Source organism: Anabas testudineus, chromosome 17 (assembly GCF_900324465.2).
Source record: "Anabas testudineus chromosome 17, fAnaTes1.2, whole genome shotgun sequence".
Taxonomy (NCBI): domain Eukaryota; kingdom Metazoa; phylum Chordata; class Actinopteri; order Anabantiformes; family Anabantidae; genus Anabas; species Anabas testudineus.
In genome coordinates this window covers 79629-203820 of record NC_046626.1, presented here as the reverse complement: position 1 = coordinate 203820, position 124192 = coordinate 79629, and the positions used below count along the sequence as shown (strand labels likewise).

The 124192-nt window shown below is 39.8% G+C and overlaps 2 protein-coding genes across 3 annotated transcripts; one reads left to right on the top strand and one right to left on the bottom strand.

Annotated features, from left to right (window-relative positions):
- The first annotated feature begins 20455 nt into the window (after positions 1–20455).
- Positions 20456–23745, top strand: LOC113171844. Its single transcript, XM_026374585.1, has 4 exons — positions 20456–20986; positions 21759–21914; positions 22629–22721; positions 23277–23745. The coding sequence occupies exons 1-4, from the start codon at positions 20495–20497 to the stop codon at positions 23589–23591; spliced, it is 1056 nt and encodes a 351-aa protein (XP_026230370.1). The 5' UTR covers positions 20456–20494; the 3' UTR covers positions 23592–23745.
- A 12388-nt stretch (positions 23746–36133) lies between these two features.
- map4l (microtubule associated protein 4 like) lies at positions 36134–121640 on the bottom strand. Of its 2 annotated transcripts, XM_026374946.1 has the most exons (17): positions 121563–121601; positions 116892–116971; positions 102667–102857; positions 89900–89974; positions 87497–87733; positions 79324–80481; positions 55346–55677; positions 54382–54573; positions 53756–53870; positions 52666–52725; positions 52313–52569; positions 48274–48333; positions 44447–44539; positions 43063–43144; positions 42860–42969; positions 42487–42661; positions 36134–41729 (listed from the first exon to the last, which is right to left on the bottom strand). In XM_026374946.1, the coding sequence occupies exons 3-17, from the start codon at positions 102845–102847 to the stop codon at positions 41725–41727; spliced, it is 3132 nt and encodes a 1043-aa protein (XP_026230731.1). In that variant the 5' UTR covers positions 102848–102857; positions 116892–116971; positions 121563–121601; the 3' UTR covers positions 36134–41724. The 2 variants fall into 2 exon arrangements, with proteins under 2 accessions (XP_026230731.1, XP_026230732.1); XM_026374947.1 differs by lacking the exons at positions 79324–80481; positions 116892–116971 and having other exon boundaries at positions 55346–55674; positions 121563–121640.
- Positions 121641–124192: the final 2552 nt, after the last annotated feature.

The following is a 124192-nucleotide window of genomic DNA, read 5'->3' as shown; positions in this document are numbered from 1 at the left end:
TTGCTGGACCTGATTCCTGAACCTTTTGTTATCCCCTTTTTATTCATTTTCTTGGAGTTTTTTTTTTGTTTGTTTTGGTACTTTGCATCTTCATTCTTGTTTCTGTTTTGGACTGAGCTCTCTGCTCTTCTTGTATTTTTATTGTTACTTTGTCCCCTGCACCTTTGCCACTTGTTTTTGTACTCAGGACCTTGCCTCTTGATGAACGCTGTCTTATTAACAAGACTTCAATTCACAGAGCTCCTAGCTTCCCCTGTCTATTTCCTGTATCATCCTACAAAATTATTCAGTGACAATAAACTCCTTCTTTTTATCTATAGTGTGTGTGTGGCATTATAATTGGGTTCACTAAAAGTGTGACAGCAAGTTCCGTAACTGCAAGTCAGCCTCTACAGACTGCATCCCAGAAGAAATTGATAAAAATTTAAGAACATGAAAAGCAGCCATAATAACACAGACCATGGATATGTGCTTTTATGCACATGCAGCTAGGAGATAATTAGAGATGGCAATATAAATGCAAAGTTCTAAACCCAAATAAAGAATGAAAAGTCAGCAAAGTTGCTCTTAAAAGGTTTAGATCATATACATTCCCTTCTAAAAGTTTTGGAAAAGTGAGGACAGTTGTTTTACTTTTGCTGAAGACTGAAAACATTTAGGTTTGACATCAACATGTTGGTTACAAGGACACACCTAGGCAACAAAACACACTTGTCGGTCACATATTCCAATACTTGACTTGCTCACATGAAAAAAGGCATGATTCACCTTTGGCTGCATAATAAAATGAGTGGTTCTGCTGCACACAAAACAGCCAGCAGATAATAATTTGGTCAAGTAAGAAGGGTTACTAAGACATTTTAATCCATAATAAAGACAGTAGTGTTAAAGGTACAGTACATAATTTTGGATATCAAGCTTGTTGAAGCATGAGACTAGTCAGGTACTAGTCATTAAGAAATTACAATAAAAAGAAGCTACATATATATTTTTTTTTTTAGAAATTATCTACTTTGATTGCTTAGAAGGGCGAGCTTGTTCATAAACGTTTAGAATGAAATATCTCTTCACGGCTTCCCGACCATTCAACTAGTCTGACTCACAGAGTCCTTTGACAGATCTGATATGTTTCGCATATTTCTATCTAGAAAATATTACAAAAAAATTACATACCCAAGCTTTATACATGAAAAGCTATATCATCTGACAGATCAATATCACAGAATGCAAATTTAATATACATTCACAGGCTAATGCACATAATGTAAATATTGAGTTTATTTGTGTTCTTTTAACAATAATGTATTTAAATAATACACTACGTATTAAAAGACATTGGACTTCTGTCCTAGAAGAAAAATTTAGGTTTTTAAGTATTTAAAAGATTGCTCCAAGTGAAATTTCTACACATCTACAAATTATTTAAAAGTGTCAGCTATAAATGTAAGATTACAATTGAGTAAGCTAAAAATATGAGCTCCAAATCTTTGTTTACTATCTGTTCATTCTCAAGACCTAACATAGTCCCTGTAAAAAAATTTTTTTATTTTTTTTAATTTTCCACTTACATATTTCTAACACATTGCTTTCAGAATTCATACATTTGCATAGGTTATGGATTGTGTATAGGATGCATAAACTATTTTACATGACCAACAGCACATTCTTGTACATAATTGATTAAATACAGTATAATTGAAATCCTACCTTTTTGCCCTGTTTCCCTCTTATGTGCAATGTTGAATCTTCATGAGAAAACTGTTTTAATCTATAGGAGTCTTCCAGATCTGAGTGCTAACACACAAACTACACTACAGACAACTTCATTGTCTGAATGGAAGCCAGGAGAAAGGGCAAGACAAGGTAAGGACACATGGAGGCAGGGTCCAAAACTCAACACCTCCTCAAGTAACCCTCTGTAAAATAACAAGCATTCTAACAATAGCAACCTCATCTCAAGCCACAATTGGCTTTGATTTCAAACTTAAGGGACAAGGTGCCTGACACCTTCCCATGAGTGTTGTTGTGACGAAGAAGAAGTCAGAGGTACAGAGGACTCTGGACAGCTGGGAATGAGGCCTACAATGAAAAGCTGAGTACTCAACTATTGCCTAGAATAGATTACAGCTAAGTAAGGAGTTCAGTATTGTGGTATGAAGGAAAACACACACAACATTGTGCTGCATGTCCACTGTATGGAGAAATACCAAAATAACTTTCTGTTTTACCAAGTTACCTAGGCTTAAAACGTATATGGAGGTCATCAAGCATATGAATGTCCTCAAATACTACACATAAACAATGAATAGGTGAGATTCTGTTTAAAAGTTACCTATTGAAAATATTTAACAGAAGTACCACTATTTATTTTGTTTTTACTGTATTTTGCAAAGACATAAAATCATTTTGACATAACAGGACATAAATGATACTTTGGGACATACAATGTGGTTAATACTAGTAGGCTAATGCTGTTACTTCTTTGCTCTTATTTGTCTGTATTTTGGTTCATAATGACACAGTTGTAAGTAGAAAAGTAAAGTAAAGTAAAGTTAACTCAGCTCTAAGTAGGTTACATATTTTTGACTTGGAATAAAGTGGCAAAAAAAAGTATGAATGTATGTGAATTTTCCGCATTAATTTGTCATACAATGTGATCTGATCTATATGTAAGTCAAGAGTATTAACAAATACAATGTGCCAGTAACAACACAAAAAGATTTTTGATCTTTCATATCTTTATTGAAAACAAACGCAGCAAAAGCAAAAGTATCTGAACCCTTTGAATAATGACCTCCCTGAATAATGAAAAACAAAATCCGCCTTTTGCATTAGCCAAGTCAGAACTCAACCCAATAGAAATGCTATGGAACGACTTTAAGAGAGCCACACATGAGACGTCCAAAGAATATGACAGAGCTGAAGCAGTTCCTTCTGGAAGAATTGGCTAAAATTCCTCCTGAACAATGTGCAGGTCTGATCCACAGCTACAGGAAGTGCTTGGTTGAAGTTATTGCTGCCAAGATGTTACTGGGGAAATTTGGAATATATGCTATAGTAAAAAATGAACAAATTACTATGCAAGACAAAATTTGTTGGTTTACAGAAGACTACACAGCCGTTCACTCATTTGGATGCTTTACAGTATAGGCTGTGTATGGCTTGACCACCTGTTGCTGTTCCTCTCCATGTAAAAACACTTTGTCCCTATGTTGTGCGTCATAAACTTTCCCAAGGCTGACAACTAGATTATCAGCACCATGAAGGCGGCCAGGGGGAATTTCACAAGTTATCTTTGTGTTCAAGGATGCAGTGACATGCCACAAGACGAGGACAAGAATAGGAGCAAGGGTAAGGCTAATTTCTGGAACTTTGCCAATTCATTTTAAACCTAAGCCGCTGTGTTCTGGTAAGGATTGCTGCCATCCATGTAGGAAACTGTGGTCTTTCCTTAGGCAAGTCCTCCTTACTCTGCCTTTGAGTTTTACTTTATTCCTCACTTGAAAGTCACTTTGGATAAGTGTCTGCTAAATGAAAAGTGGCAAGAAAAAGTATGTGACCTTTTGGAATTTTATGGTTTTCTGCATTAATTTGTCATAAAATTTGATTTGATCTTCATCTAAGTCAAAACTATGAACAAATATAATGTGCTTAAAATAATGTCACAAAAACTTTCTGATCTTCCATGTCTTTACATTACTGCATGCCTTAAGTTTGCCAAAGAGTACAGTGACACTCCACAGCGGTATTGTCAAAATGTTTTTTGGACTGATGAAACTATATTCAACTATTTGGAAAGATACACAACACTACATCTGGTGCAACAAGGGCACTGCATATCATCATAAAAATATCATCCCAACTCTAAAGTATGGTGGAGGAATAATATGAGCATAATATTCAGCATAATATGAGAATGTCTGTACATCAGTTGAAATTCTGTAGAAGTTGGGGGATGCAACAGGACAATGACCCAAAACACTAAAGCAAGTCCACAACAAAAATCTAAATCCTTTTGCATTGGCAAAGTCAGAGACCAGACCTCAATTCATTCATAAAAGACTTGAAGAGAGCCATTCAATTCAATTCAATTTTATTTGTAGAGCGCTTTTTACAAATGACATTGTCACAAAGCAGCTTTACACAACCAAAGAACAGTACATGAACAGTGAATATGTATGAATCATAATAATCCGTTTGTCCCTGATTAGCAAGCCGAGGGCGACGGTGGCAAGGAAAAACTCCCTGAGAAGGGAGGGATCAACAGGGAACCCATCCTCATATGGGTGATTACATGCTTTGTAGGCAGCAGGCAGTTCAGTATAACAGTTAATGTCTTTAAGTTAATGTGGAGTCCAGTTAGTTAATTGCAGGCAGACTTGTTCCATTCCTTGACTATCAAGCATTGAGTCAAGGCCTCCTAGAAACAGCTTCCGACGTCCGCCGAGGCCAAGACCGACTTCATAGTAGCATGTGACCAACTCCAGTCTCCAAACGCATCCCATAGGGCAAACGGTGGATCCAGACGACGAGATCTCCAGCCAGAAGTTGGGCATTAGGACGAGTCAGACAGGTCCAGAGGGCAGAGGGTGGAATGACGTGTAGCTCGACAGAGAGACGGGAAGAGGGAAATAGAGAGGTAGAGAAAGAGAAGAGGAGAGATGGAAGTTAGTTGTATTCACAGTCAGATAAAGTTTGAGGTGAATGTATATTTAGAATAGTGCAGCAGGGACTCCAGCAGGACTAACTATGACAGCCTAACTAAAAGGGTGGGCCAGAAGGAAACACAGACAACACACCTGACCTCAACAAACCTGAGTGATCAGTGAAAGTTAGGAAGACAGTATCTAAACATACCAGTTCACCATAATGCTCTACGTCCATGAGTCCTTCCCAAATCTATTCACAAAAATGCTTGACTAAATAAATAAGTTTTTAGCCTAGACTTAAACACTGAGACTGTGTCTGAGTCCTGAACACAATTTGGAAGGCTATTCCATAACTTTGGGGCTTTGTAAAAAAAAGCTCTGCCCCCAGCTGTAGTTTTTATGATACGAGGTACTGACAGGCAGCCAGCATCCTTTGATCGAAGTAGGCGTGGTGGATCATAAGACACTAGCAATTCCCTTAGATACTGCGGCGCAAGACCATTTAATGCTTTATATGTCACGCTCCATGGCGTGGGCTCTGGGTAATCAGCGACTAGCTAAGCCTGTTCTCAGCTAATTTAAACACCTATTTAAAGTTATTCTTGGTAACCTCAGACTGACGAAGGCGTATATCGTTAGCTCCAGCATGTACCACTATCTTTGTAAAACTATGCTGTCCTAAGGCCCTAAGATTACCTTCAATGTCCAGTGCCCTGGCTCCCGGGATACACCTGACCACAGCCGCTGGAGCCCCTAAAGGTCTGGCTAATTTCACGTGTCTCATGATGGAGTCTCCTATGACCAGAGTTCTTCCAGGTTTCTCAGCGGGTGAATCACTGACAGGGGCAAACCTGTTGGACACGTGAAGCGCGGGGGTGGTGTGCTCCGGTGGGCTAGCGTTAGCCTTAGCTTTGGCTGCGCGAGTATGCCACCGAGTCGTCACCCACTCGCCCCGCTGTGAGGGCTCTAATGCCGGAGTCGGGGACTGGCTATCTCCGCCTGCGGCACCCAGACTTTCCGCTACAGAAATAACACTACTCTCGCTCTCTCTAACCCTCTCTAAAGTCTGGATGCGCCCCTCTAACGCTGTTATCTTCTCTGTCAGAGTGCTAACTAACACACATCTGTCACAGGTAAAATTATCGCTAACGACGGAGGAAGACGGTCTAAACATCCTGCACTCCACACACTGAACAAGCTGAATATTACTCATTTGAACGTACCTGAGTTGGAGAAATGTGTAGAATTTTAAAATTCTGCTGTTGTTCTCAGACGAAAAAACGTGCGTTCTCCAAGAAGCGGCCATACACATGAGACGTCTAAATATGACAGGGCTAAAGTAGTTCTGCCAGGACAAGTGGGCAAAAATTCCTCCTGAACAATGTGCAGGTGTTACAGTTCCTCTCTTTGATCCCCGTTCTGTTGATTTTATTTTTGTTTCTCACCTGTTCTCACCCTGTTCTCCTACCACTTCCTGTTTGCCCGTATATGGACTTCCTCTTTCTCCACTTGCTGGACTGATTGATTTGTCTCACCTGTGTGTCCCTTTTGTTTTATAAGCTTCCCTCAAGCTTTTGTTTGTTGCTGGTTCGTTTCACTATACCCTCCATCACCCATGTTAGTTGAGTTAAGTTGAGTTTTTCTGTGTCATTATTTTAGGCACATTTCATTTGTTAATACTCTTGACTTAGGTGTCGGGAAAGATTCATAGTCATCCAGATGAAGTTATCTGGAAGTTGAGTCATTGCAACTGGTCTTCCTTCTTGTTAGGTCAATACGTTTCACTACTCATCCAAATAGCTTCTTCAGTCTGAAGATGGTTGGTTAGAGACCACAAATCTATGCTCTAGGTTTGGTTTCACTCCACCGCTAGCCTGAATAGGCTTGTTACTTGAAACAATGGAAGGGGAGGTTGTGAAGGATGTAATACCCTCCTTATCGCCTAAAGTGGGTTGTTAGGTGTGTCCAAGCTGGTGCAGGTGTCAATTGGGCCTCAACTTTCTGGGGATTGATGAAAGGGCAGCAAGATAAATAGTGAACAGGTTTTGTCTAATGCCTTCACCTCTGTTGAGTGAGGGGATATTGCACATGCAAGGCTTCCCTCACACTTTTCTCAAACCACTTGTCTTCGCAATTCTGTTGTACTGTTGTACCAAGTGTGACTGTAAAATGACAATAAAGCTTTATTTTATCTTATCTTATCTTCTCTGTCCAATATGCCAATATCATTGTCCTCGAAAGAGTGTCCCCTGGATGACGTATAGATCGTCCCCTTCAGTGCACTGGATACACTATATTGCTCATCTTGTGTTTTGGAGTCCGGTCTTTGGGGTGGACGAGTCTCTGCCTGAGTGTGTTAGCGGGTTTGAAATAAAAAGGCATGCTGTGTTTTCTAAAAATTCTTTTGAGCTTCTCAGAAACTCTAGCCACATAAGGCATGACCAGGTTTTTGCGTTGGACCTGGGACTCTTGAGAGCCGTCTTGAGATGCCTGTCTTCCTTTTCTTGGGCTTCTCTGGAACTTAATTAGATGAAGATTAGATCCAATTTTATGCCAAATTATTGTAGAAAACCAACTACTTTCACATTGGGGTATTGTTTGTATAATTTTGAGAAAAATAATTAATTAATTCCATTTGGGAATAAGGCTGTAACATAACAAAATGTGGAAAAGGTTATGCGCTGTAAATACTTTCTGAATGCAATGTAAACCTCCTACATGTTGCAGTGTAACATTTTTCAGTGTAAAGAGAAAAATGTCCATTACTGTCAGCACAAAATATTTTGTTTCCCCATGTAGATGAATTATTCTTCATGTACTGCTTGACTTGTGGAAACCATATGTTCTTCTTTTCAGAGGTCCTGGGAAGTTGTACGCAGGTTTCAGGTCATATGGATGGAATCACAAGCCCCTTTTACACCGCCTCTTCATAGCAAAAAACTTGGTCAGTTATTTGGTCACATAACCTAACCAGTGATGTAATATTATGATTAACCAGACCCCAGTCTCACTCCAACTGAAACTTTAGCCAGTAATCCCTTACTAATGCACAGCTGCACATCTTGGCGGTCCAAGTAACATTTCTCCTCCAGCTTCTCATCACCCACACATTTCTGTAGGAAACTGAATCTGTGACCATAATAGCTTATGATCATGTTGTACTTTGCACACTGCGCATCAAACATGTTTTCAGAGCAAATAATTTGTGAAACCCACAAAACTAGCAAATGCACATAATGATTCATTCACCAGTAATGTTTTGAAGTCAATGTATTGTTACAAACTAACAAACTAGACGAGAGATTAACTAACAAAAAGGATATTATTACAACCTGGTCTTAACACAGACGACTCGGGGAACCAACTAGACAAGGTAATCAAACAAACACAACAAAAACTAACAAGCAGTGAACAAGTGACCCCCACAAACCAAGAAAATAAAGTGACAAACAAAATCCAAACATGCAAACCCAAAATACAAAGTAGCAACAAAAAACACTGCTCTAACGCAGGAAAAATACAAACAAACTCACTAATAGAAATACAAAGTAACAACGAAAAATCTAAGCTCTAAGGCAGACAAAATACTAATATACTAACTAAAAATACAAAGTACCAAACAGAAAATCACCACAAAAGGCAGGTAAAATACAAACTCAGTAAGTAACAACGAAAAACAATGCACAAATGCAGACAAACTTCAAACCAATAAACTAACCCGAAATACAAATTATTAACAAAAATCACTACACTAATACTAATAAACACAAATCAGCTAACTAATCAGAAATAAAAAGTGATAAAACAAAAATCACTGCACACGGTAGGCAAACAACTCACAAACAGGGAAACAAAAGTCCAGAAAACTAAGGCAGGGTCCAGGGTGAAATAAAAGGTGGGTAATCCATGTAAGTGTCTATGTGCAAACAATCGACAGACGTACAAATGAACCGCGAGTGGAGAAATATAGTGTAAAAAAACTGTAACGAACAGAGGACTGAGGGGAGCTTTTAAAGGAACGGGGACACACAGGTGAAACAAATCAATGATTAAGGTCCAGGAGAGTGGAGGGTGAGGAAGTCCAAATTTAATAATAATAATAATGTATACTTTATTGATCCCCTTGGGGAAATTCGTTTTGGACAGCTGCCAGACTGAGTCGGCGCTACTACGGGGTTTCGGTGTCTTGTCCAAGGACACCTCAGCAAGTAGGCAGGAGGAACGGGGAATCGAACCACTCACCCTAGGGCTCTACCCCCTGCAGGAAATGGCTGGAGAGCAGCCACAGCAGTAGGACCAGGTGAAACAAAACCAACTGCATGGGACGAAGGCATTATTTGTAACACGTATATGTCACTTGTAAGTCACTTTGGATAAAAGCGTCTGTTAAATGACTAAATGTAAATGTATATGTATATATATTAAAGTGCAGTATTAATAGGCAATGGCGCCTTTGAGAGGGGGACACCTTCTCACCAATGTGCCAACATTTCAAGAGGATACACAGTGAGTGGCATAGCTTTATCCTGTTCAGGTGGGTATTCTCTGATGTGCCTCTTTGTGATTTTCATGGTCTTTGGATCCTGAATATGGAGAGTTCTTGTGTTTTTAGGGAGTTGGCCTATTGAGATCACAGTGTGTAGAAGTGAAACATTAAAAATGCTCTTCACTTACCACATGTCCCTGAGTTTTACACACCCAAAACTAGCAGTATGCAAAACTACAGCAATGTCAATCCATTTGAACAGCTTTCCATTTGCAATTTTATTTGCTGTTTGTTGGTTTGTATTTTTATAAAATGCCAGTTTGGAAATTGACATTCAACAGTCTTGTGATCAAAAAGTGCTTTTGAACAGCTGCAGGGGCCTCTTGCTTTTTTTTTGTAGTGAAGGGTTATAGCAACAGTCTCCTCTGTTCCAATCTGTGGCCCGAGGGGCTGTTGTGAAGCTAAACGAGTCCGTGAAGTGTGGATTCTCTTGCTTTGAGAGTACTTGTAAGTAGATAAAGGTTTTACACTATGAAACATACATCTGTCTCAGTTTGTTTTGTTTTTGTTTTTACTAGTTACTTTTGGGGTATTTTTGCCTTAACTAATGGTATTAGTAAAGAGACAGGAAAAGAGACGAGAGTATGACATGCAGCATAGGTCACAACTGATTGATTGATTGATAATGCTTGAAAAATTGGCCATAGCTGTGAATATCAGTGTAAAAGGCTGTTCACTTTGTGCCCCCTTTCTTGGTTAATAACACCTGCATAGGCTCCATTACCCTTGATCCTTAACAGGAAAAGCAGTTAGGATAATGGATAGATGAATGAAATAGCCCATGTTGCAAATGTATTGAACCACTTTTACTTTGGCTACCTGGAATTAATTAGGTATACAGTGTTACTTTTAGAAACAGAGTAATTAAGTGTGTGGAGACTTATTGTAAAATAATAATGGTCAACAATTAATAATTGCAAATTGAAATATAATGCATGTATTTGTCAATTTCTGCTGCCCTCTACTGACCACATTGTGCCTGATATCATCCATTTCAACTATTCAATCACGGTACATGACTGGAAAGACACCACTAGACTTTTTCACCTGTTTTTTAGTCTCTCTTTCTGCTGACTCCATCCTGCTTTCTCTCCGTCTGTCCCTCTCTGTCCTCCATCCTCTGTTTTGTGCTGTCAACCAAGAGAAAATATTAGAACCAAATATAATCTAATAGGAGGAATTAATCCATATTAGTAAAATGTTATCCATTTATGGGAAAACAATTATTACCAATAGAAAGTGACACTCTGGCTTTGCATATCTTAGCTTTAAATGTAGTTTTAGCTGATATAACTACCTTTTAACCATGTAGAGTTGCGTTTCTGGTTAATTCAATTCAATTCAGTTTTATTTGTATAGTGCCAATTTACAACAGAAGTTATCTCAAGGCACTTTACAGTGTAAGGTTTAAGACCTTATGTGACCTATGGTGTCATGTCTTCTGTCTGTCTCTTTCCTTTTTCTTTTTGAATGACCACTCGGAGCTGCTCTGGTTTTTTGGTAACAGCAGGTTTATTCAGCAACCTGTAGTTTCACAAGGGATTAAAAAGTAGAATGGATCATGTGTTGTGGGCAATCTGCTCATGTGCGCTCCGTCTCCCGGAAAATCCTCCCCGCTTCTGAAGATTACCCATAATCCCTTGCATTTACCTTGCCAGCAGGTGGCGAATTGCCCCTTTTAGCTGGATTTTACCAGCATACATTTTAACTGTGTTACATACACCCTCCTAAATCCAGCTAAACATTGGCACTGTGCATCAAAAAAACAAATATACAACCAAAACAGGCAAGATACCAAGTGTTAACTCGCCAACGTGTGTCAATAGGAGCAGTATTAGTACTCCTCAGTTAGAAACTTCTTACTCAGAGATCACTGTAAAGGTAAAAGGTAAAAGGTTGGCCAAACCCTGTACTAAAACAGACGTAAAAGATGCCGTATACACCCCTCAAATTGCAACCATCGCTCCATAACAAAATGACTGTAGAAAGTAAACTCAAGTAAAACGCTCACGTGCAAATCCATCACACACATATTACGCAGAAAACATATTTCTCACAAAAGAGAACAAAGAATCAACAGTAGACACTGAATCATCCACATCCTGCTTATTCATCTCACAAATCAACCGTACAGGAGGTTTCACCGGTCTTCCAAACCTAGTGCAGAGTGGGGCTGGCTGTGTGAAAACAGTGTGCCCTGGACGTTCCTCTGCAGGTGAACCCAAATGACTACCACATGCACTTTCAGGGGGCAAAGCACCATCCAGCAGGGGTTGAGGGGGTACATATGAGTCACAGCCACTTTGGGGCTCAGGGAAGGAGCCTGTAGGGCTGGTGTCCAGGAGTCAGGGGAATCTGACACCAACAAGCTCAGGCTGCGGGACAACAACCGACTCAAACCCCCAATCCCCAGCTTCAGGATTTGAGCAGTCAGCTTGACTGACGGCCTCACTCACGACATATGAGTCAACATCATCATTCAGTTGCGAAAGCCAGTTAGGAGTCTTAGTCCTACCATCCATATCATCAGCCATCACCACCTCCTGCTGCTCACTCACAGGCACTGAAGGAAAGCCAGACTCCAGGTTGTCGAAACTGTCAGAAGAGAGAAAGCCCACAGGAAGGAGAAGATTTCTGTGAACAACTTTCTGTCTCCCTGTCACAGGATCGCTGTTGCTGTACACATTTATCCCAGGCTTGACAGAAACCACCTCATAAACCGTGGATTTCCATTTATCAGCAATCGTCCTCTTCCCTCTCTCACCTCAGTTCGCGAGCAGCACTCTGTCACCCACAACCAGTGGCGAGCCTTTCACTTTGCGATTGTAGTTCGTAGCACTGTTCTGACGGGAATTGCGAACAGCCTCAGTCAAATCTTGTCTCAAACGAGTGACAAACTCATGATGGTCAACAACCGCCGTGTTAGGGAGAGCATGTTGGAACACAACATCAACAGGCAGACGTGGGATCCTCCCAAACATGAGGAAGAAGGGAGCAAAACCAGTTGTCTTATGCTCAGTGCAGTTATAACAAAAGGTCCACATTTGAAGCATCTGTGGCCATTTGGCTTTGGACTGGGGAGGCAGGGCTCGTTTAATGCTTCCAAGAGTCCTGTTGTATCGCTCAACAACTCCATTTTCATTGGGTGATAAGGAGTGGTATGTGACTTCTGAACACCAGCCATCTCCAACAGTTCTTTAATAAGCTGTCTTTCAAAGTTGGCTCCCTGATCTGAATGGATACGTTTCGGGAATCCATAGATGGAAAAGAAGGCGAAGAGCAACCTGCTTTGCTGACTGGTCCTTGCAAGGAAATGCATGCGCCAGTTTGGAGAAATGGTCTGTAACAACCAAAACATCAACACATCTTTTCTCAGTTTGTTCAGTAGCCTAGAAATCTATACAGACAAGTTCCATAGGTTCAGAAGTGTGAATGCTTTCAAGAGGAGCACAATCATTGGGGTCTGGAGTCTTTCCAGCCAAACAGCGGAAACAGTGTTTCACATGGTTGATGATGTCTTTTTCCATTCCAACCCAAAAGAATCTTTGTCTGGCCAGAGAGAGTGTAAGAGCTTGCCCTTGATGACCAGCTGAATCACGAAGGCCTTGGAGAACTTGTTTCTTGAGACAATCTGGGACAAGAAACTGGTTGATCGTCATGTTCATTTGCTTATCCTTCTTAACTTTGTACAACATGCCGTCTCTGACAACGAGCTTGGGCCAATGTCTTAACAGTGTCAATACCCCACGGGGCTCCCTGGTGTGCTCACGTCTTGTTGGTCTACTGCGGTGCTGGACATAGTAGAGCACTCTGCTCAGAACAACGTCTTGTTCTTGAAGATTAACCAGTTCACTTTTAGGACGAGCGGGGGGATGGCCAAAATCAGTAACCAGAGGGGAAGAAGGCACAACACCCCTTGCTTGGCTCACGCCACCAGAGCTATGAGCATCGAACACTGCCTGGACTTCATGAGGAGTGAGGGAACCCTGAGAAGGCAAAGAGTGAGCGGTATCTGACTCTGACTGGTCAACAATTAACTGGCCGTTAGTAGTGCACCTAAAGGCATCCTGTACTGTCCTACCTGCCATTCCACTCATCTCATTTAACTTCGTGGTATATGGCTCAGTGACCAGGCGGTGGCCCACACATGACCGTACAAATGGCTCCCTGCTCAGCGCTTTAGCGACCACATTCTTTGTGCCAGGAACATAGTTCAGGTCAAAACTGTAAGAGGCCAGCTTTGAAACCCATCTCTGCTCACATGCATCTAACCTGGGCTTTGTCAAGATATATGTTAAGGGGTTATTATCAGTCCAGACCGTGAAATGTCCCCCTTTCAGCCAGTGGCTAAACTTATCGCAGACTGCCCATTTAAGAGCTAGGAACTCCAGACGCTGAGCAGGATAGTTCGCCTGTGAATGAGAGAGCGTCTACAGGTCTGGCCACTTTCCCATCAGAAGGCAGCTGTGAAAGCACAGCGCCCAAGCCATAAAAGGAAGCATCGATCGCCAGAATGAAGGGTGCATTGAAATCTGGGTGAGCCAATGTGACACCGTGCACTAAGTCATATTTCAGTGTGGCAAATTCTGCAGCGCATTCATCAGTCCAGTCACTTGGGGAGAGCTTCATGTGACCCTTTTCATCCTTGGCTTGCGGCCTTTGCCCTTCTTCTTTAATGTAGCAGGCTCAGACACAAGATTAAACAGCGGCCTAGCCTTAGCAGAGCACCTCTCCAGAAAGTGATGGTAGTAGAGGACCATGCCCAGCACATGGAGTTTTGCCATCAGACTCCATCAAATCACTCTCCTGCACATCATTTATAGCCTGCACCTTGCCAGGATCTGTTTTAACACCTTCCTCACATATGATGTGACAGATCTGCGAAGAAAGTGGCACTTTTTAGGCGAAAGCTTCAGGTTATTGGCAGCGAGGCGAGAGGAGACCATCTGCAGACGCTGGAGTGCAATACTTTCAGACGGGGCAAAAACCTTGAGGTCATCCAGGTAGCAGAGCAGGCTTGTGAAGTTCTCATCACCAAAAATGGACATCATCATACGCATAAAAGTTGCAGGGCTGTTCGTCAAGCCTTGTGGCATTCTGTTATACACTCAAAAAAGTGAAACTGCCTGTTTGTGCAAGTTCCTCATCTGTAATTTGTGGCTTTTACTCAAGTAAACTAGGTTTGTAAGATATACATAATTGTTTTCAGTACATATGTCGTAAAATCTTCCTCAGTCATTTTTACTTAATTAATATATATTGAGCCATCTTCACTGAATCAAGTTCAAACAACACGTGTGGAAGTCTCGAACGGTCTCGCGACATTTACAATACCGGGAAAAGGAGATCGCGTTTTTTTTTTTACAGATAAACCGGAGGAAGAACGAGCAGCACATGCGCTCCTAAGGTAAGCTGAAATCCTATGTCATCAAATATAATATAGTATCCTGGCTGTATATATCCATTTGCCATGTTTAATTACTAGTTAGCCTGCAATTGTCCGATGATTTACTTTGGACTGCAGTTCGTGTGTTAAATTAAGATAATAGACAATTGTTTTTATACATATTTGTGGTGTTTAAAAAACCAAAGTGAGATTATGTGGTGACGCTTCATTACCGTATTCAATGAGAAAACAGAGAATATTATTACTTGATCATATAGGAAAAATAATTGCAAATAGAAAATTTAGTTTATTACAAGTACACCGCTGGATACTTTGAATACTACATTATGATTAAGGAGCACAAGGAAAAACTTTATAAACACGTTTTTTGCCATTTTTAGATACTGTTTGTATCTAAAAGACGGTCTTTCCTCGTCTCCCGTAGTCAGCGTAGCGCTACAAAATCTTCGTCATGTTTCATTTCACATTACCTACTAACCCAACTTCTATTTTTAGTGATTATTGTTTTTTTTTTTCTTTACAGGATTTTGTCACTGCAGATCTGCAGATCTATCTTGGTGCAACTCCAATCTGGCCCATTCTCCTTCCTGTGACTTCTGTTGGGTGAAAAACTTTCATTATTCTCATCAAGTCAAAGATTTCATAGGTTTTGTTTGTTTGCAGTTTATATGTTTTATTCCATTTTTATCCTGTTTTAAATAACCTAACAAATATTGATTCCAAACATTTTTTCTAACATTATTTTGTAAAGTAATGTGGAGATGTAAAGAATGTTGCTTGTCTGTGCCTGGTAGGCCTGAGCTCCTGAAACACTTCAGATTACAGCACAATTTGAGACAACGTTATCCATGTCCTCATACAAATTGCCCATGTACTTTCAAGACTTGGAATGCTTTGCACATTCATTTGAGTAGAGTCCATCCCAAACCAAGCTGTGAGGAATTGTCTACATTTAGCTGTCATTTGTGTGCATGTCATGGTTTCAGCCTGGCCCCGGCCAGCCTTGGTTTTCCTCCCTCTGGACTCCGCCCACCATCCAGTTCTCTCCCTCTGCTCTTGCCAATCAGCGGCATATTGGACTCACCTGTGTTCCCCTCACACTACATAAGCTCTCCTCAGACCTTCCTCCCCTGTCAGATCGTCGTCATTCCCCCCTCTTGTTTCCAGCGTCGTTTTCCCCAACCTGTCTCCAGCCTGTTGTTCCTTGCCTGTGTTCCTGCCTGTTGCTTTCCCTGACTGGTGCCAAACCTGCCTGTTCCTGGGCCCTGCCTGCTCCTGCTCTTTCCTCCTCATCCCTGTCTGCTTCCCCCCTGGACTCTGGATTTTGTGCTTCCCCCTCATGGACTCTCTAGACTTGTTTTCCCCTCCTGAATCTTTGGACTTTGTTACCTGTTCCCGTGAGTGTTTTCCTGTCCTCTGAGCAGTGGTTTTTGGTTTTGTACTTTGGTTCCTATTTTGTTACTTTGTTCTCCGCCATCTGGGTAGTTTTCTGTTGTTACTTTGTCCTCGTGTTTTGCCTGTTTTTGTAGTGTCTGTTGACACCCCCCCGTAGTTGTCCCTGTGTTTTTGCGTCACTTTGCCTAATGAGCTAAGTCTCTGGTTGTGTCTCTCCCAGTCTGGTTCCGCCGCCTCCTCGTCCGCGGAGGCTCTCCCTGTAAGTTCGTGGCCAGTTCTGCATGTCGCCTGGTCTTCCTGGTCTGCAGTGCGCAGTTCTGTCCCTCCTCCTGTAACGCCTCCCTCCGCATCAGGCCCAGTCTGGTGTTTGCTGTGCCTTGCAATGGCACCTCTCCCTCCAGCCCAGTTGTCGTGGACTGTTTTCTACTCACACAAAAAAATAGGAAGCACAACCCACACACGCTTACAAATTTCAAGCCAGGCGTAGTAATAAACGTCAAGTTGTTGCCTCTCTGAAAGTCCTAGAGAGACTGATCAAGCTAACCCTGATGTTTCAGGCACCCAGTACATCTACAAACTGTTATGCAGGCAGTATTACAAACTTGAGTGATGTACTTGAGCAAAATTTTGCTGCAATGCTGCTTAAGTTGGAACATTTTTGTCATGTTCCAGGATCAAAACTTGACGAGTTTCTGGAGGAACTTAACTACTTGTTGACATCAGCCACACTTCCATTTTCCACTAAGATGCTTGAGACTTTATTCAAAAAACATGGTATGACAACTGATGACTCTTTTATAGCAGAAGTAGCATCTGTTGTCTGTCAATCTAATTCTTTGCTCAAAGCTATAGGCAAGAGTGGTTCTTTGAGTACATCTTTTCTTCGCAACCAGTTTTACAAAAGCAAATTCAATGTTATACAGCCTATTGAGTACACACTTGATGCCAAAGAAAAGAAAAGTTTTCAGTATGTACCAATACTGAAATCTCTCTCTTTCGCTTTTTGTGAGAAAAGATGTTGTGGACGAGATAGTCAAAAACCACAAGGTACAGAAAAGTAACCTGTCTGACAAGCATCATGCCTACAGATGTTCTCAAGATGGTTCACACTATAGAGAGAACATTTTTTTGGTAAGAGGCAAGTTGAGAATCTTGTTGAAACTATACATAGACGAATTTGAGATTTGTAATCCATTGGGAACTTCTCGCAGGAAGCACAAACTTTGTGGAATCTACTGGGTTTTAAATAATCTACTTGCAGGCTTACATTCTTCAATACATTCAATTAATCTGGCAATCCTGTGCAAAAGTGATGATTTGAAGAAGTATGGTTATGAACAGATTTTACATCCTCTTCTTCAAGATGTAAAAACCCTGGAGAAAGATGGACTTTACATTCCACTGCTTGGCACATCTGTCAAAGGAACAATCCAATTTGTTGTGGCCGATAACCTGGGAGCTCACAGTTTGGCAGGTCTGAATGAGAGTTTTTCCAGTGGTTATATTTGCAGATTTTGTAATGGAACAAAAGCAGACATTCAAAAAAGTGAGGTGAGGTCAGGCACATTCACCCTCAGGAGAAAAGAACTTCATGCCATCCATGTGAAAACAGCTAAAGAAAGTGGAGCAAGCTGTTTTGGGGTAAAATGTCATTGTGTTATCACGAACACTCTTACCCATTTCAGTCTTCATGCAGGTTATCCTCCAGATATCATGCATGATGTTTTTGAAGGCATTGTGCCAGTAGAACTTGCTCGTTGTTTGGGTGTGCTTGTAAACAAGAAATACTTCAATCTTGAAACACTTAACAAAGCCATCTTACATTTTCCCTACAAGTGGGGAGACAAGCGAAACAAACCACATGCAATCCCTCTCACATTTTCGACTAGAAAATCAGTTGGTGGAAATGCCCATGAAAACTGGTCCCTTTTAAGACTACTTCCAATCATTATTGGGCATTTGGTTCCAGAAGGTGAACCAGCTTGGGAAGTCCTGATGGACTTAAAAGACATAATGGAGCTAGTTGTTGCCCCAACACATACAGATGAGTCAATAGCTTATCTTCAAGGAAAGATTTCAGATCACAGACAAAAGTGAAATTAGCCAGACCTTTAGGGGCTCCAGCGGCTGTAGTCAGGTGTATCCCGGGGGCCAGGATACCGGACATTGAAGGCAATCTTAGGGCCTTAGGACAGCATAGCTTTTCTAAGATGGTGGACGGTGTCCATCCCACTCGGGAAGGTGCTGCTCTCATTTCGTGTAGCATAGCTCATTGTCTAAGATCAGGCCTAGCTAGTCACTGACTACCCAGAGTCCAGGCCAGGGAGCAGACAAACGGGCTAAACCAAGTGTCTGCTAGCTGCACAGAGTCGTCACTCAGGGTTCAACATATTGAGACTGTGTCTGTTCCTCGAGCTAAACATCAAGTCAGAAAAACCCAGAAAGTATGTTTTAATAATTTAATTAACATACAGACCTCAAATTCAGAGCACACTGATTGTGCAGCCAGCACCTCTGATCTGAAGTTAGGACTGTTAAATATTAGATCTCTTACATCTAAAGCTCTTACTGTTAATGAAACTATCACAGATCAGGAGTTTGATATACTCTGTTTAACAGAAACCTGGATTAAACAGGACGAGTATGTAGCTTTGAATGAAGCAACTCCTCCTGGATTCAGCTACATTCACCAGCCTCGTCTGACTGGTAGAGGAGGAGGTGTCGCAGTTATTTACAAGGATAAACTGACTATCGTACAAAAGCATGTACACAAATTTAAAGCTTTTGAATGTCTTTATAGTAACATAACAAGTATAGATACAAATATAAAGTCTGCTCAGCCGATCCCGCTAATTATCATTTACAGACCCCAAGGGCCCTACTCTGAATTTCTTTGTGAATTTGCAGATTTCCTTTCTAACCTAGTTGTTTCTGTAGACAAAGCGTTAATTGCTGGAGATTTTAATATTCACTTTGAGAATCCAGAAGACCCTCTGAAAACAGCATTTATGTCCATATTGGACTCGCTAGGAGTGGATCAGTGTGTAGTAGGACCCACTCATAAAGTGGGTCACACCTTAGATTTAATAATATCCTTCGGTTTAAGTATAAGAAATTTACTTATGCTCCCAATGTCTGAAGTTATCTCAGACCACTATCTTGTTTCAACTACAGTGTGTCATATTAATAATGTATACTCAGCGCCGCGCTATCGCATTAAACGTACATTTACATCAACTACCGCACAGAGCTTTATTAGTAATCTCCCAGAGTTATCAACTTTGATTGGATCACCGTCTGACACCACAGAACTAGACCAGGTGACTGAATATCTCGAGTCGTCATTACGTTATACCTTAGATAATGTAGCTCCAGTTAAAAGAAAAGTCATCAGAGATAAGAAACTTGCTCCTTGGTATAACGATGACACGCGCGCCTTAAAACAGACTGCTCGAAAGTTAGAACGTAAATGGCGCCAAACTAAATTGTTAGTATTCCAGATAGTGTGGAAGGAGAGCATCTTGAACTATAAAAAAGCTCTGGTTAACAGTGTGACAAGTAATGGTGTGGTTTTCAAAAAAGGGATGCTAGTTTTTCATGGCTCAACAAGTGGACTGCCTGACTTTGGGGAAATTCTTCAGATTTACATTGTAAATGGCACACCATGTTTTATTGTGAAGAAAGTTTACGGGTGGTATAGAGAACATTTTAGAGCTTTTGAGCTGACATGTTCAGCCATTGAAACTCACTTGATTAGGATTGATATGCTGGTTGATGACTACCCTTTGGCAGATTATTTTGTTGGTTCTACTCGAATGGTGACACTGAAAAGATTTATTAACTTATAAGATGTGCTACAAACCTTTTTTTCCACTGTGTGACATGTTCATGTTTTACATGGGTAGAAGATGTCTTCACCGGCAAAACTGCGAATTATACTGGGAGAAAGGAACTCGCAAAAATTGATTCTCCCAGATGGAATTCCTGCGTCTATTTGCGAACTGAAAGAGCTCATAAAAAAACAATGTGGAATTGAAAGAAGCTTCAGACTTCAGTATGTCGATGCAGACTTTGGCAATGAGTTCACAAATTTGGACTCAATATCTGATGTTCTGGATAAAAGTACTCTAAGAGTAATCTTTACTCAAGAAACATCTCATCTCAACCAGTCTCCACCACCTTCGTCTTCTGCAACTGCAAATTCTCTTGATGACAGTGCATCTGGCAGCTCAGTGGACACAGATATCCTGTCCTCTCCTGAATAAACCTCTTCAAGATCTTGTTGGCCTCTTGTTTTTCACATTCCTCGGTTTTCATATGAAACCGAACTCCAGCTTTACAAAGCCAACAGTGCATTTAAAGAGACAGGAACCTTATTGAGTCCAAATTTGTGAACTCATTGCCAAAGTCTGCATCGACATACTGAAGTCTGAAGCTTCAATTTGGATTCATTTGAATCCAAATGTAAAACTGAAATCAGCAATCTTGGATGGTTTGATGGAAGCAATTGTCCAGTTCAAAGTGTATCTGTCTGATGCTGAGGTCAGTGAGGTAGCAGAAGCTCTAGTAAAGGCACATCCTTGCTTAAAAGAGCCAGGTTCTGTCAGCGGATTTGGTGGCTGGAAGACAAGTTTAAAATATAAACTTGGAAACTACAGATCAAAGCTCAGGCAAGTTGGATGTCCAGAAGTGACTGTGAATTCTCTGAAACACAAAGCTGATGACCGGCGCAGTTCTGCATATGGTATAAAGAAACCTAAAAAGGCCGAAGTGAACTACTGTCCGCCATATCCGACAGGTGAATCAGCTGAGTCTTTAGAACAGATAAGAGTGAAACTCCTCTCTGAAGTGAAAATCAGAAATAATGAAGACAAAGTGGCCGAGATGATGGGCAAGACTTTTGCACTCAGACGTCTGGAGGTAGTCCACGATGCACCCATGGTAGCGGATTTCAAAGCAAGGTGGCCAGGCCTCCTCAGTGTGAGGGAAGTAAGTAAACCTAATTGTAACATTCTTTTTTTTATTTTTTTTTTTTATTTTTTATTTCTGTAAACACGTCTGTCATGTTTTGTTTTTTTTTGATGTTCAATTCTGTTGCAAACGAGCTAACTAGCTGACCCAGTTGCAGAATGACAGCAAAACAACAGAGAGTGATTTCCCACACAAGATTTATTAACAGGAATAATAACAAAAATGCAGAACAGAGCGGATGTAATGCAAACAAAATCAATAGAACAAACCAAAATCTCAAAAGGAGAATCAAACTAAAGAACACTGCAAAAGGCAGGCAAACCAGGAACTCACTAGGTTATATAATAAACAAAAACCCTCACAGCTAAACACGATCCTAAAGAAATCAAAATCACAGCAAATGCTGGGACAAAACCTAATACTAAACATACAAAGCTGGACCTAGAAGAAACAAAAAACGCAGCAAAATGCTGGAACAAACTACAGAGCAAACAAACTGACTAGACTTACAAACCGTGGAGAACAAAGCTAGAGGTCGGGGAAAAGGTAAATGGAAGAGGCAGGAAACAAACGAGGTAGACGGTTGACACACTAGCAAATAACAAACACACAGACATGGACTTAAATACAAGACAAACTAATGATTAACAACAAACACCTGCTAAAACCCCACACCTGTTGCCACCCCAATCAGCCAAGGCCTATCCCCGGAAGTCAGAAGAAACAGAGACAGAGACCTCCGGGGACACTGCCTCAACTGGCTGGAGGAGGGAAGTGTAACACAATTCAGGTGAATGCAGAATTCAAGAGGATAACCACAGTTCAGCTGCAATCCAAGTTCTTCCATCAACTTGATGCACTGTCTGAAAAACTGACAAGGGTGTTTGCCAGGAAAGGAGGAGTCCTCGGAAAAAGGATAAAGACAATAATGGTCCCAATGACTCAGGTATGTAAAAATTAAGCTTAGAATTTTAGAAGCTTGTCAAGTTATCATGACCATAACTCTGTGCCAAGAGAAATTATGACTTCACAAGGAGGGATCACAACAGAAATGTCATGGTTGGCCTTGTAAACTCAAATTCCAACTTGAACTAAATTGACTAATGTGGAAATCCGTACTTTTTTTATTGAAAGAACAGGGGTCTTTGTTATATGTCATCAGATGTTACTAGAAAAGCATGTATTAATTCATATCAACAAAAAAATGAAAGTCCAGACTTAAATTTGGCAAGGAATATATTTTGAAGATCCAATATATAGATAGATGTGCAAATGCCTTTCTACAATTCATATGACCATTTCAGAAATATTGCTAGTGTAGGTCTTGAGCACATTTATCCAGAATTGCTCCTTTAGCCATTTGTACAATTTCTAAACTTTGTAAGCACATCTCAGCTGCTGAAGTTGGATACCTGTCTGTGGATGAAAGGCAGCATGTACCCATGACAGGTTGTCAGCAACATTATAGCCAACACAGGACAGGCTCATTTGACAAGCCTAATGAATAAAAGTTGAGACATTTAGATTCAATAATAAAGTTTGGATTAGACCCACTCTCTTAAAGTTGCATGAAGCTTAGTTTTGTAAACAGCTTGTCTGCTGGTAAGTTTAATCTTGATGTTTTTTGTGTGTGTATATCATTTCTAAATTTCATTCTTAGGTGGAAAGCATTGATATAAGGCGAGAATGCATCCTCAGAGCGTTGGCTGTATACCTCAATGAAGATCCAGAGAAGTTAATCAAAGATTACAGGGTATGTTGACCATCCACAAATAAAAGAACAATCATAATTATGTGAGAAGTTTAATGTAAATAAAAACTAATGGAGTCTATAAAATAAAAAAACCAGTATATTAATAAATGAAGACAAAATTTATATACACAGCATCTGTGTTGCTCTCCTGGTGTAGTTGTTATCCAAATGCACACCCAAGTTTATAGCTGATCTCAACCTCCTCCCATAGGATCCTGATTGGACACCGTGCAAGTTTCCTGCTCTTTATGTTAACAACCATCTCCATCTTGTTAACAATCAGGAGATGATTCCTGCTTCTCTAGTCCAAGAAGTTGCTCAGCAGTTGTCAATATTCTTTCTTATGTCTATCCCTGATGCATCTGACCACCGTAGATACAAAGGCTTTTTACATTAAGCAACCTTTGCCAGTCAGTGCTTTGGCCTATAAATAAATTACAAATTGCATATTTAAAAAAATACATAGCAGCTAGCATACAAGAGTGATGTATAGTAAAAGAAACGCAAGAAGAACATCCGTAATATGTTTCTTACCCTTTCACTTTTCTCTTACAGAGTGATGATCTGGGCATCGAACAGGAAATGGCAGAAACAGTGTTTGGGATATATCTGATTCGACACGAGGGTGCAGACCCTGATGACGACCCTGAGGATGTAGGAATAACTTTGGAGGGAGTCAAGGTACTGAGTGGTTTAAGAAACATCCCACTGGCCATCGTCATGTTTTTTGGACTCGTTTATGCACTGAACATTGATTACCCTCCTGACTTGAAATACACATTTGAAGCTTTGCAGAAAATTATAATGGCAATGGAAGGAAACAGGCTGTCCAAAAAAGTACAAACTCTCAAAACATTGCTGGCGCGTTAAGCTTCAAAAAAAGGCAGCACACAATAGCAGTTGCACTATCCACTGTTCCACTGTTTTATAACTAAAATATTTTATGTTGCACTTTGAAGGTTGTAACCAACCCAGGACTTTGGAGAAGTAAATGTGTCTCAGGAATTACTGATTTGATTTTAGTTTTTTGTAAGGACTTAAAAAAACTCAAAATTATCTTTCACTTGATTGTGTATATTTAAGAAAAAATGCCTATGCAGATACCTGAAATACTTAAGGATTGTTCGATAAAAGAGGCATCTTTTTATATGAGGTATTTTATTTTTATTTTATCTTTAATTATTTGATTTGGAAATGTACTCTAAAAGAGAGTTGACTTGCTGCAACTGCTATTAAATTTCTTCAGTGTTGTAAGAAATATTTTGTATTGTATTGTATGTGTATTATATTTGTAGATTTTGAAGCATTGTAGGAGTTTAAATCTTTTAACAGTCTTTAACTTTTGCAAAGGTTTGACTAAGCTGCATTGATGTACAATTTTGTGTTTAAACTAATAAATTATTCATTTTCAACATTAAGTAATTTAGTTATTTGAATCATATGTCTTTAACTGGGTTTAACCAAATCTTTTTTTGGATTATTCAAACTTATTCTGTTTGCTTTAGTCTGATTTTTATTTGTTTCTTCTTTTGAACCTTTAACTAATGAGTTTAGATTGCACAATGATGCTATGTTAATTTTACAAATCTAGTTGGATTAACTTTAAGTATTCTTGTCACTAAAACTAATGTAAAATAAGTTAAACAAACATTATAGAACTTGGTCAAAATGGAGTGAAGACATTTAGTTGAACAAACTTAAATCAATTTGCTTGTCCCAAAAAAAGTATATTAACTTGGAACAACAAAATTGCCCATTGTTGAAAGAAAGAAATTTTATTTTGTGGAAATCATTTCAAAGATTTTTTTAAGTTCATTGAACAACTCATTTTTTTGAGTGTACTCATGAAGACCAAATGGGGAAGAGAATGCTGTATATTTCTTGTCGTCCTCGTGTAGAGGCACATTGTAGAACCCTGACGTGAGGTCCATGGTAGAGAAGAATGCGTTGCCACCAAGAGCAGCGAGAGCATCTGCTTGATGTAGTAAAGGATGAGCATCCGTCACTGTCCTTGCATTCAGCCTCCTGAAGTCATTACAGATGCGAAGGTCACCATTAGGTTTGACAACCAGAACAAGGGGTGAGGAATATTCACTCTGGGATTTACGAATAATCCCCAATCCCTCCATATCAGTCAATGCAGTTCTGAGTTTGTCATAGTGGCAAGGAGGGACACGCCTGTATGGGAATCTGAATGGCTTGTCATCCATCAGGCGGATCCTGTGCACAAAATCCTTGGCTTCACCACGGTCCATTTTGTGCTTGGAAAAGATTGACTCATACTGTTGAATAAGCAGCACCAACTTATTTTTCCATTTTGTCATTCAACTCACCAGTCACAGAGGATGGAGTGTCCTGGTTCTGGATGGTCTCTTGCATCTGTGAGATGAGCCACTTAATGGCGTTACTGCCAAGAATCATCTGATCACCCTGGCCTGGCACAACTAGGACCACAACCTACAATGACAAAGTTATCAGTTGACTTCACAATGCCAGGAACAGTCTGAGAAAGAACAGCATCTTATAGTATCTTATAGTACATGCCATAGACCCGCTATCAACAAGAGCCTTAAGAACATGTTCATTGTCAACTGTGACATCAGTGTAAAACAGACTCAGTGTTAGAAGGTCTTTGCAGACCTTGAACAATCACATTTTGGGTGCTGCACAAAGTCTCTAAATCGTCAATATCTGTCAAATCCAAAGAGGGAGGGTCATTCACTCGATCTGCGCTGTCCTCCCCTGCACACAGATCCATCACTTTTCCTGATTACCATGAAGCGGGGGCTGTCCGGCCACACGGCAATGTTGTCTAGCATGGCCAGGCTGATGACACAGAAAGCACAGCTTATGCTCCCTGCAGTGTGTGAGGCCAGAGTGAGTATTATCACCGTAGTCTGAACCCTGCAGCAACACTTTTTCCAGCATTCCTATCAGCCTCTCCAGCACAGAATTGTCCTGTCCTGATGTGTGTTTATGTTCAACATGGTGATCCAGAACTGGCTTACAGCTAGCTTCAACCATGTTCATGTTCACTCTACTACCACCCTCAGCTGTGGACCTAAGCCTTTTGTCTAAATGGTACTCATCTAGCACTTCCTGAACTTCACGAGCAGACCATTTATCAAATGTCTTGGACCTGAAGGTAAGAGACAAATTTTTATCAGGACAGTGTCTGATAAACATGTGTATAACCTCAACACTGGGATTGTCAAATGTTTTGCCCTGTTCTGTCAGACAACCACTGGCAACATCAGCAGCCTTATTCAGTCTCAGCCAATATTCAGATGGATCTTCTCGTTCTTTAGGCAAGGTTCAGTAAAAGTCAGCCAGGGGCACCGATGAACACTTGGTGAAGCCAAAATGCCTGCGCAGGAGTCCATAAATGGCCTTAGGGTTATCCTGAACATCAGTTTCTCCATTTCTTATTTCAAATCTCACAACATCCTTTGCCCTGCCACTCAGGTGGATGAGTATTTCCTCTGCTTGATCTGTCTTTTGAATGCAACTTTTCCTGATGTATGTTTCCATTGACTTCCACCCACTCATCAACAGGTAGTGTGTCAGACCATTCACCACGGATTGGTCTTTGATTTCCCTTTGAGAAATTAGCTGAACTTGGGTGAGGTCTAACTTGGAACCATTGTTGGGCTGTTTTTCATTGAGTGAATCATTTGGGCTGGCATTCACACTGGCTGTGTAAGCTAATGTGCTGAGGTGTGTCATTATACTATCTGCGAGTTGTTGGCCCTCCTGCCTGGCAGGATTCAACAGGATTCACTCAGGGTTCAACATATTGAGACTGTGTCTGTTCCTCGAGCTAAACAAAAAGTCAAGAAAACCCAGAAAGTCTGTTTTAATAATTTAATTAACATAGTGACCTCAAATTCATAGCACACTGATTGTGCAGCCAACACCTCTGATCTGATGTTAGGACTGTTAAATATTAGGTCTCTTACATCTAAAGCTCTTACTGTTATTGAAACTATCAAAGATAAGGAATTTGATATACTCTGTTTAACAGAAACCTGGATTAAACAGGACGAGTATGTAGCTTTGAATGAAGCAACTCCTCCTGGATACAGCTACATTCACCAGCCTCGTCTGACTGGTAGAGGAGGAGGTGTCGCAGTTATTTACAATGATAAACTGACTATCGTACAAAAGCATGTACACAAATTTAAAGCTTTTGAATGTCTTTATAGTAACATAACAAGTGTAGATACAAATATAAAGTCTGCTCAGCCGATCCCGCTAATTATCATTTACAGACCCCCAGGGCCCTACTCTGAATTTCTTTTTGAATTTGCAGATTTCCTTTCTAAACCAGTTGTTTCTGTAGACAAAGCGTTAATTGCTGGAGATTTTAATATTCACTTTGAGAATCCAGAAGACCCTCTGAGAACAGCATTTATGTCCATATTGGACTCGCTAGGAGTAGATCAGTGTGTAGTAGGACCCACTCATAAAGCGGGTCACACCTTAGATTTAATAATATCCTTCGGTTTAAGTATAAGAAATTTACTTATGCTCCCAATGTCTGAAGTTATCTCAGACCACTATCTTGTTTCAACTACAGTGTGTCATATTAATAATGTATACTCAGCGCCGCGCTATCGCATTAAACGTACATTTACATCAACTACCGCACAGAGCTTTATTAGTAATCTCCCAGAGTTATCAACTTTGATTGGATCACCGTCTGACACCACAGAACTAGACCAGGTGACTGAATATCTCGAGTCGTCATTACGTTATACCTTAGATAATGTAGCTCCAGTTAAAAGAAAAGTCATCAGAGATAAGAAACTTGCTCCTTGGTATAACGATGACACGCGCGCCTTAAAACAGACTGCTCGAAAGTTAGAACGTAAATGGCGCCAAACTAAATTGTTAGTATTCCAGATAGTGTGGAAGGAGCATCTTGAACTATAAAAAAGCTCTTAGTGCAGCTAGATCAACGTATCTCTCCACTCTCATAGAAAACAACAAAAATAACCCTAGATTTTTATTTAATACAGTAGCCAAATTAACTAGAAAGAAGACCACTGCAGATATCTCCACAACAACGTTTTGCAGTAGTGAGGACTTCATGAACTTTTCCAATAACAAAATTGTAAATATAAGGCAGAAAATTCAAGCTTTAAAACCAGACAATTTAGTTGACGCAGGTGACGAGCTAACCTCAGCAGATCAGTACCTAGATTACTTTACTCCCCTTGAAGAGAATGAACTAATTTCACTCATCTCTTCTGCAAAATCTTCAACCTGTACCTTAGACCCTATACCGACACACTTTCTAAAACAGATAGTGCCAGAAATAACAGAACCCCTGCTGACAATCATAAATTCCTCACTCAGCTGTGGGTATGTCCCAAAGTGTTTTAAATTAGCAGTTATTAAACCGCTAATCAAGAAACCTGATCTCGACCTTTGCCAGCTGTCTAATTACAGGCCGATATCAAACCTCCCCTTTATCTCAGAGATTCTCGAAAAGATAGTAGCTGGGCAGCTATCCTCGTATCTTCATAGAAATAACATACACGAACTCTATCAGTCAGGTTTTAGGCATCATCACAGCACAGAGACGGCACTTGTTAAAGTAGTAAACGACCTCCTATTGGCCTCTGATCAGGGTAGCGTCACTATGCTTGTGTTACTCGACCTCAGTGCAGCTTTTGACCCCATTGACCATAGTATTCTCCTTCACAGACTAGAAAATGTTGTTGGAATTAAGGGAACGGCCCTCTCCTGGCTTAGGTCCTATTTGACTGATCGTTATCAGTATGTAGATCTAAATGGCGATTACTCCACATGCTCTCCAGTGGAGTTTGATGTTCCACAGGGTTCAGTTTTAGGCCCCCTGCTTTTTTCCCTCTACATGCTTCCTCTGGGCAACATTATCCGTAAACATGGTATTAACTTTCATTGTTATGCTGACGACACACAGTTATATGTTTCATCAAAACCAGATGAGATCAAACAGCTTAATAAAGTTGAGCAATGTGTAAAGGATATACGAGACTGGATGCTAATTAACTTCCTTCTGCTAAATCCTGATAAGACAGAAGTACTAGTTATAGGATCATCTGCAGCTAGAAGCAAGATGTTAGACCACACCGTAACTCTAGATGGCCTTTCTGTTACATCTAGTGCAACAGTGAAAGACCTTGGTGTGATTCTAGATTCCAGTCTTTCATTTGAAGCTCATGTAGATAATATCACCAGGACAGCTTTCTTTCACCTCAGAAATATTGCCAAAATAAGGAATATTTTGTCACTAAATGATGCCTAACTGTCTGGCTGTTCAACCAGGTGCATAAACAAGCTTCAGTTAGTTCAGAATGCAGCAGCAAGAGTCCTCACTAGAACCAGAAGATATGATCACATCACCCCTATCTTATCTGCACTTCATTGGCTCCCCGTGAAATTTCGCATTGATTTTAAAATACTACTTCTGACATTTAAAGCATTAAATGGTCTTGTGCCGCAGTATCTAAGGGAATTGCTAGTGTCTTATGATCCACCACGCCTACTTCGCTCAAAGGATGCTGGCTGCCTGCCAGTACCTCGTATCATAAAAACTACAGCTGGGGGCAGAGCCTTTTCTTACAAAGCCCCAAAGTTATGGAATAGCCTTCCAAATAGCGTTCGGGACTCAGACACAGTCTCAGTGTTTAAGTCTAGGCTAAAAACCTACCTATTTAGTCAAGCATTTTGTAAATAGATCTGGGAAGGACTCATGGACGTAGAGCATTATGGTGAACTGGTATGTTTAGATGCTCTCTTCCCAACTCTCACTCTCACTGTATCAGGTTTGTTGATGGTGAAGTGTTTGGTTGCTCTATATCCCAGGGAGCCCTCATGTCTGTGTTTCCTTCTGGCCTACCCTTTTAGTTAGGCTGTCATAATTAGTCCTGCCAGAGTCCCTGCTGCACTATTCTACATATACATTCACCTCAAACTTTATCTGACTGTGAATACAACTAACTTCCATCTCTCTCTTTCTCTACCTCTCTCTTTTCTCTCTTCCTGTCTCTCTGTCGAGCTACACGTCATTCCACCTTTTGCCCTCTGGGCCTGTCTGACTCGTCCTGATGCCCAACTTCTGGCTGGAGATCTCGTCGCTCGGATCCACCATTTGCCCTATGGAATGCGTTTGGAGACTGGAGTTGGTCACACACTACTATGAAGTCGGTCTTGGCCTCGGCGGACGTCGGCAGCTGTTTCTCGTAGGTCTCGGCTCAACGCTTGATAGTCCAGGAATGGAACAAGTCTGCCTGCAGTTAACTAACTGGACTCCACATTAACTTAAAGACATTAACTATTATATTGGACTGCCTGCTGCCTACATAGCATGTAATCACCCACATGAGGATGGGTTCCCTTTTGAGTCTGGTTCCTCTCAAGTTTTCTTCCTGTTGCCTTCTCAGGGAGTTTTTCCTTGCCACCGTCGCCCTCGGCTTGCTCATCAGGGACAATCTGATTTCATGATTCATACACATTCACTGTTCATGTACTGTTCTTTGGTTGTGTAAAGCTGCTTTGTGATAATGTCAATTGTAAAAAGCGCTCTACAATTAAAATTGAATTGTATTGAATTGAACATGTCCAAACCATCTCAGTCTGGCCTCTCTGACTTTGTCGCTAACACAGGCAACGTGAGCCGTCCCTCTGATGTGCTCATTCCTTATTCTGTCTAACCTGGTCACTCCTAAGGAGAACCTCAACATCTTCATCTCTGCTACCTCCATCTCAGCCTCTTGTCCCTCACTGTTCTCACTGCTACCGTCTCTAACCCATAGAGCAGAGCTGGTCTCACCACTGTCTTGTACACCTTTCCTTTGAGTCTTGCTGACACTCTTCTGTCACACAGCACTCCTGACACTTTCCTCCACCCGCTCCAACCTGCCTGCACTCGCGTCTTCACCTCTTTTCCACACTCCCCATCACACTGGGAGTGTGGAAACTGTTGACCCCAAGTACTTAAACTCCTGCACCTTCTTCACCTCAGCCCCCAGTACCGTAACGCTTCTACCTTAATCCCTCTCGTTTAGACACATGTATTCTGTCTTACTACAACTTACTTTCATGCCTCTTCTTTCTAGAGCAAACCTCCACCTCTCCAGCTGTTCCTCCACCTGCTCTCTACTCTCACTGCAAATCACAATGTTATGCCTTCTCTAAATCTACAAAGACACTATGCAGCTCCTTCTGACCATCTCTGTACTTTTCCATCAACATTCTCAAAGCAAAAATGGCATCAGTGGTGCTCTTACGGGGCATGAAACCATACTGCTGCTCACAAATCTCCACCTTCTTCCTAAGCCTGGCTTCCGCTACTCTTTCCCACAGCTTCATTGTGTGGCTCATCAACTTTATTCCTCTGTAATTGCTGCAGTTCTGCGTGTCACCCTTGTTCTTAAAGATCGGAACCAGAACGCTTCTCCTCCATTCCTCAGGCATCTTCTCACTCTCTAGAATCCTATTGAACAAACTGGTTAAAAACTCCACTGCTGCCTCTCCTAAGCACTTCCACACCTCCACAGGTACGTCATCAGGACCAACAGCCTTTCCACTCCTTATCCTTTTCAGAACCATCCTTTCTAATCTCTGCTATTTCCTGCTCCACAACATCCACATCTTCCTTCCTTCTTTCCCTGTCATTGTCCTCATTCATCAGCTCCTCAACTCCTTCTGCTCAATGTATCAGTAGGCCAAAAACATAATGTAGAATATTATTTTATTTGTTAACAAAGAACAATAATTACAATGAGTTAAATAATGTATGAAACTGCTATTCATTTCCACTTTAAGTATAATAAACTACATAAGTTGGCAACTACACCAATGCTAGCTAGTGCTAGTTGTTTTCCAGAGCTAACACTAGTCATAAGCTAACGAACTAGCCACATCAGCTAACGTTCTTTGACAGTTTTGACAAAACTTATAAAACCACGCTTTGTAAGTCGCAGTACAATATTTCATTCTTTAAACATAGCATTCAGCTAATATTTATCTACTGTTTCCACTAATCTGTGTCTTGAAATGTACCGGTATACTTCTTCTTCCCCTCCTTTGCTACATGGCGAACTACTGATGCAACAGGTGCCGTCACCACCCAATGTTCAGCAGTGGCTGTTTTTCCCGTCTCGACCAAAAACTTACACATAATCTAACATTATAGAAATAATAGTAATAATAATTATTACTTTTAGGGGTGCTGAAATTAAATTTAGACATGTTTGAGCACAAAGTCTAAAATCACTTGAATTGAACTATACAGGTATAGTTTATACATGCATGCATACAGAAATACATGTGTATACAGTGTAAATGTATAAATGAAAAAAATACAGAAGTAGAGGAATATAATTACACATGAGAGAATTTATCATACTTATATATCTTACTGCTCTAAACATGTTGAATTTGACATATAGCATCAAATTGAATAGGCTAATGCGCTACTGTAAGTGACAAAGAAAACATTTACATTTACATTTACATTTAGTCATTTAGCAGGCGCTTTTATCCAAAGCGACTTACAAGTGAGGAACAAGGCAAGCAAACAAAATCTAAGTCAAGGAGAAGCAACATCAAAGCAAAGTGCTATCGAAAAAGTGTTTCTGTTTCAAGAGATGTTAGAAAGAAAGGGTAGAATTTTTGTTTTTTTTTTAAGTGCAAAGGAAGATGCGAAAGAGTTCTGTTTTCAGCAGTTTTTTAAAGATTGCAAGTGAGGTGGCTGAGCGTGCAGAGATAGGCAGCTCATTCCACCATCGTGGGATCACTGAGCTGAACAGTTTTCCTTGGTGTCGACTGTGTGGTGCTGGTACCACCAGACGACGTTCCCTGGTTGAGTGCAGTGGACGGGAGGGGATGTAGACCTGAACGATTGAACTGAGATAAGATGGAGCTGTGGAGTTAACCACTCTGTAGGCAAGAGACAGAGCTTTGAACTTGATCCTTGCAGCCACAGGAAGCCAGTGCAAAGATCTGAAGAGCGGTGTGACATGAGACCTTTTAGGTTGATTAAAAATGAGGCGTGCTGCCACATTGTGGATCATCTGGAGGGGTTTGGTCGTGGATGCCGGTAAACCCATCAGTAGTGCATTGCAGTAATCCAGGCAAGATAAGATCAACGCCTGTACAATGAGTTTGGTTGTGTACTCTGTCAGATAGGGTCTGATCTTTCTGATATTGTGGAGGGCATATCTACACGACCTAGCAACTGTGGCGATGTGATCTGTGAAGGTCAGCTGGTCATCAATGATGACCCCCAGGTTTCTGGCTGACTTAGTAGGGACAATCACCGCAGATCCAATGTTAATGCTGATGTTGTGTTGAGTTGAAGGTCTGGCAGGGAAGACTAGAAGTTCAGTTTTGGGTATGTTGAGTTGAAGGTGTCTTTTTCTCATCCAGGCAGAGATGTCAGAGAGACAGGCAGAGATGCGAGATGAGACAGTTGAGTCATCCGGTAGAAAAGACGAAGGAAGAGCTGTGTGTCATCTGCATAGCAGTGATAAGAAAAGCCATGAGAATGGATGATAGAGCCTAGAGAAGAAGTATAGATTGAAAAAAGAAGAGGACCAAGGACTGAGCCCTGCGGTACACCGGTGGAGAGGTTATGAGAGTCAGAGACACGCCCCTGCCAGGATACCTTAAAGGTTCGTTCGGACAAGTATGACCGAAGCCAGGCTAGAGCTGATCCAGAGATGCCCAGGTCTGAGAGTGCAGTCATGAGAATCTGATGGTTCACAGTGTCAAAGGCTGCAGATAGATCTAATAGAATAAGGACAGAAGATTTACCTGCAGCTTTTGCCACCCGTAGGGATTCTACAACAGTCAGAAGTGCCGTCTCTATGGAGTGACCACTTTTGAAGCCAGACTGATTGACATCAAGGAGGTTGTTCCGGGAAAGAAAGTCAGAGAGTTGATTGAAGGCTGCACGTTCCAGAGTCTTGGCCAGGAATGAAAGAAGAGAGACCGGTCTGTAGTTCTCCACAAGGGAGGGATCCAGAGAAGGCTTCTTCAACAGTGGAGTAATCTGGGCCTGCTTGATCGAGGTGGGAAAGGTGCCTGTTGTGAGAGAGGTGTTGATGATCTGTGTAATGGCTGGTATTAGTGTTGGTGCGATAGCTTAACTAATGTAAGCTATCAATTGAAGAAAGCAGCTTTATAGTTTTACTCAAAAAACGTATCTTTAAATTCTTCTACTTAACAATAACATATAATATGAAGAAATGTACATTTATTCATTAGCGATAACGTTATGGTTTGTAGTGGTAAGTAATGTTAATGCACCCCTATGGTACTTTAAAGTGTTTCTTATACTGTCTCACGACACTAATATGACCTGCCGACCTCTGCACGCTCAGCTGCCTCAATCTTCATTTTCAAAAACTTTATGTAATGCATGTTATGAAGTTTTAATTTTGAATAAACCTCTGCCTCCACACACATACATGCATTAATGGACAGAAGTGGGTCAGGCGGTATCTAGGTGTATAAATCTGTTATGGATCAAATTAGCTTTGCAAATTAACTTAGCAAATTTTTATAACTAGCTAATTAACCAGTGACATATTTGGGACTGAACAGGTCTACACATAAGTAAAATGTCTTCATCATAGTAATTTATTAAGATACTGTATGTGCAGGATGGTTTATTTGAATAACTGTACATGATAGATTACAGAAGCTACAGCTCCATGTTTATTGTAGGTGGATGGAAATGCAAAGGAGGCCAAGTGTGCTCGCTAATGGGGACCTTTTCATTTATAGACAGTTACACATCAGAAACTTTATTTGTGCAATAATAATTTACATATTATTAGGAGCCAATAAGTAAAAACAACAATAACATAAAAATAACAAGACCAGGGAGTTTCACAGAGTATCATGCTGAGCCATAAAAGTGTAAGGGTACAGCTATGAATTATAGCCTTCTGATACTTGATTTTATGGAAATTACGACATTAATGCACTACAAACTATACATGTATGTAAAAACAAAACTTTTTTTCTTGTTTTCATTGCCTATTCAGAGAACAATTCAGTTCAATTCAATTTTATTTGTATAGTGCTTTTAACAATTGTCATTGTCGCAAAGCAGCTTCACACATCCAAAGAAACTATGGAAGTTTACATGAACAGTGAATGTGTATGAATCGTAATAATCAGATTGTCCCAGATGAGCAAGCCGAGGGCGACAGAGGCAAGAAAAAACTCCCTGAGAAGGCAACAGGAAAAAACCTTGAGAGGAACCAGACACAACAGGGAACCCATCCTCATATGGGTGATTACATACTGTGTTAGGCAGCAGGCAGTTCTGTATAACAGCTGAACAAGTGGTCTCTCATAGTCTAAACTATGAAAGTGTAAACAAATTGCAGTGGCAGACTTTTTGGTAAATATCTTTTTATGGTAAATATTCTTAATACACTGGCTTTACTGTATAGCCTCCAGTGTCAGTCTGAGACACTAATTAGAGCCAGAAGTTTCAGACCTCCAGTTCATTTCCATGTCCAATCTGCATCATCAGCTAAAAAAGGTGAAAATATATTTAACATTTAACCCAACAAAAATTATTCGAATAAAATTAGCAGTACCACTCACAGTAGTGAGTATCAAAATGAATGTGTTGCTAGATTTCAAATGAAATATTTTTTTAGCAAAATGATGGCTTCACTAAATTTAATTAGTTTGGCTATGTTTTACCATCAATATATGTCAATAGTATGTATGTTAGTCTGTATGTTAATAAACATGTATGATAAGTGTGGACACAAAAAAACACCACTAAAGAGATCTTTTGCTCATCTTTATTTTTCATGGTTAATATTCACATCACTGGTTAACAATTAATCACAATGAACATCTCTTTCATACCAAATAATTGGAATTGAAGGGGGGAGATGAGCTCTATCTAATACAACAGATGCCTCTAACAACCAGCGGTTTGTTGTCGTCTGCATGCTCTTGCTACAGTGTTGTGCCCTACAGAATAATACTGCACACTACAGTGGACCCACACATACAGGACTGGAAAGTAGATTCTTTATCTTGTTGCCTCTCAGTTTGTGATGACATATTTGGATTTGTGACACCAAGGTGACTTAGTACAGGACCATTCAATAAAAATGTAATTGTTTGACATAGTAAGAGGCTGGAATGTTGGTTTTACTGGGTCGCTATCAGTGTAGTAAACAACACACGCAGAGAAAGCTACTTTTCAGTGCTGTGATGCTGACAAGCAACTGTAGGTGGGACACACAGCCAGAGGCTCCAGGTGCATATCTACCAACACTTTCTTTTAATAACCTTTTCTAACTATAAGGGCATTTAGCTGTCACTTTTAAAAAGGTGTTTGCTTAGCATCACTGACCAGCTAATGCTTTTCCATTGCACAAATAGGACCAACACTTCCCAATTAATGTTACCACTTGTTATCAATACTAAGAAGATCATTTGGTCCAAGACTTCAGGTCACTCAGTCCTGTGTTGATAGTTATAGAGCTGTGTAATACAGAACATGGCATTCTATCATATGCTAAGAGACTACAGTACGTCTTGTTAGCCTATAAGGGGGTGTGGTGGTAGTTGGAAGAAAGGGCCGACCAGTGTGTGTGTTATATTTCAAACTCAAGTGAAACCAATGAGATCCAACTTTGCTGACCAGGCCTGAGGTACTATTTAGTTTTCTGTGCTTCCGGGTTTCCTTTCTGTGATGAGCAACATCAAACGCGACACACACTGCCTCCCTTCCTGCCCAGCTATTTGAATCAGTTTAAACAGCATTTTCCATGTTTGATCTATCTTCCAAAACAGAACAGAGACAAACTTTATACGCAAACTGATAATCTTGCATCTTTAATACATTTTAAAAACATTCTTGAGACTTCAGCAGCCCTTTTCTTGGCGGAAAAAAGGCAGATTCTTAAAAAAGGAAAAAGTACACTTTTCCTTTGTTTATGCTTTTAAATCCTATATTAATTTGAACATCAACACCCTGTAAGAAGTTTTTTTTTTCCTTTTTTAATTTTCATTTATTTTAGTTACTTTTGAAGTAATTAAAACATGGGGACAGTGTGAGATACTAGTGGAAGGTTGGTGTTCAGGTGTTATTACAAACAAAGTGAAGTGAGGTTTTTACTTTTTGTCCAAGCTGTAATGTTGTTCAACATTATTATTAATTATTTATTATTTTGGCTGTTTCTTAATGACAGGAAATATATTGGCTGACAAAAACTTATTATCATAACATACACAATATCTGCCCTAAGCTTATATTGGACAATGTCAACTGGGCTGTAATGTAAAGTTGAAAGAAATCATTTAACTGCTAAAGATTCACTGTTTTTTTCTGGGCTGTCCAGGTGGCCTAGTGGCTTGAGATGTGGTGATAATCACCCTTCTCATTTGGTTCATAGATGACAATGAAACACCTATAAACCCCACAGAATGTGCACGGGTTTAGATGTGTCTCATTACAATGTACAATCTCATCTTCCCTTTCTTCTTATGGTCTTCTTATGAGTCTTTGTGCCAGTCCCCACAAAAAAAAAGACCAAATGAGGAAACCACTGGGCAAACAGCTCAAACTTCAAAAGGATACTTTAAATGAACATTTGGTAAACAGAAACATGTCCACTTGGGAAATGTGACTTGGTCAGCTTGGTCAGAAAGTAAGAACCAATGAATGTTTACAGGGATCAAATGAGGGCAGTCCGGAGAGTCGAGTGTTAAACCATCATAGTCAATAACACAACACCAATGACCCACTAGTGGTTTGACCTAAAGTCCCACTAAAATCCACTAAGATGACCGAGATAAAGGGGCATCAGCTCATCCCATCATCTGGTAACATATTCTTAAACTAAGGTTTCTATACATACAAATCGCTGCCTAACAAAGTACTTTCATCGCTTTGTTTCACATTATCGTTTTCACATATGATCTAACATATGCCACGTGACATGTTTTACTTTCAGGCAGCTCATGGGAAGGACTCAGAGGGAACAGTACAATATTACATATGCTTATATGGTGCTTTTAGTTGTCTAGTCTTTATTTGATCATTTGCTCTTTAATTATCATACGTTTATCTAACTACCAAAACGGTTTTGCACCCAAAAGCACACATGTACATTACACAGCTGACAATGTTTTACCAATATACAGTTTTATATGACTTCAGTCTGTCAAGAAATCAACAAGACTGTGTACAAAGTGTGCAACATATTTGTGGGGAACTGTACATAATCTGTATGATTTAGATAGTATTTAGTGTTCCAGACACAATAATACGGTGTAGTGTGGCCACCAAAGCTAGTTTAAATGAGAACAGCATGTAGCTCCACTGTAGCTTCTCTAATGGTGATGCAGTGAGCCTTTAAGTCTCAGAGCCAGACTATCAGTGTTCCAGAGGCAAAGCAGCGCTCTCTACAGGATGGATACAGTAGTAACACTTCACACATCTGACAACTATGGCAACACGCCACAAACACGTCACTAATCCTTCATGGTTTCAGCAGAGACCATAGCAGCCTTTAATGCATAATACATACAGTAGAATTACAGAGTAGACAGGACCCTCTCCTTTAAGGTGGCTGCTTCTACTCATTTAGCCCTGTGTGATGCACGTGATCATTTTGGTATGTAAATCAAAGTCAATTCCATGTTCTGTGATAAAATCTTGGCTCGACTTTAACCTAACTTTAACCTAAGTCTAACCTGGAAGTTGACGAAGAAAGAAGAAGAAAAGAAAGTATCTAAAGTAACCTCATCAGTTCACAAATTGCCACTCACAGACGATTTCATGGAACCTGATGGCCCCCGTGGTTCTCTCAAGTTTGCAAAGGGAGGGGTGATGTTTGGGGGTATTGAGATGCCAGGTGTCATTAAATCCTACACACTGCACCTTTAACAGAACTAAAAATACCAAAACTGATTCTAGGTGATTCCTTCAAATAATACTAAGAGGCTGAGAAAAGCCTTTTTCTGACAGTAGATGATCAAAACCTTTTAGAACTGCCGATACTGTGCCAAAATAGGTAACATTTTCACTTTATAATCACTTAAAATGATAATCTGTATTTTACAAGGAGTGATTCATCCAAACTCAATAGATGGTCCCAACTAAGTTTTGCCTCACTGAAATACTACTGCATTTATGGCATTTTGGAGCTGGGTAGGTCCATTATTCCCTTTAACTGACAGCTCTTCCATGTCAGCGAACTCGCTCCTCTCCTGACTAACCGTTAACTTGTGTGATCACTCTGTCTGTCCGTCTCTCTCTGTTTGCATGTCAGGTGTAAGCACACTTAACAGGTTCCAAACTTCGATTGCTGTCAGAGAACTGGAGAGAAACACAAGAAGGGGAAACAGACAAGCAGGTGGCAGGATGATGTGAGCCTATGATCAAAATGTCCGATGGTGACTATGAAGGGAACGACACGCCGACACGTCTCATCATTGTTCTAACATTTATCAGCATAGACCACCAAAATGCAATAATGGTCTGGTCTCATTCAAGAACAGAAAATTCTTTTACGAGCAGCTTACCGTTTACGGTGCTGATTTGTGTCCAGTATGTGTGTATCATTCTCTAAGCATGTATATGTGCTGAATTATGTGTGTGTGCATGCACACCAATAAACATGTGTGTGTGTGTGTGTGTATGTGGGAAGAAAATGAGCAGGTTTCACAGAGAACCTGGCTAGTGGGAGGACTTAAAACAGGGCCTCTCTACTGGGGTGAACCACATGACCAGGAGGTGTCACATAGGAAGAGAAAGGTGCTGTCTGTCTGTCTGTCTTAAATAGTCAGATGTGTGGACAGTAAAGGCTAGACACAGCTCTGAGTGACTGCAGATGGGCCCTCACAGGGGGTGGGGGGTTGCGGTGTATGAATGAGACTGAAGGACACATGGGAAAGTGTGGGAACAGTAGTATTACGGTGTTGGAGAACGAGGTTGCAGCATGGCAGACATACACATATCGGAATTATTTTAGTTCCTTCAAAGTTAATGTCATGCAAAACATCACAAACTTTATCTAATTTGTGAGATAAAGGTCCAAGACTTGTTAGTGTCATAATGGAACAGATAGATCTGTTGTATAAGGTGCTCTTTGTGTCATTGGTTTAATACTTTCATCAAACATAACTGAGCAGTGCTGCAGTGCTGAAACATGTGTTGCTAGAGAATTGGTAACTACATAGAGGATGAGCTGATTCGCTACTGTGCTGGCAAGCTAGCTAGTTAGCTAATTGCTAAAACCCTAACAGGAGAGAACATGCTAATGTTAATGTGTCACGACAGGTCTATGAGTTTTTTTTTTTTTTTCAGATTTCTCATCCCATTTACTCCTCTTGGCTTTTTATGTCCAGACAGTATCTATGTAAAATCTCATTCAAGACAGTGTTATGGAATGCGGCCCAAAAATCTAGATCTAAATGCTAGTAAGCTAACTGTATTAGTACTCATAAGTCCTCTGTTTTACAAATATGCAAAGCATATATTTTTTGGGTGAGCAAAACAGGAGGTTTAAATATAAATGGATAGGTACAATAGTGTCCACTATTTTGGCTCTCTGATTTCTCAAAGGTCAGCACTGAGAAGATGGTTTGCTATTAGGAAACACTGCAAGCAAATTTGACCTACGAAGTTATGAGGATTGTGTAGGTTATACTACTCCCATGTGAGCGAAACCACGCCATAATATTTGATTTTGTTGAAATATAGTGATTTTGCCATTTTAAGAAATGGAGTGAGCTTCTGGGCTGTGACATGGTAGTTGACATTGTCTGCAAAGTAAGGAAAGTGCTACATACAGTCTACAGTGCAACAGTGCTTCAAATTACTTAACTAGAAGGTTCAGAAGCAAGCTAGTTTAATAGTCATTATAAAGTCTTGAATACTCCTGCTTAGAATCACTGCTTCAAAGTCAAAAAATGATTGGTTACAAGATCAAATGCTTGTGCCAAAGCCTTTTTGAGCCAAGGCAGCGCAAGAAGCAAAAGAGCTTCCTCATCACTGTACGTCTACCATCCTTGAGGATGCACCAATCATTAATGTATTCCCTAGTTCCTCATTTGTACCGTCAATGAATGCATCTTTCTTGAAACATTTGGATTTCAATATTGTCTGAAATTCTACAAACCTCTGTACTGATTTTAAAAGCCATATATCATATTGATCTATGTCCAGAAGTCTGATTGCATCTACTCTACTCTGCATAAGCCCTTGTTCTCCTCACTAGTCACTGCCAGCCGAGAGCATCTTGATATTAATAGTGCAGAGATAAATAAGCATTATTGTAATAAATATGGAAAGGACAAGGTGGTGAAATGGAGAAGTGTCTCAGGGTTCAGAGAGCATTGACTGGGTATGGAGGAGGGGTACAAAGTATCATTAGCATAGGTCTGCTTGCAAGGTTGAAAGATCAAAGTGGTTTTGAATTGTAAAGATCTGTAAAGGGGGCCAAGGTAGAGTCTCGGAATTCATCTCTAACTTGTGAGGATGTTTGGGCCATAAGTACAAGGGTTTGAACAGTAATTGTCATAGGTGGAACTATTCTATGAAAAACCTGGTTATGCTCAATAAACTAAATCCAGCATTGACTATGAGTGGGTCTATTGCGTAGTTGTTTGGGGTCCTCTAAATCAGTGCTTACATGAGAATTTAATTTAATTCAGTCAAGAAGGTAGTGGAATTCCTCACAGAGAAATACAGACAAACAGCAAGTGCTCTTCTCTATAGGCAGGCCAAAGGTCAACCCAGGGTGTCCCCAGGTCAAAGGTCAGGGTTAGTAGCAGGAAGCTGGTAGGCAGGCCCCAGAGAAACACTAAGAGGCAATCGTTCCATTTGGTGCTGCAGTGGGCAAGATGAAGGGCGGGACCAGAGGGAAAGTGACAACGCCGTGATTGGTAGGTTGGTTGTTCTGTTGATTGGCAGGTCAGCAAGCGCCACATGTGCCCCACCAAGATGGATACATGGGGCTCAGTCTGTGGAGGAGAAAAACTAGAGTGAGAAAGGAGAAAGACACCAACAGACAAAAAGAACGTGATCAAAAGAGAAAAGATGGCAGAGAGACAGAAGGGGATCTTTCCAGACTTCAAGTTTAAACAGCCAGATGAGCTCTATTAGGCTGTCACTGTCCTTTTATGTCCCTCAGTTAGCACAACCACTGCATCAGGTAGTAAAAGTCTGCTGTTCCTGTGAACCCAAAGAGTCTGGAACCCAGATGCAGTGCCAGAGATGAATTTAGCCACGAACACTGGCCTAATCTTTACTCTCTAGGTCTCCTCATAATTTAATTTAGTGGGAGACTGTCTGCTATTTTTACCACACTGCTCGATCAAGCACATAGCAGAGAGCAGGTACAGACACACAATATCTGCTCGTTTATAGTAAATTGTCTCTGCACCACAACCAAACAGTTACTGTCCACTGAGTTAAATTTTTTTGTGTTTAGGAAAGCTGCTAATATTTCTTTATTGAATATGCTCTCATATGATTATGGCCGGCAGGTTTTGGCTATTTGCTGTTGAAAATAGGTGGTAAACTGGGCCAGTAAAGCTTTGGATTTCTCTACCTGTTGTGTATAAGAGTTGAACTAAGGGCAACATAGGAAGTATGACAGGCTTAGTGTCACTGGGTAAAGGTGGAGCATTTTTGTGAACAGCTGGCAACAAAAACAGTTGTGCTTAAATACTTAAATACTTAAAACATATCGCTGTGTCTATGTGTGTTTACACCCACTTGTCTGAGTGATGCCTTTGTCTACACTAAGGGGCTCTCTCAGTCCATCTCCCCCGAAAGGAGTGGGCTCCTTCACCCCGTTCTCCTTAGCAACACCTCCTGGTGCTGTTGCCTTAGCAACACCTGCTGGTCCTGTTGTCGGGGCACTGCTCTGGGTCTCCTCTGCTTTCTCCTCCTGCAGCCAAATATAGACAAAAAAGGGCAGGGTTGCACACACAGACACAAAGAACACAATAGTTTTATAATGTACTGTTATGCCAGCACACCATCTAGTGGTGTTCGTCAGTTAAATCACAATGAGTCAGCAGAACCAGAGAAGTTAACTGCTTGATGACTGATAATGTTAATGACCATGTTAATGATGAGGTTTAACCTTGTTTCCATTGGTCTGTCCGTTGCCTGGTCCCACATTGTCCAAGGATCCAATCTTAGACTTGGCCTTAATGTTTAGCTTATGGGACTCAATCTTCACATCCCCGCCTCCTGAGGTAAAAAGGAATAAAATATAGATAGAATAGAATAGATACATAGAATCTGAAGTGAAGGAAGCACAGGACAGACATATTCAAGTCAAACCTGGCTTGTGTTTGATGTTGTCCTTGGAGCCGCATTTGGATGTCACCTTGCTCACATCAACCTTCTTATTCAGGATCTGCACCTGGGGGAAAAAAGAGATCATAATGTATTCTCTTTATACTAACTCAGAAAGACACTGCATTTATTACAATGCATCTATACATCCACCCTGTTTGCATTAGAAAAGCATGTGATTTACAGAGAGGTTGATTCCCTACTTTGCTATTCTTGGCAAGGTGCCTTTTAGTTTTGTTTGGCAGGTAGATGATGCACCGTTTTCTGCAGATAAATGTGGGAAGTTCTGTTATAATTTTATTGGCAAATAACCACCATTAACTCTGATCTCCCTCATTAGAAACAGCTTGGTTAAAATTTTATACCTAATCTCTGTAATCTTAACAGACAATTCAAGAATTTAGGAAACTTTAGACCATTAATAGCCAATTGCCGACCTAGGTGCATAACTCTTAAACAGGTTTAGGTGGGGGAATATATTAGGAGTGTGTCTGAAGCGAAGTGTATTGAACTCATATTAAGCACTGTGTGAATGCAATATACAAAATAAGCTACATCAGCACAGTCTATTCATATGTCCAGTGGTAAAGTTGACCCCAGAGCTTGCCAGGGACACTAGGCAACCACACCTGTGAGTATTATAAAGACAGAATTCGAATATTGGCCAAACATGTTAATCTGGTTTGTACCGGTATCCTTCTTTTCACAAGAATAACTTTCAAACTTTCAGGGGTGGCCACGGCCCCAATAGGCACCTAGTAGAACTGCCCCTGGAGCCAGTCCCATTCCATCTTTTGTTTAACTGATGTGAGACAGAACAGTGATTAACAGCAGGGCAGGGAACATGATAGCGCAGCAGGTGTTCAGAGGAGCAGATGGAAAAACGTCTAGAAGGGTAAGCAGAAGGACCTGTGGTTAGTTCAATTTAAGTTAAATCAATCTGAAAGGCAAACAGTGGGAGCCATTAGTGTGCTAATTAATGATAAAAAAAGGATAACCTTTCATGTAAGTGTTATGATATGTGAAGAAGGTTTTCTGTATCACTGTAGAGGAACTTCCTGATAGATGCTCACTATAAATAACACTCAATTTAGATCCAGTTAGGTTCCATCGGATTTATGGAGACAGTGTACTGATTCTCAATCTGGCTGTACGTGTAAGTACATGCACACCAGGTGTAAGCAACATAATAAGCACCTGGGTTTAGTTAATCAAATCTGCACAAATTCATCTTTTCTTGCCTTTTCTCGGTCTTAAAAAGCTGGATAAAAAACGGATTCCCAGTTGAGCACGATTCTGAGCATTATAGCCTGAATAAGCGTAAATTTGCATAAATTGTGAGTCTGTTTCCAGCTCCAGCAGTACTTACATTGCCACCTCCAGGGACATGTTTGATATTGTCCTTGGAGCCACAGCGAGACGTGACATGGCTGAAGTCCAACTTTTTGTGAACTATCTGAACCTACACAGGTGCATAGGCAAAGAAAGAAAGAAAGTCAAGAACAAGAGCAGAAAAGAGCAGATGGTAGCTCAAGTAAATGAGAAGCCAGAGGAAAGAAAGAGTTTCTGCCATTCAGATCAAATGAGTGAAGGATCCCATAGATGACATCTAAATTATGTAATTTAGTGCATGGACAACAGCAGAAATAATTAGTTCAAAATAAAGGTGCTGCCAGTGGGACAGATTCTTAAACAAAACAGTAACTAAATAAAATATAATAATCTTGATTTACCAAAAAAAAAAGAAAAAAAAAGAGCAGACTGGCCGAGAAATGGCAGCTATAAAAACTATTAACAAAACTTAATAAGCAGAGAACAAACACTGGATGACACACAAGAAACACAAAACAGTCAGTGAAGCTGCAAGGGAGAATGGAGACAAAAGATGTTTTAATGTAGTTCCTTTTTTTTTACTTCTTTACTTTTATTTTTTTTGGTCTGCATGTTGCTGAAGCGAAACACGAAGAGTTTTAGCGATATTAATTATATGTTATGAATATGATCTATTTAGTATATAGACACGTTCATCACGTTATTGTACATGGGATTTGTAGATTTTATGATTATATGGTACATCTAACGCATGAACCAGAAAGCTGAAAAATGATGGAATTATGGCAATAAAACTACAATTTGTAATTTACGCTGGCGTTAATGTGAGCTAGCGCTACATCCTGTAATGCTCTGGTCAGAACTTTGGGTAGTCGTCATAATTAAAATATAATAAATCACAATAATCCAGAAATTATTCAGGCAAAAATAACTGAAATTGTTTCAGTTATTAACTGGTTTCAGAGGCAAGCCCAAATAAAGGGCTTTTTTATTGTAGCAAAGAAGCATATATTTTATCTTTTTACTCCATTTATTTCACTTATCTCAGATTTTTTTATGCCTAGCTCTAACCTAGTTGTCTTTGTGCCTTAAGTTCACCAAACAATGTGCTAACTGTAACTGAGCATTAATAATCAATGTCATCACTGCAGCTTCGACATGGCAGCTGCCACTTTGATTGCATGTTCAGCTTAGAAGAGAAAATGGACCCCAGGGTCATTTATAACTTATCAGACATAGCAAATGCTGCCACGTGCTTCTTTGTTTATGGTTTATGTCTTAACCCCAAATCCCTGAAGCTGCATCTCCTCTTATAAACATTAAGGCATAATGGTTGCATCAGTTTCACTGCATCTTGTGGCAGCATAAAGAAGGATCAACAAGAACTTTCTGATGTAAGCAGCTGCCAAAATCAGTTTGATTTCAGTAACTGGACATTAGGTAGACTAATGGACGACAAACCCGACACCCTTTGGCCTTTACATTTATGTAAAAGCGTTCACATTTGCTCTCCTCAGTTGTTATTGTAGTTGTACCGCCCACCCTACATAAAAGGACTCTTTCCTGTGCAGTCATGGTATTAGTTTCAATGCCTCTGTGGCTGTATTGTAAAAAGCCCTTCGGTGAGACACCTTTATCCATTCTCTCTGTCTCTTAGTTTTATTTCCTTTTACCAGGATGAAAATGGCATGATGACGCAGGTGGCACCAGCAAAGGATGATTCACAGAGCAGTTAGCACAAGTTTCCTAGCTCTATTTCTAATAGCACATTGTACACCTCCTAAGTGATTTCTGTACACCTGTAGTAAGTGGTTGGATAGTGTAGAGGTAAGATCACTGCTGTCCATGCTGGACACGAGGATTTGAATCCTGACTGTGGCCTACCTCCAGTAGAAGTCCTTAGGCAAGACACAGTTTCATAAGTAAGTTCTTTCTCAGAAGACTTCCTTACCTTGCTTTTGCCATGTACCTGGTAAGTCGCTTTGGATAAAAGCGTCTGCCAAGTTACTAAATGTAAGTGTAAAGTTGTGATTCATCATTCCTGTTTCCAAAGCTAATAACCTAAAATGACACTGCAGCATTCCCCGTGCAAGAAAAGAAAAAGAACAAAGTGAAACTTGAGCGTAGCTGAACTAAAAAGGTAAGAAAACATTAATTCAGGAAGTGACTATCTAACCTAACAATACACACAGTTTCATACGTAGGTTCCTTCTCAGAATGGGGTTTGTGCCCATTCATGCAACACCTCTTCTGCAGATGTATGCATTCTGCGCACACTATCATAATATCAGCGTACTGTACTGGGTGTGGTGGACCACATAAACTGGTGGAAAAGGTTTTGCAGAGGCAATGTGATGTTTGTGACAACACAATAGTATTTGATAGTTGCACAACAGTCAATGTCCACTTGGAGTCCATTAGGAGGCTGCTACCTCAATCATTTTTCTTTTGCATAAGAAAAAACACCTAAGAAAATGTGTCACCAGTCCCTGTTGGGGTGTCCTTTGGAAAGTTTGAATGGATGCAGAATTGTAGATGATGATATTGAAGAAATAAAAGAAAGGTTTCTAGGTCTTTGGATGTGTTGAACAGTATATGAAGTTCAATGAGGTGTTATGGAAATGACAATGTTAATGAGAAGAATTTAAAATGTAAGAGTTTACATTGAATATATTGAGATGAAAGTGCTACAAAATTTACAGGGGACATTTTGCAAGTACAGGAACAGAGGTAGGGCTAGGCTGTTAACATACACTATATTGTATAATTCTCTTTTCATGTCTGGTTGGGAGACCTAGATAAAAGATGGATACAAGTGGTGTACTGAAAACCTATAGGACCTCTTTGCTATCTCACAACACTGTTGCTGTTATGTTTTTTCTGCTGAGTAGCGGTTTTCCTTCTTTGGATTGATATGTCTCAATGTTATCGATAGACATCGACTGCTGCAGTTTGTACAGCAGCACTTACATGTTAACAACGCTTTTCCGACAAATAAAATACAGGGTGTGCATCATTTACCTGCCATGTTCCTGGTATTTTCATAAATCACATTTATAAAGTATTTTAAACAATTATACTTGTACATTATTTAGTATGCCATTAAATGAATGGAAAAGGTTTACATGTTCACTATTGGTTACTGACCCTTGTTAAATGTTTCTGTGTAACTGACATGAATAACAAATCAGTTTTTGTTCAGTTTCATAATTTACCTTGATTACACCTTATTTACCTTATACCTACCACTACTGGATGAAAAACTGACTTGCCATAGATGAGTTTCCAGTGTAACAGAGCTTGTGCACGCGTCATTGTGGAAAAGTGTTTTCTATTCTGTTTTCTCCAAAGCACAGACATCCATTCATCCATCTATTATCTTAACTGCTTGTCCTCTGAAGGGTTGCATTTTCAACACTTTTATACATATAACTATTTAAGTTGTGTTAATGAATAATATTTATGCCCAGAATATGCTGTATGATCCAAAAGCTCAGCTCCACAGGAAGAGAGGAAATCTCCGCATTAAAACTCTGTACCTGTGTACACATCTCACTTAAGACACTTGAAAACCCATCTATAGTACATTCTTCTCTCAAAAAGCTCTCATATGATGATAACCCTACAGCAACTGAGTCTGGAGAATCTAGTGAAAAGTAGGAAAACTAGAATAAAGAATTCTACTATTACTACAATGATACTCACATTGACGTGAAGTGTAAACTACAGTGTGGAGTGATGGTCATGTTATGTTAACAGGTGGTGTGTCCTGGATGGATGTAGAATGGACTGTATATGTGTTGAATGCAGAGAGAAGGTGGATGGATATACAGGTCTGTGAAGGTGTAGATGGTAGACACTCACTCTGGCCTTGCCGGGAGGGGTGGAAGGGTCTGATGTCTTGTTGTTCGGGGTGGAGGAGACCTAGGGAGACAACCACCCCCTAGTTAATACAACCTCCAGCCAATCACAGGCCACAACACAACAGGGTGGAGGAGAAGGTGGAGGGGTGGAAGTATGGGGCTGGTCAATTGGAAGCTGGATGTGTGGGTTAGAACCAGTTAGATGAGTGTGGGCTATTACAGCCAATCAAAAAGGAAGCATACTTCATGATTACATAAAAAAAACAAAAACAAATCAAACCGAATAAAGCTTTATAATTAAGTTCACTAACTAAATGTGGGATGTAGGAATGCTTTTAAATAGGTCACAGTGTAGTGGTGTGTAGTTGCTCCAATTACACAATATGTTACTGTGAGTCAATAATAGAGACCCAAACTGAAAACAGGCCATCCGGGTTAGAAGTAAAAAAAAACATTGTTCAATATTTCCCATTCAATGTCCCATTGAGATTTCTAAGATTTGAGTCCAAAAGTTGATTGAGAGGTTGCAACAAGATTAGACATGTCAGATAAGATTGAACTTGGATAGATGTCACAGTAAGAATGTTATATTTTATGGATCTGGACGAAACCATATGACAATGAGGTACATTTATTTTTACAAGCATAATGAATTGGTAATAAAGTTGGTAATACTACATGCAACAAAGGCTAACCTGGACACGACTCTGGCTCTCTATTTGGAGTCCCAAATTTACTACCCAGTAGCAACTGAACTTGCCTGAGTTCTTGACAATGTTTTGCTTCTCATCTGAAAAGCCTGATGGATAGTCTGTAAGAGGATTAAAGGATTATCTATTTTATTGGTGTCAAACTGAAACAACCCTTAATTTAACACAGGGGGTGGCCTATGACATAACTTCTTACCCACTTACAATGAAGTCCTGCCATTCCTTCTCATACTTTGAGATATTGGAGTCTAATGACACACATGATGAGAGCCTTTTGGCTGATGGGTGAAACAGCTTCAAAAACCTCAGGCAAATTCAGTTGTCACTGGAACAATAATGCCCTGGATGGCTGATAATCTCCACTGACATCATTTGGGTGGTTAGTCGACAAATGTGTGTATGCAGGTGGAAATGCCAATCAGATGTACTATATTAGATTGTTCATGGTAACCATTCAAATGGCATTAAACTGGTGCAGATGGGAGAATCAGAAACATGGCAATAAATTATACAACATTAGTACCAATAAAATACATTTCCCCCGTGTTAGTGACAATCAATCCAATCAAACATCAGCACAAAAACTGTGGAAGAAAAATATTTCTGATCAGATCAGTCAAAGTACTTTGGGAATGGGAAAGGAGTTGTGAGATGCAAAAATTAAAGATTTTAATACAAACATATAAGCACTTAATGATATAAAGAAGATAAAGAAGGCTTGGACAGGCAGCTGCTCTGGATTGCAAAGTGTTTCAAGCTTTAGACTTTTCTGCAGGCAGCATCACAATATAGCAAAAGAGCTACTTATCCTAGCCTTCTTGTTCTAAATGACAGCACTAAATGAGGTGTACAGTAGTTGTGCACATATTGTTATTGCATCATACAGCTCCTTAACCTTTCCCTGAGAATAAAAACACAAGCAGAAGAGAGATCAAATGGCACATTGCTGGACAATAACATCACAAGTCTAATTCCTAAATGTTGAGAAGAGGAAAGTTGTTAGACCAACACTGCTGCTGTTGAATGGAAGATATTGAAATATATCAGCCAATATTAGTTTCAATGCACACTGAATGACTCAGTGCCACTTAATATGCAAGACAGAGATGCGTTTGTGTGTGTAAAGTGGCTTCACTCTAACAGACTGATAAAAACATATCTTGCAAAAGGGAAGCGAGTTGACACAGCAGGGACAGACATGCTACTGCAAAACACACTACAAAGCGTGAACAGTGTCCAAATGTTACAGTTGATACTGACAGCCAGACTCTTATATCTTCCTGTTGATTATGTGGTTGTAAATTTGAACAGGGCGTCACTGAGTAAATAGGGGAAGACAGTGTCTTTGCTAGATATTACAAACCTCCATGTTACCGTACCGTGCTCTACCAATTTGACCAGACACAAGACGAGGTTTAAGGGAACATGAAGGAATATGAAATAATGATGCTAATGTCCCTTTTTGGAGGCAGCGATGACTAACACAGAAGAACAGAAGAAAACAGCACAAATTAAGTACAAATATCTGAAAACCTGCAACTACATGGAAAGATAATGCACAGATAATAGAAGGACAATATAAAATGAAATTGGTTTCTTTAAGATAAACGTAAGGTCAACAGGTTGTGTCAAGCAGGGTGCATGCCAATCGTGTGATGGTTCATTGTAAAAAAAGCATTTTGGAGTATTGTTGGTATTTGTTTTTTTGTCCTGCCAAGAGTGCCAAGAATACACTACAAAGTTATAAGTTTATTATTCACATTAGCTTAATATGAGTAGAATACAATGCAGAGTTTATGATTTAAAGAATCTGAATACTTTGTCAAACAATCTCAAAACACATATGAAATGAGAGGCAGACAATCCAGTAGATCAGTCGTCACTCTGTCACTGTGGCGGGAAAAAAACTAACATGCACAGAAATATTTTTTGTTGTTTCTAAACTGCCACTGTGGTACAGCAGGTGGCAAGGGACAGTGAGATTCTGTCAGACAGGTCTTAGGATGGTGAGGATTGCGAGAAACAAAGTTGCTTTGCAATGGAAGGCAATGATTTATAAAGGTGATGCTGCATGATGACGTTAAGTGACAAAGAGGGGATAAGGAAACTGAAAGGATGAGGGATTAAAAGGTAGCTGTAAGACATAAATAGAGAAACAGATGTTGTAGATCTCTAAAAAAAATTGTCAAAAGTGTTAAGGTGAGGTGTTTCTGAGTCAGATGAAATTTTGTAGGTTAGGTTAGGTGCTTGGGTTAGCACTGCAATTGTCAAATAAGATGCAGAGGATGTGCTTGTTAACCACTTCAGTGTTAGAAAGGTTGCTAAGGTGGGATATTCCCCTCCCCTGCTTGAAGTCATTACAAATGCAAATTTAAGAATTGCTGTTAACAGAGCATGAATTCCCCCCCTCTCCATCTATCCTGGTCCCATCCCCTATAATATCTAATCGCCGCTACAACACACTGTGCTGCTTTACATAGCACAGAAATGGGCATAAGAAGCTAACAGTAGGGTGCTGCACTGACTAAATCCAGTGTATGCAGTTCAGAGATCAGAGCAGCCAGTGATGCCTAGTGTTAATGAGCATCTATGCTTCATAAAATCAGTCAGCCCTGCACCAACGATGTTTTCCAAACCCCAAAGATGATCTTGCCTGCAGTGGATGACATAAATATCTCTCATTTTAGTTTCACTGGCCAAATCTATGTAAGATATAAAAAAATAAAGTGAATCACACTTTTTTACAATTACTGTGTCAAAATTTTAATTAAAAACAAGTTGGTGACAGTTATTGTCTTTCTCCTTTTTTTATTTTTTACATTTACATTCCATTTTGCCATGAATTTTCCACATTTTCATCAGACCACATCAGACAAAATACACAGCCTAGGTCCTTTTTGTCAAAATGATACATAAGACCTGACAGCTAAGCAAAAATGTGTTAGCTATTATGATTAGGTACTGCTAATAGATGCTAAGCTTTTATCAGACAATGTCAAGAGTATTAAAGAGTGATTTGAATTTTCAGCGCAGAAGCACAGGAATTCAAAATAGCTGCTACTTTACAAGCTACTCTTCCTTACATGATGAGATTCAGCATATTGTTAACCTTTCAAGGGCAGGTTGTGTTTCGTTTATTCTGACGACCAGTCTGGTGCCAGTGTAGAGGAAGCCTTCTGTGCATCATCTTACTATGGTGTGCAGCACATAGCAGCCATTTGAATTACAAAGCAACTGGTGCCAAATCATTAGTTGATACAGAAAGATCATTCTGCAGCATTTCAGCACTTTGTGACTTAATGACAGACTTTAATGTTTGGTTTCTCCTACCTTTCCCCCGCCAGGTTGGTACTTGATGTTGTCAATGGATCCAATCTTGGAACGGATGTTCTTCAGATCTGGTGTCGGGGCATTGATAGGCCGGGGGGTTCGAGGAGTGCGGGGCACTGCCGGCTTCTTTTCCAGTGGGGTCTGCTTGGGCACAGGGGGTTTGGTGATGACCCGGCGTCGGTGAGCGGAGGTAGCTTCACCATTAGTGGAGGCAGCTGGAGTAGCAGGAGCAGTGCTGGAGACTGGGCGAGGACGAGCTACAGAATGAAAGTTGTACAAACATGAACTCTGATACTTGAGTTATGTCTCAGAGACTTCAGTTTCTGTCTGTGTCTTTTCATTTTGTTTGTTACCTGTAGTTTTGGGTTTCTTGGTTTCTCCTGTCTTGCTCTCAGCCTTGTCATTCTTATTAGCTGTGTAGTAAAAACGCACAATGCTAATAAGCCTTTTAAAGTAACATTTACCAAATTCTCCAACAACTCTTTCCACACCATTATTTAACATGTAGCTAGCTAAAAACAAGTACCAGGGTTTACCCCTAAGTCATATAATTGTTGTTTGAGTAGCATGCAAGTATGCAATGATCAACTATTCAATGATATCATCATAACTTCAATTAACCTTGTTTACCCATCAAAAAGAGTTATTCAGTATTGTGCATACAATCATAAAATGCCATGTTACTGGATGAATAATTCCCCATGTGAATTATTTACAGTCTAAGTTATGACATTTTTTTATAATTGCACTGTAGCCCCATTATTTTGGTGGATCACGTGGACATGTTTAAATAACACCAATAGTTGTTGTTATGACGATGTGTTTGTACAGCATGTCCATCATGTTGATAAAGCTGTGGTGGCTGCAGTGCTGCCATCGTGTGGCAGGAGCATTAAGGAATCCGACTAAACGGATGCCATCAGGGCTTAGCTCACCCATGCAACTAAACGGAAATGTGCACCTTGCAGTACATAACACCCATCACTGTGAACTGTGTGACTGAATCACATTCTCTGAGGGTGCTGAGCTGAAATGTACAAAACAGCAGAATGCTTGTTTGACTAATTCAGCTCTGACAGAGTCACAGCTTCATCACTTAGAAAGGTGAGATACTGTTTGTGATGTGCGGATAAAAATACCAGTCTGGTGTATTCAAAAGACAACTATTGAATGTGATAAAATGTAGCATATGGTAACAATTTAGCCGCGAGCTGGGCCAGTCTACATTGTGAGTGATTTCTCCAAGAACAGTACTACAGGTCCTGTTGTATGTTGGCATGCTGCACATGTTGCAACACTATGCACCATTAGAAGCAGAGTGGACACACTGTCTGTAACAACATTCAGGTATGGAGGGTAGGCAGACACTTGAGATGTAATAGAAGATATATTACTCTTCTTGCTGTGTCAGTGTGTGTGTCTAATGTGAGAGAGAGCACGTACCAGCAGTTTTGCTTGCAGCAGTCACAGAGGAACCATTCTTATTAGCTGCTGCACGGGCTGTGGATGCAGCCTTTGGTACAGGTGGGTGTTTCTCAGCTGCACTGTTTTCTGGAGTCTGTCACATCAAATATAGGAGAGATAAGCTGTGGGGAATGTACTCTACAGTTGCTGCTTTGCTTGTGCTATGAAAAGTCAAATATACAAGTCGAAGAATGAATGCAATGAGAAGGAAAGATGGTGAGGTCAGGCATAAAAACACAGGAGTGGTGGACGGAAGGAGGGCTTGACTCTATTGTCAGGTTAAACAATGTACAGCACCATACAAATGTAAGGGCTGCCATGGTAACGCGTTTATCACTGGTGATGGTGATGATGTTGACCGCCTGTGCTTGCTTGCTAGCTGGTTCTCCAAAAAACTTCAAACTAATTTGCTGGATAAAATTACAGTTTTTCTAAATAAACCTTATGGTATTTGGACTCGCTAAAAGTACACTTTGATTTGGGATGTAAATGATGGAAAGCTAAGACCAAGAAGACTGTAAATTAGTGTCTTCCCCTAATTATGTTTTGATCTAACTTTTACATTAGAAATACATACTGTATCTACCTATGTGTATTATACTTACCTTAGCAGCCTTAGCAGCCTTGGCAGAGCCAGTTGGCATTGATGGCCGCTTGACAGTGATGGGTGTGGGGCTTTTTTTATTAGCTGAGGCTGTGGTTGGGGAGGGGTGTTTGGCCAAGGTGGCCTCACCATTGGTGGAGAGGGTAGATGGACGGGATCTGGTAGAGTTTGGTTTGGTTGAACCGACATCAGGCTGGTGATTATGAAAAGTAAAATAAGTCCATACAAAAACAGTAAAAAAAGAGGTGTAGAAGCAATAGAAAGAAAGAAAAGGCAGAAATGAAATCACTAATTGCAATGACAGCATGATCTGGCAGCACAGCCAGCAATAATATAACAAAATCATAAAGCAGGTTATAAATTATAAAATGTAATTAGCAATTTGATGGTGGTTAGAAAGCTAAGGTGAGTGTGTTGGTCCAAATGCTGCATTAACAGCACCAGTGCTTCATCTGAGCAAATAGAATACAGATTTATCATGCTTCCAAGTATCTGCTCTTTGCTTGAGTGAGGACAGGATTCATGTTATTTTAATTGGTTAGACACAAGTGGTGCTTTTTAGCAGATTGGTGAATTTATACACGGGGTTCTTAATACAGTTGCCTAAAAGGTCAGTTGTGCAGGCCCCTGTAGCAAGATTCTCACACGTTGTGTCAGTAAGCAGTTACATTTCTTATTTACTTACTTATTAAATGTTGTTTTACAGGTGCACAACAAGGGTCAGACAACAGTAGTTCTCTAAAATAACTGGTACCTACTATTAGGACTAGAACGCTAGACAAGTAGGGATAACAGCTGGAATATTGACCAATCTGTGCGATAACAAATTATGGTGCATAAAGTAGCTAGTAATCTACACTCCTGCCACCCAGCCAATCACAGTCTGAGAGTGTCAGTCTGTACAAAGCAAATATGGATCCACAGCAGTGTGTTATAAGCATGTGTTCTAAGCGTGGGTGACCCACCTTGCCCTTGCTGTCGGGGCTGTGCAAGGTCTTGCCACTGTTGCCTGTTGGAGACTTAGCCATGCTCTTCCCTCCTTTCTCCTCCTTCTTGTCATCTTTGTTGGTCTTCTCAGGCTTGTCCACCTTTTCTACCTTGTCGTTGGCCTTGTTGTTTTTCTCTGCGCTCATCTTCTCGTCCTCCTTGAGAATCTTCTCTGACTTCTGGTTCTTGTCTGGGTCATTGTCTTTCTTCAGTTGCACCTCCTTCTCCTTATTGTCGACGACATCAATCTTCTCTGTCTTACCAGAAATGCCTATCTTGTCTTGCTTGTCCTTGTTATCAGATTTCACTGTAAAAAATCAAGAGGACGGAAGAAAAAATGTCTTCAAAATAATAGTCTTCAATGTCTGCCTGTATGAAGTGAACACTGTACCAAGTACCACTGTAACAGAATCTTTACAAAGTTTTGTTCCATAAACAAAATTCTGTTATGTAATAAGCAAAAGTCGGTGTTTGGTTATTGATTAATATAGATATTATTATTAGCTTATGTGTTAAAAGCAGAATATGTGTTTATATATTAATTGACCACAAAATCCACTAATCGTGTTCACTTGATCTCCCCAAAAATTCGAAAAATCTGATGTAACACAGGGCACTCTACCCAAAATTACGTCATGTCATTGTGTATCCAACACAATCTTTCATTCAGAGTTCAGAATGCAGTTTTTGAATTTGTGAAGAGGATCTGGTGAAGAAAAAAACGAGGTGTTAACATCTTTAAAGCACCTCAGTTCCTATAAAAACTAATTTGCAATTTACAATTAGAAGTTTGCTATCTGTGTATTTCAGTGTCTGTATGGTAGATTTTCTATAGATAATCAAAGAAATAGATGAGACTTTGACCAACTGCTGCATCACCTCCTGCTGCCTTTTCTGAGCCAAAAAATTGCACTGGAATACCAGAAGGTAGCAATAGTTGTCTTTCAAACAGGTAAAACAGAGGAAGACTCAGGGCTGCGACAGGACATACCATAAACAATGCCTCACTTGGCATTGTTTCCTTACTATTTCCACACCACTCAGGCTCACTACTGATGATTTACAGCTACTTCTAATCAATAATATGTCTTGTTATAAGTTGTAAATGGCTCTGGGTCCATTTCTCTTCTTGTGCAGTAATAAGATCAGGCTGTCCAACTGCAGTCCTCGAGGGCCACTGTTCGACTGCCCTGCTTGATTCCCATCTATCTCTGTCCTACCCACCTCTGGTTACCTGGATCAGGTTTAGCCAATTAGAAGATGTAAGGGCGAGGATGCTAGCCCTTAAGGGTCAGGGTTGGCCAAACCCAGCTAACATAAACACCCATTCAGAATAACAATCTACCCCTCCAAATCCTTATCCTTGCCTTCCTATACCTTTGTGGTATGCCTAAACCTTATATGCCATTCCGCGCCTTCTGTTATAGTTTGGACTACCCAGCCAGCATCCTGTTATTCCTGCCCAGTGTTGTTCACCTGGACTGTATGTAACGCCTGTTTGCATTAATTAAAGTCAGCCTGCCTGGCTATCAGGTCCTATCTTCTTGTGGTTGTAATACACAACCCATGACAGGCTCCTGACTGTCCTCAGAGTTAAAAAGAAGCCAGCTGGTTGCAGGGCATTTTCAGCAACAGTATATCTCTAATGAGTCCTTCAAATCAAAGTTTAAAACTGATCTTTTTTTGCTCTAAATTTTGGTTTATTGCTATTTATTGATTGCCTCAATAGTTTTACCTGTTAGTATTCTAGGTGGTCTCAGTGAATGTATTAACCCTTTTCCCTCTCTTTTTCAGTTTTCTTCCTCCATTGTCTCTTTTCAGTCAGGCTTCTCTGTGCTGGACCATCAGCTATCTTGATGCTAGTTGTCAATGCCTCAATGAAGATTTTCTGGTTCTATATTTTACTCATCCAGGACACAGGGCCTCTTCTCATTTCTCTTTCTAACTAACATGTATGTCTGTCCTTGTCCCTACACCTCCTTTTTAGATCTCCATAATAAAAAGGGGGTCATATGTCATTTATGTGATCACCCATATGAGGATGGGTTCCCTGTTGAGTCTGGTTCCTCTCAAGGTTTCTTCCTGTTGCCTTTCTTAGGGAGTTTTTCTTGCCACCATCTCCCTCGGCTTGCTCATCAGGGACAATCTGATTATTATGATTCTTACACATTCACTGTTCATTTAAACGTCCATAGTTTCTTTGGTTGTGTAAAGCTGCTTTGCGACAATGTCAATTGTTAAAAGCATTATGCAAATTAAATTAAATTTAATTAAATTGAATTAAATTTAATTGAATTGAAAGCCCCAAAGTTATGGAATAGCCTTCCAAATAGCGTTCGGGACTCAGACACAGTCTCAGTGTTTAAGTCTAGGCTGAAAACCTATTTATTTAGTCAAGCATTTTTGTAAATAGATTTGGGAAGGACTCATGGACGTAGAGCATTATGGTGAACTGGTATGTTTAGATATTGTCTTCCCAACTCTCACTGATCACTCAGGTTTGTTGATGGTGAAGTGTTCGGTTGCTCTACATCCCAGGGAGCCCTCATGTCTGTGTTTCCTTCTGGCCCACCCTTTTAGTTAGGCTGTCATAATTAGTCCTGCCGGAGTCCCTGCTGCACTATTCTGAAAATACATTCACCTCAAACTTTATCTGACTGTGAATACAACTAACTGCCATCTCTCCTCTTCTCTTTCTTTCCCTCTCCCTCTCTCTTTTCCCTCTTCCTGTCTCTCTGTCGAGCTACACGTCATTCCACCCTCTGCCCTCTGGACCTGTCTGACTCGCCCTGATACCCAACTCTTGGCTGGAGATCTCGTCGCCTGGATCCACCGTTTGCCCTATGGGATGCGTTTGGAGACTGGAGTTGGTAACACACTACTATGAAGTCGGTCTTGGCCTCAGCGGACGTCGGCAGCTGTTTGTCGGAGGTCTCGATTCAACGCTCAATAGTCCAGGAATGGAACAAGTCTACCCACAATTAACTAACTGGACTCCACATTAACTTAAAGACATCAACTGTTATACTGGACTGCCTGCTGCCTACACAGCATGTAATCACCCATATGAGGATGGGTTCCCTGTTGAGTCTGATTCCTCTCAAGGTTTCTTCCTGTTGCCTTCTCAGGAAGTTTTTCCTTGCCACCATCCCCCTCGGTTTGCTCATCAGGGACAATCTGATTTCATGATTCATACACATTCACTGTTCATGTACTGTTCTTTGGTTGTGTAAAGCTGCTTTGTGACAATGTCAATTGTAAAAAGCGCTCTACAAATAAAATTGAATTGAATTGAATTGAATTGAATTGAATTGAATATGGCTCAGGTCTATTTGGCAACATCTGTAAATTCCTTTTCAATCTCTCCAGAATTAAAGCTTTGTCCATGTTGTCTATGTACCAGTTAATCTCAAGCTATATCAGATTAGATGGGAAATGTCTGCACTGTTATCTATGGATCCCTCCACAGATGTTCTAGCATGGGCTTTGGTTGGGCCACTCAAAGAAAACTGCATAAGCATTATGCTGCTACCACCATGCTTAACCGTAGGGATCTTATTAGTCAGTTAGTTGTGTTTAAATATTTAGTCCTTAAGCTTTCACTGTCTTTTACATACTGTCTGGCAAACGTGAAGGCTGTTGCATGTTGCATGTCTCTAACTGCTCAACTATAAAGGCCTGATTGATGAAAAGCTGCTGTTTTTGGTTGTCCTTCTGGTAGGTTCGCCCATCAAGCACTACAAAGACCTGTTAAGTTGACTATTGTGTTCTTGGTTACTTACTTGAGGACAGCCAAGTTTTTACGTCTTTCTCTTGACAATTACTGAGGCTCATGGAAAAACTAGAAACAAAGTTTTACATTTATGGTTTTAAACCCTTGCACTTATGTATGTTTGTCCACAGCTTTATTGCACTATTGCAAAGGTCTCTTAGCCCTCCTTTGTTGGTCCTGACCATCACAGAAAATTAAAGCCCAGGCAATAAAACACTAACATCACCAACATATATCAGTGTAGCATGTAAACAGATATCTAAATTAAATTGTGGAATTTAAATTCAACTGAAGTTACCTACATATGTACACATCTTTAATCTGATTTTTCTACAAAATAAACATGTCATAATTGGAAAGATGCTGTAATCACAAAAATATACACCTACACTGTACAGTTAATTACTGTAATATTAATAATAATATGTTGTAGCCAGTTTTGTGCTTGTACAAGTTTGCATCACTGTATCACTCCACCCTGCAACACCAGTAATATGACTCATCCAACGTGAAACTGCTAGCTGAGGATCCATCTAATTCCTCAATACAATACACAGCTGCTGGCAACCAGCTGTGCATGTGATGAAGGGTGTGTGTGTGTGTTGGGAACAGAGAGAGAGAAAGGGACTGCCATGTAAATCAGAGCATGACTAAAATACACAGATAAAGCTGGTGCATGGATATTTTACTGCAGGGACACTTCAAGTAGGGGAAGGAGGGCAGGGACATCAAAATACAGACACACATTCTCTGTTTTGGGCTCACACTTATTTCCTGACCTCTATATCCTCTACTTGCTAGCATGACGGCCATCAAGCTACTACACTGGTAGAAAGGATGATCAATAGACAGACAGGCACAGTAATAATCCATATCTATGCACACACAAAGTGATTTCATGCTTGGTGACAATGCTATAGACAGTTTAGGCTGTCAGCATGTTATATTTTTGTATAACCCTTAGTATTATTGCAGTTTTTTTAAAAATAGCTATAAATGCAGGATATGATTAAATAATTCATCCAATGTAATTTATTCTTATTGATTGCAACCTCATTGTCTATGCAATGGCATTTTAGAATGTCACTTGGACGTTGCAACACTACAGGTTTCAGTTTTGGTGGAGTATTAATTTACTGCTTATTCTAAACCAACAGAAGCAAACAGAAAACGCAATGCACAGACATGGAAAAAATAGTTGGTACCTTTCCATTAAAGAAAGATATTTCAGTGACTACAATGGTCACCGACAAAAGTAATAATAAATAGAAATTTACTAAAAAAATAACTCAGACATTGCTTTTGAGCTGTTGTTCAACAGGAGCATTTTAGAAAACAAAGTCATGGAACTGGCCTGGACAAAAATTATGGTCCCTTTAACTTTTTTGTTGCACAACCTTTTAAACAAATGCAATCAAGGGATTTCTGTAACTCTTAATGAGACTTCTGCACCTGACAGGTATTTTGTCCCACTCCTCACGAGTAAACTGCTCCAGCCATCCCAGGTTTGAAAGGTGCAGCTGCAGACTGCACGTTTCAGTTCTTTCCGCAGATGTTCAATATGATTTAGATGAAGACTTATGGAAGGCCCCTTCAGAATAGATCAATGATTCATTCTTAGCTAGTTACAAGCACCCTCCTTGCACCTGTCGCGTCACATCGGTATCCAGACATCTCCAAGGAGCCTGTGGAGGACTTAGACTCGAAAGAGGCCTTCAACAAGGCTAGGGCCATCTCGCTACCACCTCATTGACCCATTGACACGCAACCAACTGTTTTCTCTGTCAGCACCAGAACAGCCGAACTCGCCGTCGGACTCACTCGACTGTCATCTTTCCCCTGTTTTTTTCTTCGTGGTCAAGAAAGATAGAGGATTGAGACCATGCATAGATTTTCGTGGTCTCAATCAAATCACTAGTAAGAATCACCACCCACTTCAGCTCATCTTCTCCTCCACCTGAGTTAGTCCAAGAATCAATTGTCTTGAAGCTTGACCTGCGCAATGCATACCACCTGGCAAGAATCAGAGAGGGAAATGATTGGAAGACGGCTTTCAACATTCCTGTCGGCCATTACAAATACCTTGAAATGCTGTTTGCCTGCAGTGTTTCAAAATCTGGTCAATGATGTTTTGGGAGATATGATAAACAAATTTGTCCTTTTTTACATAGAAGACATGCATATGCACCATGTTCACCGCACCTACAGAGACCCCTGCAGAACCACCTCTTTGTGAAAGAAGAGAAGTGTGAATTCCACACTTGAACTATTTCCTTCCTTGGTTTCATTCTCTCTGCAGAGATAGACCCGGTCAAGGTGGAGGCAGTGTGGGATTGGCCAAACCCAAAGGACCACAAAAATCTGCAACGGTCTCTGGGCTTTGCAAATTTCTACAGATAGTTCATCTGAGGTTACAGTACCATTGCCAGCCTGATGCATCAGCTGACCTCCAACAAGGCGAAGTTCACTTCGACTACAGAAGCTCAAGAGACTTTTCAAAAGCTCAAGAATGTGTTTACTTCTGCTCCTTACCTGACCCTGACAGGCAGTTTATCATCCTGGTGGATGCATATGACATGGGTGTGGGCATGGTGCTCTCCCAGCGGGCCAAAGTAATAACAAGATCCACCTATGTGCCTTTTTCTCTCGCCGTTTGTCCCCAGCGAAATAGAATTACAACATCAGGGACAGAACTGCTGCCGGTGAAATTCACTCTTGAGGAGTGGCGCCATTGGCTGGAGGTAGTAAAACTCGCCATCATTCATCGTCCTTATGGACAACAGGAACCTTTAGTATTTAACAGCTGCTAAACGGACCAGCAACTGCAAGGTGGATGCTCATTCAGTTTCAATTCAATTCAGTTTTATTTGTATAGCGCCAATTTACAACAGAAGTTATCTCAAGGCACTTTACAGTGTTTAAGGTTTAAGACCTCACAGAAAATATTAATACAAAAAATTATAGAGAAAACCCAACAATCCCATTTGAGCAAGCTTTAGGCAACAGTGGAGAGGAAAAACTCCCTTCATTCACACCAGTTTGATAATCCTGAGTCTAAACCAAAGCCTGCCTTTATCTGTGTGTCACCCAGGAATAGCCTGCACCCGATTTATCATCCAACAACGGTTCTGGTGGCCCAGGTGGTATGACGAAGTCCAGAAGTTTTTCGCTGCCTAGTGCACGAGGTCACAGCAACGGCCTCTCTCTCCTCTCTAATCTGACCCATTTTCTGCCTTCTGGTATTCAGATTGTTTGCTCTCTTTCTGACTGCCTCTCTGGATTTGACTTTTGCTTTAGATGTGACCACTGCTCTGGATGTTGTTTTTCGCTGTATAGTTGTCCTCTCAGCCTCTTCTTCAAAGACTCACCTCAGTTACATGTTTACCTGGATTCCACCTTCTGTCATTCCCCACTTTACTGCCACCGTCTCGGGAATTTACCTCCACAATTTCCCCGCTGTGATATGCCCCCTTAGAATGGAGCTTCGGGACCTTCGGACTTAACCTCTAATCACCACCCTAATGCTGTTCCTCCCTGCTCACTTCCTAGTTCAACCCCTTCATTCTCAGTGAGTGTCTCTCAATTCACTAGTGATTTGCTTTCCCAACCTCCTACTGTCTATATCTCCCAAGATTACGCTGTGCTCCATCCTGACACACAACCTTCAGACTTCCCTCGTTCGTTAGTCTCTTAAAATAAATTTAGTTTTAACCAGTTGTAGCTTGTCGTGTCCCTCCTTGAGCCTGGTTCTGGCGCAACATCACAGTATTATCTGTTTCTTAAATTTTCCTCTTGTGGCCACGTCCAGGGAGGTTACAGTCCTGTGGCCATTAATCTTCTGAATAATATGTGAAACTGTAGTCACAGGAGCATCACGCTGCATGGAGATGGTCTTATGGCCTTTACCTTTACCTAGTTTTCTTTCTAACCTCATGAGACAATTCTCTCCTTATCTTTTGTGGTCTATGTTTAGTGTGGTACACACAATGATACCAAACAGTACAGTGACCAAGTGACAAGTTAGAAGACATCTATGATGCTAATTACAGGACACACTTTAGTTTATCATGTGCCTGTAGTGAAATTATTTTCAATCTCATTTGTCAGTCATTTTTGTCCAGGCCAGTTTAATTAGTTTCTGTTGAACAACAACTCATAAATACATTTTAATTTATTATTACTTTTGTCAGTTTCATGTTATTTAAGTGACCAACATTTTTTTCATAGTAAATTTAGTATTTAATAATAATAATTAAATACTTTATTGATTGTTAGTCCTTGGGTAAATTGTTGTTTGGACAGCTGCAGTAGATAACGACGCTACTGTGTCCAAGGACACTTCAGCTTATAGACAGGAGGAACCAGAAATCCTACCAGTAACCCTGGGGTTTATAGACAACTGCTTTACCAACTGAGCTAGCTGCTCCCACTAACTGCTGTTACTGAGGTTAGTACAAAGTTGTTATACAAAGTTGTTCATTAAAAATTTTCTTAAACACATCATCTTCTAGAATTTTCAATTAATTGTGCCAGCACATTAGTTGTAAATGCCACAGGGAGTGATAGCCCCTAACCCTGTCAGAAGCAGCCACCATCACCAGCAGAGAAAAAAGTGAGCATGCCTGCTCCTCTTGATGGTAACCAAATGTGAGCTACTGTTGTGCTAGAAACTACACATACTATGTGCAACATTAAATGAGTTTGTAGTTGCAATAATTACTAACTTTTACCTGATAAAAGTCAGAGTTTGGTCAGCTCCGCTGTAAACTGATAGTCCAGGTACCCTTTAGCTTGGATTGAATTTAACACTTTTTCTTTTATCGCCAGCAGCTACAAATGTCACAAAAATTATATCTATGGAGCATTTGATGGTTTTTTAAACAAATGTACTGGTCTTAAACTCACTAACTACCAATGTAAAGGGCTTTGAGATGAGTTTGTTGTGATTTGGTGCTATCTCCAAATCAAAACTGAATTAAACCAAACTCATAAACCTGTAAGGAAGATGGGAAAATGTTAAAATGATCACAAAAGTGCAGGCTTGGGGAAAAAAGTGATCAGACTTTAATTAGTGGAGACTGTGCACCCCGCTGGCACAGCCCCCACTCTCAAGAAGTTAGTTGGCTAGTTTGTAGATGACTTCACAGAGGATATTTTGATTCCTCCAGAAATGTTCTGCACCAGCTGATTTTAGACATTTTGTTGAGCAACAGTTGAAAACAAGTTACAATCCACAAATCATCACTTCACCTTTGCTTAATCTGTTTTGTTAAAACATGCTGCAAATTTTTTAAATTAGATTAGAATGAATTTCTTTAGCTTTAAGTTCTTTTTCCCGGAAGAAGCAGTGGTTTGAAACAGACACTGCAAGTCCATCCGACACCTTTGTGAACCTGCCTACTAGAAACACCTGTTCACATTCTTTTTTCTCCATGTATGTTAGGCTACATACTAAAGGTTAATGTTATCATACAACCTGACACTTTCGCAGAAGAGACTGACGCTAACACTGTGTTAAATGAGTACTGCTGGTTGTGTATTATTGCCATTTGAGGTTCTTGTTAACTGAAACCGAAGACTTGGCACTCGCCCACCCTTCCCCTCACAGCTGTGTGTTCTTCTGTGTGCGTGTATGTGTGCATTGTTATTCAGCTGTGATCTATTTCTGTGCTAAATGAAAGTAGCAGACACACAGTCAGTCGTCTGTCAGCAAGCCTGTGGCAGTGGGCGCTTTCATTAATCTGGAAGATTCACGTCACTCGAAGCTGTTCACCTACACGCACATATGATGCTAGAAATAGCTCCTCTATATTTGAGTACAGTCAGAGTCAATGTTCAATCAATGTCCCAGCTTTTCAATGTTGACTGGACTGTGAAAAACACATCACATTGATGGGTGGACGGTTGAACCATTACACACAGAAAAAAAACAGTTCCCTTCGCACCCTTCTGGCATATTCAATTCAATTCAATTCAATTTTATTTGTATAGCGCTTTTTACAATTGACATTGTTGCAAAGCAGCTTTAACATGCATGTAATGCATGATGGTTATATGTGTGTGACATAAAGAACACTGATGATCTGAACACTGATAAAACTCTTTGCTTCCAAATTCACTGACTTCCTACTAAAGGTAACAAGGACGACTTAAGAATTTTAATCTTTCAGACAGAGGAGATTAAATGAATTACCAAGCACACTTCACATTCAGCAAACTAATTTCAGTGTCATATCAACACATTAACATTTCCAAAACTTGCTTTTCTTTCACCTCTAACACAAACAAAACTGTCACTCAGTTCACTTACAAACAGACCACAAAATATACAGTAGTTGTTGATCTGCAAATCTGGCAGTTGATTATGAAGCCTACTATAAGAATGGCAAAACGTTCTACACTGATTTTTCTCAGTGATTTAAATATTAACACATAATATGGATTTCTTGAAAAGTGACAAATACTAGGAAGACAATCCCAACACTACACATTTATTGCACATTCAGCATCACAAAAGAACCCTGCATGCATGTTCCAAACTCAAGCCAACCACTTTAGCATAAAAGCTTGTTTTCAGCTGCTCATAATTTTGGTTTTAAGTGGCTTATGTACACTGGGTCATGTCACAGTACAAGATGTTTCTCAGCCAATTAGAGAAGTTTCTGACCTTGGAGTAGTCCTTGGAGTAAAATGCACAGTAAAACTATTGCAAATCAGACCTTTTACTTAAAGATATAGGATATATGCAACTTGTATTCATCATTCTTCATCAATCATACCCCCTTCAACTCAGCTCTTTTACTTGTGTAACCACTATCTTAGATTAGCATGACATATTTTGCACGCACACACACACACATGCACGCACACATGTATGCTGCAAAAATACAGTACTTTACATGCTCAAAAACTGCAAAGTGTCAATCTCTTTTTAGTATTATAAAATCCACCTCATTTCACCTATAGTTTATCTAAAGAAAAGAAGTCAAAGCCAACAACCTATATTTGGCCAAATGGAATTGAGCTGTAATGACACAGATTATGAAGGATAAAAAGAACTACAGGTACATGTGATCCCACAGAAGCTCTACAATTTACAAGCTTTGCACAACCACTTAGCACACATCACTGCAGGTACCTTTGGCATGTGGCTGGATTGTAAAGTTTGATTTAAAGCAACATGTCAAAAGGGATACAGTGAAGCTGCTGAGCCTAGCCTTAGCTTTAGATAAAGTAGCACGCCTGAATAATACACATCGTGGCAACAGTGGCTACACACACATCCCTTAGAGACCACATACCAATTTTTATTGGTAAGATTTGATTTTAGCTGCAAGACTTAATTAAAAAGTCAGATTGTAAGTGTGTGTTTTGAGAAAATATAATACAATCTTATTAGTCAATTAACTTGATTTTACATTTAACAAAAACAATGGAAAAGTATTATAAATTTTAGCAAATCATCCCAAAGGTGGCAAAACATTCTGGCTTCTGGAAGGTTTCAATGCTGCTGACTAGTGCTGCTGCTAGTTGACACAGCAAGATTTAGATTCTTCTGTAATCGGATTTATAACAACTTTTGCAACTGCATCAATCTAACCTATGCTTGTCGCCTTTGTCACACTTTTCACCTTTGTAGCATGGTAGCTAGCCAGCTTTGAAGCAAGATGATTAATTTTTATTTCTTTCTCATATTAATGATAACACACAGTTTTCATGGTTACTTATGACCTAGTTTACAGAGATGTGCACGCAAGAAGCAACGCTTACCAAATGTGTTCGTCATTCTATCTTGGCTGCTGTTAACAGCCATTCCTGCAGGGGGTGGAACAGGAAGTAAAAAGCTGGTCTCACAGTTCCCATGATGCCTCTTAGGGGGTGGAGATGACGGCAATACAGGTGATGTAATCAATGGAGATGACATAATTGTTGCCATTGCAGCAGCGGCTTCTGTGCCGCCTGTGACTGTGAGTGAACGTCGGACTGCAACATGTGGGTAGGGTGTCCTGGGCTGACATGCTGTTCCCATCAGCGTAAAATTTGGTACGCTGGGCGTCATCACAGGTGATCCTCTATTCCCAGTGGGGTATGTTCCAGTTATTACAGTGGGAACAGACAGGTGTGAACAGTCAGACATTGCACGTCTCACTGCAGTCCGCTGTGGCAGTTCAGTGCCCTGGCTAGGTTTTGTTTCACTGTTTAATGTACCACATGATCCCACTCTAATATCTTCAATATGATTAAAATCCTGTGACAGGCCATGAGCTGCAACTCCACTCTCTATTTTGCCTCTATTAGATGGAATATATGACCTCTTTTCAGTATGGCTTAAGTTTCCGCTTTCCATATTAGTCTCCTTTACAGCACCGACTCCAACATCAACATTGGCTCTGTAAGCTGAGTCTGGTGGTAGGCCTGCTGTGGGCCCTGCAGTGGCACCAGCTTTACCACCTGTTAGGTCAGCAGCAAGGGAAACGGTACCAGCAGGTTGTGTATCGACATTTTGCTTATCTAAAAATGGCTTCAGAGTTTGATTTCCAGTTACACCTGCTGTTGAATTTTCTTTCAGACTTCTGAGTAGGCCTCCAGATGTGGAGGCACTATCAGGCTTCTTCTGATCCTCTTTATTTCCTGGAGTTAAACTTGTACTACCAGTGATGGACGGGTTCAATGTGACTCTCTCCTCAGCCCCTGAGATCTGTTTTGGTGTAGGAAACAAGCCCTGTCCTTGGCCAGGCACTTGAAATCCCTGGATGTAAAAACCATCTTTGTTGCCTGAATAATTTGGTTGCAAATTACTTTGTCCAAAGGAGTCTGTAGTAAATTTAGGATCTTGTGTAGAATTCAGAAAAGATCTCCCAGATGAGGAAGAAGGGGAGGGTAATAAAGACAAAGGGGAGGAGTGGGAAGACAGGGTACTGCTGGGGCTTTGTCCTGCACTTCCTAATGACACCCCTAGCCCTCCACAACCATACCCTTCCTCCTGTGCCTGTGCCCCTCTTGACTCCACATCGTCCATCATCAGTGCTGGCACCTTGATAGTCAGTGTTGCTGGTACCTCAGTCGTCATCCCAGAAGATGTCCCTTCAGTCCTGTTTTGCCCTGTTTTTACCTCATTTTCTGTCAAAGTTATTTTGGATCCCCCCTGGGTTGTGGGGGGATCCTGCCCCCCTGATGCCATCTGGTTTTGGCAGTGCCAGTCACTGCACTGGGCAGAGGCCGAGCTGGGGGGTGACAGTGTTGCGGAGGCCAGGACTGCGGGGATGTTGGCACCAGAGACAGTACTGGATGGTTTGTGTTGCTGTTGTTGGTACCCGCTGGAAGGTTGTCCATACCCGCTGCTACCACTAATAATGCCAGGCTGCTGCCAGGGTGAACCAGATAGGAAGGACATTCTTCTGCTATGTTGTCAGGTCCTCTTGTATTGCCCTTTTTCTGGCTTGGTCTCTTCTTTTGTCTATTTCACTCCGTTTTTGTACCTTTAGTTCTTCCTTCTCTCTGTCTTCAGTGTTTTCCTCCTATCTCCTGCTATTTTATGTTTCTAGTAAATGTTTTTATTCTTGTCCAGGAGGCAGAAATGTCTTCAGTATCCAAAGTGTTAAAAGCTTGGAAAGTAGAGGAAGAAATGCATCCTTTCTTTTTCAAGTGATGCCTCAGAGTTGTGTGTGTGTCTAACTGTGTGTGTAAAGTATATGTGTGTTTGTTCCTGGGCAAAGCAAAAGAGTGCGTGTAAGAGTGCGAGTATGTGCGTCTGTTCGTCTTGCCTTCTCTCTGAGCACTGCACAGATCAGCTGTGGGGCTAAATTGCACCTTGCTCTGTCTCTGTATCTCTGTTTTCCTTCTCCCTCACTTTCTCTGACATCACACAGTCACATGGCAACCCGTAATATTCCCTCATTCGCTGGAGAAAATTTTCAGCATCTAGCCCCTAGCGACAAACATGCACCAGTATACACACATGAAGATCACACACACACACACACACAAACAGTGGCAAATATAGATGCACACTCAAATAGATCAATGACTGACACAGTTACTCAGCTGCCATATGACAACCACTGTTCACTGTTCACATGTTGATACAGTGACAGAGTACTGAGACATCACTGTGGACTATAATCATCCTGACTAGACTCTTATTGAACTGATTGTCTCCTTCTCTATATAAGCCAGTCACAGAAGATAAAAAACGTCATGTACATTTTGTACATAAAATGTACAAAATTTGTAAAATTGACCATGCTGATGTCATGAGATGACGTTTTGGTACATTTGAACTTTGTGTCCTGAACCTTGTGTCCCTGTCTTATTAATTCTTTGTACTTTGTACATTTCACATTTCCACTCTGCAATGTTTGAAAGTTGTGGGTTGAATACTTCCACATAGACGCTTCCCATTGTCTTCCATGTAATGGGTGGATGAGTAATAACTGCTTTTCCTGTTATAGGTTGCAGGTTTTAGATCTGACTGAGCTACTTCAAACGGCAATTTTTATGTCACCAAAGTCGTTCTGTAGTTGACTTATTTTGTTTAGGGTCATTAGCCTTCTGCACTACCCAGCTTTTTCTAAGCTTGAGGACAATCACACTGAAGTAATCCTTTTAGATACCTTGACAAACTTGGGAATTCACTACCATGTTGTTGACAATGATGTTGTTTTCCATGGCTAACCTACTCTGTGTATGCTGTTCAGTACAACAGTGATTCCTTTCAATTTCAGGGCATTCCAATTTTTTGTATTGGCTAAGCCCAATATATGTTTTTCCTTCTTTTCTCAGATAGAAAAATGTTTGCTTTTCTCCCATGCACAGTTCTCTTATCAACAACAACAACACAACAAAATATTCACTAGTAAAACCCAACGCTAAAACTAAGAGTCAAAGTTGGGAGCTATTTCAGATCATCTGATAAAAAGGGTGCTATGTTCTATGTTGTTTAATGTATCTAGATATAAATATATATACCAAGTTTTGTTTCATAGTCATCTTCTGATCTTGGGTTTGTCTTTCCCAAACGTCTGCACATATGTGAAAAACTATGTGTGTCTAGATCTACTAACAATCAGTAATAAAACATATTATATTATACTACATAGAATCATGGGGTTAGGAAATACAAAATGAAGGTTCATGCATAATGTATGCTGCAGTGAGCGTCAATTGACTTCAAGGATTAAGGCTTGGAACATTCTTTCCCAAGACCAACATAATGTTCATGGGAGGATACTGTCCACAAAATATGAATAATACATACAATACATGCATCAGGTACCTCTTTTTAGGACAATAGCATTCTGTTGTTTAATGTCTATATTGCCTATTGCTATTGATGCCTTAACAGTGCTAAAATTACAATACAGTAGAAAGCACGTGTTGCTCTCAGAAGAGACGTGAATATGAAGTCCTCTCACAGCCTCTAAATGAGTAGTCAGTAGTGAACCTGATCAGCTATCAGAAAGCCACCTTTGGGTCTTAGCTCTTTTTGAACAAATGCACATTGAAAATTTTTGGCATGTCCCTGAAAGTTTTCACTGCACATGACAGCTGAGTGTGTCCCACCAACTTCAGTTCAACCCCAATAAACCCAAGGACTGAGCCAAAATAACAAGAACAGCTTGACAAGCATGACTGAAAATGAATGAGTATTATTACATAATCCTCCATAAACAATTTGTCTACTGTAACCACAGAGGGACAGGGAGCGAGAGAGGAAGAGGAAGACATTAGAGTGTTGTTTAGTTTCAATAGGCTTGGAAAGCATGGGCATTATGCAAGAAATCCTGGCAGCGCTTCTTTTAAAAGTTTGGGTCAGGCTCAGAGGTGGCTTGTGCAAACAGTCTGAAATTTGGAAGACACAGAATACTAATAAGCATTTTTAATTTTCTCCTTCACAAACTCTAATCACTTTGATTGTAGATGAAATCAAACACTAGTAGTATGTAGTACGTAGTATAATCAGGTCAGTTTTATTAAATTGGGATAAAACCTTTTAGAATTTAAGTAGGATTAATCTGACATACTTTCTGTGGTGCCACCATGAGGCTGATATTTGCAGTGAAAACTGATACAGATGTTATATCTGGATATATCATACACTGACAATTCTAACTACTCTGGTGATCACGCAACTTTTCCTTCAAGTAACCAACAGGTCAACATTTTTATTCTAAAATCTTTCAAAATATACTGGGTAAATTAGTGAAACATTTCATATAAATATCAGTGATGTCCAGACAGTCTAGTCTGGTGATCTGCATTTCCTAGTCATGTTGTAGACAGTAGTGGTAACACTACACTATCCAGCTGCATAGCAGTTCGGCATGTCATATTTTTTCTCTAGAGCTTTAGGGTTTTGTTACTTGGCCTTTTTTGGTTTGCTCCCATTATCTCTGCTTGTTCTTCATTATAATTGTTATAAAAATATGTTTTAATCTCTTGACTTTTTATTTTCTATGTGTGTGCATTTGTTATTTGTGTTTTGTCTACTCTACAGAACGTTGATTTGTGTTTCCAAAACTGGCTTTACACATCCACACAAGTAGAAATTGTAAATATTTGCTCAAATACACAGTATTTAAATACCTTATAAATTTGAGGCTGTTAAATATGGTTGCCAAAGTGAAACTGTAAAAATTGCTAGAACTAAAACTTTGGCAACTTGACAACTAACAAGCTGAAACACAGAAACAGTCTATGGGGTGGCAATAAACAAATACAAATAAAGTTCAAGATCGTGGGGAAAATAAAAGCTAAAATAATTTCACAAAAAGTAGTGCATTGACTATAATGAAATCAGATTATGATCTTGTGGCAAGTTCACAGATTGTTGAACATCAGCGGGATATGGAGGAAACAGAAAGAGGAGGCAGAGCAGAGAGAGATGGAGAGTGGATGTGGGGTGGAGGTGTTGGAAGGGGAGGAGGAGAAAGAGGGAGGAGGATCTTGTCAGAGCGTTTCTATTTTTATTCTTCGACCTCACTGACTGTCACACCCAGTCCACCTCTTCTCTATCCCTCCATCCCCCGTTCGCAGAGTCTCGTTTCCACAGCAACCGCCTCCCATGTCTCCCTGACAACACTGCCCCCCCAACACCCCACACCCTCACCCCAAATTCCCCACCAACACCCCCACAGCCCCCTTGCCTCACCCTCTCCTCTCAGTTGCTGCTCGGTACTGCAGCGACACAAGGAGTCTAGACAATGAAGATGTGATGTGGATGAAAGAGACAAAAAGGGTAAAGAGATGCAAGATGAAGAAGAAAGGGGCGGGGGGCAGAATAGTAAAAGCAGGGAGTTGGAAGGAGGGGGGGCAGTGGGAATGAGGGACAGAGAGGCAGGGAAATGGATGAATCCATGAAAAGAAGCAGATGATCAAGGGCAACAGATGAGGAGGAGACTGATTGAGAAAAGAAGGAGAGCGAAACCAAGGGAGGAAAATGAAAGTGGAAGTGGACAGGTGAGAGAAAAAAATTAATTACAGGAAGGAAAAAAGTGAAGTAGACAGAAATGGGAGCAGACATAAAGAAAGAAATTAGGGTGAAGGAAGGGGGAAAAGGAAGACAAGAAAAAAAATGTTTTATAAAAACTGCACCAGCCGACTTCTTGCTCCAGTGACTTTAATCTAGTTTGTCTGGAACTGCTTTCAAAGATCCAGTCCAGTACTGAATTAGATTGGAGAAAAAGCAAACAGATTTACTATAAATAGGCAGTATTTGGTATTTATTTTTCTTTTGATTAAAGTTATGCTACTTGTATGCAAATGTGAAGATTCACGTAAGCAAGTAGCATGATAAACGAAATGAACCCACTGTGCTTCACCCAGCTGTCTCCTACTTCCTGTTTTGCTACGCTTCTCTCACCCTTTCAGAAATTAGTCTTATGAAATTGAAAAAATAGGATGTTACAAAAATAAAACACTAAAAAAATCTCTACACTTCATCTGGTTAGAATCATTACATTTGTGAATAATGACCCAATTTGGGGAGGGGGGGTGGGTTCACAGGGTTATAGCAACCGTGGTTGTTGTGTGCTAACAACTCTTCCCCGATCACATGCTTTCTGCTGTCAGTGTAACAAACATACAATTGTAATGTATGCAGGAGAAACAGAGCTCTGGTAAAAATGCAGCTATAGTCATGCCCAAACAAGTGGTTTAAAGCATGATTTTACATTTTACTCACACTTAACTTTATTGCAAAAACAATAAAGTTTGAATGCACTTGTGATGTAACAATTCTCGAAATTCAAGGCTTTGTTCAGACCTCGATACCTTGTCCCTAAACGGACAGTACAGAGTACTAGACAGCTAACGCTACTCTGGACTCAATTTCTTAGAGGAAGTACGAACGCAAATGCAACTAATAGGTTGTTTTACAACATGAATATAATATAATTGTCACTAAACAGTTTAGTCTTCAGTATAAAATACCACAAATTTCTAAAAAACTGCTCTTTACAATGATATAGAGACCAAGGTTGTGTCTCCATTCCTTTTTCTGACCACCAGAGCAAAACCAAAATATATTCACATTACAATACCATAAAACAGAGATCAATAGAAAAGCCTTAAATTTCAGTATATGGTTGATTAAATAAATGAGTTGAACAATTATTCATCAGAGCTGCTGTATGTAGTTTTTTAAAATCATCATTTCTCCATTATTCAACAGTAATGTATGTTCATGTCTAACATGTCTAAGTTATTTGCCACCAGCAGCCATTTGCCGCTGCCAAGCTCCAGCTATAGTAGTTTCTGTCAGAGCTGCAGTTTTCCCAGCAGACACCTGATGGAGCCAATGTGCAGAGCTGAGACACCAACCCTGTCATTGCTGTGCAGTCAACAAATGCTGCAACATGGCTGTCCGTCTGCAATGTTAGACAGTCAACCAAAACATATGTGGGTCTCAGGTGAAAATTTATAGGATTCACACTAAAGGACACAACTCAAATGTGTGCATATTTTGTAGTTGTGCTCACCGTCTAAAAGATGGTAACTGCTAGTTTACCCAGAAGAATGATCACATTTGCAGCCTCTTTTACACACATACACACACAGTTTGTCTGCAGCAAGACAGGCTAATGGAGACTGCTGAAGCACACAAATGTGTGCGCGCACACACGCATGTGCACATACACTAATGCAAGCTTCCATAGACACTGGAATGACGGCCCATTTTTTCCATTTTACAGGCCATACACACGCACATGGTGGAAAGTGAAGATGTCCTTGGCTTACATAAGGGTGAAATAGTTGAAGCCATCAATATTATATTTAAAAGGACAGCGAGAGATGAGCAGGCTGGATGCAGGTTTTATAAATAGACACGATAAAGACAGAGGAGAGAAACAGATATAAACAGAATAACAGAATAATGCAGCAGATATCCAGCAAACCTCAAATCAAGGAACCAGTCAACAGTCAATAACTGGTATTACAGCACACTCTGTGATTTCCCGTCTGGCTGAAGAACAAACACACACTCTACCTGCACTGTTTGGGTCAACTCACATGCATGAATTGACAATGCAATAATAATTATTGTTGTACTTAGTATTTGGCAAAACCTTTTCAAACACAGTATCCATTAGAGATATTATTCTACTTGCAGTTTACAGCTGACTAAAGTTTATTACATTTTCATAACTTATCATCAGATGATATGATGATGTAACTGGATATCAGTAGGATAGAAGCCTATCCTGCATGAATGCAATACAGTCCATTGTTTCTTGCTTTTGTCTCCTATACACAGCAGCATGTTTCTGTCACTGCTTGGCAGCTGAGAATCACACAGCTGATGTCCAAATATTCGACTAAAGTAACCAGTTACTGCGCCTGCTCAATAAATATAGTAAAATAAAATGTTCATCTGCCAATCTAAAGTGGTGGGGTAAACCTTTAAAATAGGACGAACTGGAGACACTAAATGTTCAACAACATTTTAGTGAACCACGGGCCTTGTAAGCATCACCCCAGCAAAACACAGCACATTAACTCATACTGTGGAAAGTTATAACTCTAATAACTCCACCATAATGCTACCATTTAATTCTGGACTTTGCTATTGACTGAAAAGAAATACTTTTTCTACCTGAACTATGGGACAGCAAAAAAAATCAAACTTCAATGAGGGTGAAAGCCACTTGCTGCCTCATTTACTGTACTACTGCATAGCAGATACCTGAGTCAGTTTAATAAGTTATTAATATTAAAACGAACTAACAAGCTTAGTACTACCACTTCATCAACTGATGAATAATAAATGCTGCATTTCTGGCAAACACTACATCTGCTTGCAAAATAACATACTGTACTTTACTGTTTGTACATACATGTACATACAAGTATCAAGGTCAAATTCCATAAAGTCTGTCTGACCGAGCTGTGGCAACATCACATCTCTGTCTAGTCCAGCACTATGGGACGGCTATGTACAGGGAAACACATTCACCCTGGGACCACTTATTGCTGACTGAGTAAGAAAAGTAGACAGGCTGGACGTTGCTCTTCTCTGCAGCAGAGACAGCCTTTTGACAAACAGACTTAAAGCAATGAGATTAATAAAGACATTTCCGGTTGTGACAGTTGCCACACATAGCCATTCTTGCATGTTCGTGAAGTGTCTGGACCCAACTTTATTTTTCTATTTTTTCAATGCAAACAGATGTAACCTGGGCAAGTCTTATAATTGTTTGTACCAAAAGAAGATAATATGGTGATTATGCTATGCCCATGACAACTCAAATCCAGACATACCATGCATTAAAATATCAAAGCACATTACACAAACATTCCCCACACAATCACAAATATGTAGAATATAATGTAGATAAATAAAAAGTTTCATATAAGAATATACATATGCAAGATGGAAAAAAGGAAACATGTCTTACCTGCTATCCAAGGTAACATCATTGATAGTAACATGGAACAGAAAGAAAGGGAAGGGGAGAGAAAAAAAGATAACTTCAGAATTATATGCACTGTATGAAACACACAATAAACACAGTTCTCCAACATCAACCCTAACAATGTCTCACAGTAAATCATGAATGTTCTACTTTTAGAATTTACAGAATTTACAGCACATTGCAGTACATTAGTACTGACAAAGGTCAGTGGGAAAAAGGGACACTGTGTTGGTGAATTATACTATGTCAAACAAAGGCCTTCTGGGAAAAAAATGTGGAAACCCAAGCTACAGTGTCTGATTCAATTAACTGATCAAAACAGTAACATTAAAAGTGGTTAACATGTCTTTTACAAGCAATATTCAGTATTGGGCAGGTTTTAGTAGTGAGACAGGGTTGAGGAGAAGCATAAAGACGATCACACCGGAAAATTAAGCTTCATTTAGGAGACTGTGGTACATGGTTCAGGATTGAAACCCAACATAATCAGTAGGAAGACATATCATTAAGTTATACCAAGGTTTTCCCCAGTGTTGTCAGGCACTACAAAGTTATTACATCAACTGAAACAGACATCTACACGGAAAAAGAAAAAGCATGTGGATCTTTTGGAATTTCACTGTTTTTATGCAGTAATTTATCATCAAATGTGATGATCTGAGTCAAGAGTATTAACAAATATAATGTGCCTCAAATAATGACTCAAAACATTCTGATCTTTCATGTCTTTATTGAAAACAACCACAAAAGCCTCATGGTGCGAGTGTAAAAGTATGTGAACCCTTGGAATTAATTATTGGTTGACCCCATTTGGCAGCAATAACCTCAACCAGGTGCTGTGCTTCCTGTAGCTATGGACCTGCACATCATTCAGGAGGAATTTTAGCCCATTCTGCAGAACTGCTTTAGGTCTGTCATATTCTTTGGACATCCTATGTGTGTGGCTCTTTTAAAGCCGTTCCTTAGCGTCTGTATTGGGTTGAGGTCTGGTCTCTGGCTTGGCAGTTTCAGCTGGCATACAGACATTCTGAGATTATCCTGAAGAATTTTTTGATACACTTGGGCATTCATCTTCCCCTCAGTCACTGCAAGCTGGCCAGGCCCGGAGGCATCAAAGCAGGCCAAAATCATTCATTTTCTTAGAATGATCTTAGTTAGATCAATATATTTTCATCAGTTCACAAAACATTTTTCCAATACTGCTGTGGAGTGTCAGGTGCTCTTTGGCAAACTTCAGTAGTGCAGTAATGTTCTTTTTAGTAAGCAGCAGCTTCCTTTGTGACATAGACACCCTGCTTGTTCAATGTTTTACCTACTGTAGACTCGTGAACACACATGTTAGCCAGTCTCAATGATACCTTTAAATATTTGGCTGTCTCTCAGAGTTGTTTCTTTACCTCACTGATTAGTGTTTGTGCTCTTGGGGTCATTTTGACAGACTGCCCACTTCTTTGACATGACTTTCTAACCCTAACTTCCTCTGAAAGCTCCTTTTGGTGAGGTATGGCTCACAAAGGCATATTCTTCTTGTGCAGAGCAAACCTTATAAAGTAAGAATGTTTTTTGTCAGTCAAAGTAGCTCTAGTCCACACCTCCAAACAAATTTTCTTAACTTATGCTAACACTTTCTACTTTTTCCACTCGCACTGTGAGGTTTTTATGTTTTTTTTTTTGTGTTATTACTTTAAGCACATTGTATTTGTTAATACTATTGACTTAGATGAAGATCAGATCACATTTTATTACAAATGAATGCAGAAAACCATGAAATTCTTACTTACTACTTTTTCTTTCCTCTGTATATCAAATTATAATTAGAATTATAAAGTAATGTCTTAGACATATTTTAGACTAAGTCTAAACTTGTGCTGTTTATGAGAACAACTGGAGGAAACCCAAAGACCTGCAACATTAACTTTTTATGAGGAATACCATATCAGACAAGCAGATTCAAATCTGGAGAATTTAAATGGAAACAAAAAACAGAAATTACTCTGCCCCTATAAACTTCACTGGATCTTTGCATTGCAGAGTCAAACAAATGAGCAGATTTTAGACTGTTTTAATCTCGAGAGCTTAAAGGTTTATTTATGACCAAGATGTTGAAAAAGGTCATTTGACAACTCTCAGGCACATCTTGTGGCCTTTATCAGTAAATTTCTCTGTTTTCAAATGGTTCAGTTATCATCATGTAAGCTAGGTATGGAACTATGGTCACTCATGGTTGATCTTGGATGTTTGTCATGATCCACTAAGAAGGCCAACAGAATCGACTAAAAGCTGCCGAAGTCTAGTAAGGGCACCTTGAATTAAGAAAGTCATGGCCTAATAGATACAAACACTGACAGCTAAGCTTAAGAATACACATGACAGCTAACCAGAGAATTTTGGACAGAGATCATTTGCTTATTGCTATTTCCTCTCTAGTGGGCACCAAGTGCTAGATTTGTAGCCTTGATTTCAATGTCAACCTAAAACCTATGGCCTATTAAAATAAAATGTTGTTACACAAATAATCTTTCACACTCTGAATGTGGTCAAATGCATTATTGCAAAAGAAACACAAATACATGACAATACAATAATTTATGTACATACTGTACATACTACACAATAAACTGCTATACCATTCTAAACAATGTGTTACATTAGTGATAGACTAGTTCTCAATGTTCTAACTTTTCAACTTCAGCAACTAGCTAATGCAAGGACCCAGGATTGCGTGCATTTCTAAAGACAGAGAGGAGATAGTGGGAGGTTACACAGGCAGCTGACAACCAGATGACAGTACAGTCAACACTGGAGCAAGCATAGACAGTAGAGCTATCAGAAGCAAGGAATAAAATTGTTATGATACACAAAAGCAGGCAGGTGGAAACTAAAACCAGACAACGAGTTTAGCCTTGCAGCTTTGTTAATATAGGGCCCGACCAGCACCAGTACATTTGTGCCTCGTCCTCACGCCAGCAGTTTCATTTATGAGGACACAAATGTACCTCTGCTAAAGATTTGAGACAAAATTATGTATATATGCATGAAAAAGAGAAGAGATTAAAATATACGTTGTTGAACATGTATCTGTCGGGCCCTGGTTATTACAAATACATACAGAAACAGATCAAGCACCAAGCAGGCCCGATGCTCAATCCACAGACAACGAGCCATGCATACAGGAAGACTATTAATGGCTACTTCCTGCAATCCTAGCCTACAATCACTTATGTTTTGATAACCCCCATGTTATTTTTTATCTTCCCTGTAGTTCACCAACCTTCCAGTGGGGGCAGCTGTTGCGATGAAGACTCCTGGTGTGCAGGGGTGATGGAGGGAGGTGGTGTGGCTGAGCTAAGGGTTGTGGCACTTGGGGGTGCACTCTGCGGAAAAGTGTTTGATGATGAACTAGGGGTGGCTTCATTCTTATAGGAAGAAGCTGTGCTAAGGGATGTGGCTGAAGGGACAAAGGGTTTGGCGTTGACGTTGAGGGCTGATTCAATCGCAGCAGTGTTGGTGGGTAAAGTGGAAGTAGGATGAAGGTCTGCTGTGCTCTTAAAGACAAAAGAAGGCTGTGAAGCACTTTCTATCACGGTGGACTTTGTTGGGGGAGCAGTAGCAAGGGAGGGAGTGTTGGTGATAGGGGTGGTGGTCTGTGAATCTGGGGTGGAGCCTGGTGAAGTCTGTAGGACTGAATCAAGAAAAGAGAAAGTCTGGGTGACCGGGCTCAGACTGTCGCCTATCATCAATGCTACATCTCCAGCTGAAGAAGTCTTGGTGGTGACTGCACCAGCTGCTTTGTAAACATCAACTTCAGGTTTGATGGTTGAACATTTTTCTTTGTTTGTCTTTTGCTCGTCTTTAGCAGGCATAGGAAAATCATCTACACACATTGGCTCATAGGAGCGTGGAGAAGAATCTGGTACAAGGCTAGCATGGGTGTGGCTGGTTAAGCTTGTGGGTATTTGTGCAGAGGCAGAAGACAAAAAAGGGCTGGGGCTGGAGTTTGGCGCTTTGATGACAGATGGACCAGAGTCAGCAACTGATGCAACTGTAGTAGGTGTGGCACAAACAGGTGCCTGGGGTGCACCCCACTCTTCTGGAAGGCTTGCCCGACTCTTAATCTTCCTGCCTTTTACTCTACCCCCTGCTCCACTCTCTCTGATCTCCCACTCCCAGTTTTCCTCCTCATCTTCATCTTCCTCCACCTCCTGGCCATCCTTATTGTAAATCCCATGCTTGTCTGATTGGCCGATGTCATTCTCCTGGCTATCCAAGAAGTCGTAGACTTCATCACGGCCTTTTCTCTTCTTCTTCCGTTGTCTCTGCATGCCATGTTCGCCCCCTGGCCCTGCTCTCTCTGGACTGAGAGGATCGGAGGCGGAAGATGTATGACTGCTGTCATCTATTGAGCCACTGGGAGAAAAGACGGGAGCTGCTGGGGGGGAGGGTTTTATAGGAGGAGGAACCAATCAAATACTGTGTCAGAAAATCACCTGCCAAAAAGCCATCAGGTAGGGGTTACTGAAAGTGGTTTAGATATTTAAATATTTTTTTTGCTGTTCCATGGCAGTAAATAGGAGTAATGTTATGTGTAAGCAAAACATATAATATGAAGGTATATCTTGAAGGAGAAATGGACTGCTTTGTGATGCAGAGTTTTTGCAGGATTACACATTTACTACATTTACATGTAGTTTAAAGATATACTATATATATATATCATCTTAGTGTTAATACAGTGGTTGCATACCAGAGTCTGGATTTGTAATTGTCAAGGGCACACTGACTCAAAGGCTTAATCCAGTCCCTTGGATTGTTTGCAAATATGACATCAAAACCTGTTTAGTTGTTAGTGACTATTACATAAGTTACTACTACTACTATAACAAAACGTTCAGTCCAGGGCTGTGGAGTTAAAAAGCAGTGAGCTTACCACTGATTCTGACAGCATTATACCGGTGCAATGATTAATCAGTGGGGTACTCTTTTAACAGAGCTACCTGATTCTTTTTTTGCATATATAAATGGTATCTCTTGGTCTGAGACTAGGTAACTAGGAAAAATCTTTAAAAGAAAAGTACAACACAAAGGCAAGTTCTGTGCTTAATACATAGATAATGCATTCCCATTGTTATACATTATGACTCTCCCTGACTCTAACTGTAGTGTAGTAGCAGTAGTCGTAGTAGTAGTGTACACTCATTCGTAAATATGTTGCACCACCATCGCTGAGGAGCTTGAAAAATGAGAGGTATTTCCATTACTTCCTAGAATGTACAGTAAGTGACAGTTTTCACTGTAGCGTTTGTACTACATGAACTACTACTGATGGGACTGGGTGGCGTCAACAACCTTGGTGGGGTCAGCTAGTGGTATGGTGGTAGATCCTTTAACAGCAGTACTGCAGTTAGCAAACAGCATTTTATATGACACATGGTACTGCAATGTGTGTGGACTAGACGTGGATGGGATTTTTTACAATATAAATAAACTTTGCCTCTTGTTTTGTCCTTCTTGCATATTCTGCTTTTGTAAAGAGTATACCAAATACTGCTCATCAATGTTTGGCTTCCTCACTGTATCCAGCAGTGGTAACCTTAACGTGACGGTACCTGTTTTTATAAACAAATACATTGTTTTACTCAGCTGACTGTCTACCACTATGTTTAAAACTGCATTGGACGGTATGGTCAGTTAGTATAAAGACAGATATTTACAGGTACTGCTTTACACCAGCATAATGGCTTAACAGTGGACATCCGCTGATAAGAACTGTTACATTTATCTGATTGGCTACAATGTAGTTGTGTGTCATCTCTGTCACAGTAAGTTGGTGGTGGTTTGAATTTACTAATTCACTCCAAGTGACCTTGGAGTCACTTACACACATACTTGTTTTTGAAAGCGAAGCTTGTTGTTTTTGCCAATTATAATAATATCAAAATGCTCAGAAATGTATGCTGTATGTAGAACTTAACTATTATTAGTTCTATTGATGTTATCTATAGACAGTTGTTGTTGAAATGAAACCTATTCTATGAAGTCAATTGTCAAGAAACTGAACATCTTACACAATGCTGTGAACAACTCCCTTGAAAGGGCCACTCCTCTTTCTATACAGACTAGAAAGAGGCATGAGAGGCCCAGCTACACAACTGAGGAAGGGGACAAATAAATTAGAGTGTAGTTTGAGAAACAGATGCCTCCTTAACATCATCTTTTCAGCTTCATTAAATAATGCACACAAAAGAACGCTCTGGATTTTAACAGTACAGACACAATTCAGACATACTAGCCTTCTAGCCAGAGTTAAATATCTAATAAAAATAAAATAAAAATATAAATACTAAAATGGGCAAAGAACACAGACATTGGACAGAAGATAACAAAAAGTATTATGGACAACAAACGTTTGAGTTTCAGTTGTTCTGATCACATTGATGCATCTTTCAAGCATGGTAGAGGCAATGTGATGATCTGGGGCTGTTTTGGTGGTGGTAAAATGTAGATGTATACAGGGTAGGAAGAACCTGGAAAAAGGAAGCCTACCAATCCAATTCCATACATTGTGGTGAGTCAAATCAGTTTTGACATTTAGGATGATGGTCCCTGTACCTAACGGCTACTATAACTTATGTCGATAGTTATAACTAACTTATTAGTTGGAATGCGGCATGAATTGACACACTCATTGTAAATTGCTGAACTGACAACTTCATTTTTTGCAATAGTAGCAGTGCAGATAGAACACACATATTAAAGTTATTTTATTCATGTATACTGATGTCGTAACCTCTATGGTTCAGTAGATGTTGTACTGTTACATCTAACATACATTATAACTGATGTCCCTTATGGGTAGTTTATTATATCCATGTTGCCCAGTGTATCTGCAACAAACTCACCATCTCATAGCCTGTACATGCCTTAATGAGTAACCATCAAACCAATTCAACTTGTGGGATGCGCTTCAGGAAGCATGGGGTGAAATCTCTTCTGACAACTCAAATGAGTTCTGCAAGGTCGTAACTGCTACAAATTAATTTTTGACAAAAGCAAAGACTGAAGGACATAATTATTATTTCTAATTATTATTTTCAATATATGTCTTATTCCACTTAATTAAATTTATGTATTTACTGACAGCAAAGACATTTCTAAGTGACATCAAATGTTTGAGCAGTAGTGTACATTTCATATTTTTTATCAGCATTTGTTGAATTGTGGTCACTCTTACTAGAGGTGTTTTTGTATATTGCGTATTGTTTCTAGGTATTTGCCTTTGTTTATCTTGTAAAATGAAAGGAAAACTATTTATCGTACAGTCATATCATATTGTGTGAATTTTTGTTTCTCAAAAATTCAGAAACCAGTCTGGAATGGGCTGTGCTTTAAACCTAATCATTAAGGGGACAGCGCTGGAATGCAAAATGAAGCAAAATACACTGGGAGCAATAGAGCTTTCAAGCAACTTAACAAGGTAAATAAACCAGGCACATTTAAAATAGATTATTACCACGAATCATTAAAAATATAGGCATGCATAAATGCATCTTAGTAGTAAAATGGATCATCACACATGCAGAAACCCTAAAATGACACAGTGAAAATATGGAGTGCATTACAGAATCACAAAATTATGACAATATGTGGACAGGCAAGTTTAAACAAACAAAATTGTTAAACTTGTTCTGAAATGTTTTTTTTACCACTGTCTTCTCTTGTAAAGGGATGAAGTCATCCCAGATTTTTCCACTAAAGTCCTATTTCTCAACTATTATCAATAAGCACTTCATCAGCCCAAAGACAATGAGAGACAAAAAGATGAACCAACAGATAGAAACAAACATAGATATTCTCTGACCTAAGTGCCCACCTCAGACTGCTTGTCATGTTCTCTTCCAGTCCTAATTATTATTCCTCTATCTCAGTTTTCATCACCCCATCTCCACCTTGCCTTCCACTCTGTCCTATCACTAAACATTAATGAGAATCTAGAAAAGTGTGTCTCTCCCTTCAAACCTGGCAACTTTTTCTAAACCACAGCAACTTTTCTAAAAGTTGCAATTTTCTCCATGCAGACTCTGATGCATCCCCAAATATAAACAGTTAGAAAAAAGGATGAGGCCACCACATTATCAAGATTGTCTTGTGAACTTAACCCTAACTGCTCCAGGGGAGCTTCACAGTGGCTAACGGGTTAGATTGCATTTGTACTGGATGGCTTCTAACCCTAACCCACCTATTGGTATAGAAAGTTATTCTCTAGTGCCATTTTTGTCACAGACAGTCTAAGTTGCATTTAGTTCTTAGATGTCAGTTTGATGACTAATGTGATGCCCTTGAAAGTCCCTCCAAGAGTAGCTTCATACAGTGGCAAGAAAAGCTTTGTGAACCTTTTGGAATTTCATGGTTTTCTGCATTGTTTCTGCATTTCTTGTAGTTGCAGATCAGACCTGCACAACAATCTGGAGTACTTTTGGACCACTCCTCTTCACAAAACTGTTTCAGTGTAGCAATATTCTTGGGATGTCTGGTGTGAATGGCTCTCTTAAGGTCATCGGCTTGAGGTCAGGACTCTGACTGGGCCACTCCAGTAGGTGTATTTTGTTCTGTTGAACTATTCTTTTGTTGAATTACTTGTACTGTATGCTTTGGGTCTTTGTCCTGTTGCATTACCCATCCTCTGCGGAGCTTCAGTTGGTGGACAGATGGTCTTACGTTTTCCCGCAAAATGTCTTGATAAACTCTGGAATTCATTTTTCCATCAATGACAACAATATTTCTGTAAGTCTTTAGCTGACACTCTAAGATTCTTCTTTACCTCATTCAGCATTCTGTGCTGTGCTCTTGCAGTCATCTTTACAGGACGACCACGCCTAGGGAGAGTAGCAACAGTGCTGAACTTTCTCCATTTGTAGACAGTCTGTCTTACTGTGGACACAAGAACATCAAGGCTTTTGGAGATACTTTTGTAACCCTTTGATCCAGCTTCATACAAGTCAACAATTCTTGATCGCTGGTCTTCTGAGAGCTCTTTTCTGCGAGGCATGGTTCACATCAGGCAGTGCTTCTTGAAAACCAGTAAACCCAAAACTGGTGTGTGTTTTTAAAGGGCAGGACAGCTTTCAGCAACATATCCAATATCATCACACTGATTGGACTCAAGGTTGGCTCATTCCTGGCTCCAATTAGTTCTTGGAGAAGTCATTATCACATACTTTTTCCACCCTGCACTGTGAATGTTTACATGTTATGTTCAATAAAAACATGAAAACATATAATGTTTGTGTACTATTATTTTAAGGAGACTGTGTTTTTCTACCATTGTGACTTAGATGAAGATCAGAGCACATTTTATGACCAATTAATGCAGAAAACCATGAAATTCCAAAAGGTTCACCAAATTTTTCTTGCCACTGTATTTAAGTGATAATGTCAAAATGCAATACACTCTATCTCTATATTAAAACATTTAAACGAAGACAATATAAGTCTTTAGCAATCTACAATAATCACATTTGCCACCTCAAAGTTGCAGCCTTTTTTGTACAAAAGTCACCCTGTTACCATTCTTCCAGTGAAACTCAGAAGGGCAAAAGAGTGATCTGTATAACTGATTAACTCTGACAGGTGAAGCCTCATACTGTATCAGATACAAATCTGAATACATTTTTGCACAGAATAGAGATTGTGGAGTTTGTCTGCCATCACTTCCACTTAAACGGCTTTAGAAAAACTCTATTTGTGACCTGTAAGAACAGGACAAATGATTACAGCATGTAAGTCCTCTTTCAATGTTTACATGGGCTCATAACTTGGTTGCTGGTGGTTTCACCATCGCCTGTGGTGCTACATCACCTATGTGACACTACACAGTTGTGTAGAGGGCTTCATGTCTCAACCACAAAAACACAGGAGGAGAGAGTAAGAGTAGGCACAGATTGGGTAGAATTCTGGTTCATAAATACTATTGGATCCCAGTTATTCTGGAGTAGTTAAGTTGATAACACCTTAAAGGTCATCACATGTGGATTGCTGTCCCACCCAATCATCATGTGTGTATCAGGGTTAGGGGTTCAAAGTGTGAATGGCTGGTAAACTGCTTGGGAAGGGATGCCAAGACTATACTCTAACTGGGTGATTAATTGTGTTATCTTCTGTTAAGTGATGATTGTTCCAGTTCGATCTAATAATAATAACTGATATTTTTTTTATCTCTTTGGAGTAATTCTTGTGGACCAGCAGCTGCATTTAAGGTGCCAAGGGTTCAGGATTCAGTGTCTTACCTAGACATGTTGCAACATGTGGCCAGAAAGACCCAATGCTGCAGTTCATGAACAACTGCCCTACCTACGGAGTCAGAGCCTCCCCGACTGGGAATGTAGATGGCCTCAAGGCCACAATCACACACAGCTACGGTGTAGAAACTCCAATTTCCCTTTCAGTTTCCACTATTACTTTTGCAGTTTTCCAACTCATGCTAATCTACCTCTCTTAGCCATTATAGTTTGATTCCTGCCCCACCACATGCAATTTATTGAAATTTCTCAATCAAGTGATGTAACAGAATTGGCACATTTCCATGCATGCAGGTGTGTGTGATGGAGGGCTTAGCTAACTCAGAACTTCAAAATAGCAGCATGTGGTTATATCACCTCAGTGCCTGAAAATGTAATGGGTAGTAGCATTATGTGTATGGTCCAATAACTACACTACACTTTCCTTCTAAAAAGATTAATTAAACAGTGAGTCTGCAATTATAGAAGTCATTAATGATAGTTGGGTTACAAATTATTTGGACTTAAACGTTGATTGTTCTGAACTCACTTATGTTTTACCTTAGAAGATGTTGAACTAAGGAGTCTAATTCTGATCATATTTTGATGATAAATTGAGTATCTGGTTTTAGAACTTGCATGTGCACCACTACCTGGCTTAAAGGCTGCTGTTTTCTCAGTAGCATAGTGCAGTAGCATAATTAATCTGTGTTAAAAAGGTCACTGCTTAAGTCCCATCTGTCCATTAATTTGGTTTGTCCGTAGGTGAAGAGAGTAGCAAAGTGCACTGATTGTGCAGTGGCCAGCAAAGTAAAATCAGGGCTGGAACTGCTCCAACTACAATAAAAACAACAAGAAAAGGCTGCCCTCTGCTGCTGGAAGTATGTGCTATGTGATTAGTTACTCTCCTGCTGTCAACACTCACCCCTTCTGCTCTGCTAAAGACATCTATGTCAAAAGTCTACAGTAGGCTAGAAAGATTAGCATTTTACATTTCAAGTTTTATTAAATTACATGTCTGATATGACCATATCTTGTTTAATTTGCACCAAATTTGAGCTAAGATTTATGACTCCCCAAATGCCACTACCTCCTATCTCTTCATTCTCCTGACTCCACCCTCCCCTCCTTCCCATTGCAAACACATGCAACCAATCCTCTTTCTAATACCTGTAGAATAATCCATAGAGTGGATTCCTGGACCAGCAGAGTACGAATCGTTAGTTTTAAATGGACTGTGTCCACTGGTATTACTGGTGGTTTTATTGTCCAGACCAAACAGGCCCGAACCCTTCTGGGCGTCCGTAGCTGAACCCATCCCAGACTGGCTGAGAGCAGAGCTGATGCTGGTCTGGAACGGTGGCTGGCTGGACCCCTTGGTCCCTCCCATCCCAGACTGAGATAAGCCTAATGGAGAAAAAAAAAAAGACAGTTACACTTTCAAAATATTTACAGTTGTACACCCTGCTAAATTTTACTCTACCAAAAATGTGCTTGGCATTATTTGATAACCCATTAAGATTATGATGGTCGATTTTAAGTATCAAATCGTTGCTAAAATCAGCAAGGCCTTCCATAAAAAAGACGGTATTTGAATGGTGGCATATGTGGAGACTTTTGGAGGTGCACTGATAACAAACCAAATGCTCCCTGTCCCCCTCTCGCTTACTGTCCATTCCCCAAGAATTTAAAGTTTTGACTTGAGTTTTTTGTCTATTTCACCTTAGTCCATTGCAAACGAGCATTGGTAGCTTAATGTAACAGCACATACATTCCCAGTTAAAGTGAAACTAGGGATCTTTACTGCACTGTCACTCTCCCCCTCTCTATTACGACTTAAAGAAAAGCTGAATGTTCAAAAGTAAGTAAAAGTTAAGTCTCATATACTGTATCATACACTGGCAAGAAAAAGTATGTGACCCCTTTGGGATTATGTGGAGTTTTGCATGAATTGGCTATAAAATGTGCTCTGATCTTCATCTAACACAACAATAGAAAAACACAGTCTGCTTAAAATAATAGTACACAAACATTATAAGTTTTCATGTTTTTATTGAACATAACATGTAAACATTCACAGTGCACGGTATAAAAAGTATGTGAACCTTTGGACTTAATAACTAGTTGACCCTTCTTTGGCAGCAATAACCTCAATCAAACACTTCCTGTAGTTGCAGATCAGACCTGCACAACGGAGTAATTTTGGACCACTCCTCTTCACAAAACTGTAAATGGCTCCCTTAAGGTCATGCCACAGCATTTCAATCGGGTTGAGGTCAGGATTCTGACTGGGCCACTCCAGTAGGTGTATTTTGTTCTGTGTTTTTCTATTGTTGTGACTTAGATGAAGATCAGAGCACATTTTATGACCAATTCATGCAAAACTCCACGTAATCCCAAAGGGTTCACACACTTTTTCTTGCAGCTGGAGTTTGTGTTTTTAATAGTTGTCAAGGCTAAACATGGAGGAAATACCAAATAACAACCTGAACATCTTTTTCCTTCTTTTGACTCGCCACATTTCTATTTTCATTTGTTATTCACCTCTTTCTCTTTCACTCTCTCTTGTTGTTATATTCTGGATTGTTCATATTATTTAGTGTTTATTGACTGTCTATCCCACCAGCCATCATATTACCAGTGATACAATTAATTTATCCTCCATCCTCTACACCCCTGCCATCTTACAGTCTTAAACCATTGCTTTCTCGTTATGAGAGTAGCATTAGCTTGACACACCGTCGGTGGTCAAACATTATACCACAGGATAATGAGACATTATAACTTTTGTACCAATATCATCACACTGATTGGACTCAAGGTTGGCTCACTCCTGGCTCCAATTAGCTGTTGGAGAAGTCATAGGCTAGGGGTTCACATACTTTTTCCACCCTGCACTGTGAATGTTTACATGTTATGTTCAATAAAAACATGAAAACATATAATGGTTGTGTACTATTATTTTAAGCAGACTGTGTTTTTCTATTGTTGTGACTTAGATGAAGATCGGAGCACATTTTATGAACAATTCATGCAAAACTCCACGTAATCCCAAAGGGGTCACATACTTTTTCTTGTCACTGTAGCAGCAAAGAGAACACCATAAAAGAAGAGGGCAAATACTTTTGAATGAAAGCTGATGGTGACATGTCTTCATCTTTAACCTCTAACACTGTAGACACACATTTGACATACTACAGTACATACAGTACTACTACACTTAACAGGTGTATCTGAAGAGTCTGTTTGCTTCTGTTATAATAGCAAATGGAAACAACATTTTTTACTTATTCTAAACATAAATAATCTTTTCTATTGAGAATTATGTAAGAACACCCAACTTGTCTGAGTATTTATAATGGCATTATAATGGATGCATGAGCAATGTTATCCACATTATGTCCAAATGTCAAATGGGGACCACTTTACCACCACTTTTGTCTCACAAGGGTGTGGCTGGCTGTATATTTAAAAGCTTTTTCTTGTGAATAGACATGAAGGCATGTCTATGTGAATGCATGGAAAGCTGTGTCATAAGTGAGTGATAAATAGCTAGCACCCCATCACCCTCACCAGACAGGTAGTCAGAGCTGAAGGCAGGCTGTCCAGGTGGGTCTTGGCGGCTGCCTGATGACATCATCCCTGGACCTAAAGGAGGTAAAGTGCATTATCACCATCATCGCCAGTCAATAGGAAGAAACATTATGTGATTTCATATTTTACTTTACCAATCAGTCATCACAACTATTCATGAAGAATCTTTTAATGCTCCTGCATGAAACTTTAATAGATTCCTGAATCATATCTGAATTCCTGAATCAAATCAGCCTGATGGCCACCCCTTTGAGATTTATCACCTTTATGTTTGGAAATGCATTCAGGCAGTCCTGAGAATTACAGTATTTTGTCTGGGCCAATAGGAAATAAAAGTTTACAAGGTCAAGGCAACCTGGTTCCAGGTCCTTATTTTAATGTTGAATGTTACGCTCCAAGCTTTTCATTGCCTACATTACTTAGATACATTTTCAAATATCAAAACTGATGACCTACTGTACATGTTTCTGTCAAACACAGCCCGAAGGCTTTCATTTACAACTCTATCCACAATAACACAGAAAGAGAAGTGCACCTGCATCTGCCTCTGCCCGTCACTGTTTAGTCCTGCTTTTCAGAACCAGCCTCTGCAGCCTGCGTGTGTTTACATCTTTTGACAGTGAGGCGAGCAGACACAACATGTCGCCAAAGGGACTATCGCCATGGTTACACAAGAAGAGGACAACAGTATCTGCGGGTTCCCTAGGCAACTCTTGCTGGTGGCAGATGGGTATTAGAGGAGAGATGCATGCGAGCAACCCGCTGAGACACACATACCAGGACACACACAGTACACACTCACAAACATATACACATACACACATACAACACTGCAAAATATAATAATTATAAATACATGATTAATGTTACTCTTAGTGGTAGGAAATGTGTACTCTAGACTATGGGTACCCCCTGTAGTTCCAAAGGCCCACCCTCTTTCGAATAAGTATTAAAAAGGGAAGGGACTTTTCTGCTGTACTAACTAACAAGATATCTGCTTACTTGAAGGGTACAATATGGCTTTGCCTTCACAAGAGATTTTATCTGTGCTACTTTCTTGTTACCAAACTGCTCAGGTGCTCCTTCAGTCTGCATAACAAGTGGTTGGGTACTCAGGATTGCCCTTCACAAGAGATCCTGCCCTAAGGCCTGTCATTGTCACCGTGCACATTCACACAAAGCATGGATACTTAGCTTATTCCAATGTGTCACAGAAACATTCAGGTCCTCAGCTGTACTACAGCATGCCCCCCTTGTTGCACTTTAGACTTGAGCTGAAAAGCTATTTTCTAGCAGATATATTGAGGGGAAATGAGGACACATATATTTAGAACAGAGCCAGTAGCAATGTAATGGTAGATATCGTAAATAATTAACAAGTGCACAGTAACTGTGTTTTAGGGTGTAGTGGCTCTTAGTGTTTGTGAAACCGAGTGTTTCTCAAGGCAGAATTTATTTTGGGGTCTATAAAGCTGAAAACAACAAAAACTAATTGCGGATGCATTATGTACAGACAGAATGCCACAGCACTCTTTTGTTTCTCTGTCTACAGTTTGTCCTTGTCAATCACTCTTCAGCTGTCACTCCTTCTGCATAATATCTGCCGATGCTCTATGAATATACAAATTTCTAAAATATTGGATGCAAATGTTACATCTGAAATTATTAAAAGTCATGCTACTGTGATAAACACAGGCCACTGCTGCATCCAGAAATGCAACCTGAAATAATTTACGTAGGGATGAAGTCAAGTATCAGTTCTCTGATAATCAATTTGTTTGGAACCATGCTGTTAAAAACAGACATCAGGTTCTCTTTGCCAAAGACAACAAAGACCATCCAGACTATCATAGGTGTGTGTGTCTTCTATCAGTTTTTTTCACATGGGTGTATCTCCACAGCAGATCATGGTCGCCCCATATTCAGTGCCAAGAAGTATTTTATGATTTTCTGCATTCATTTGTCATAAAAGGTGATCTGATCTTCATCTAAGTGTTAACAAATGCCTAAAATAATAACACAACAAAATGTTGATATTTTATGTCTTTATTGAGAACAACCATAAAAAACTCATAGTGCTAGTGGAAAAAGCCAAAGATTTGAAGGCATCATTGGAACTGGCTAACATCTGTGTTCATGAGTCTACAGTAGGTAAAACATTGAACTAGCAGGGTGTCTATGGCAGGACCCCACGAAGGATACTGCTGCTTATTAAAAAAACACCTGACTGTACACCTCACGTTTGCCAAAGAGCACATTGACACTGCACAACAGTATTGGAAAAATGTTTTGTGGAAAGATAAACCTATATTGAACTATTTGGAAAGAACACACAGCACTATGTCTGGTGTAAAAAGGTCACTGCCTATAATCATGAAAACATCATCCCAACCGTAAAGCAAACATCAAACCTCAACCCAAAAGAGATGCTATGAAATGACTTGAAGATAGCCACACACTAGACGCCCAAAGACTATGACAGAGTTAAAATAGTTCTGCTGAAAGAATGTGCATGTCTGATCCACAGCTACACTGTAAGACCGAACAGTAAAAGCTTGTCAAATGAACTGAGTTTTATTAACTCAAAATTTTTAAAAAGTTGATTTACCTTTAATATTTTGAGTCATTTGAACTGTTTTTTATTTTTAAGTTTAAACTGATCAAATTCTTTGAGTAAATTTAGTCATTGAACTAGTGTCTGACGTCACGCGGTTCAAACTCGAAGCGCGCGCGCGAAAGTCCGCCATGTTGTTTGCTCGCATTGTGGAGAAAGTGAACTGAGGATGTTTTAGGTGGACCGGGTCAGACAGGCAGCACCAGCTCCTGTCGGACCGGGTCAGACAGGCAGCACCAGCTCCTGTCGGACCGGGTCAGACAGGCAGCACCATCTCCTGTCGGACCGGGTCAGACAGGCAGCACCATCTCCTGTCGGACCGGGTCTAGACAGGCAGCACCATCTCCTGTCGGACCGGGTCAGACAGGCACCATCTCCTGTCGAACCGGGTCTAGACAGGCAGCACCATCTCCTGTCGGACCGGGTCAGACAGACAGCACCATCCCCTGTCGGACCGGGTCTAGACAGGCAGCACCATCCCCTGTCGGACCGGGTCAGACAGGCAGCACCATCTCCTGTCGGACCGGGTCTAGACAGGCAGCACCATCTCCTGTCGGGCCGGGTCAGACAGGCAGCACCATCTCCTGTCGGACCGCGCCTTCACACCGCTGACCGCGTCTGTCGCAGTTGGACCGACTCTGACTCTGAGCCACTTCTCTGGTGAGTTAAGAAACATGGTGTCGTCGTCTCACTGGATTCATCAGCTTTTGTAGTCTCAACATTTTGTTATGGATATGAGAGGTGAACGGTGTTTTAGCTAATTCTTCTATATTGTGTAGAATAAATAGTTTATTGGGAGGCTGTGTGTCGAGCTAACTGCTAGCTTAATATTTGGCAATATAAAGCTAGCAGTTAGCTTTATATTGCTTACTGTTATCTTTATATTGCCGTTTGTGCTAGTATAAAGATGGTTTTTATGTCTTCAGCCACTATTAGATATATTTTGGCATTTTATCTTTCAGTTTTTATATTAAACAACTTATAACAAATGTTCAAATATATATATTCTAATATTCTGCTATGTGTGTTTTTTCAACACAGACCATACATTCTTCATTCGTTCAGGAAAAGTAGCTGAAGTTCTGGATCAGCTGTTCTGGATTTATGACCTTCAGGTAAGTTATTTAAACAAATTGGTACCTGAACATACTAACATTGGGAATCTTAGGTTTACCACACAAAGAAATGAAAGAGACATATTATTATACGTTTTTTTTTTTTTTTTTGCTGTGACCTTTACCATCCATGCTGAAACAAGTTCTGTTCTCACACTCAAGGATCAAATTGATGTTGATGTGAGACGTGCTGCTGTCCTTCAAGCTCTTCCTGCATATCTGCATGAGGACGGCTCAACATTTCTTAAGATGTGAGATGTAAGTTAGCACATTGTTTATAGTTTAGGCAACAGTTCATTTATATAAACAAATGTTATTATGCTAAAGAATAACGTGCAATAGGCCGGGTGTGATTAGGGCACATCATTAAACCTTCAGATTTTCATCACATTCAGATTAAAGTTGCATTTAATTATCAACAAGATAATTAAATGCAATTACCTAATTTTTACTTATTTAATGTGATCAATATGGAGGCATTAATTAGATGTTTATACAGTATGAGAGGATGTGGGAGATGAGCAACAATTTGTGTGTTGGGTCACTAAATCTTTAATATGAAAATGTTGTGAATTATTCCAGATAAACACATTTTAACAACTATAGCCCATTTTGTGTCGACCTGTTAAGACAGCACTCTCCACATCTGAATGGGTTGACCCTTACACCATTATTGTATGGCTCAATTTGATTGATACTGTCTACCTTTGGAGATACCATAGGCGATGGACCCCAAGTAAGGTAACCTTATTTTCTCTTCAGTTGTCACAGGTTGAACAACCAGACACAGGTGACCAGTTGGACTGCTCTTAATCAACTCCACCTCCAGCAACATTCTTCTCTCCAGATAGGATTTCAGTTGTGCTTGAGGGTAATGTAGTTGTTGATTGCACCACACTGGCTTATGCTTTTGGCACTTATTTATGCCCTGCATCTGAGCTACCCAAATAAGTTGGCCAACACATTTAACTTTATCCAGAATGTGTTGATGGGCCTAGATGGTGGGAAGTTAAGGCCCAGGGTGCTGAGTCTTAAAAAGGACCTTTTATCAGTGGAGTAATCTGATGTGACTTTATTATCTTGAAGATTGTACACATGCACTACAGTCACTTTTGTAATATAGTTAGCATTTGAAGTATTTTTTGTGATTTGATCATTTTTTAAATTAGGTAAATGTGAAGAAGTTTAGCCATAGTATGTAATTACATTGATCACTGTGGGTTAATATGTAACACTTATATATGTGTTAGAAGTGTTTACAAGCATTTCTTGCACTGTTTTATGATGCTATTTTGTCGAGCATGTTTGACTTGAGTGATGGTTACTTAATAAAGAAGTAACTTGCTCTGAAACGGCCTATTATTCCGTTGTGTAATCTACTGTTAAAGTGTATGGGTTTGACAAATTGAGTTAAAACTACTTAAAAAAAACTTATGTAATCAGTTTCAAAAGAAATTTTAAGTATTGTGTTTTAATTTTTGAGTTTTAGTTAAGCAAAGCTTTAAGTTAGAGTAGAGTGCATAAAACTTTATTTAACATGTACGCTTTACTTGAAAAATCTATTACTGAGCAACTAATTGTTTTTTGTTACATGTAATTGATATATAAGAGTTAACTATACTTAAATTAGTTCTGTATTCTGAACTTAAAATAACAAGTTAAAAACAATGATAAAAAGCAGTATTTAGAACTTACAAAGTCAAGTTAGTATCAATTAAAACTAATTTGTAGAACTCACTTGATAACATATGTTTTTTGGACTTATAAAAACAAGTTATGTTAAGTCAAAATTTCGTATGTAATCAGTTTCAACTAATTGTTTGAGTTCTATTAACTTATCGGGTTTTACAGTGTACAGGGAGCGCTTGACTGAGGTCATTGCTGTTGGGGGATGGAGTCAACCAATTATTAATTCCATGGGTTCACATACTTGTTCCACTAGCACTATGAGATTTTTATGGTTGTTCCCAATAAAGACATAAAAGATTATTATTATTATTATTTTAGGCTCATTACATTTGTTCATACTCTTGACTTAGATGAAGATCTGATCACATTTTATGACAAATTACTGCAGAAAACCATGAAATTCTAAAAGGTTTACATACTTTACCACCAGACTCACTGGCACTTCCATCCAGACTGCTATCAGTGCAAAAGCCAGCATCTGTGATGGCATACAGGCACAGTCAGAGCCCTGCTATTCATCAGTATCAAGACTCAAAGTCAAACACCTTCTTTTTTAAAATGTCTCATGACATTTCTGCATCACTGGACTGGAAGCTTCTTGAAACTTTATGTCAATGAAAACAAATCAAAATATACAAGAAGAAACCACCACAGAGACGTCACCACTGAGCCACACAAGTGTCACTGTTTCGGCCTGGCACCAGGCCAGCCTAGGATTTTCCTTCATTTCCCTCACTTCACTCTCCCTCTGGACTCCGCCCACCAGCCCTTTCTCTCCCTCTGCTCACAGCAATCAGCTGAACATTGGACTCACCTGTGCCCCCTTTCCACTACAAAACTCTCCTCAGCCCTTTCCCCTCTGTCAGTTTGTCGTCGCTCCCAACCTGTTTCCAGCCTGTTTTCCATGCCTGTTGCTAAACCTGCCTGTTCCTGCCCGTCCTCCTCAGCCCTGTCTGCTTCCCCCCCTGGATTCCCTGGACTTCGTTCCCCCCTCTGAATTCTGGACATTACCTGTGTTTCCCGTGAGTGTTTTCCTGCCTTTGAGCAGTGGTTTTGTTTTGTACTTTGATATCCTGATTTGTTACTTTGTTTTCAGCCATTTTGTTAGTTTTACGTTGTCACTTTGTAATCGTGTTTTCCCGCATGTTTTGTAGTGTCAGTTGACACCCCCCTTAGTTTCCCTGGTTTTTGTAGTGTGGCTTAATAAATCCTGTTTCGGTTCAGACCTGCCTCGTTCCCCTCCTTAACTGTGACAGACAAGGACTAGTTGTACTTTTAAATAATTATCCTGAATCTTGAATTACCCTAAAAGATGCAAATTTGACCTTCTCTTCTTGTTTAACTAACATTCAACTGAAAGGGAAGCTTAACAATTTTAGCATTGAAACAGGTTGTGTGTGTGTGTGTGTACCTTTTTATAAGGGAGAGTGTTTAAGACAGAAACTTTAAGTAGATCTGAAAAGGTTTTTTCGAAAGACAAAAAGCATCTCAGTCACTGCACCACTAACTACGATTTTAAAATGGATGTTATTTTCAATTCAGCTTCTAAATGTGTGTCTCCTATAGAATCACAGACCAGTGTGTGTCTCTACCATCCTCAGGGTAATTTTTGTAATGTTAGTTTATTTAAAGACAATAACCATTGCTGGGAAGATGATTCATTTCTGTTCCACTCTTGCTGCTTTAATTGCCCACACATTTAGTTTTCAGTCGTTTAGGCTATGAGGCTATGTTATTAAATGCCAACTCACAAATACGCTGATGAATACAATGCAATACAATACCATATAATTTAAACATATACGTGAAATGTTCCCAGGTAACAAATTTATTTTCCATCACAACTGACACTATGTGGGCATCTGCATCACTGGATCTTAATCTCTTTTCTAAATGTTAAATTATTTGAGAGCCCCATAAAGGTTATAAACAGTGGGTTCAAACTCAGTTCTTCATAAAGGTCAGCATGTAGGGTATTTCTTGTGTTTTGTCACAAGGTAACAGGAAACTCACTACCTCACATTAGTGCTGCAGTTTTGACCTTTGCATGTAATTATAGAGCATCATTAGGCTACTCGGTGTAACAGGCCTACTGGAAATGCCACAGCACCATAAAGTAAATACACAAGCTAGATGGAAATCACAAGAGGAGACCAACCCACAAGCCTACATTTTGAAAAAAAAAAAAAGGGTTCCATTTCAATCACCAAACAAGCTCAGAAACTACCTGAATATGTTCTCTCCTTTTTTTTATTTTACTTTTAAACAGTACATGACTGCAGTTATAAGTCAGCTCTCAGCATCTCTGGACAGAGACAAGCACATAAATGGGGGAGAGAAGGGAGGGGTGAGGAAGGCAGCAGAAAGCAAATGGATGGAAAAGACATGAGGGATGGAGAGGGAACAGTGAAAAGACAGACAGGTAATAGAAAATGTAGGCTATTAGTTGTTATAAAGAGCTGAGTAAAAATGACTTTTAATTAAAGCACCTTCTTTATGTGATATATTGTGTTTAAAATATGAACTGTGTTATGTTGTATCTGGTGAAGCAAAACACAATGAAGCATAAGATGCCATGTTGACTAAATTAAATGTGGTATTGTAGATAATAAAATTAAATACATTTCTGATAATAAAAAAAGGATGGTGATAGTGTATAGTGTCTTACATACAGTATAATGGATCATTATTTGGAAAAAAACAGCTGCAATACTGGGTTTGTAGATAACATCTCTAGACCAATTCTGGTCCAAAATGACGGCAACCGTTTTAACAGTTCTTCATGTCAAATAAATAACTGGCCTTTGGAGAAAAGGTTTTTAATCTCTGTCACATTCTGTCACAAAAAACTGTCACATTCAGCCAAGACCAGGCCCCTATCCTCTACAGTATTAACCCACAGCCATACTTTATACAACACAAGCAGTCTACAAAGCTTGTTACACAAAGTCACATGAGACAAACTCTTTGGTACAAAAGTTATGTCTCATTATCCTGTGGTATGTTTGACCACCGACGGTGTGTCACGCTAATGCTACTCTCATAAAGAGAAAGCAATGGTTTAAGACTATAAGACTGTAAGATGGCAGGGGTGTGGAGGATGGAGGATAAATTAAATGTATCATTGGTAATATGATGGCTGGTGGGATACACAGTCAATGAACACTAAATAATATGAACAACCCAGAATATAACAACAAGAGAGGGTGAAAGAGAAAGAGGTGAATAACAAATGAAAATAGAAATGTTTGAATATGTTACTTACCATTTCAGAGAAGGTGATATTTAAATGGGAAAATCACCATGTTGAATTACACTTTTTTAAAGTTTGACAGTTTCAGTGGAGTGTAGAGCAAGATTCTGATGGATGGGGAGAAGATACAACAATAGAAGCCAATCACAGCTATTTTCACAAAGTAAATATCAAATCAACAAAAGAATCAATATTAATTATATCTAAACCTTTGTTGCAGGTTTGGATTTACACTTGAAAGAGCGGGTGATGAAGTGGAGAAAAGAAAGTGAGTCCAGAATGGATGCCACATTTTGCTCCTTGGGTTAAAATCACGTTAGTTGGTGGTGTAATTTGTGTTTGACTGAGGAGCTGTAATATGACAAACCCTGAGGCAAAACTTCTGCTGTCAGCACAGTCTGTTTTTCAGCATGATCCAGGAACACGTACTACATATAAAAAAACGCAGCCTACAGGCCTCCTGGTATAAAACTCAAAATCTATAAAAAATATGCCCCCCTGCGCAAACGGTTAGAGAAAGTGATTTCATTGTTAATCAAGAAGATTATTTTAAAAAGCACACATGCTGTTCAGTCTGAAATGCTCTCTGTGTAACATCATAAATATTAAATAAATAAACAAGACCTCTGCAGTCTTTGGATCTACAGTATGTCACTATCTTTTCTCCATTCATAATCTTTACCTAATCTCATTAGCATAATAATTATGTATATAACATAATGGATCAAATGTTTATTTAGCCGTAGGAATTTATTTATTATGCTAATGATTTAATGTCATGAGGGGGTAAATAGTCATGAGACATAAGCAGATCATCAGATATTATATTAAAATAGAATAATAATTATATCTGCAGAAAATAACACACTGAACTTGATCATTACAGTGGGGTATAACAGTCCACTCTATTTCATTGGACCACCTGTAGCTTTGATTACTGCACAAATTCACTGTGACATCATTTTGATAAGCTTCTGCAATGGCTAATTATGCCATCAAATGTTATCTTGTATTGATAATGGTCTAAGTCTTCTCCAGCACATCCCAAAGATTTTCAATGGGATTAAGGTCTGGACAGGATCATGTCTGTTTTTAATGATGTGCCATCTAAAAACCCAACGATCACTAAGAAGAGCTTTCTAAAAGTCTGACAAAAATAACAGAAAACCATAATTTTGTCAAAATAAGAGTTTAAAGTTAATGTCCAGTATCTTTCATTCATGACTTATATTAGTGAGTTATATTTCAGATAACTAGGCCTCTTTTATTATTCTCTCTGTTGCATGTCCTCCAACTTTAGGGTTGTGAATATCCCTTTAAGACTATTTTGACAAACTACTTGTTACAGCTTTACATTGCAAACATGTTCACTAGAAGAAAGTCCAGTTGCCATGACTTGACGTCCAGATAACTTCACCTTGTTGACTGAGAATCTTCACCAACATGTTAGCTTAGAGCATTATCATGTCAAAAGCCACTAATCACGTATTATTCATTGCTGTGTCTGTGTAATTTGACCATATAACATAATATGTCATTTAGTAGCACCATTGTGACATTGTGCTGCTGCATGTCAAACACTGACAGTCAGAAAGGCTAACATTGAGCTCTTCAGACCAGACTGTGCCACTGGCTGGGTGCTTATTGTGTGTATGCATGTGTGCATGCACGTGTGTGATGATGGTAAGAATGCTAAGACAGTCGTGTCTCCAGGCTTTGACAGCAGAACAATGACAACAATCTAGAGGATGGATAGAACAGAGACTGAATGCAAAAAAGGTGCAAAGGCAATGAACTGCTGTGGGGACAAAAAAAAAAAAAAAACAATCTAGAAATGTAGAAAAATCCGACAAGGACCAAATTAAAGTCTAAATAGGGTTAGCCCAAGTGTTAAGTCAACTACCCTTGATCTCTGATGGTCCTGATTCATAGTAAAATCTGAGTTTGAGATTGTGGTGTCTGTACTTTGTGCAGTGATCCTAACAAGAAGAATGAAGAGGTCCTGCATCATTACTGGACTGCTGTGGACTATACTAAAATCACATAATGTGATTTCAGTATAGTTAGTGCAGTGCAAAATATGATTCGGTTCACTGCACTAATGAAAATATAAGTTTTTTTAATTAATTCTTAAGAAGTGTCACTGTAGCAACCATGAAGAAGGGCTAATTATTACACTGCAGGTTGTATTTATCAATAGTCACTGGTTTCCAGTAATTTTGAAAAGATATCCCAGTTACTTTCAAAGTGACAAAAAATCACTGTCTAAGCAGCACATTTAAATCTTCAAACAAGTTACCTCTCTGAAAAACAACTGTCTTCCAAAATGTAAGGCATGGATCATGTGTTTGGTTATTAATAAAAACACATTGCAAAATATGTATAACTTTTATTATTTTAATTAACATAACAGCAATAAAACGCTACTTGTGTAATAATTCTCCAAATTCATGTTTTTTGTTTTCACCAGTCTATCACAGGCCCATAGAGTGAATAAAGAAACGGTATGTTCTATGTGCTATGTAATAAAAACTCAGCTATGACGACCCATTGACATTTGAACAAATCCTCGCCTATATATGACCACTGTGGGGCTTTTTTTTTTTTTTTTAATGTAAGGGTACCAACAATTTTGTCCATGTCTTTGTATGAATTTTTAAATACGCCCACAATCAGGGAGGGGAATTTAAGATTCTCAGTTTCTCCAGGTAGATTTCTGCTATCAGAACACCTAAATCTGACATTTACTCTATATGGGTAACCATATTTCTAATATGCTTATAATATATGTAGAAAAAATAACTTTATAAAGAGAGATGCAGAGACAGGACACAGAAAACATAAAGTAGTCTCTAGCATTCTAAAGTCAGGCTCCATGCTAAATCTTTGACACATCTAATGTGGCAAATGGCAAAAACATGGAACAGTGGAGAACCTTCCCAGGAGTGGGCGGCTGACCAAAATTACCCCAAGAGCGCAGCGACAACTAATCCAAGAGGTCAAAAAAGACCCCACAACAACACCCAAAGAACTGCAGGCCTCACTTGCCTCAAGGTGAGTGTTCATGACTCCACTATAAGACAGAGACTGGGCAAAAATGGTTTGCATGGTAAAGACGAAAACCACTGCTGAGCAAAAAGAACATAAAGGCTCGTCTCAGTTTTGCCAAAAAACATCTTGATGATCCTCAAGACTTTTGGGACAATTATCTGTGGACTGATGAGACAAAAGTTGAACTTTTTGAAAGATGTGTGTCCCATTAGGTGGGGCATAAAAGTAACACCGCATTTCAGAACAACAGTAAAATATGGCGGTGGTAGTGTGATGGTCCGAATCCAATTGAGATGCTGTGGCGTGACCTTAAAAAGGCAGTTCATGCTCGAAAACCCTCCAATGTGGCTGAATTACAACAATTCTGCAAAGATGCGTGGGCCAAACTTCCTCCACAGCGCTGTATCAGACTCATTGCAAGTTATCGCAAACACTTGATTGCAGTTGTTGCTGCTAACGGTGGCCCAATCAGTTATTAGGTTTAGAGGGCAAACACTTTTCACACAGAGCAATGTAGTTTTTGATTTATTTTTACCCTTAATAGTGAAAACCTTCATTTAAAAACTGCATGATGTGTTATCTTTGACTAATAATTAAATTCGTTTGATGATGAGACACATTAAAGTGTGACAAACATTCAAAAAAATAAGAAATCAGTAAGGGGGCCAACTCTTTTTCACACCACTGTAATTATCTGACATGAATGTTGTAAGAACTTGTCTACTCTATGTCTACATTAAACTTCAGCAGTCCCTGGTTGACTAACTTGTTTATCCCTCCTAGTTGCCGACTGCAGTGAGAACATGCAGGTTGCGGTTTGACACAATTACACTGTAAATCAGTGTCAGCTAGATTACTCAAATTCAAGTCCCAATGATGACAAAATATTCAAATTCTGATTTTTCTTAATGCCATATAGCCAAATCCTCCCTGAGCTCCTCTAAAGATAAGAACTTCCCTACAGGGATCAACATCACTTCAACAAAAAACTACGTTATCACATCTTTGCACACATGCTACATACCGGTCTTTCCATCCAGTAGGGGTCGGTAGTCGGTCTTGGAGATGGTCTCTCCCACCTCATCACGATAGCTCTCTTTCTCCAAAGTAGCCACAAAGTCTTTCTTCAACAGCGCTTCAGCAGGGGCCCCACCTGGGACCCCACCTCCACCCCCACCCAGAGCATCTCGCAGGCTCAGATCCATAATTTAGTTACTGCAGAGACAAAGGACAGTGGTTACTGTTTCTCCTCCATCCACTCAACTTCAAAGGCTAAATCTGTCCCATCCTTCATAGGACAACTGCTTCTGTACCCTTGAGTTTCCCATTAGTTTCCCAGTCTGTGGCATCACACAATTAATATGTCCTGCTATTGTTTCACACTAAACTGAAAATGTTTTTACACTTCTCATGATACCAGAAAAGCTCTGTAACGTGTTTTTGTGTTATTACTCCTATACAACGTACATACAACCAGCCTGCATCCAAGACACCAGGGAAATGTAGAAAGTGAAAAGTGGATTGTCAGGTTAAAAACTCTGTACTAGGGCTGGGAGATAAAACAATAACAATATCTATCACAAAAAAACTTTTCCTCAATAAAACTTTTAGACTGGTTCATATAACTTCAAGTCCATTCCAGCCATGTTTTGACACAAAAAGCCAATGGTAATGAGAATAGCGCTGTACCAACCAATTATGTGGTTGGAAAAGTTACCAATTAACCATGGTTCAGCAACAAGATTACTGAAGAAAACACTGGGAAGGACACACAGTTAAAGGCTTAAAAGAGAAAGATAATGCTGAAAAGAAGAGTTGAGTGGAAGGTTTCTACAAAGACAAGTAATACCATTATTCTTTAGACCATCTGAGGAGTATCATCCTTTAGAGTACGCAGAATGCAAGACTTTACAGTCCCAGACCCAAGGAGGAACCAATGGGATACTAATTCTTCCTCTAAAGGGAGTTTTTCCTCTCCACTGTTGCCTAAAGCTTGCTCAAATGGGATTGTTGGTTTTTCTATATCATTTTTATGTATAATTATACTCTATAAGGTCTTAAACCTTGAGATAACTTCTCTTGTGAATTGGTGCTATACAAATGAAACTGAATTGAATTTAATTGAATTTAATGCCAGAAACAACAATATACCTTATAGTGTCCAATTTTCAATGCCATGTCATATAACAAAAAAAACTAAACAAAGAGAAACTGTGATATTACACATGTAATAACTTACTTATTTGCAAAAGACAAAATACCATTTAGCACGGTTCAAAATAATGGATATAAGCATCTCCACATCTCACTTTCAGAAATTGTGATTTAACTTTTGTGTGTGTATATATATATATATATATATATAGAGAGAGAGAGAGAGAGAGAGAGAGAGAGAGAGAGAGAGAGAGAGAGATCGACTGATATGAAAAAATGATCGTGATAGAAATTTTATTTTCATATTGCCCATCCTTACTCTATAAAAATCTCTTCAACCCATTAGAACTGCCCATAAATTTGGATTACATTAATGCTGTGAATTTAAAAATATAAAAAACTGAATTCTTCCAAGCCCATGACATCTGTGTCAGTTAACAGTGATGAATGTTGAATAAAACATGCTTTTTACATTACCTGGCCCTAAAACACCTTGTGTGTGCTGCTGTACTTTCTGTTTTTCCATAATTGTACTTTCAACGTAAGAAAAAGGAACACTATAGTAATTTTCTTTTTGCAATTAAGTAGGCTATTACATGTGTAAACTCACTGTGTCTCTTGGTTTTTTTGTAGTAAGACATGAAGCTGGAAAGTGGACACTATCTGTTTTGCTGTTGTGTTGATATCACACTGGTTGTTTTAGGGAAACCATCAGCATTTGCTTGCATCTGGGACTGTAAAGTCTTGCATTGTGTGTGCTCTAAAGGATGATACTGCTTTAGATGGTAATAAAGATTAGTGGTATTACTTTGTGTTTTTTTTTTTTAACACAGTTTACAGTACACACAACTCTGCTTCTCGATCTGACTCTAATTAACCAGTTAATCTCGACACTACTGAATTTCTCTGACTCATTTGAGCCCTGGGCTGTGTCTTTCTGAATGTTTTCTTCAGTTAGACCTTTTCTGTCATTATTTTCTTATATCTTGCTCTTGCCCCTGATGTACTACTGTGCACGGCGGCAGTAGCAAAAACATTAGTACATGTGTTGTGATACTACGGTCTGTGCTGTGCGCAGCAACCTAACCTGACTTGGCTCTAACTTTTCCAGTCACATGATTGGTTCTTGCAGCTCTATTCTCATGACAGTTCTATTGAGGAAAAGGTATATTGTGATAGATATCTTTATAGCCCAGCCCTAATATAGAGGTATACCAACTATACCAAGATGGCTGCAAAGAGCATCAAACTGTTTACCTTTATACACTATTATACCCAATTATACCCACGACCAATAATTATTGTACAGTCAATGTGAAAAAGGTGATAATATTGTTATAGTAATAAGATTAAATATGTTACATTTCCCTTTATTTTGATTCTACCTAAAGAAAATCTGGTGGACAAACAATGTAATGGTGATGAAGTCTTAAAATGAAATTAAACCTAGTTTGGAATGTCTTTACAGTACTGCAGGTTTGTTGTTATGCCAACATAAAATTAATTGTAGTACCATATTTAAGGTGGTTTCAGTAATATGTATTTTTTATGTTGGAAGAAAATCTTAACAGCTGAACACAACATAACTCTAGCTTAGTCAAGAGAAATCGAAGAAAAACTCGTCGACGTCTAATCTGAGGAAACACCTTGCGGTAAGTTTAGCTGTTTCATTTAGTGTTGCAATGTTAGCATATTTAATTAGCAAGTAAGCTAGAGGCTAAAAATATAAGTTTCTTAAATTTGTTCTACTGGATAAGTAGTTACAAAGATGTGGTAGCGCCACTGTGTCCTATGTAAAACGATGAGTTTATTAAATCGTTAATAATTAATAATTTATATCCGATATCGGACAGTTTCCGTTCTGCGTTTGTGGCTATGTGGTGGATTTTGTTATTTTGATTGTCACCAAATGCCTATTGATCCTAATTCACTCACTCACTTCACTCCAAGAACCTTGAAAACCAACTACAATTGAAGCTCAACTGTCATTTCACTGAGTCCAAATCTAAACATGCAGACAAAGTTTATTGTAAAGTGAGCCCTCTGTTGTTTGCTGCCATTTGGAGGGCAACTCAATATATACTGGAAAATTTCATATTTCATTCCTTTTTTACTCTAACTTGAGTAATTTTTTGGATGACTACTTTTTACTTCTACTTGAGTAATATTATTTTGAAGTACAGCTACTCTTACTTGAGTACAATTTTTGGCTACTCTACCCACCTTCTGGTGATCTCTGACAGAATGAAACAAAATGAAAGAATATAAACTGCTTAATTTCTTCTTCTACAGTATAGTATAGCTTACAAACTGAGTCTGAACAGCGTTTGCTCTTCACTCCAGCTGCTACATGCCATTAACATATTAAATATATAACTATATAAACGTCTCAGCGATTGTGCAGTATCATCATCCCTGAACAAATGGTAAATGGTCTGCACCAGTATAGTGCTTTTACATTGCGTCGCATTCACCTATTTGCACACACACTCACACACCGATGGCAGAGCTGCTATGCAGCTGATCTGACTCACCAGGGGCAACTTGGGGTTCAGTATCTTGCCCAAGGACACTTTGACATGTGACACGATTGGTGGATAACTGCTCTACCTCCTAAGCCACAGCCATCCAAACTCAATATGTCCCTGGTTTCTGTTTATTCCTCCATCCAACCTCCCAGCAAACAAGCTGTCTTTGTTTTGCAGTTGTACCAGACACACACACCATCAGACTCATAATACTTTCAATAATTCCTTCTTTTTGATAGAAAAATTAACAAACCCAAATTTCCTAATAAATATTACCCTCCAAACCTGTTATTCTGTGATATTTACCAGTCCACTGAAGATGTTTCACATGACACGTTCAGTAACTTGGACCTGGTGCTCTACCTCCAGTAGCTCACACCAACAGATTTTTAGCTGACAGGGAATGAGGATCCGTGAAACCATACAGGGAAGTACATAAGCAACGCCTTCACTACACTGAAAAAAATCACAAATACTGCACCAGCAAGCATTTCGTGTAGCAGAAGAGACTTCACACTGAGCATCATTCACCTCCAGGAATCTTGACCTGCAGTCCATATTACAGTTACAGCTTTGTACAACCTTAAAGTTGCACTTCTCGATAGTTTGTATTTCAGCTGTGTTTCTTGTGCTGAAGCTACCTTCAGTTAAAAACATAAGGTGGCGAACCAGATTTTGGAGTTAATTGCAGAAGTTAGTTGGTTAGTTAGGACACAGTCTGTAAGAATCATGCAGTGGATCTAAGACATTAGCTGCTCAGTAACATGATAACATGTCAGTGCTGCTCCCCAAATGGCCACAAAGAAAAAAGGAATCAGTAAGCTTTAAAGTGAGTAATGTTTCAAATCCAAACTATGAAACATTGACTACCTATAGTTTCATTGTGCGAGTCTTTAATTCTCAATTGCCACACATAACCTACATCACCAAAATGTTTCCTCAAACTCTAAAAATTAAGTCAAAATAACGTGTTAATTTTAATAAATTGATCAACAGATAAAAGTTTTTTTTTAAAAATAGATGATTAATCAAGTCCTGTAGTGAACTTTGACCAAGTTCAGTCACTGGGGCTTCGTAACATAATGGAGAAGAAATTGCTTGATCCAATGAATGAAACATTTACATTTAACAAACTGCTAAGTAATTTAAGTTTAAAATATCACTGCTTTGTCAAGTCACTCTCGAGCAGGCATTCAGAGGTAGCTGGTAATCTTCCTGGGATCAATCATCCTGTCATTTCTTCCTATCATTGCAATAATGATATTTCTGTCTATACAGCAAAAAATGACTGAACAACATTTTATCTTTGAGCATTTATCAGTGCAAAGTGATTCTTCTTTTCTAGTGACTTTTTTTTATTATTTCCAGTGAGTTGCTGTCCTTAGCTGTGTTTACATTCAGGTTACTTAGAGAAAGCAGCTTTCTCAACTATTCAGATTTACATGCATACAAGAAACGGGGTTAGTGGAAATTCATGTATACATACACTTTGATTTCTGCTCCATGTTACACGTATTTCAGAAGCATCACTCAGAGTTTAGCTGCGTAGTGACAGAAAACTGACTGGAGTGTGGAGAGAGATGCAGCTAATACACTGCAAGAACTCTCTGAATAAAAGAGACAACTTTCTACAGATTTCTATAACATACTTTTGTGTTCGTTTCTGGTGGCGTTTCCCCAGAATGATCTCTCTGTAACAACCTCTCCTTCATTGACTCTTACTAACATGTTGCTCTCACTCTCAGACATAGGTTTGTGTCATTTAGCACACTAGGTAATGTAAATTTGACACTTGTCATTGTGTTGCTACATCATTTATATAACAAATGACAATTTCTTATCACATAGGTATACTGGTATTTTGGTAGACAATTGTGTGGGAACTAATTGTGAAATAAAAGAGGATGGAATTTAAAATCTAACATAATGTCAATTATTCATTGGGTCATCTTCCAAAATTAATTGGAATTTACATAATTTTAAATAATTTTACAGCAAAAATGAATGTGTGCAATTAATTGATATTAATTAATCAAGGAAAATTTTTTATCACTTCACTGCCTAAATAATAATATATACCAGTAATTTTTTCCAATTTCATAGTGTGTGCATCATCAACATTGAATGAAATTTTGAACTGACATAATCATCTATTCATCTATTTATGGAATTAATCAGCACATGTAACAATAATTTAAATTAGTCAAAGCATAATGAAATCAACAACCACTGTTTCCACTGTATTTTACTATACATACTATACTATATGCTATACTGCTGCTAAGGCTTCACTGCAACACTAACAACTGAGTGACTTTCAAAAGCACTAAAGTAAGAATAAAGTAAATTCACTTTGATAGAATTGTTGCATTCAGTGGACTCGCTCACAAACGCAAAGTAAACTGGTCCAGTGCATCAATATGACAGGATATACTGTACATCAGTGTACAAACTGTAACGTAATACTTTCTTTACACAGGAGTATACTCACTGCTGGTGAGTAAAGGGCCCTGTGTGTACTGTGTGAAAAAATGAGAGCAAGATGATGATGAGGATTGTTGGGCAAATGAGACAGCTGTTGCACTTTGAGGGATTAAAAACTCTCTCTGTACCCACAATCCTCTGCTCCAACATCCACTAACTCTGCCTCTCTAAAGTTAGCTGTCTGCTACATAATCATCTCATCCTCTGAAACACTCTCACGCAGAGCACACAAACAAGCGTTGTCCCATCAAAATACAGAGCAGATTTGTTGCATGATATTTTTGTGTTGATGTGAACCATCACCTAAATTAATCTCCAGCTGCCTCTTGTCATCTCATTATACTGTACATGAAGTAGATGACGAGCACCAGCAGAACACTTTGTGATGATCAAGAAAATTGTCTTTATGCTAAGAATAGAAAAGAGAGAAAAAACAATTTCTCATACCTGACATTATACAGTACATACCACATCTACCAGGTGGAATTAATGTTTTGGCTACTTGCCATATGCAGGATGTGCTCACAACAGTAAAAACATTAAGGCTTAGAGCCACAGAGCCCCCTCCAGTTTGCCTATCAACACCAGATTGGAGTGGATGATGCCATCATACATCTGCTCCATCGCACCTACATCCACCTGGACAAGCCTGGGGGCTTAGTGAGGATCATGTTTTTTGATTTGTCCAGTGCATTCAACACCATCCGACCTGCACTGCTGGGAGAGAAATTAAAACACATGCAGGTCAACACTCCCCTGATTTCCTGGATCATGGACTACCTCACCAACCAGCCACAGTAGGTCCGCCTGCAGAACTGTTTGTCTGACACTGTGATCTGTAGCACAGGTGCTCCACAAGGGACAGTTCTGTCTCCATTCCTCTTCACCCTGTACACCTCAGACTTCAGGTACAACTCAGAGTCCTGTCATCTTCAGAAGTTCTCTGATGACTCTGCAGTTGTAAGATGTATTAAGGGTGGAGATGTCACGGAGTACCGTGGAGTAGGGGACAGTTTTGTTGACTGGTGTGGACTCAACCATCTATAAAACATCATCATCAACTCAACATCAATAAAACAAAGAACCTGGTGAGTCCTGTCATCCCTCTCTTTATACAGGGGGAAGAGGTGGAGGTCGTGTCCGAGTACAAATATCTGGGAGTGTACTTGGACAACAAACTGGACTGGACTAGGAACTCATCAGCACTGTACAAAAAGGCTCAAAGCCAGCTGTACTTTCTGAGGAGATTTAGGTCCTTCAATGTCTTCAGCACCATGCTGCAGATGTTCTATGAGTCTGTGGTGGCCAGTGTCATCTTTTATGTAGTGATCTGCTGGGGCTGCAACATGAAGGTGGCTGTCATTCCACAATTGACTATAAATATTGACCCATTTTCACTTGTCTATTTTACATATTCTGTATATATATTGTGAGTTTTTCTGTATTGATGTTATTGGTTATGTATATTTATGTTGGTTGGATCTTTCTTGGTTGTGGTTCCCTTTCTTTCTTGAGAACAATGGTGATGAGGCAAAACAATTTCCCTCTGGGATTAATAAAGTTTTTTGAATCTTGAATCAATCAGAGGCTTTGGAATATCTTCTCTGCCTATATAGAGGGCATCGTGTGACCTGTGAGTGTAAGTCGTCTGTGTTGTGAGACATTCAGGGTATGAAAGGTGGAGAACTACAGACCGCTCTCTCTTCTTCCATTTCTGGCCAAGACCCTGGAACGTGCAGCCTTCAATCAACTCTCTGACTTTCTTTCCCGGAAAAACCTCCTTGATGTCAATCAGTCTGGCTTCAAGAGTGGTCACTCCACAGAAACAGCACTTCTGACTGTTGTGGAATCTCTACGGGTGGCAAAAGCTGCAGGTAAATCTTCTGTCCTTTATTCTATTAGACCTATCTGCAGCCTTTGACATCCATCAGATCCTTATGACTGCACTCTCTGGCTTCGGTCATACTTGTCCAAACGAACCTTCAAGGTATCTGGGCAGGGGCGTGATTCCAACTCTCATAACCTTTCCACAATGCAGCAGCACGCCTCATTTTCAATCAACCAAAAAGGTCTCATGTAACACCGCTCTTCAGATCTTTGCATTGGCTTCCTGTGGCTGCAAGGATCAAGTAAAAGCTCTGTCTCTTGCCTACAGAGTGGTCAACTCCACAGCTCCAACTTACCTCCACTCAATCATTCAGGTCTGCATCTCCTTCCGTCCACTGCGCTCGGCCAGTGAACGACGTCTGGTGGTACCAGCACCACACAGTCGACACCAAGGAAAACTGTTCAACTCAGTGATCCCGCGATGGTGGAATGAGCTGCCTATCTCTGCACGCTCAGCCACCTCACTTTCAATATTTAAAAAACTGGTGAAAACAGAACTCTTCCACATCTTCCTTTGCACTTAAAAAAAAAAAAAACTTTTCTGCTCTCTTGTATTTACATCTCTTGAAACAGAAACTCTTTTTTTAAAGCACTTTGCTTTGATGTTTGTTCTCCTTGACTTAGATTTTGTTTGCTTGCCTTGTTCTTCACTTGTAAGTTGCTTTGGATAAAAGCGTCTGATAAATGACTAAATGTAAATTTAAATGTAATTTAACATTTCAGCAAACACACGTGAAATAAAGGGCTGGGCACAACAAGTACTTTCTTCTGGCACCAGGACTGAATGGGCTTATTGTCACTGAAATTAAAATAACCATTCATCCACATTCAAAACCATAACTCTCTGTCTGGTTGCCACAACATACTGTATTACGACTGAACTGTAGTAAATGTTTATCTTACTTTATTTATAACAGTGTGTGTCAGTCAACACAGTATTCATGTTTATTGCTAGAAGGTTATATTATGTAAAGTGGTTGTAATTTTTTTTCAGCTCAGTATAATCATAATTTATTCACGTAGCCTGTCAAACACAGGATCCCATCACTGCTTCACCGGTTTCTCAGCACTTCTGACGTCAGCAAAGCACAACAAGTTGCTAACCCGGCAACCTATGAAAGGCTCCTCACATCGTTCATCATTTTCATGCTAAAACCTGTGCAGATCATAGTGAGCAGCAAGTTTGAAAATGTGTGAGAAAAGAGGTAGAGCTTCCACTTCTCATCCCCCATCATCTGTATTTTCACAAGCATTTAAAGTTCTTCCCTCTTTTGAGAATATGCAGGGTTTGACAGGTTCAAACTTTGAACCTTCTAGCTGTTGAACAGTGCTAATCAGTGCACCACCATAGGACCTTCAGGATTACTTCCTCTACTTTTTTTGGACACAAAACTGACAGTAAGTGGGTGCACCTGAAATGTTGGTTAAACACTATATAAAAGATAGAACCAGAAAGTTGGTCTCTAAAATATTTGTGTAATTTTTTAACCATTCTTTATTGTTGTCACTTTCAAATAACGTTGGGGGGCAACTGTAGCAACTGTATCAAAAGTCAAAGAGCTCAGGTTTTGTCTCCTTTTCCCAGTGTTTTGTGTTTTAGGTCTTAATCACCAGGAGGTTTAAATGTTGTTGCAAACAGCATTCAAAGTTTGTGAATGCAGCTAACTAGCATACCATGGGACTTTTGTTTCTGTATTGTTATATCCCAATGTTAATGTCCAAGATGACAAGGTCGGCAAGGCCGACCCGCTTCCTTTAGAAAGTCCAGAACTATACACACGCACAGATGGAGACAGTGTTTCTGGTGTGCAGCAGTTTAGATTACTGCTGACAACACACTGTCTCAACCTATTAACACACACCCAACACACACACACACACACACACATACCTTCATGTAGCATAAGTATTTGTGAGAAAGGTGCAGACAGTCAGCTTATTCAAAAAAAAAAAAAAAAACAGAACTCACAGCTTTGTTTAATAGTGAAAGTATTTTTTTTCCATATGCACAATGCTAAGAGAACTGAAGTGATTCAAACCAAACAGCTATGCAGCCTTAAGAAAAACACTTTCAGTAAGGCTAATTGGAAAAAAAGGCTTTAATTTGCTAGAGAGCATAAAGTTTGGACTCAAGATTTACCCTGTTCCCGATCTGATGCACGGGTGAAGTGATGCACCCATTATGCCTAGTGGCTACTGTACAAGCCTGTGGGGGAGATGCTATGACCGGGGGTTATGTGCCCAAAGAATGAGGTCAGCTGACTACCTGAATATACTGAACAAATAGGTTTTTGGATTTTTCCTCCCTGGTGTCACGGGCATTAATTCCAAGCTGACAATGCAAACAGGATTCAGCTGGCTCAAACTGTAAAAGAGTGGTTCAGGGAGCATGACACATCATTTTCACACATGGATTGGCCAACACAGTGTCCACACTTTTGAACATTTTAGTGTCAAGATGTTTACATATTAATGTCAGCAAAATAATCCTGAAGCTTGCTGCATTTCTGTATGAAAGGCACTAATGGTTTCAAGAAGGCTGATGGAAGGGGACACCTTTGTCACACCTCTGTACTGTCTCATGTGTGGTCTAATGCAGATCTCAGCCTCTGTGATCAGCAGGACAGTAGAGACCTTTGCTTTGTTTCAAATTGGAAACACAATGGAAGCTCTGAGGATGAAGACTTCAATAACAACAGACACACGGTCTTGCCCTTTTCCCTGGCTCTACTCTACTGTGTGATGTCAGGTCTGACCTCAGTGCAAATCTGAAAATGCTGTTTTTCCTAACGGAACCACAGCCAATAATTATTTTATCATCATTATTTTTTTTGTCTGTGTTCCTCATACAGTTAATTTTTGGGTTCTAATAATTTCCCCTGTTTAAGTCACTTATGGTGTGGAAAAAGAAAGGCATCAGAAAAGGCAAATCACATCAGAAATACATCACAAATACTACATTTACATTTAGTTATTAGGCTTTTATCGAAAGTGACTTAAAAGTCACTACAAAGTCAGCAAAATACCTAAGCCAAGTAGAAGACCTTCAAAGTAAAGTGCTCTGGGAAGAGCTGCTTCAGTTTCATGAGGTATAAGTGCAAGTAATATTTTTAATACAGATTTTAAGTGCAGAGAAAGATTTAAGTGCAGAGAAAGGTTTGGAAGAGTTCAGTTTTTTCAGTACAGTTTTCAGCAATTTTTTGAAAATTGAGAGAATCTGAAATTAGTTATCAGGCTTTAAATGGAACTCTCACTAAAGAAATCTGGCTAAGGTCTCTGCACCTATGTTCAGTGTGATTGTGGCCGACATGTTGTGGCCAAGCTGGAAGGCCAATGAGAATATGTGTAGTGAGTTACCACAAGTTTTGGGGACTTAAACAGACAATGAGACTTCACTGAGGTACAGCAGCCTGCAGAACAGCTTCTGTAATAATGATTTGTGTCAGAAAAAACAAAACACTGCAACCTGTTTGCATATTAAAGACCATTTTCTAAACATCTTTGAAACAGTTGTCATGGTAACACAATAATAGCTGTTCACTTACAGGAAGTACCTAGCACATCGAGGGCAACACCACTCATTCAGGTTGTAAATGGTTTCTGGGTAGTGTACCTATTTTAGGTTCTATTGTTAAACAGCAGCTCTGTAGTAATCTTTCTGTTGTCACAAAAACACTGCTGAGTCACTGAGGACTTGGTTTATGTTTGTGTGCAGTCAGTGAAGAGGTTCCTGTTAATGTCAGGATCTGTCTGTACTGGTGGTTCTTTTTTAACTGAGCATGGTTATAATGGTAACACAGTTATAAAACTTACCTAATATGACACTGAAAACAAAAGCAAAGAGACAAGAATAGCAGTACAACAGAACTACAGCACTTCTATACTGGCAGTAATTTCACAGTTTGCAGTTTCCTGGTTTCCTTCATAAATTGGTCATGAAATGTGATCAGGTTTTGACCAAAATCCCAAATATCAACACACAATATTTGTAATAACCTTTAATACCTGGTTGAAACACATTTGGCAGTAATAACCTCAACCTTATTCTCGCTAAATGAAAAGTGAACCCACAGCTGGCCACTTTTACATACAGTAAAGTTCTCCGATACTGTTCTGCATTTAATCTGTTAAGTAATGTATGTAAATATTATCACAGAAATGATAAATGATCTGCATTTATATAGCGCTTTTGTACCTAATTGGTACTCAAAGCGCTTTACATTGCATCTCATTCACCCATTCACACACACACACACACCGATGGCAGAGCTGCTATGCAGCTGATCTGACTCAACTTGGGGTTCAGTATCTTGTCCAAGGACACGTTGGCATGTGACATGGAGACCGGGAATAGAACCACCAATCCAATGATTGGCAGACTCTACCGATTGAGCCACAGCCACCCCAATGTACTTGGGGACAGAAATGTACTGAAAAACTCATTGAGTCTCAACGCAGAAAACTATTTTGGCTGTGACTGTTAGCTTATTATTACTGATGCATTCATGTAAAAGCAGGATTTCACCATTGTTGTAGGTGTTGATATGGATCTTTGCAACAGTCTGCAGTAGCAAGGACTGATCCTGTGTGAATGTTTCACTTACACATTCAGTAACTCATTTCAGCTAGGATATGGCAAATTTGTCTAAGACAGCATTTTATGACTCACATTTAAACATTCACATGCTTTTGTATGTTTTTGACTGAAGTAAACTGGACACATAATTAGGACAAAGAGAGATGTTTGTATGTGTAAAGTGCCTAGAGATAACTTCTGTTGAATTGGCGCTATACAAATAAAACTGAATTGAATTGAATGTGTCTGATATTTTTGCAGGCACCTTGCGTCCATATTTTTTGCATCCTTGAATACAACCTCTTACTTGTTTTTAGGATGTCCAAAGTATGTTTTTCATGTCTATCAACTCCAGCAAAAAAACTGCCTGGATCTTTAGTCAATCAATGCATTTTCATGTTTGCTTATGTCTTTTCATTTACACACATTTTTCTATAATAGTTTAATAAATAATGGAAGATTACAGATTGTCCTGTTGTTGATATAGGTTGGGTGCTATATGAAAGCATTAATCTCTTTGTACATTTAATAACGTCTTCCACCAGTCCTTTAGTTTAATTGTGTCAAAAATTTTCTATACCTCTTTATAATAGCTTTTAAATTTTTTAAGAAATAAAGAATAAACTAAAATATATGCCAAGAAGTTTTAGTTCACACTACATTTTTGTAACAATTCTCTTTGTGGTTGTTGGTGAGTATATATGCACACATCAGACTTGTATGCAACATGTATACACGTAGACTCCAGGAGAGCCATGTCAACAATAGAATAAATACTAATGCTGAACAGTAGCAGAATAAGGTCATGCACAGCTATACAGCCAAAATGAAAACTAACAACTCCAGTGTTGGCATCTGAGAAAAGCATCTTGCATGACAGGACAGAAAGGTGCTGGAAATAGATAACTGATGCTGTGACGTTTATGATTCCTATGAAAACTGGAAGCTGTGGGTTTCAAAATAACAAAATAGTTGACTGGGGTACAAGATACCCAGTCGCAAATATTTTCCTAACATAGCCATTCCAGTGCTGTTGTCCACGCTGCAACAACATAGAATTTAAAACGAGCAGTTTTACGCTACAAAAGCGATTGATGGTCAAGCTGCATGTTTCAACCTAATCTTTTTCTGTTAGGTGTTATGTGGGAGAAATAAATAAGAGAAGGTTTGTAAGGTTCTGCAATATAGTCTGCAGCCAACATGAAGAAGAATTGTAATAAAATCGTCAATGCGGCCTGAATAATAATCAGTATGTTATATTTTTGCCATATTGGCCAGGGCCTGAGACAGTGGACTGGTTAGCCAGTTGTCAGATAGATTTTTCAGCTTGCTTGTGTTTGCTCTGCACCAATATTTATGGTGCAAAGACTTACATAGGTCTCAAATAATCGTATGCTTTACACAGTACTATTAGAGCTTAGAGATTGCTTGGGGTCACTAAACCACTAGCCTTGTATATCATATCTCGACTATACTGCTTTTGTCTGCCTGATCTGACTTATACTGTGAATGCTTAGCCAGCTGGGTGACTGTGCTGTCTGTGCCATTGGTCAACTGGGTACATACTAACTGTCTGAATGTCTGACTTCCTGGCAAATGAACTAAAAACACTGACTTTACCTGGTTGGATGGCCACTGGCCTGACTTTCTGTCTGCTTGCCTGGCAATCAGGGAGGAATTGCATGTAATCCCACCAATCCCTAAAGCAGAAATGATGGCATCATCAAAACAGACATGCAATCGAACATTTCTGATAATCCACATAGCTCCCTGCTTGTAGTATCATGCACCATTGTCTTTTTTCTGCTTTATCACAATATCTATGCTTCCCACAGTCAGGAATACCATAGAAGCTGCACTGCAAATCATGTTGTGATCCAGTCATAAACTCAAGACATGGTCTGACACCAGGACTTTGTTTATTCTAGTGCTTTCCTATCAGGACTCCCAGTTCCTCAACATTTTGTATGTCACTATTTAGAACCGCAGAAATTTCCTCAAATTTCCTAAACTCATTAGCTGATCAGGCATGATTAGCCTCTGGAAGGATTGATAAATGCCCTGGTATATGGATGTTCCAGTCTGTGCTCTCATTATCTAATAAAGAGACTTACAGGAGAAAACTGGAACAGAGTCTTCAACATAACAACACCAGGGAGGTTGGCTACAAGTCCGGCAGCCAGGAGAATGTGGGGACTGTGGACCGAGCCAAAGAATTGAATAATTTTTTCAATCGATTCCAGGCTGATCCACTGAGCCCACTTCAGTTCACTATCCGCTCCTCAGTCCCTCCCCCACACGACTCAGCCACCACCCATCTCAGCTGAGCAGGTGAGAAGAGAGCTGAACAGGCTTCACCCCACAAAAGCGGCAGGTCCTGATGGAGTCAGCCCAAGGGTGCTGATAGCCTGTGCTCCTCAGCTATGTGGTGTTCTTCAACACATCTTCAACCTCAGCCTGCAACTGGAGAGAGTTCCTCTAGGGTGGAAAAAGTCGTGCCTGATTCCTGTGAATAAGACGCCACGTCCCAGAGTCTTCAATGACTTCAGACCCTTGGCTCTGACATCACACATTATGAAGGCTTTCGAGAGGCTAAGTCTGGAGTCCCTCCGACCTCTGGTCAAACCCTCAATTGACCCCCTCCAGTTTGCCTATCAACCCCATATTGCAGTGGATGATGCCATCATACATCTGCTCCATCGCACCTACATCCACCTGGACAAGCCTGGGGGCTTAGTGAGGATCATGTTTTTTGATTTCTTCAGTGCATTCAACACCATCCGGCCTACACTGCTGAGAGAGAAATAAAAAGTCCGCCTGCAGAACTGTGTGTCTGACACTGTGGTCTGTAGCACAGGTGCTCCACAGGGGACAGTTCTGTCATCTTCAGAAGTTCTCTGATGACTCTGCAGTTGTAGGATGTATTAAGGGTGGAGATGTCACAGAGTACCGTGGAGTGGTGGACAGTTTTGTTGACTGGTATGGACTCAATCATCTGCAACTCAACATCAATAAAACAAAGGAGCTGGTGATGGACTTCAGGAAATCTTGGAGTCCTGTCATCCCTCTCTCTATACAGGGGGAGGAGGTGGAGGTCGTGTCCAAGTACAAATACCTGGGAGTGTACCTGGACAAGAAACTGGACTGGACAAAGAACTCAGCAGCACTGTACACAAAGGCTCAGAGCCGGCTGTACTTTCTGAGGAGACTCAGGTCCTTCAACGTCTGCAGCACCATGCTGCGGATGTTTTATGAGTCTGTGGTGGCCAGTGTCATCTTCTATGCTGTGGTCTGCTGGGGCGGCAGCATGAAGGTGGCAGACACTAACAGGCTAAACAAACTGATTAGGAGGGCTGGCTCTGTCTGGGGGTGGAGCTGGACCCTCTACATGTTGTGGCTGAGAGGAGGATGCTGTCCAAACTCCTCTCAGTCCTGGACAATCCCTCCCACCCACTGCACAGTTTGTTTGCTGGACAAAGGAGCACATTCAGCCAAAGACTTATTAACATTAAGTCCACAGAGAACCACAGAAGATCCTTTCTACCTGTGGCAATCAATCTGTACAATTCCTCCCCCCTCTGTAAAGGGTGGGGGACCCAATTCCATTTGTCTATTTTACATATTCTGTATATATATTGAGCTTTTCTGTATTGATGTTATTGGTTATGTGTATTTATGTTAATGGTGTTGGATCTTTCCTGGTTGTGGTTCCTTTTCTTTCTGTCTGAGAACAACGGTAATGAGGTAAAACAATTTCCCTCTGGGATTAATAAAGTTTTTTGAATCTTGAATTGAATCTAGAAATTGGCCACTTTGGTCATTTCAGTCTTAGCCTGACAAACACAGCTCTTCAATATCATCCTTCACTTACGTATCAGTTTATCAGGTATCATCATACTTCCATTCATCTGTTACTGCATCAGTCTCCTGTTAGCTAGGAGAGGTCATATATTTTAATGTTGGCTCTAGATTGTACAGACAGGTCAGATCACAGATGTGTCAAAACATAAATAAATTCAACTTCCATATAAAAAGCAAGTTGCTAGGAACAGGATTACATGTGTAAGGGTAGACACTGTAGTGTACAGAAGATTATGGATCAGACCATGTATTTCTGTCCAAACCTGACCGGGGCCCCACAGTGTGGTGGCTATGCTAGAGTGAAACCTGGCAAGCACAAGTCTACAGCTAACACAATGGGTTGTACTTTGTACAACATTGGAGAGTGCTCATAAAACTATGTTTTTAACTGTCTTAATGCATCTGTGAAAACTTCCAGTACAGTTATAGCTTTAGTTTATTAGAGGGGGTTACTTTCCCTTCCACTTCCTGTTTCTTGAATACTAAATTATGAAAAGTTGTTTTGCTGAATTAATCACCCATAAAACAACAGAAGTTATAATTCAGAAGTTAAGAAATTCTATAACTCAAAACATGTTGATGAGACTAAATTTAACCCAACAACTGAAAATGCTACTGTATTTGGAGGATGAGATTATTGATGATTTTAGATGAACAGTACCTTTTAAAATATGATTGTGATTTGCTGATCAAAAAGCCATTGTTTATTTTACTCTGGCAGTAGTACTGCAGGTTTTAATACGAGCTGGGGACTTGCTATAGGCCATCTCCCTTTCTCTCTCAATATTTATTTATCTAGTTCCCAGTATCAAAATAATAATACTGAAATATGTAATTTAAGAACGTTTATGATAAATGAGATAGATGATCGAGAGAAAAACAATCAGCAACAATTATGATAATTACTTGTGCAGCTCCACTTTTGCTTCGATGGACACAACTCTTCCACTACTCACAGAGTTCTCAAGGGCACTGTTAAATATGGGTAGGTTGTTAATGGCTATTCTGCTCTACTACCTCTGCTCTACTACAGTACAAAATATACAGCGCTAATGCTACAGAGAGAAGCATTAAATAATATGTATTTCTAATAACAGGTATATCATGTGTGATCAGAATTTTTTATTTTCAATTTTCTAACCCATGCGTAGTCATACGTCATGGTAAAAGATAAACAAACCTCAAGAAGATCTGTTGATTCAGTACAGTGTAACACAGGCAGAAACCGAGACGGAGGGTAAAAACAGGGCTGCAGGCGGGCAGAGGCAGAAAGACAGAAAATAGCTAAAAGTCACCAGTAAACACAACAAGATCATCAACATCTCTTCAAACCTGTAGGATGCAACAGTGGGTCCACCAAACCTCAGCACTCGATCATGTAGCGCCACTGACGCCTGAAGACGAGCAAGTGCAACTAATGCTGCAATGTTTACTCAAACTTTAGTGCTACTTCTACTGCACAGGACATTTAAGGGGAGAATTAAGATATTCACACATAGACATACATGCAGCACATAAATACAGCACGCCTGACTAGTTATGAATGAACCTGCATCGTATTTAACATTGTCAAACCCAGCATGTTGTAATTTCAAACTAGGCCGAAGACAGAAAACATCCGAGAGAAAAAGACAAGACCACAGACAGAACAATGTGTACTAATCCATACAGAGACAGAGGATGCAGTGTGACTGTGGCTGTGTGTGTGTGTGTGTGTGTGTGTGTGTGTGTGTGTGTAGTGCATATTACTGTATAATGGCAGGCTTAGTCCCTATAGAACATAACAGACTGTTCTTAAAATTCATGCATAGGCTCTGTAACATCAGAAAAACAGACCTTTACATAACATGGCCTGTTAGCTGTGCACCTGCCTGAAAAAGAAGAATAACACCACTGTAGTAAATACTGTTTGGTGTAAGTGTATTCAATCCTTTAGAAATCACACTGTCACTCTAATGTCATGTCAGAAATCTAATGTGAGAAAGGTAAATGAAGAAAATAGATGCAGCACTATAGGAGCACTATGACGTAGGAATATTATAGGAATATTTTAGGAGTATATACACTGTAGTGGTTTTTCAGCAGGAGGTGTGTGTGTGTGTGTGTGTGTGGAAGGTTTTTTTTTTTTGGGGGGGGGGGGCTACCATCCAGACTGCGGCACCACCATAAAACAAAAGACCCTCGAAACACCACCATCCGCTGCTACCATCCTCTACTACCATCCTCTGCTGCGCCGCCCGGACGCTCAGCACAGACAGGCCCACATCCGCACAGCGCGAGCCCCCCGACGACAATAACGACACGAACGTGACACAAATGTCATCAATCTGTAACACAACGCGAGGACCCGGGAAACAACGACTGCCCCCGCGATGACACAACATAAATCAAAGATTAAAAGCATCAAATAAAATGTCGTCGTCTACTCACCGTTGCCGAGGTGTCCGCTGACTGGAGCGTGTACCTCAAGTGCCTGGTGTGTGTGTTAGTGTGTGTGTTTGTGTGTGTGATGGTATATCTGTGTGTGTTGCGCTGAACGTCCTCTCCACGTCAGACACACGCACCGCCCCCTTCCACTGCGCCTCAGCCAATCAGAAGCCGGGAGCCTCTCTCCTCCGACTCTGCAGACAGGCCTGGTGAGGCCTTCACGTGCTGCTGTAAACCTAAGTCCCTTTAGTTTAATTTCTACACAGGGAAACTAGGCACATCTCAGGAAGACTTAGACATTTGGAAATATATATATTTTTTTTTTTGAATAAACATTGAATAATAATTGATTAACAATTGAACAATCAAGTGTGCAAAATAGTGAAGTCTGGATGCTTTGTGAAGCTACTGTACAAAACACTGCAACATGTAATGATACATTAAAAGTAACAACTCTGCAACTATGTAATACGGGTCCTTACATTAAAAAACGTTCCTTCCTTTTTCCTGCCTTGTCTAGTTTTCCTGCTGGGAATGTCATTTTGACTAGACACAGCTGAGGATTGTGTTTGGCAGGAAGTTCTGTCTTAATATTAGACACTATGTGGATGCATTTAGATGCAATGTTTAAGATCATGGTTACTGTATACATTGTTGTACCTACCTGATGCAGTTCTCTTTTCCTTACTTCATGATGTACTGACACATCAAATGAAATTACAGACTTGTTAGCTTTGTGACTGTATGACTATGACTCTAAGCTGCTGTCTGACCAATCTACTGCCAGCCAGATGAATGACTGGCTGCTGGAGAGGCAGAGGTTTCTATAGGATTATCTAGGATTATAGCTCCCATTTGGTTTGCTGGGTTTGTAATCTCAAATATCACATCCTATGTATAGTACAGAAGCATTGAAACAAACACATACAATAGAGAACATTTGTCTTCCCATACAGAACCTGCTGTTTGTTATCATCTACATCGACAGTCTACGCTGTAACAACTGGATCTAGATATTCAGTCCATCACTTAGTTGAAGTGACACTTCTTCTTCTTCTCCTTTTTAATCTCTTTTGTATAAGTAAATTACTATTTGTATTGAGGATTACTGGCTGTTTAATTCTTGACATGTCAAAGTCTATGAGGGAAGTTTGTGTTTGTGGTTCAAAAAGGTTTATAGTCAGTAATGTTGTTTCCATGCTGTTTTGCTCAAAACCTAGATACAGTAAACTCACATAGACAACACACCAGGGCTTCTGAAATGCGTCTGTTGCACCACTATATTGAATTAGGACTTTATCCAGTACTGACCAGTTCAAGTAATAAAAAACAACAAACATTTGTGCTGGTTTTGGGTGGTCTAATGAAACAAATGCTAATGCCAAGCAATAAGGAATATTATTTTGGAGGCAAAAAGTTATCTTATATTATTTAACTGTTACAATTTTTTTGATTTTGATGTACAGCATGAAAATCTGAAATCATTCTCTTTAACTAATATTGTTTGACAGTGAATACTTTAAGTATTATTAGTACTCAACATTCAAATCAGAGATTTGCTGTCTGTATCTTCACTGAATTTAATTTTTTTTGTAAATATGAGCTAATTAATAGTTTGATGCTGCAACCCACTAATGCAACGACAAGGGAGCACAGTACGGTGTCATGTTGTGCCAGTCCCAAGTCTGGATAAATGCAGAGGATTGTGTCAACAAGGGCATCTGAACATTTACCAAACCAACATGCAAATCACCAGCATGACTTCCATACTAGGTTGCAGCCCAGGTTAACAACTTCCACTAGTGCTGTTGATCTACTGGGTGCCAGTAAAAACTGGGCTATTGTTGGTCGAAGAAGGAGAGGAGGGAGTTGTGTTTGTAGAGAGGGGACTATGACAGGTAAGACTAGAGATTTGGTTGACATGATGCAGAGAAGAAGAGGACATACTGTGTGTCCAGGAAACCAGGTGGAAAGGTAGGATGGCTAGAAGCTTAGCTTCAGGGTTCAAGTTGTTTAACCATGATGTGGACGGGAAGAGAAATGGAGTAGGAGTTGAGTTTGTTAGGAATGTTCTGGAGGTGAGTATAAGATAGGGGGATGACTTTGAAGCTGGAAATTAAAGTTGTGATGTTCAATGTTGTTAGAGGTTATGCCCCACAGAGAGTATGGGAGTTAGAAGAAAAGAAATTCAGAGAAATTTGGTGAGTTGGATAATGTGATGCAGAGCATCTCCAGAGGGAAGAGCGTGGTGATTGGTGCAGATTTCAATGGACATGTTGAAGGGAACCTAGATGATGAGATTGTGATGGGCAGGTTTGTTTATAGGGTGACATCTAAGAGTGGAGGGAGAAGCACTCAGGTGGACTAAATCTTGTGCTGACGTTGTAATCTGAAAGAGATCAGTGACTGCATTATTGGTTGGGTGAGAGTGTAGCCAGACAACACAGGATGGTGGGGTGTGAAGTGACGATGGTGAGGAAGATGGCAGATCAGAGGACAAAGTGGAGGAAGTTGAAAAAGGAAGATTGGTGTATAGTTTTCAGGGAGGAGGTGAGACAGATTCTGTGAGGTCAGGAGCTGCTTTCAGATGACTGGACAGCTACAGCTAATGGCATCAGGGAGACAGGTAGGAG

What these genes read in the sequence shown, in the direction of transcription:
- LOC113171844 (XM_026374585.1), top strand. Translation starts at nt 20,495, where the DNA reads ATGGAAGCAATTGTCCAGTTCAAAGTGTATCTGTCTGATGCTGAGGTC. An exon ending in GCCTCCTCAGTGTGAGGGAA is followed by an intron (nt 20,987 to 21,758) that starts GTAAGTAAACCT and finishes AACACAATTCAG; the next exon opens with GTGAATGCAGAATTCAAGAG. An exon ending in AGTTAATCAAAGATTACAGG is followed by an intron (nt 22,722 to 23,276) that starts GTATGTTGACCA and finishes TTTCTCTTACAG; the next exon opens with AGTGATGATCTGGGCATCGA.
- map4l (XM_026374946.1), bottom strand. Translation starts at nt 102,847, where the DNA reads ATGGATCTGAGCCTGCGAGATGCTCTGGGTGGGGGTGGAGGTGGGGTC. An exon ending in GCCCCGACAGCAAGGGCAAG is followed by an intron (nt 54,574 to 55,345) that starts GTGGGTCACCCA and finishes CATAATCACCAG; the next exon opens with CCTGATGTCGGTTCAACCAA. An exon ending in ACCAACCTGGCGGGGGAAAG is followed by an intron (nt 48,334 to 52,312) that starts GTAGGAGAAACC and finishes TTGTCTCCCTAG; the next exon opens with GTCTCCTCCACCCCGAACAA.